The sequence below is a fragment of the Pelobates fuscus genome, chromosome 1, assembly GCF_036172605.1.
Source record: "Pelobates fuscus isolate aPelFus1 chromosome 1, aPelFus1.pri, whole genome shotgun sequence".
NCBI lineage: Eukaryota > Metazoa > Chordata > Amphibia > Anura > Pelobatidae > Pelobates > Pelobates fuscus.
The window spans coordinates 396,322,245-396,444,043 of NC_086317.1; the positions used below are offsets into that span (position 1 = coordinate 396,322,245).

Below are 121,799 nucleotides of genomic sequence, written 5' to 3' on the forward strand. Positions count from 1 at the left end.
GAAGGGCTGTCATGCACTGTGAGCACAGGTTCCTTCCGGATCCCTTTCTAGAGCTTCACAGGCAATGGAAAGCCATGATACCAAGTCATGACACGGCATTGCCTGCTTGCAACAAGCAGTGGTTTATCCTTGGATGTTGGGGTTACTGTAACCCCTTGCATTGAACTGCTGATTGTCTGCACAGAGAGCCTAGCAGGGGATATCGTTGGGGTGGTTAATGAGCCACTCACCCAGAGCACTGGCCCTAGACAGGAGTGGCCCACTAGGAGGTTTCACGACCTGCCCCCTCCTGTGTGTAGCTTTTTTTAAAAAAAATTTAAATCAATTTTTTGCATATTTTAAAAGCATCATTTATGAGTCACTGCCAGCAGACTGCATGACTTTAAATACATTTGTTTATGTGGAAATAAAAATTATGTAAAGTCCACTTGGAAAATATCCAACATTTTCGGCATGTAGTTCCAGGTCTGTACTGTATGTTCATGCAATATATCAAGGCAGCTGTTGTTTATTGTGTAAATTGAGTAATAGTCTCTCATATTTTCCAATGGAAATAAACACATCCCATATCCACAGTGGAACAAATTATGAGCTGAGTTGAGCTGAGCTGACATCAAGGCACCAGACTTTAGCCAGTTAATGACATAGAACTTTTTTTTTTTAAATGACACAGCACATAGCAAAGAATTGAAATCACACCTGTCAATACATGTTCAAGCTATCTGAAGATTATCACCTAGCTTTGCCCTTCCAGTTACATACATAATGTCCTTCCACCACTAAATGATTTGATTAGCCGTGGCACAGGTTATGAATCGCTGTGATTTGCTTAGGGAGACACATCATAGCAGTAAATAATCCTGTTTTGGAATTCAGATGGTATAGATAAAGACCCGTTACAGCTGATCTCCCCTTTAGAGAAGAGTTGGCACCAAAATATGAGCAGCTGGACCTGTCACAAGGATACACAATTTATTTTTGGCTGAGCTTCACTAGGGGTCATTTTTAGGCAGTCGAAAAATGTTCCAGAAATACTTGCATGCTTCAGTTGTGGAAAAGTAAGACCGCAGCATATTGATGACATCTTCTTATTGGCAATTGCAAACTAGTCTTTAAAAACAGCTCTAGACTTTATCAAACCAAGTCAGCATTGGCAATTTTGAACTCCTTATTTAAATATGTAGAAAGCAAAATTTGTATTTTATAAAGTAAAGAAAAATGTTAATGCATACATCAGATCAGAAGTATTTTCTCATATATAAATATCCACGTCATAAGATATTTGTAATTTCCCAGTTGATAAAAATATTAGACAGACTGGCAAACACAATACACAAATACAGACTTAGACCACCCAGGTCCAATGTATAAAAATAAGAAAGGATAATTACTTCCTTTTTTTGGTCAGGTAAGGTAAAAGGATTCCTCTCAATCCTCAAAATACATGGAAACAGAATAGAATATACCTAGACCTATAAAAATAAAAAAAAGAATGCGCTCATAGGGGATTAACGTACATTCACAGGTAACCCCTTATATTTATGTCACACTCACAGAATTTAAGTGATTTTCAGGCACATCAGTTAGATGAATTTTCACGAATTCCTCAGAGTTGGAATGGTGAGTTTTGCATGTAAAAGATAAGAAATCGCATAGTGTAGCACTGTTGTATGATAAAAAATCCGCTTTTAATGGTTGCACTTACAATATAAATGTTGTAAAAAGGCCCATCAATACAATTCTGTTCCTCCCAACGGTATGGAGCCAAACGTCCTTGTAGAAACGTCAGGCAGCAAAAACAGGTAACAAAATAACAAATAAAACAATAAATAAGAATATAAATCAATAAGAGTCTCTACGCGTTTCGTCTGGATCTTCAGACTTCCTCAGGAGTAGTAAAGTGCTCCATACCGTTGGGAGGAACAGAATTGTATTGATGGGCCTTTTTACAACCTTTATATTGTAAGTGCAACCATTAAAAGCTGATTTTTTTTTATCATACAACAGTGCTACACTATGCTATTTCTTATCTTTTACATGCAAAACTCACCATTCCAACGCTGAGGAATTCGTGAAAATTCATCTAACTGATGTGCCTGAAAATCACTTAAATTCTGTGAGTGTGACATAAATATAAGGGGTTACCTGTGAATGTACGTTAATCCCCTATGAGTGCATTCTTTCTTTTATTTTTAAATTCTTTATTTTATTTGTGCATGGCTTGAACAATCATGTTTGTACCGCCACAATAGCAGGTGCAAGCAGGTTGGAAAACATACATTAACATAGGTATGGCATTGAAATACTTAGCACAGTTTTTTTTTATATTCAAGATAGGAGACAAGTTCAATGTTAAACAATGGGTCATAGTTACACATAAATTCTGCCTGTCTCAGAGCTTAGTAATACAGTATATTGATTAATCTTACAGCCTAGGGATTAACATTTCTGGTGCTTGCTTGGTACACTACATATGGTAACATCGCTGTTCTATCTAAACTTAGAATTGGCATGCTGTGTCATGAGTTACCTGAATGTATACATGCAGTTTAATCACATTTGCATTGTAATCTGTGTATAACACATATTCTTTTGCAGGCTATTCTCGCTTAGCTGTTAGGTTACTTATATTGGATCTGTGCTTCGCTGCCTGATAACATGCCTGAGAGATGGAACAAAGGCAAAAACTTAAAGCTTGGTTATAGTAGGTTAGGTGAGGAAGACAAATATGCTAGGCAATATGGCACGGTTGGCGTTTGCTTAAAATATAAAAAATAAAAAATTATGCCACCGTGAGTAACAGATAACCCTGGGTTCTGAACAGAGATTCCTCTCCCAGAGGAGATGGGGACTTGATCTCGCTTGAAGTTGTTCTGGAGGCAGAGAGTGGACAGCCTCAGTCCTCATGTAGAGTGCACCAACTCTCATCACTGGTAGGTCACAGCTCTGTGTGTTCCTGCTCTGTCCGAGTAAGTATATTGTGGTGTGGCTCGACAGGTAATTTCAGACGGTTGCTGGTGGGGGATGCAGAAGCACAACTTCACCCAGTAACCCCGGCCCGCCAGTCCCCAGTGCCTCATTTGATAAAGCTCAGCTTGTTATTGACTCGGCATAGTCCCCCCTGCTGAGGTATATAGTGTTAGGTTTGTCCTGGACATTAGATGATAGTCACTTGTATTAATGCAGGTGTTGGAGTTGGAAGCATTAGGCAGGCACCGAGCCATATGAGTAGTCCCATGTACCTCGTCCTCGACGCTATGCTTGGGCTGATCAAGGTTTCCCGGTTGGTAGACTGGTGAGACACCTGGGTTCCGCGGGTGTAGCTGGTAAGGTGCAGCTGGCTTGGGGGCTGTGCCGCCGAAGGATGGCGTTCAGTTTGAGCCGTCAGTCTGTGTCTACACCCCGGCGGTATCACCCGAGGGACACACAGTTGGGGCTGCAACAGGCACCATTCTCTGGTAAGTTGGCACTGATGGGTAGGGGGTCGTCCGCTCTGTCCAAAATTGTGTGTTCAGATTTTTCAGTCTCGTGTAAGTGAGTCCGCCTTGTGAGTGTGCTGTTAGCAGGCCTTCAGAGAAGCAGGCTCGTGTCTGGCGGCCATTTTGTTTTGGGCCTTGAGCTCATGAGGCAGCGTGACTTTGCATCCAAGTGCTGTTATGGGGCAGAGACCGGGATGACCCCCCCGGTCCAGAGAGGGGGGGATCGGGACCGGGACCGCGATGGTCCAGCTTCTCAGCTGGGCTCCGTAGGGCAGGATAGTGGAGCGGCGGCCGTCCACTCCACTCACCGCCAGGCAGGTCACGCTTGGTACGGCGTAGATCTCTCCTCCGAGGGACTAAAACCTCAAGGGTTAGCCTCTCCTCGGCTCCGGTAGCCCTTATTCATCGAGGGTCGCAGTTGCGGGTGGTTTAAACGGTCAAAAGTCCTGGTTTCATGTTTAATGGTGTATGGATTGCAGGAGCAGGTCTTTCCTGCGACCGTTAGGCTCGGCGGTCCGGCCCCACCCTCTCTTTCTTTTATTTTTATAGGTCTAGGTATATTCTTTTCTGTTTCCAAACACAATACACACACAGATGCTCTCGCAGTCTTTATTACATAAATATAAGTTATCTCGAAATAGTTATCTCTAAAATTTTCACTTTATTTCACTTTATTTTCACCTTATTCAGTCCTTGTTTGGACTTTTACCAGGATGACCTTATAGAACCCAGAGCAAACATTAAAAAGTTGTGCAACTTATGAAACACGTAAAAACAGCTTTGGTTCATCAGTCTGATGCAATCACCCCAAACTCAGTAAGTCTCACATAGAAACATAGAAACATAGAATGTGACGGCAGATAAGATCCATTCGGCCCATCTAGTTCTGCCCAATTTTCTAAATACTTTCATTAGTCCCTGGCCTTATCTTATAGCTAGGATAGTCTTATGCCAATCCCACACATGCTTAAACTCCTTCACTGTGTTACCCTCTACCACTTCAGCTGGAAGGCTATTCCATGCATCCACTACCCACTCAGTAAAGTAATACTTCCTGATATTATTTTTAAACCTTTGCCCCCCTAATTTAAGACTATGTCCTCTTGTTGTGGTAGTTTTTCTTCTTTTAAATATAGTCTCCTAATTTACTGTGTTGATTCCCTTTATGTATTTAAAGTGAATCAGTTCACCACACCGATGTGTGATATTTGAAACGCATATCTTGCTTGTGCACCCATTAACAGTGAGGTAAGATCACTGTGCTTTTATGCGAATGAAAAAAAAACCAAAGCTATCCTATCATAACATGTAAAATTATACCTTCATAGATACAAAGGAACCAAGCAGACATAAGTGTCGATGTGTCAACGTGTCTCAGTACTATACAATGCAGCCTTCCTAAGACCAGATCCGCAAGCGATTCTAAGGGAGAGATTAAACAGATCATGACATTCCAAATGCTAAACTGAAACTGTACATTTAGTGGTTGGAGTCACTCTCCAACCAAATAAATATATATATATACAGTCATGGGAAAAAGAAATGATGCCCTCTTTTGAATTCTATGGTTTTACATATCAGGACATCACAATCATCTGTAAATACAACCTCAGATGAACAACAACACATGACATACAACACCGTGTCATGATTTTTTTTTAACAAAACTAAAGCCAAAATGGAGAAGCCATGTGTGAAAAACTAAGTATACCTTATGATTCAATAACTTAACCCCCATTTAGCAGCAATAAATTGAATTGATTGTCTTCTGTATGACTTCATCAGTCTCTCACATCATTTGGAGAAATTTTGGCCCACTCTTCTTTACAAAGATTTTTTTAGTTCATAAAGGTTTGCTGGCATTTGTAAATGCACAACTGTCTTAAGGTCCCACCACAGCATTTAATTCAGGTTGAGGTCTGGGCTTCGATTGGGCCAAGGCCAAGACTCACCCAAGGGGCACTTGATTACTTCTGGTTATAGGATGGAAGAAGGAGAGCAAGCACATTGGAAGACAACAGATGGTATTGGAAAGGAAGAAGTATGCAAGCACAGAAAGACCATGGGACAAAACATGGCTCATCTAATATTTACCATACAGGGAAGACCCGAGGGGACCGCAAACTTTTCAGATAACTACTTTACTGGTTCACAACCTGTCGAAATGGAAGCTGAAGGATTATAAATGAAATGTCTGAATTTTCTAAATCCTATCTCTTTGCAAGAGCCAATTATAAAATAAAAAAAAATAGGTAATTTGGGGGCAGAATTTCCAAATGGAAAAGATATGGTAATATATCCACTTTTGTTACCAGGAGTAGTGTGTTTCCATATTTGGCACAATCAGTACTCCTTACTGTTTACTTTTTGTTAGATTAGTTTTTTCCCACTCTTTTCTACAGTATATATGTTGTTCTAATGCTAAAGTGTGACAGCGGAATTTTTATTGCCTTTCTTCCATGTTATGATGTTAGAAAGGATAGGGGTAGAAGGCTTATTTCACTCCCCCTATTATATTATATTCCCTTTACCTGTGAGTGCAAAAAGATATGCACTCTATGCAGGGCCGGCCCGTCCATTTGGCTCCAGTGGGGCCACGGCTCCAGGTGGCACTGTGACAGAGGCGGAATTTTGCTGCCCCTGTACCTTTAAGAAATGTGTAGTGCACTGACCCGGGCCGCCTATTTGCACAAATACAGTATCTCACAAAAGTGAGTACACCCCTCACATTTTTGTAAATATTTTATTATATCTTTTCATGTGACAACACTGAAGAAATTACACTCTGCTGGCTGGGGAGAAAAAAGACATGGTGGGGGTATGTAGGGAGAAAGAGACAGAGTGGCTGGGAAAGGGGAACAGGAGACACACGAAGGAGCGGAGGAAGACAAACAAGAGACACACAGAGGGGCTGGGGAAGGGGAGAATGAGACACAGAAGAAATGTGAGGAAAGAGACCCACAGAAGGGCAGGGGAATGGGAGAATGAGACACACAGAGGAGCTGTGGGGAAAGAGACACACAGAGGTGCTGGGGCCCGGGAAAGAGACTCACAGAAGAGCTGGGTAAGGGGAGAAAGAGACAAGAGGGCCTGGGGGAGAAAGACACAAACAACATACATCTTAACTTGTGTCTCCTGCTCTCCCTGTAACTCAGAGTTGAGTTGGGTGAGAAAAAGGCGTTCTAATAAAGGGACACTACAGTCACCAGAACTACTACAGTTTAATGTAGTGGTTCTGGTATATATAACCTGTCCCTGTAGGCAGTGGCGTACACATGACCTATGGGGCCCCGGTGCGAAAATTGATCCGTGGGCCCCCCCCCCCCCCCGCACACTTACTCTGTGCAGGCCGGGGCTGCGACCCCTGCGACCGCGGTATGTACACCAGTGCATGCAGATGCACACACACTTAAAGGACCACTACAGACACCCAGATCACATCAGCTCAATGAAGTGGTCTGGGTGTCAGGTCCCTCTAGTTTTAACCCTGCAGCTAAAAGCATAGCAGTTTCTGAAACTGCTATGTTTCACTGAGGGTTAATCCAGCCTCTAGCGGCTGTCTCACTGACAGCCGCTAGAGGAGCTTCCGCGATTCTAAGACACTGAACGTCCATAGGAAAGCATTGAGTAATGCTTTCCTATGGGCGGTTTGAATGCGCGCACGGCTCTTGCCGTGCATGCGCATTCGGAGCTGAGCGGCGGAGGGATCCCCAGCGCCAAGGGAGTCCGGCGCTGGAGAAAGGTAAGTGCTGAAGACACACACACACTCTCACGAACAGACGCATACACACTAGCTAACAGACACACACATTTACTGACAGAGACACACTCAGCGACAGACATACATACACACTCACTTACAAAACATACACTCTCACTGACAAACACACTCACTAACAGACACACAGTAATACACTCACTGACACTCACTAGCAGACACACACTCACTGACACTAACACTAACACACACACTAACACTCACAGTAACACTCACAGTAACACTAACACACACACTAACACTCACAGTAACACTAACACACACACACACTAACACTCACAGTAACACTAACACACACACTAACACACACACTAACACTCACAGTAACACTAACACACACACTAACACTCACAGTAACACTAACACACACACTAACACACACACTAACACTAACACACACACTAATACACACACTAACACTCACAGTAACACTAGCACACACACTAACACACACACTAACACTCACAGTAACACTAACACTCACAGTAACACTAACACACACATGCACTAACACTCACAGTAACACTAACACACACAGTAACACTCACAGTAACACTAACACACACACTAACACACACTAACACTCACAGTAACACTAACACACACACTAACACACACTAACACTCACAGTAACACTAACACACACACTAACACTTACAGTAACACTAACACACACACACTAACACTCACAGTAACACTAACACACACACTAACACTCACAGTAACACTAACACACACACATTTTTTTTTTAATTTAATCCCCCCAGCCTCCTTACCTTTTGGAGTGCTGAGGGGATTCCCTGGGGTCTAGTGGTGCTGCTGGGCTCCTGGGCGGGCGGCCGGTCACTGGGCAGGCGGGTGGGCTGGTGCGCGAGGGAGCACTCTCCCCTGAGTGCTTCCTCTTCAGCTCCCTCGCGCGCCGCGTACTGATACTGGCGCCGGAAGATGACATCATCTTCCGGCTCCGGTATCAGTGCGGTGCGCGAGGGAGCTGAAGAGGAAGCACTCTGGGGAGAGTGCTCCCTCGTGCACCGGCCAGCCTGCCTGCCTGCCCGCCGGGTGTAAGCAGGGCCAGCCTCGGGGGGCCCGGAGGTGGCCGGCTCCTGGGCCCCCCAGGAGAAGAGGCTGGCCCAGTGCGTACATACCGGGTCACAGGGGCGGCCGGGCCCCCTGGTGGGCCGGGCCCGGTCGCAGCCGCGACCCCTGCGACCCTGGTATGTACGCCACTGCCTGTAGGCTAAGCACTGTAAATGCACTGTAAATGCTAACTTTTCAGAGAAGAGGTAGAGTTTACATTGCTGCCTAGGCACATCTATAGTGACAGTCACTCAGACAGCCACTAGAGCTGCTTCATAGTCCAGTGCTGCACAGTGTGCACTGTGCAGCACCTATGTTGAGCGTCTCCACGCTCTGCATGGAGGCGCTGAATGCACCCCGTAGAGATGCATTGATGAGGAGAGGCTGATTGGTGCGGTGAAGCGCAGTGTTTTGGAACACACATAGCCTCCCAATGCTTTCCTATGGGAATTGAATTGGTGTTGACTGAGATCATCCAATTGTCAGCCAAAGTGAAGTACACTCTTATTACTTCAAAATAAACAAGATAACATAATTTTTTTTACTGCTGTGCAATAGCATTCATTCACAATTTCTGAAACATTGATCACATGCAAATGCACGTCTGCTTACAATAAATCCGCTTTTTTGTTTATTTTGAAGCCCTATGAGTGTTTTCTTTCACGTTTGGGTGATAGTGTTCAGTTTTAAGATTTTTTTTTCCCCCTTCCATATCTGCACACTATGCTGGCGCGATGCATTATGGGGCTGGTATATAGTATTTTTCCAGGGCTGCTTTTCATTCCCAGTCCAGCCCTGAGTACTGCCTGCACAGGTAACCAGTGACTGGCTCCCAGTACTGCCCCACCAGTAGCCAGTGATTGTCTCCCAGTACTGCCCCTACCAATAACCAGCGATTGACTCCCAGTACTACCCCCACCAGTAACCAGTGATTGGCTCCCAGTACTGCCCCCACCAGTAACCAGTGATTGGCTCGCAGTACTGCCCCCATCAGTAACCAGTGATTGACTCCCAGTACTGCCCCTATCAATAACCAGTGCTTGACTCCCAGTACTGCCCCCACCAGTAACCTGTGATTGGCTCCCAGTACTGCCCCTACCAATAACCAGTGATTGACTCCCAGTATTGCCCCCACCAATAACCAGTGATTGGTTCCCAGTATGCCCCCACCAGTAACCAGTGATTGGCCCCCAGTAATGCCCCTACCAGTTACCAGTGATTGGCTCCCGATTCTGCCCCCACCAGTAGCCAGTGATTGGCTCCCATGACTGCTCCCGCCAGTAACCAGCGATTGGCTCCCAGTATGCCCCCAACTCGGCTTATACTCGAGGCAATTTGCATTGCCATAATACAGACTGGGGCTGCAGAGATGTTACTTACCTGTCCTGCAGCTCCTGTCAGCTCCCTTCTCCTCCGCGCCGTCCGTTCAGCACCTCGGTCAGCTCCCAGTGTAAATCTCGCGAGAGCCGCGGCTCTCGCGAGACTTACAGTGTGAGCTCACAGAAGAGCTGACCGGACGGCGCGGAGGAGGAGAGAGCTGACAGGAGCTGCAGGACAGGTAAGTAACATCTCTGCAACACACACACTGCATCACACACACTCACACTGTACTCATACACACACACTGCATTCATACACACACACTGCACTCATACACACACACACACACTGCACTCATACACACTGCACTCATACACACTGCACTCATACACACACTGCACTCATACACACACACTGCACTTATACACTGCACTCATACACACACTGCACTCATACACACACTGCACTCATACACACACACTGCACTTATACACTGCACTTATACACACACTGCACTCATACACACACTGCACTCATACACACACTGCACTTATACACTGCACTCATACACACACTGCACTCATACACACACTGCACTCATACACACACACTGCACTCATACACACACACTGCACTCATACACACATACTGCATTCAGTATATACACACACACTGTAAATAAATATTCAATATAATTTTTTAGGATCTAATTTTATTTAGAAATTTACCAGTAGCTGCTGCATTTCCCACCCTAGTCTTATACTCGAGTCAATAAGTTTTCCCAGTTTTTTGGGGTAAAATTAGGGGCCTAGGCTTATATTCGGGTCGGCTTATACTCGAGTATATACGGTACTTGTTTAGGATGTTGCCATTAGTAATTCCTATCCCATGGATAAAAATGATGAAATCAGCATTTGCTAATTTTGTATGGAGAGGCAAAAATCCCAGGATAAAAATAGATACGCTAAGTAAACATACAAGTAAGGGTGGGCTAAGTTATCCAAATATAGAAAAATACTATGAGGCGGGGATAATTTCACATATAGCAATATTGCAGAAAGAAGCCACATATAAAGAGGGCTGGTTCTGGTTAGAATCTGAAATATGTCAAACTAAGAAGTTAGCTAATATAGTATGTAATAACAAAATATGTGAATATTCTACCTCTTATGTGCTAAGTCATCTAGTTCCTATTTGGGAAAAGATAAAAAAGAAATTAGAAATTAAAAGCAAAATTTTTGGTTTCCAAAATATTGAACATATTGAAAGAGAAATACCTAATATTTCTCTAAAAAAATGGAAAGAAGGAAATATTATAAAGGTAGAAGATATATATTTAGATGATAAGGTGAAATCCTTTAATATATTAAGAAACGAAGCGTCTATTCCATCTCAAGAAGCCTTTTCATATTTAAGAGTAAACAGCTATCTAAAAAAGTATAATTTGATGAATCAAGGAGATATGTATAATGCAATTAAAACTATATTTGATAATAATGAAACAAAAAAACTATTTTCAAAAAGTATTAAATTACTAGACACTAGGGTAACAGAAAATTATCCAACAGCAATAAAAAGCTGGGAGAAACTCTTACATATTAATATAGATATAGAAACATGGTATGAGACATTAATTAAGGTGAATAAATACGTGCACAGTATACACTTAATAGAAATCCATTATAAGGTAATAAATAAATGGTACTTAGTACCTTCTAGAATGTCTAGAATATCAGTAGATAATGATTACCTATGTTGGAGATGTGGAGAATCAAGAGGGGATTATCTTCACATATGGTGGAATTGTAAAAAAGTGACCCCCTTGTGGAGTTGGGTGAGAATTTTGTTACTCAAATTAGATAACATTAAAATAGAGACTAGTCCAGATATGATGCTGTTACACTTAAGATGGCCTACCTTAAATAAAAGAAAACAAATATTGGCAATACACTGCTGATAGCGTCAAAAATAATTATAGCCAGAAATTGGAAAAAGACACAGGAATTTTCCAAAGTGATGTTCATACAACAAGTAAAATTTCAGATACGAATGGAAATAGGAGTAAATAGAATTAGAAGTAATTATAGAGATAATGATATTTTGATTAATTGGTTAAAATTGCTGGAACGAGAGGAAAAAGATTTAACACAAGAAATAATATAAGATATCCATCATATACTTCCAGACTGTAAAATTAGAGATAAGACTAATGAGACACCACTACTGTACCAAGAAAATGTATGAGTGATTGATGAACGAATGTGGATTGAGATTTTTCTTTGCCTTTTTTTTTTTCTACTAAAAAGAAAAAAAATAAAACAGAAAAAAAAAAAACTCCTGGGAGGCGTTTTTTAAGATAGATGTTACTGTCATAAGATTGGTGAAGAAGACTACACTGCCTATTGGCAGTGTGGCATTCCCCAAGCAGCCTTTGGAGAAAAGATTTGACTCAGTCCTGGTAAAAGCATATCTGGCTTGTGCATCTGGCCTTCACCCTGTGGTGGCTCTAACTTCAGTATCCAGAGCATTAAACATGTGGTTTGAAAATCTACAAGAATACATTGCTAGTGGAGTGAGTAAGAGACAATCAATCTCCAAGACTCCCTAAAAGATTTCAAGTTAGCCTCAGATTTTATTACAGAAGCTTCTCTTGACATCACCAAGATATATAAACCAGTCCGAACACCAAGTAAAAGAAAATGACAACAGCAACAAGCATGTTAGCTCATCAGTACATGTGTGATCCTTAGCATTGTTAATAGGCCTAATCAGATAGGTCAATTGGCACGTGAGACCAGCTAAACTAAATTTCCTGAAACAATTCAGCAGAATCACCTTGAACTGGAACCAACAGATCATCATTCCTCAGACTTTTAAGTTCAAACTACGGTGGTTATTGAGGGATGTCAACTTGGACAGAGGTTTTTCCCTTGAGGAACCAGAGTGGGAGTCTATTGCAACAGACATCAGCTCAATGGGGAGCTCCTTACAAAAATATATTTGTGCAGGGACATTGGAATGCTCGAGTTTATTGAATTCCAACCTATCAGAAGTTAAAGCGCTATTCAAAGCCCTTATGTCCTTTGTAGATCACCTAAGAGGAAAGTGAGTACTCGTCAAAACAAATCGGTAGCCACTTATATGAATCATCAGGGAGGAAAAAGGAGCAAGAAGCTGTTTCTCCTAACGAAGCCCATCATGTCATGGACCATGCTCTACCTGCAAGGACTCAATGCAATATATCTTCCTGGAAAAGAAAATCTCTTAGCAGGTTACCCAAGCAGATCTCACACAAATAACAAAGAAGTGGGGTATCCAACAAATAGACCTCATGGCGACATTTAGAAGTACTTAGAGCACCAAGCCAAAGCCCAAGACATCCTGTCAGAGAGATGGGAAATTGACCTTGCATTCATCTTCCCTCCTATTCCTCTTCTGAGAAAAATATAAAGAGAAAACAGCTAAATCATTCTCTAAATTCCACCTCCAACACAAAATAGTGCTGCATTCATTCTTTCCCAATCCTAACACTCCAAAAGAATGTTCATAGAGTAAGCGTGACATGGTGAGATGCCTCCAAGTATATATTTTAAAAATCGGACAGACTTTTATCCTCCTTCAGGTATACGCAAAGGGGAAGCAGCTTCCAAGTCTGCAATCAGTAGATGTTTTACATGACCATTACCAAAGTGTATTTATCACAGGTTCTACCTGCTCCACTGAATCTCAAGACTCACTGCTCAAGAGGACTGGATGCTTTCTGGGCTTATAGGGCAGAGGTGCCTGTTCAGGAGTTATGTAAGGCAACCACTTGGTCCTTGCACCTCATGTTTATTAAGCACTCTTAGCTTGATCTTGCTTGCTCAAAAATTATAGTTTTGGTAAAAGTATTCTGGCCTTGGTGGCTTTGCGTGAATAATAAAGTATGTTTTCTTTTTGCATCATATAAATCTCTTGTGTTTTATTTCCCCTCCCTTCCAGGGAGCTTGGGTACTACCCATAAGTAATGCTGCCATGTTTAACCAGGAAAGCAGATTATGAATACAATACTTACCCTAATTTTCTTTTCCTGGCTATATAACATGGCAGCATCATGCTCCCCCCTTCTGGGTTGGCTTCTATGCAGTTTACTAGCAGACTGAGGAGCTCAGAGAGGAGGTGGCTTTAACAGTTGTTAATTGTTTAATCAATCATTTGTGTTTCTCAAGTTAGGAAGGAAGCTACCCATAAGTGATGCTGCCGTGTAAAATAGCCAGGAAAAGAAAATTATGATAAGTATATCATAACCTTCCTGCTATTTTGTTTAGAGCACATTGTATGGGTGTGAAGGAATACCCCATCACGTTCAGCTCCTTCTGTTCATTTTGATTCATGTCCCAGTTTTGTTTAGTTTATTTTGTTCGGTTCCCGAACCGAGACCACCCCAGAGACCCATTAGAGCGTGGAACGTTATGCATCTTGTACGAAAACCGCAAAGGAAATAATAGAATGATCCCCTGGGTGGCCATTTCGTACATGCGAACGCACAAGGTTGGGACAATGGATGGCAGTCATCTTGTCTCCCGAATGCTGGCATCGGGACCTGGTCGTCGAGTGCCTGGAACTCATTTCGGCTAGGCACTCCTGTGAACACCGATCACCATGGATCTACGGCAAATTCTAGTTCCCGTTCACTTAGACAAACGGCATTTGGGAGTTACAGAACTCCGAACACAGGGAGTATGCTCCACGAACCAGCTTTCCTATACCTTATTTGGTTTTCGTACAAAACCCCACAAATGGAGACCGGCTCTTGCCACAATTTCCATGGAACTATTTTGGGCTTCTACCTCGTGGCAGACCAGTCAGAACTTCCTTGCGATGGCGATCGAAAACTACCGAACGGATCTGGGTGATTTTTGGATATATTGTTCACCCAGATCCATTCGGTAGTTTTCGATCACCATCGCAGGGAAGTTCTGACCGGTCTGCCACGAGGTAGAAGCCCCAAATAGTTCCATGGAAATTGTGGCAAGAGCCGGTCTCTGTTCGTGGAGTTTTCTACAAAAACAACATTATGTATAGGAAAGCTGGTTCGTGGAGAACAGTCTATCCAGGGATGTGACTTTTGTGGGGTTCCCATGTATTTTGGGGGTGCTTTTGGGGTGTTGTAATATTGTTCATTTTTCTGTGTCTGGAGATAATTGAGTTTAGTACAGCTCCTGACTCAAATATCTTACAGGCACAGAGGAGGAGTTTACTGACTGTATAAATTTGATGTCTGTACTGACAATGAACAGTCTTCAATGAACGCCTTGGCTCATGTTTGGGGGGATTATGTGATACCGGCGATATTACACCTCATGGATTATTGGTGTGTTATTATGGGAAAAGGGTATATGTGGTGGTGATAACTTGACAGACCGCCACAATGGGTATTCAGTGTCAAGTTAGTTTTAGCAACCTATTTTTGTTAATCCCAGTCTGCTCTGCAAATTCTTAGATGTCTATGCAATATTTTTCTGTACTTCTAAATACATTATTTTGTACATTTCTTAACAACCTATATTCCCTATGTTTTTGCATTTTATCCTTCGCAAAACCTGATCATAGCACACTTACTTCCATTAGCTTCTGCACGGGAAAATCCAGCATTTGACATGTACCGTATATACTCGAGTATAAGCCGAGTTTTTCAGCCCATTTTTTGGGCTGAAAAACCCCAACTCGGCTTATACTCGAGTCAGAGTCTGTATTATGGCAATTTGCATTGCCATAATACAGACTGGGGGAGAGGGGGGCTGGCAGAGCTGTACTTACCTCTCCTGCAGCTCCTGTCGGCTCTCTCCTCCTCCGCGCCGTCCGTTCAGCACCTCGGTCAGCTCCCAGTGTAAGTCTCGCGAGAGCCGCGGCTCTCGCGAGACTTACACTGTGAGCTGACAGAAGGAGCTGCACGGACGGCGCAGAGGAGGAGAGAGCTGACAGGAGCTGCAGAACAGGTAAGTACAGCTCTGCCAGCCCCCCTCTCCCCCCACTGAACTGCCACTGGACCACCAGGGAAGGAGAGCCCCCCTCCCTGCCATATATCAAGCAGGGAGGGGGGACGAAAAAAAAAGAAAAAAAATAATAAAAAAAAAAATAATAATAATAAAAAAAAGGGGTATAAGGACCACTATGGGAGGGGGGGGGGGTATAAGGACCACTATGGGAGGGAGGGGGTGGGTTAAGGACCACTATGGGAGGGAGGGGGGTATAAGGACCGCTATGGGAGGGAGGGGGGGTATAAGGACCACTATGGGAGGGAGGGGGGGGGGGGGTAAGGACCACTATGGGAGGGAGGGGGGGATAAGGACCACTATGGGAGGGAGGGGGGGTATAAGGACCACTATGGGGTGGAGGGGGGTATAAGGACCACTATGGGAGGGAGGGGGGGTATAAGGACCACTATGGGAGGGAGGGGGGTATAAGGACCACTATGGGAGGGAGGGGGGGATAAGGACCACTATGGGAGGGAGGGGGGGTATAAGGACCACTATTGGAGGGAGGGGGGTATAAGGACCACTATGGGAGGGAGGGGGGGTATAAGGACCACTATGGGAGGGGGTGGGATAAGGACCACTATGGGAGGGGGTGGGATAAGGACCACTATGGGAGGGAGGGGGGTATAAGGACCATTATGGGAGGGAGGGGGGGGTATATGGACCACTATGGGAGGGATGGGGGGGGATAAGGAACACTATGGGAGGGAGAAGGGGGATAAGGACCACTATGGGAGGGAGGGGGTGGGATAAGGACCACTATGGGAGGGGAGGGGGAAGTAAGGACCACTAGGGGAGGGGAGGGTAAGGACCACTGGGGGAGGGGTGAGTCAGGACCACTGGGGGGGGGAGTGAAGGAACACGGGGGTGGGGAGGTAAGGACCACTGAGGGAGGAGGAGGGGAAGTCAGGACATATGGGGGGGGGGAGGGGGCGGCAAAAAATTTTTTGCCTACGGCGGCAAATATCCTTGCACCGGCCCTGCACACACTGCATTCACACACTGCATTCATGCATGCACACACACACTGCATTCATGCACACACACACTGCATTCATGCACACACACACTGCACTCATACACACACACATACGCACACACTGCATTCATTATACACACACTGTAAATAAATATTCAATTAATAATTTTTTTTTAGGATCTAATTTTATTTAGAAATTTACCAGTAGCTGCTGCATTTCCCACCCTAGTCTTATACTCGAGTCAATAAGTTTTCCCAGTTTTTTGGGATAAAATTAGGGGCCTCGGCTTATATTCGGGTCGGCTTATACTCGAGTATATACGGTATGCTGAATGATTGCTAATGTATTTTTGATGGGAAAGTGGAAAGCCAACATCACCGATAATTATTGTCACCTGTTTCTTTGTTTTTAACTCCATCCTGGGGGAAAAATGTGGCCAGAACCCATGCATGTTACTGAAGGCAGCCTATTCAAATAGTACTACAATTCACACTTTTGCCATCAAAAGTGTCTTAACATGACCGTATGATTTTATAATCCATTTTTTTTAAAAATCATTAATATTGAAAATGGTAATAAGCAAAGTGCGCTGGCACAGTATTTCCTGCTAAATAAAGCATTAACATTTTATTCTGCTTTTTACACTAGAGAAAATCCTTAAGGCCATTCAATTTTGTCAGGTTGTACATTTTTTATATAAAGATACCACAGGCGGAACATCTCTTCAAACACTATAATAGCAAACAGCAACACAGTAGAAGACGTTACAAAATAAACTGCAAGAAGAATCATACAAAACTATATTATACATTTATAGCAACCACCAAATGGGGATCTCCTGCAAATGGCAATGCCTTCATTTTATTATTGAGCTCCAAACATATAAAAACACATGTACTTAGTTTTCTGATATTAAAAGGAAATGGCCCCTTTTGGGAATTTATACATTCGGGAAAACATTGAAAATCACCTATAATGTGTGTTAACCTTTTTCGATGAGATGTTCCATTTTTTTTTTTACATATATATGAAATATTTAGTAACTGATATAATTCAGTTCAGACAAGGCAAAGCTAGGGCAGACTAGGAAAAGGACAAGGAGAAATAAGAGCATTATTTAATTTCTCCTCTTCTCTGTATGCTTTCTCTATGCTGACTAATAAGTACAAAGAACAAAGTTTCTTACAGTGACGGATAGGGATCTAAGATGGAGCTGCCCAGTTGCAGGATAAAAAGGTGTGGATTTTATTTTTCACAAGCTTTTTTTTGTTAAATATAGGGACACGTAAACACATTAGTAATCCAGGGAAGTGACAAATGTATGTTATGGCTGAGTTTTCAAAAGTTTACAAAGTTTTAATAAGAGTGCTGCCAAATACTTGTATGATCTAATGGCTATTTAGAATAAAGGAATAATAAAATAAATATGCATTTTAAATAAATTAAAAACATGTTTAAAATCAACAACATTTTATTTATAAAACACTATATTTTGCACTTAAATATGGCACTATTACACATTGAATAAAACATTGCATATTGCGTAATAATGGATTAGATACCATTTTGGCACACATGTTTACATGTTTGATGTTTGTATTTTTGGTGTTTCTTTAAAGATTTGTGATTGATGTTTGTGTTTACCTTAGGTTTATCTGGTCTCATAGATGTGTCCATATTATTATATATGTTTATCAAGTTTGGAAGATCTTAAAATCCGAAATAACCAAAGTAAAAACAGCTGTAACTCACTTTTTGGCCATTTTCTCTTACAATATGCATTTTTTCATACATATTCATAAACTTCAGAAATAACTCTAAATTGAATTTTGATTTAGAATTGCACTGAACGTCATCAATGAATCTTATACATTTGCAAAATATCATTCTACTAAACAAGTATTACTCCATCATTCTACTATGATTTTTTTTTTTAAACTGATACCAGAAACATACATATCTCTACCACATATATAGTATAAGGATATCAGGTCAGGTACATTTTCTTGTATATTTATAAGTCTGAAACTTGGAAAATTAAGTTTTATTTTTTATAATCAAGAAGCCAACAGTTTAAAAAAAAATATTAGGATTTTATATAATTCCAGACTGTAAGGTATTACTTAAAACAATATTTGGCTCAGTTGACAATAAATATATAGATATAAATCTGATACTACAAATTATAGAATTGTCTTAGAAAAAAAAAAGAAAAGAATAGTCTTAGCATACTTTAATATCAGTTCTATAATAATTTCTTATCAATTATGATGCAATACACCTTATAAATTCCTCATAAAAAGCAGAGCAAAGAAACATGCATTAAGGCCTTAATTTAATATTTCTGGATAAGCTTTTAAAAAATATGTAACATTATTGGATAAAATGTTACAATTATTTTGTTGAAAATAGTAAAATATCAAAAAAATTATAAATAAATATAGCAAACATATCAAAATATTAATATTTTAGAATCGTTTTCTATATATATATATATATTTATGTATTTTTTCAATATATTCAATCATTCTAAAAGTTTATCCAAAAATATGAAATCATTTGAAAAGCTTATACAAATATCTCAAATCTGGGACAAAATTAATTAGGGGAGTAGAGAGATAATTTCTGATAGAGTATTATGGACTATGTGGGCTATTTAACAAATTGAAAATGTCCTCAAATGGAGCAGCTAATTTTCTCCATATAGATTACAGACATGAATAGGTCATTAAAAAAAACAGGTTGCTAAAAAAACAAACAGGAAAACATGTATTTTTTTATTATTGAATATAAAAGATCACATGTTTTAGTATTTTTGAGTATTATTTCATAATGTATGGATATATCTATTAACGCTAGTTCTCCATGCATCTTCTATTTTTCAATGCTCTGTGATGGCAGACATGTTTAAGCCCTCTCTGGTTGGAACCATTACTTATTTGACTGAAGTCGGTGCAGAATGTGAATTTCTGAAATCAGTACTGGACACTTTGAGATGCTTGGAACATGTGTATGATATCAGGATTTGTGAATGTGCTCTAAGATCTCAATAACCTGCATGGCCTTGCTCAGATAAGTGGTGCACCCGACAAAAAAAGGACTTAAAGACGGCTGCCAAACAGACCATGGCTAAAGCAAGAGAAAATACACTAAAAAGATATATTTACAAAATACACACAGAATACAATACATGCAATATTTTATTTCAATACTAAAAAATTATTTTTTCCTTTAATTACAGTACATTTTAGTATTTAACACCTCACTCTAATAATACACTCTGTAAACACTTCATGAGAGTTATTCAATGCATTGAATGAATAATGTTTCCTTCTACAACACATGTAATGCAACATAGAAACACAAACCTACAATAAACAATAATTCATGGCAACAGGTTTTTAGTTTATAATAGGACTGGTCTACCCATAATGCTTTAGCTGTTGTTATGCTCCATCTCCCATCATCCTCACTAGGCTTTGGGCTTATAATACACCTCTCAATAACTTCTAAACTCTTTAGAACACTTTGAAGTTCAGGAGTAGAGTGTGCAATAAATGACTCTAAAGATTTTCAATACCTTAGTTTTGTAGGCACCAGATATAGATTTATATATGCATATATGTATATAATATTTTTCTGTTTTTTCCCATTTTTTTATTCATGGCTAATAATCATAATACAGTAGTAAAGGTTACTCATATATCTCAAAACTATATCATTTGATTCACAGTGTTACTCAGAAGATATTACTGAATTTGGGTGCATAGGTACAAATCTCTTTAAAAATAAATTGCAAGATAATCGGAAAACTATAAGCGTTTCATTTAATGTTGCCAGTTGTAATAATCGCAGGAAACAACTAGCAAATATAGTTGATCCTATAAAATTAGAATACAGTTAACTGTCCCTATACAACCATATTTTTGGCATTGCCGTAGAAAACACAGAGCAGACCTTCATACAATACAAATTCTCTTATAGACAAGAAATGTTCCTTCTTGCAGAGCCATATTCCTCAGATGGTTGACAATGCTATGGGATACATAGCTTTATATCCACAGACTTCCTGCAACTTTGACATAAATAATGTTGCTTACACATCAAGGTAAGAGTAATTGGGTTGATAGATTTATCTAAAATCATTATGAACATGTAGAGTTTCCACAATAAAAATCGGGTTGTATACATGCTCCCACTGAACTTCAATATGACTCATGTCATTTCATGGTGGGAGATTTTGCATTTAGATCAGGACATTTTTGTAGATTATTTCATTTGTCATATTTTTACTAAAGAGAACAGCCGTATCTAAACTTCAGGATTGCCTTATGATACTGGTGATTGAAAGAGGTTATTATTGGTCAGACCCACTTCTAGGCTTCAGGCTGCTCTTGCTTACAGGAAAAAAATCCCAAGCAAACACAAGGAGAGTCCATAGAGCGCTACATTGAGTAACACTCTCACTTCAACATCCACAATCACAGAAATGAACGAGAACTGTGATTTTTCTTAGTAGCAGCGGAATACTTCTAGATGCTTAGAAATACAGCAGAGAACTGTGATTCAACATGACATCCTGCTTCTTCGGTCTTCAGTTACTTAATCTTGTGTTTCCTTCAGATTTCCTGCAGAAAGTCTACTGGGAAAAGTCCTACCTTTCGTCCTGTCAAGACTTTTATGTAACCATTTAATTCTTCTCCTTTCTGCACCACGATCTAGCATTGGAAGACAATGACATTAAATTAATTCTAGAAAGAGCTTCTGTCAGCTCTCTTAGAGGGAAACTAACATGAGACCTCAAAATTGAATTATATAGTACACCATAGTGTAGTTTTCTATTAAATATGTGCATAATATGTGATTGCTGCACCTTTAAGATCAAGTCATCTACGTCCTGACATCTTACTTTTCTCACCTTCCTGAACAAAATCCAGTTAATGCCATTAAATATTTTACTTTTCCTGAATACTATCTGATTAAAAGCTTAGGTGGCAAATTTCCTTGGCTTGTTTCATGTGCAAACTGATCTGGTTTTTCAGAGGAAGAAATGCACGCCTTGCGTTCAAAAACTTTCTTCATAGTAGCAAAAATGGAAAATATTGACATAATTGTTTCTCCACTTTAAAACATATTGCATTCCAGAAATAATTAAAAAAATAAATTATGTTGGTAGCAGTAGTATAATAAATGCTTACTTTGTGAAAGTTATGTACTAAACTGCAGTAGGACTCCCTTCATCATGTTGGCCTTATATTTCAATTAAATAGGTAAATAGAGAAAGTGAGTGTGAGGCTGGTGAGCATTACCGTGTGGCAAACTAGGCAGCTGCCTAGGGCGAACCGGCTGGGGGGCACAATCTTTGGGTGACCGGCAGTAGTCAAGTGTACTACACAGCACTCACCCTCTTACCAGTCACCCCATGTAGCATTGCTGAGTGGACCGCAGTAGACGATCTTCTGTATCCTCTACCTGATCTGACAGGAAATGCTCAATGAGAGCAGAGATAGCTTCCTGTCAGACCAGTTGGAGGAAACAGATGATCCTCTACAACAGTCCACTTGGCCACTCTACATGAAAGTAAACGGGTGGGAGGTAGAGACCATAAAAGTATGAGAAGATGGGGGGTGAATGAACAAAGATACACAGAGAGGGGTTAGGAGGACAAGAAGACACACAGAGGGCTATGGGGGGGGGGACAAAGAGATGCACAGAGGAGCTTGAAGGACAAAGAAACACGCAGAGAGGCTGAGGAAGGGTGCACAAGGGGCTTAAGAAGAAGAATAAGGAAACAGGAAAAGGGCCTGGGGTTAGAAAGAGACACACAAAGGCCTGGAAGAGAGAGACACAGACAGGGACTCAGGGGGAAGAGACACAGAGGGCCTGAGCGAAGGGAAAAAAGAGACACACAGAGGGGTTGGGGAGAAATAGACAAAACAGTTGTTCTTGTTTAGGGCATAAAATAGTCTAGCACTTGCTCTCTGTAACTATAATATTGGGGTTAGTAGACATCTGTACATTGTCCTGCCATATCCCAAAGCCCAAAGCTAATATTAAGGTGGCTTCTGATTCACAGGTGAGTGGTGAGTAATAGTGATAACGTAAAAGTGTAAGAGCACCAGTAATCTGTTTGATAAAAAAATTTTAATGGACCATGCAATAACAAAACTTTTTATCACATTGGACCCTCAGTAGTACAGAACATTATTATCCAACATGGAACAGTGCATGAATGTAGATGAGATGATTTTACCTGGTCTTTTTTCAGTGTGATCTGTCCAATTTCTCTATTTCCTACAAAAGAACGGGTTACTTTGTATACTCTTTCCCCAGCTCGTACTCGGATAATGAAGTTAGCAGGCATATAGCCAGCTTTCTCGCCAATTTTGCCCTAAAGGAGAAATTATTCAATTAAAATCCTCAGAATAGATGTGGATTCATTGATAATGAACAATAAGGTTTCAATGCTACCTTGTTTCTTAATATCTGTTTCTATGTCTCAAAAAATAACAAAAAAACTTTCCCTTCATCAAAGCAGGTGTAACTAAGGTGCTTTCTGTATTAATGTAAACCATCTGCATCAATTATTGTAAAAAAATCTGTACTTTTTTGCACCAATGTATTGGTCCCTCTTATTTGCCTTGATGTCCCTTTAAAGGACAATTGTCATCACATTTTCACATATTTTTAAAAGTTTATCAAATTCAACCAAACAATAATTGTTTTTTATGACATATATTGAAGCCATGTTGGGCAACATCCTTCTGTTATCTGCCAACTGCTGCTCAACCTAACTTGCCTGCTCCTAGAATTTGTTCTGAAAGTGCACCCACAGGCAAGTTAGGTTGAGCAGCAGTTGGTAAGACAACAGTAGAATCTGGCTCAATAGGAATGCTCAGCCAGATTCCTAAAAAGGAAAATGTTCTAAAAAAAAATAAAACAAAATTATATAGCATTGTATATTGTGCATGCTTTACTAGACCCGAGATATTAAAAATTAAAAATAGATTATTTCCATCAATCTCAGATCTCGTATTTTCTTGCACTTGACAAATAGGAATGTGCTCCAAGACCTGGAAGGTTACCCAAAATCTCAGTGGATAGGTCCCCAAGTACCAGATTCCACTGTTAGATAGATACCAGCAGAAATTTGATGTCATGACACTTACCCTCCACCACTCTTCATTGGAGTCATCAATAACTGTGATTCTATCCCCAGCTCTGCAAATAAAAAAATGCAGGAAATTTAAAACCAAGATACAAAAATGGTTTACAGGTGAAGCAGAGAAGAACATTTAACCTGGCATGAAAGGTCGTACACGATAGTAATGAAGATCAAAGCCGCGTCCTTTGTGTATGATGAAATGTACATGAACAAATGAATGCAAATCTGTGACAAATTGCATTGACTAAGCATGGAATCAGTCAGTAAAAGACAAAGAGGTTGCTCATCAATAATTGAATTGTGTAGGCACCAAGCATCCTCCTGATAAAATGAACAGACTATAGAGATTAGTTAGGAAATAATCAGAGAAGCTAGAAGGAGTGCAGGGAAAATACAAAATTCTCAAGACACCTTGTAATGAGGGCTTAACTTCAAATTTTCAAATAGGGACTGAGTAAAAAAAATATGAAAAGTCTATCAATGTAATAGGCTAAGATAGAAAAAAATATTACACTCAAATAGGATTACAATATAATTACTTGAGTCATTATACACAACATACCATTTATGTAAACCAATTTTACAGTTTAATCAATCGTTCATCCCAAATAACTTTAGTGGGAAGATTAAATTAAGGAGCAGTCTGTGCTTTTGGATCAACAGTATAAAGGAATGAGTTTCAAAGATTTAGCTTGATTAAGTAATTTTTTTTTTTATTGAAACTCAGTTTTGAAATGTAAACGGTAAACTCTGGGCATCAAAGCAACTTTAGGTGAGGTGAATGAAGCAGTTAAAGGGAATCTCCAGTGCCAGGAAAACAATCCGTTTTCCTGGCACTGGAGGGTCCCTCTCCCTCCCACCCCCCAATCCCCAGTTACTGAAGGGGTGAAAACCCCTTCAGTCACTTACCTGAGGCAGCGGCGATGTCCCTCGTCGCTGCCTCCTCCTCTGCGCCGCTCCTCCTTCTGTCTCTGTCTGCCGGTGGGCGAGACTGAACCCGCCCACCGGCCGAGGAGACCTAATGCGCATGCGCGGCAATGCCGCGCATGCGCATTAGCGCTCCCCATAGGAAAGCATTGAAAAATAATTGTAATGCTTTCCTATGGGGAAATGAGCGATGCTGGAGGTCCTCACACAGCGTGAGGACGTCCAGCGATGCTCTAGCAAAGGAAATATTTGCTAGAATCCAAGAAGTGACCTCTAGTGGCTGTCTAGTAGACAGCCACTAGAGGAGGAGTTAACCCTGCAATGTAATTATTGCAGTTTATAGAAAACTGCAATAATTGCAATTGCAGGGTTAGGAGTAGTGGGAGTTGGCACCCAGACCACTCCAATGGGCAGAAGCGGTCTGGGTGCCTGGAGTGGTGTGTCCCTTTAAGTGTGTATAGATTTTGCCGCTGCTCAACTCTTTGCCATTTAGGAGTTAATTCACTTTTGTTTCTGTTTACACAGCCCTAGCGACACCTCCCCTGGCTGTGACTTACACAGCTTTCATGAAAAAAAAGGTTACATTTTCAATCAGATGTTAACTTTTTTTAGAAGTTATTATCTCCTGCTCTGTAAATTAAACTTTAATTAAACACAGGAGGCTACTGCAGGGTCTAGAAAGCTATTAGCACAGCAGAAGATAAGATATTGTCGATTAAACAGACTGTGCAATACAGGAACCTAAAATATCTAAAATATCATGAAGGGAGGTGTGACTAGGGCTGTATGAACAAAGTGATTTAACCCCTAAACGGCAGAGAATTGAGCAGTGAGACTGCAGGGACATGATTTATACACCAACAATCTGTTTCATTAAGCTAAAGTTATTTTGGTGCCTATAGTGTCCATTTAAGACAAAATAACCAAGTAAGAATAGGGATAACATAGCAATTTTTTCCAACTTGCGTAATACTGGACTTATTTTTGTAAAATCATTTTTTAATTCACAATGATTCATTATTTTATAAAGTAACAAAATAGGTTACATTAATAGTATTTCAGATAATTATACTCATATCAAATATCAATTCTTCTGTATGCTTACATTTGTTATGAATAGACAAGGTATCCCCATTTATGCCATATGGGACATTTGTTTTGAACACCATTACAAAACTAGGCTCAGATGTGCTAGAATAACATCCACTATAGCATACATGATTAAAACAGGATTAAATATTTCCACTCGCCCAGTAGACATTGCTGAGTGAAAATTCCACACTTGCAAGTAGATATTCACCCCTGATGAGTATTCCACCAATTCTCCAGACTTTCAGTTGTAACAAACGCCTGTCTAGTAGCATAAGACCTGACATTTTAAATTCTGATTAAAACAGCTTCTTAAATGAGTAGTCTAGGTTCATAACCACAACATACTAATATACTGGGTATGGTGCCACTATTCTTTTTAGTAAAAAAAAATTTGAGAGACATGACCAAAACTAAGAGATCTCAACTATTATTAACCCACTCAACTATTGCTAATGCGAAAGTTACAGTTCCACATAGTATTATTAATTACATGTGTGAAAGGGAAAAAGCTGATAGCGCAAACTTCAGGTTATAGTTTTACCTTTTTGCTAAGTATTCACAAATGGGTCCTATTTTCAGTAATAATATTTAACTGTGGACCCTGTATACAGTGAATACAAAACATAGCATAGTGTGTACTGTTGTAACAAAATAGAATTTAGTGAGAAAAAATGGCACACACATTTCAGAGCCAAATAAGTGAGGCTCTGAACTATAGAAGCATTTCATCCACTTATTGGGATAGCAGGGTCTGGTTGTTCCTCCCACAGTAGGAAGCTTGAAACTTTTCTCCAGGAACTCAGGAACCCGGCGTAGGTTGTTAAAAAAGGAATTTATTACATCAAATATAAAACAACAAAATAAAATAAATATCAAGTTTTTCAACCATATGTGGTCTTCCTCAGGTGTGGTATGTCTTACCTCTGGCTTGCACATCTATAAATACTCTACTGCCAGGTATAGACACAGGTGTGACTACTGCCTCGGTAAATTAATGGCCAAATATGGCCATGGCTGGAAGTAATCTGCAACACGATGGTGATACTTCCGGTTTCGGTGTTATCCTAAATAGCCACCTTCAATGTGGCTAAAAAGTCTCCTGTCCGAGGTGTTCCTAGGTGGTGCCATTTTTTCTCACTAAATTTTATTTTGTTACAACATTACACACTATGCTATGTTTTATATTCACTGTATACAGGGTCCACAGTTAAATGATATTACTGAAAATAGGACCCATTTGTGAATACTTAGCAAAAAGGTAAAACTGTAACCTTGAGTTTGCAGTATCACTTTTTTTCCCCTTCACTTTGTCTTTATGCACAGTGTATGAAGTGACAATACACTGAGGTGGTTTTAAGCTGTACTGGTTTATATTTTTGGATTTTTAGCGCCTGTTTTTCTCTTCTGTTGTCTGTACTTTTTTGCATCAATTACATGTGTGTCTTAAATACCATTCATTCATACAAAGAAAGGTACAGGCACAAGACTTCTGTCTTCAAGCACAAGTTAATTGAATCAGAGATAAGGCAACGTTTTGACGCTGCTGTAGAATTTTTATCAAGGCTTCATAAAGGCTTTATAACAGTGCCAAAATGTTGCCTTACCTCTGATTCAAAGACAGTAGTCATGTGACCAGACCTTTCTTTGTATCGCTGGATGAGTTGGATGATTCGCTCCAGTTTGTGTGAGCACCTTGATGCTGTCATTAATGGTGGGCATGTGCAATCCTTTGTTTGCTTAAAACAAATCATTGGCTGAGAGGTTCTTCAATGGCACTATAACCACTGCATCAGCATGTAGTGGTCATGGTGCCTTGATTGTCTGTTAATCTAAACCTCCTTTCTAAGATGTCAATGAATGCATTCATTTTAAACTTCCACAGAGCAGCAAATGCATTTAAATAATCAGTTTCACCTTCCTTGTGCTGTCGATGCTATAGCCGTCCTGCAGCCAAAGATTACAATTTTATTACAGGAATCTTTATTGTCCTATAAAGAGTCTCCAGAGGACATTCGTTAAAATTAAATGATTCAGGTCAGTGGAATTATTATAATTATAAGGTGTATGCTCCTGAGTAGTATAAGGTGTATGCTCCTGAGTACCAAATGATCCCGTAGATCCTTCTGCATCCGTGCCATTCTAATTTGTAATTTAAATGGTTGTATTTGATTGAATCTCTGGTCTTATCAATTCAAATCTATAAATCCCCTAATTCCGGAACCTTATTGCTCTACATTGTAGCCAGATCAGCACACAATAATAATTAGCCAAACAGGTCACATTAATAGCAATTCAGATATCTATACTCACTGGAAATCAAGGTCATCCTTCTCCAAAGCTTTAAAGCGATAGAGGGCCACAAAGTAATGAGATTGCATGAAACCACCTCTCACTCCTGGCTGAGTCTTTTTATTCTGCAACCACAACAAGGAAGAGGTTCAAAATTTAAGCTACAGTGAAAACATGTAATAATACTGTAACCATAGTTTGAGATATTGCACCATTCGGTAATCTATCATTATTTAAAAGAAGAAAAACTACCACAACAAGAGGACATAGTCTTAAATTAGAGGGGCAAAAGTTTAAAAATAATTTCAGGAAGTATTACTTTACTGAGAGGGTAGTGGATGCATGGAATAGCCTTCCAGCTGACGTGGTAGAGGTTAACACAGTGAGGGAGTTTAAGCATGCATGGGATAGGCATAAGGCTATCCTAGACTTAAGATAAGGCTAAGGACTAATTAAAAGTATTTTAAAAATTGGGCAAACTTGTTTGGCCGAATGGTTCTTATCTGCCGTCAAATTCTATGTTTCTATGTTTCTATAACAAGTTGAGATAACATAATGTGATATCTAAAATGTATTAACCGTCACAAGGAGTTCTATAGCTCTCTGCTCTTTTTATAGACCTAACGAGCAAAGTGATACAGTAGTGCTGGATACATAAACAATTTATCCTTACTGGACATTATCTCTTACAATATATCACTATATGCATTATAGTACATGCCATTTGATGTTCTAAACAGATATGTAGTATGTTTCATAATGGTTTACTGACCTGGTTGATACAACAATTGCATTTTAACCTAGACTAATGATTTAAATACAAGTACTGATCCCTTTATTTAACTGTAAATGATAGCACGGCATTATGTTTGACACATTACAGCATGTTTATTTAGGTCATGGAGACTTTACTAACTGGCAAACACAGGGGAAAATGTTTATTATGAATTGTTTATATGTGAAATAAAAATGAAATTCTGGCATACAGTTTTATTTATAGCATACAAATCCAAAGGACAAGAAAGATGAAAACGATAATGTCAATATCACATGTTCCATTCAAAGATGCAACTAGCAAAACTACACAAACTAGCAATGATAGAAAATGGAAACATGTACCCTCATTCTGTGCTTAAAGGTAATTCGGAGAAACATAGCAGTCTCTTTAACCCCTTAAGGACCAAACTTCTCGAATAAAAGGGAATCATGACATGTCACACATGTCATGTGTCCTTAAGGGGTTAAAAACAACAGAGAAATTACAAATAACTTGCAAAATAGCGGAGTAGAAAAATATCTTGTCTCCCTTGGAGGTGGTTTCTACCTGCACGATTTTGGACTCAGTAGTGCAAACTGGGGGTTTGTGAATAGGACCCTTAATGATAATTTTGTTTCATATTTTGTTTTAAGTCTGTAGCTTGCAAAAACATGTATAGGATTTGCCATTCTGAAGCATCTGGAGCTCTCACTTTGGCACTTGGACATTAACAGAGTAGTTGATGAGAAGTGAAAGCAGATGCAACGGGAGATACTACAAATAGCATATTAAACACAACTAGTAATTATGTATACTAAAACAAGGTTTAAAAAAATGTAAAAAGTCAATGTGGTCTGTGACAGAAATTGCAAATATTGCTATAAATATTGCTAGAAGAAGAATGTAGCTTGTGAGAAACCGACCAAATTGTCAGAATAATGAATATCATGTACAGGGAGTGCAGAATTATTAGGCAAATGAGTATTTTGACCACATCATCCTCTTTATGCATGTTGTCTTACTCCAAGCTGTATAGGCTCGAAAGCCTACTACCAATCAAGCATATTAGGTGATGTGCATCTCTGTAATGAGAAGGGGTGTGGTCTAATGACATCAACACCCTATATCAGGTGTGCATAATTATTAGGCAACTTCCTTTCCTTTGGCAAAATGGGTCAAAAGAAGGACTTGACAGGCTCAGAAAAGTCAAAAATAGTGAGATATCTTGCAGAGGGATGCAGCACTCTTAAAATTGCAAAGCTTCTGAAGCGTGATCATCGAACAATCAAGCGTTTCATTCAAAATAGTCAACAGGGTCGCAAGAAGCGTGTGGAGAAACCAAGGCGCAAAATAACTGCCCATTAACTGAGAAAAGTCAAGCGTGCAGCTGCCAAGATGCCACTTGCCAACAGTTTGGCCATATTTCAGAGCTGCAACATCACTGGAGTGCCCAAAAGCACTAGGTGTGCAATACTCAGAGACATGGCCAAGGTAAGAAAGGCTTAAAGACGACCACCACTGAACAAGACACACAAGCTGAAACGTCAAGACTGGGCCAAGAAATATCTCAAGACTGATTTTTCTAAGGTTTTATGGACTGATGAAATTAGAGTGAGTCTTGATGGGCCAGGTGGATGGATTGGTAAAGGGCAGAGAGCTCCAGTCCGACTCAGACGCCAGCAAGGTGGAGGTGGAGTACTGGTTTGGGCTGGTATCATCAAAGATGAGCTTGTGGGGCCTTTTCGGGTTGAGGATGGAGTCAAGCTCAACTCCCAGTCCTACTGCCAGTTTCTGGAAGACACCTTCTTCAAGCAGTGGTACAGGAAGAAGTCTGCATCCTTCAGTAAAACATGATTTTCATGCAGGACAATGCTCCATCACACGCGTCCAAGTACTCCACAGCGTGGCTGGCAAGAAAGGGTATAAACGAAGAAAATCTAATGACATGGCCTCCTTGTTCACCTGATCTGAACCCCATTGAGAACCTGTGGTCCATCATCAAATGTGAGATTTACAAGGAGGGAAAACAGTACACCTCTCTGAACAGTGTCTGGGAGGCTGTGGTTGCTGCTGCACGCAATGTTGATGGTGAACAGATCAAAACACTGACAGAATCCATGGATGGCAGGCTTTTGAGTGTCCTTGCAAAGAAAGGTGGCTATATTGGTCACTGATTTGTTTTTGTTATTTTTTTGAATGTCGGAAATGTATATTTGTGAATGTTGAGATGTTATATTGGTTTCACTGGTAAAAATAAATAATTGAAATGGGTATATATTTGTTTTTTGTTAAGTTGCCTAATAATTATGCACAGTAATAGTCACCTGCACACACAGATATCCCCCTAAAATAGCTATAACTAAAAATAAACTAAAAACTACTTCCAAAAATATTCAGCTTTGATATTAATGAGTTTTTTGGGTTCATTGAGAACATGGTTGTTGTTCAATAATAAAATTAATCCTCAAAAATACAACTTGCCTAATAATTCTGCACTCCCTGTATAACAAAACGGTGTTTGTGAATTTTGTATTCTGACAGCTTGAATTAGGGTTAGGGTTAGAGCTGGGGTCTTGAGGAGAAGGACAGACTCTGTGGAGGTCTAAAACACATCAGACATCTGTTTATTTGACTGTAGTGTTTAATGCAGTTGAGGTTTTTTTAGTAAAGTCCATCCTTATTGTCCTTCCGCTTTTACATGTATCACTGATGTAAGCATGTGGAGCACAAGAGGAGAGCATTGGAATTTAACATATTCATTCAGTAGCAGAGGAATAGGTTTAGGGTAATTGTTAGTGGAAACCCAGGTAGGGGCTAAAAGTTGCTAGGTTTGGACGCCCAACAATGGCGGACGCTAAGGACTCACAACTGCGAGGCGTGGGCCTAGTGCCGGGAAAGTCGCATGACCTCACAGCAGATCCCCAGTTGAGGCTCAACAAAATCTTCCAGCGCTTCTGGCAGAAGCTGCAGTGCCTATTTTCAGGTACCACAGCCAGACCAGACACGGGAAGCGGGAGAGCCCAACCCCGATTAGGGAAAGGGCCTTCCAAAAGTCGCATGCAGAACGGAAAACCTGCCCGCAACACAGCGCATCTAACTCCAGGGCCGTTGAGGGCCACAGGCCCCAGCAAACACCACCAAGCCACGGTGAAAGCCCCCAAGTCAGCACACAGAAGACCTTCAAAGCACAAGCGGAGAGACGCAAAGCGCCAAGCCAAACTCACGCGGCAGGCCTACAGGGCTCCTCAGTTTATCCCACTAGGGCAGCATCAGAGACACACTAGTCCAAGAGTCACCGTCAGGAAACTACAGATACAGACGCATGACAAAGTAAGCGACTGGGCCAGCCACTCCATCGGGTTTCACCGAACCAACGAGGCAAGTTCCAAGCTCTGGAGCAGGGGAGGAATCCCACTGGGGACAATGGGACCCTCGCTTCTCCCCTACCGTATTGGGGTGGGCTGAATTTGACATACACAGTTGAGAGGGCTACAAGACGCCTACACTCCAGAGTGTGCCCTTGTGCTGCTGAAAATATACAACCTTAAAATGTATCCTAGCCTCTAACATATCATTTATTTGCCTCTTAAACTTAAAGATTATTTACGATAAGCTTAGAGTAAGCGACTGTATTCTTTTGTTTAGCACTCTGAAATCTAGCGTATTGATACCAAGCGTACTGTTTTAACTATCCAAGCTCTAGAATGTCTCTTTTGTTTTTCTATTGTAATCTCAATCTACGTTTAAGCCTGTTTACCATGTAATATATAAAAAAAAAAGTGCTTTGTCTATCTAATACCCACTGTAACAAATGTTTAGCAATCAACGTATGGAATGCCGTTGGGGTACCATATGTAAGCCTGTAACCATTATAAGCACTGCAAAAATAAAGAATTAAAAAAAAAAAAAAAAGTTGCTAGGTTTGCAATCAGGTGGGGCTTGTGGCATGAAATGTAACTACCTGGCTGAGTATGACAGAGTAAGATCACTCAGCATCTTGAAGGCAGGTAACCTCAATCAAAATCCTCTCCCCAGCCCTAAGCCCTTCTAGCTTTACCTCTCACTCACAATCCAACTGCAATTCATCCCTCACTGAAAATAGCATTATCCTAATTTATCTTATGAGCCAAATAATGAAGTAAAGGTAATATAGAGATCAAATATGCAATGTGTGTAGAGAGAATTAAAGACGGTAGCTAGAAGAAGACAGTTTGAATTTGGAAGAAAATAGATTTATGGTTAACCTTTTTTAAAAAATATTTTAGGTGCATGGAAAAGCTATCCATCAGAAGTGGTACAGACAAATAACACGGCATACTTGAGATAGACACATGGTAATCCTAAACTGGAAATAGATCAATAAAGCTTCATTAGGTGCAAATACTTTTTATCAGCCATAAAGAAAATGTCTAAATTTGTTTCAATATTTTTTTTTATTTAATCATCTCCTCTAACAAAAAGCAATAGAGACAAAAAAAAAAAACTCAGCATAAGTCAATTCTCCTTGCGGTGTGGAACGAGCCGAACAATTACTATGAATTTATTGTGATCAAGCAAGTCCTCGGGTTAAAGAATACATTGTTTTTAATGTTTGCATCAATTACCTTTGCATCCTGTGCGTTCTTTTCACCTTTCTTGTCACCGTCAGGGGAATCTAGAATTAAACAGTTCAACAGTTGAGGAGAATGACAGCGCGATGCGTCCACGTTTTATTCGTAGACCGTAAAGCACTTTTCAGAAACAATTAAAACATTGGGCGTGCAATTACTATTACTCATTTATAATTGCTGCTCATTATCTTCCTCGAGAGGATAAAAGAAGGACTTGTCCTTCTGCACAACCAGAACACTGACCTTTATACCAGAGAGAATCTTGCAGAGATCATCCATTGCTACATGGGTTGCTCAGGAACAAGCGCCAAACATACTTACAGGGGTGCTGGAGAGGGGAGTTTTTCGACCTACACTAGGCGTACTCCATGATGTAGAACCGAAAGGCCAATTAGGAGTTTTCGCAATGGTTTCAATGGTTTCAATGGTTTCAATGGTTTCAATGGTTTCAATTATATGATGTTTTTATTGAACGATTGTTATTGCAAGTATTTGATTAAGACAGCCATGAATGTTGAGCACTAGATTCTCTTAGCAGAGTAAGAGTTTACTCTATTTACTGAATAGCAGTCCCTACATTGAAGTCTATGGGAAATGTCTATTCCATAAATTGACTAAACCCTTTATCTGCTAAGAGAAATCAGCCCTTAATTGTTGATCTACAATGTCTTTTGTCTGGCAGAGAATTCTAGGACGTTTAAAGGCACTATTACCACTTCACATCATTGAATTGTTTATAGTGCCTGGAATTCTCTGGCATGTCCCTCCATGCAGTGTTAAACAATTTTCAAGCAGTTTAACACTTAATGAGAGTATCTGGCATCCCTCAGACCATCCCTTTCTGTAGATAAGACACACTTCCTTCTAGCCATACCAACTGATGCCAGCAATGGGTGGTGTGATAGCTGATAGTGTGACACACTCAGCCAGTTACAGCCACCCATTGCTCCTCAGGTTAATCCTTCCTCATTAGCCCAATCAGCACAGACGGGACAAGCTGTGTAACATTTAAACATTAAAAATGGTTTAATATGGAATGGAGGGACAGTTTCAGGGGACTACAGATGATATAAAGACTTACATAGTTACATAGTTACACAGCTGAAAAGAGACTTGTGTCCAACAAGTTCAGCCTTCCTCACATATGTTTTTGCTGTTGATCCAAAAGAAGGCAAAAAACCTAGTCTGAAGCGCTTCCAATTTTGCAACAAACTAGGAAAAACATCCTTCTTGACCCCAAAATAGCAGTCAGATGTTTCATTGGATCAAGCAGCTATTACCCCACTAATTAGAAATTATATCTCTGTATGTTATGTTTTTTCAAGTATTTATCCAATTGCAGTTTAAACATCTGTATAGACTCTGATAAAACCACCTCTTCAGGCAGAGAATTACATATCCTTATTGCTCTTATTGTAAAAAAAAACTTTTCTTTGCCTTAGATGAAATCTCCTTTCTTCCAGCCTAAATGTGTGATCTCGTGTCCTAAGTATGGCCCTGTTTATGAATAGATTTCCAGATAAAGGTTTGTACTGGTCCTGAATATATTTGTATAATGTTATCATATCCCCTCTCAGGCGCTATTTTTCCAAACTAAACAGATTTACATTTTTTAACCTTTCTTCCTAACTAAAATGCTCCATTCCTTTTATCAATGTTGTAGCTCGTCTCTGCACTTTTTCTAGTGCCCAATATTGCGCAGTGATTTATAAAGAGGCAAAATTATATTTTCATCCCGAGAATTTATGCCCCTATTTATACATGACAAAACCTTACTGGCCTAATTTGTTGTCTATAGCAATTCCCAAATCCTTCTTGTGTGTGGTTATCCCTAGTTCACTACCATTTAGGGTGTAAATTGCTTGTGCATTCGTGACCCCGAAGTGCATAACTTTGCCTTTCTCTACGTTAAATTTAATCTGCCATTTTAGTGCCCAGTCCCCCAATCTATCCAAATCCCTCTGCAGCAAGGCAATATCCTGCTCACATTTTATTACTTTACAAAGTTTTGTGTCATCTGCAAACATTGATACATGGCTTTCAATGCCTATTTCAAGATAATTTATCAATATGTTAAATAGAAGCGGTCTCAAAACAGAACCCTGAGGGACACCACTTACCACTTTAGTCCAGCCTGAAAATGTACCATTAATGACAACTCGTTGTACTCTATCCTTAAGCCAATGTTCTACCCAAGAACAAGAATATTCATCTAGACCAATTTCTTTTAGTTTGAAGACTAACCTACTGTGCGGAACCTGATCAAATGCCATGGCAAAATCCAAGTAGATCACATCCACTGCAACACCCTGATCTATACTTCTACTTACTTCTTCGTAAAATGCAATTAGGTTAGTTTGACATGACCTATGTTTCATAAAGCCATGCTGATCATTGCTAATAACAAAGTTCTTCCCAGTGAATTCCTGAATATTATCCCTTAATAGCCCTTCAACTATTTTCCCAGTCACAGAAGTTAAGCTCACAGGTCTATAATTTCCAGGCAAGGATTTTGAACCCTTTTTAAATATAGGAACGACATCTGCCTTCCTTCAATACTCCGGTACTTCAATGAGATAAAACAGTTACAGTGCCTATAACAGCAGTAAGCAACTTTCAGCACTCCAGATGTTGTGGACTACATCTTCCATGATGCTTTGTGGCATTATGGCTGTAAAAGCATTATTGGAGTAGCAATCCACAACATCTGGAGTGCTGAAGGTTACTTACCCCTGACCTACAGTGATCTTTAAATTCAGCAACAGCTGTAAGAACAAATATAAGAAAACCATGGAGTAAAGGGGATATTACTGAGGAAAAAAACAGTACTTTTTTAAAAAGAACTGGGGACTGGGAGATATTTCCTCACCTCCTTCCTCTTTTCCCTCCACTTGTTTGGGTGGCTCTGGTTCCTCATCAATCATTGCAGCAGGCTATAAAAGTGCATAACAAGAACAAATATCAGTGACACACCTCCAAGCAGATACACACAAGGACAATTTTAATGAAAAGGTGGACTTTTCATCCCTAAACATCATAGGATATTACAGATATAATTACCATATCAGTGTTCCGATTCTTCCCTTATCAAACATAGAGCATGGTTTCATGGGACTAAAAGCCTGAGGAGCCATTTCTAAGTTCTGAATCCAGCATCAATTCATTATATTAAAGAGACAGTAATGCTTTAACTAACTAACTTAATGCAAGCGAAAACGTTTAGAAAAGTTCAAACGTTTAAAATTGATGGGAAATTAACCTTTTTAAAAAATAAAAGCTTCGCTATAAGTTTTACTATTTTATAGACCAAGTGTTTACTTCCTACAGTTTAGTATAAGTCAGATTAAAAGCATTGAATTCAAATTTGTATAAATCAAAACTGTACAGAAATCTAAGCAATATATTGCAATACACAAATACATAACAAAATTAAAAAATCCAGGGTCAAAGAAATAATTTTATAACCATGAAATACCATTGAGTAACTGCTTTTTCTCTGGGGGGAGAGGGTAGGATGCAGGGGGGTGGGGAGGGGCTTGGGTTATAAAATAACCTAGAGGCAAAAGAGAGCAGAGGTCTCTTCATTGCTTGGTGGGTAGGAGAGACATTAGGAATATGCTTTTAATCCTTGGTGGTGAGGTCAATATAACGAAGCTGTAATCTCCTCTCAGGGATCCTTCCCCAACCCCATGAAGCTACAAGACTAAATGACTAAGTGACTGGTCCCCTGGATTCCTTAAAACATGGGAAACTCCATCATTAAAACAAATTGGTTTATATTATAATCTGTAACTGCAACTTTGCTCCTTCACACATGTCTGTGTGGAATAAAAGCGTGACCTCATTTCTTCAATAAACTGACCCATTCAAATATATAGTTTTGCAATAAAATGAAAGACATATAGATACGTGTCTCCAAATTTTGTTGGTCTAAATAGGTTTAGATTGACTCAGAAATATACCACATTAATGATATTATATAGTTAGAATAGGTTTATAAGTAAATATACAATAAAATTACCATTTTAGTAACTTTTCTGTAACAAAGCTTCAGACAGACACAGTTTCCTTACATTTTTCTTGTCATCTTGTCCTTTTTTTCTTTCTTTGTTGGCCATGACAACTCCGGTCCTCAGAGTATCAAAAACAGGATCAGTACGATTAGCCGCAGCTGTGTGATAGAGGTACCAAATACACACAGTTAATGGGAATACTATCTTTAACACGTAGACAAGTATTTACTTAGTTCCTTAGATGCTTGAACTTTTTCCATACAGCGGAATGAAGTAGAGAAAGGGGGAAAATAATTTGGTGACCTTGTGGGTGGTATTTATAGTTAGTTAATGGTCTGAAATGTATTTAAGGGAATTTTAAGGCCAGTCCTTCATTTAAAAAACAAAAAACTAAAGACTAATTTATTAAAATATATAATAGTTTTTTTTTTTGCATGATACACTATAAAATAAATGTGTAAAAATAAAAACAACAATTGGAGAGACATTCATATAGGCAGTTGCTAGTTAAGTAAATGGGATTTGCTTTTCCAGTATAACCAGACAATGTAAAATAAATATTGTAAAGATTCCAGTTAGCAGGTTAAATTTTACCAAGGTTCACAAATATTTTATTTTTTAAAGTACAAGTTTTAATGCACAATCTATAATGCATGTAATGCACAGTGCACAGTGGCTAAATAAGACACCAGGCACAAAAAATGATAAGTTAATTATCACCCACTTCCTGCCATTAATTACTATTATTATTGACGTTTATATAGTGGCAACATATTCAATAGCGCTTTCATTTTTTAAAATGGGGTTATTAGAGAAAACAACCAGAAATAAATAAGTTATTAGGGACTCTTCTCAAATGACTTTACAATCTAGAGGAGGTGACGTTTGAAACCACAAGAGGAAGATGAGCATGAGATCAACACGCATGTGGGAAGAGTTAGAAGGAACAAGAGTGAAGTAGACTGTGCAGCCATTAATTAAGTTAGAGAGTGGACAGACATATTTAAAGAATGAAAGTTTTAATATTCTTTTTCCAAGGATAGAAACTAGGGGAAAATCTGATGGGGGGGCTGGCTGTTCCATTGGAATGGAGCTGCCTGTAAGAGATTCTGTAGGAGAAAATTAGCAGAACGATAGCAAACAGAGGACAGGAGAAGGTCACTAGCAGAGGGCGTATCTATGAATAAGTGAAGAAATGTAGTAGGGTAGAGTACAAAGTCCAATGGTGCCTATACAAATGCCTATACATACCAGTGTCCTATATTGCTTACTTCTTTCCCCCAAATTGCCAAAAATAGAAGACAGATAGGGAAAGCAAGATTGTACAATACAGTAGAATAATATCTTTCAATAAAACCAGGTATTTATTACAAAAAATTGGACCATTACGTTATTAACATAAAATAAAGTGCATATTGACTTTTTCTGAAAAGATCAACATTGTAGAAGAGTTGCCTGGTGTAGATAGGTAATGATGCAAGCAGCCAATTATTAATAAAGTTTACTGGGTGGATAACAATGAACATCACTAACTCAAAAGAGCCAAGCTCCAGCACTCCCAAAATACACTTGGCTGCTTGATGACACACAGTATTATGTACTAAAGTGAGAATACAAAGTGAGTTTAAAGTGATTTTCAATTTTAAGGACAGAAAAGCTGATATGAAAGCATAGTTGACTTAGATTGACCTTAAAGGGACACTACAGGCACCCAGACCACTTCTGCCCATTGGAGTGGTCTGGGTGCCAACTCCCACTACTCTTAACCCTGCAAGTGTAATTATTGCAGTTTTTTATAAACTGCAATAATTACCTTGCAGGGTTAACTCCACCTCTAGTGGCTGTCTACTAGATAGCCACTAGAGGGAACTTCCTGACTCAGCACAGATTATCTGTGCTAGAGCATCGCTGGACATCCTCACGCTGTATGAGGACCTTCAGCGTCGCTCAATTCCCCATAGGAAAGCATTGAACATCTTTTTCTATGCTTTCCTATGGGGAGACCTAATGCGCATGCGTGGCGTCTCCTTAGTCTCCTCGGCCGGTGGGTGGGATCAGTCTCGCCCACCGGCCGACGGAGTAAGAAGGAGGAGCGGCGCGGAGGAGGAGACAGCGACGAGGGACATCGTCGCTGCCTCAGGTAAGTGACTGAAGGGGTTTTCACCCCTTCAGCAACTGGGGGTTGGGGGGTGGGAGGGAAAACGGATTGTTTTCCTGGCACTGGAGTTTACCTTTAAATTTGAAATTCACTCTGATTGTTCATTCCAGTGTCTGGTCCTGAGAGAGATAAAAAAAAGGAGTGATCGTGGTAGATGAGTGATGACACCTATGTATGTACTTTATCTTATGTCAAAAACAGTCCCGTTTTTGGTAATGATACTTGGCCTCTATCAGGGTTATTCCATAGAGTTAGAATTCAAAGTGAATTTCAGTTTTAAGGCCAGAGTAGACACACTGATAGCATTGCTGAATTTGTCCAGTATGTACCTTGAATTTGAAATCCCCTCTGAATTCAATTTGAATACTTACTTGAGTGAATAATCCTGTGTATGTGCAGCATCTCAGCAAGATTAAAGTCATAGAAGGAGGATCGGGCTGCAGGTATAACTTGGCCTCGGCGTGGGATTTAAGGTGAGGTTGTGGTTTTAGGATGGGGAGGGAAGTACCATGGCAGCAAAGTTACCCCAAACAAAAAACATTGTTTTATTGCATCACTGTTTTTGGTTGGAGTAACGCTTTAATTAAAAGTCTAGACATATGGAGCATTTTAACAAATGGGACTAAGACGTGTTTCTATTTTGACTTTTTAAAGTTATTATGAGCAAAAGCATGAACAACTGTTTTTTTTTTTTTGTTTTGTTTTTCATTTTCATAATTTTTTTTCATAATTAGTTTATATTAAGTATACATTTTGGGTATAAAAAGAAAGTGACATTTGTCCTTTAAAAAAACAATATATATAGTATGTATGAGTGCATTTATATTATGGAAGAATGAAAACACATAATGGCCTTGCTTATATATGAGTTAATATTTTGGGGTAAATATGTATAATTATTTATTATTTTATTTATTTTTTAAATATATTTTTTAAAATAGGATAATTTTTTTAATTTTTAAATTTTTTAAAATGATTTACCAGTTTATACAAAAATATAAAATAATTTAAAAAGCTTATATAATAAAAAATATTAAATCAAGGCCAATGTCAGAAAAGCATCAATCATGAAGCAGGGAATTACATTTCAGTAGAAGATTGCTTTGTGTGATTGTAGAAAAAAAAAATAGAAAGCAAACTGTACAAAAAGTATTTCAGTAGGGAAAGGATGAAATAATACCTGGTGAGTTGGTTCATATAAGGACTAAATATCCTATGCCTTGTAAGAGGCTCAAACAAGAGATAGTGCAGTCATTTTGTCCATCGGTTTACACGGGCCCGGCGGCCCTGGGGGGTCCAGCCACCTGGGCCCCACGTGGAGCCGCGAAACTGCCGCAGGTGCATCTGCACCGGGGCCCATCAGGTGGCCCAAGCATTTAGAGCCACCCAATGAGCCCTATATCTTCAGGGGCCTGGTCAGCGCTGCGGCCGTGTAATAGCGCGACCGGGCCCATTTTTTTAAATTTTTTTTAAATGCGGCTGCGCAAGTGCTGCTGGGAGGAAGTGACGGCCGGTCACTTCCTCCCAGCTTACTCCGCGCGGGGGGGAGAGACAGCAGAGGCAAGCAGAGGCATCCGCTCCCATCATCTCCAGCCACCATCCTGCAACCTAAAGGTAAGGAAGAGGAGGGTGGCTGAAAAATGAGGTGTATGTGTGTATGTATATCTATGTCAGTATGTATGTGTGTATATATCTATGTATGTATATATGTCAGTATGTATGTATGTGTGTATGTATTTATCTATCAGTATATATGTCTGTTTGTGTATGTATGTATGTCTGTCAGTATGTATGTGTGTATATATCTATGCATGTATGTATATATGTCAGTATGTCTGTGTGTGTGTGTGTGTGTGTGTGTATGCCTGTATGTATGTATATATCTATCAGTATGTATGTATGTCTGTATGTATATCAGTATGTATGTGTATGTATGTATGTTCGTATGTATGTCTGTTTGTCAGTATGTATGTGTGTGTGTCAGTATGCGAGTATGTATGTACGTCAGTGTGTGTCTGTATGTATATATGTGTGTGTATCTGTATCTCCTTATGCCTGTGTGTGTCTGCTTCAGTAGGTGTGTGTCAGTATGCCTGTATGTGTGTATGTCTGTTTCAGTATGTGTGTGTGTCTGTGTCCTTTTGTGTCTGTGTTTGTGTGTGTTCCTGTGGGCGAGATTTGGAGGTGGGGCTTGCAGGTGGGCACCCAGGGGCCCAGACCTTGAGCTGTGTTAGGGGCCCCAATATTTCTGATTGCGGCCCTGCATCGGTTTAAACTATATTTACAAGAATACTTTTTAGAAAGGGAAGTGTTATTTTGATAAAGAGTTTATGGCCTACTGTCATAATGTACTGTCAAATGTATAAGAATTAGATAAACTGATCCAACAGGCAACCGTTGAAAAGAGACAGGAAGCATGTGAATCAGTCAAACTCAGTAGGGTGGGAATGAGAAGTATTGTTTTAATGTAAGTTAAAGTTACATGATGAAGAAGAAGGCTGAATAATAAGATCTCGTGAAAATTCCTTTATTTTGAATATTTCTTGTTGAATTTTAAAGGGCATTCTCCTAATTAAATGCCTAATTTTTGTAACAGTCAGAATGGCGATTGAATAGAGCAAAGTAATGGTCTTCAACTCTAGTCACATTTAATGGGAGCTTTGTGATGTGACATTGCCACCTTGTGGTTAAAACTAAAACAAGATATTGATCTCAAACTGCTGTGCAATTGACTTTATTCTTTCATTTATCATGGTTACACTGGCCTGTGCTTGTAATGCTAAACAATCAGAAGGAACCTTTGTATCCCACCAACAAACGGGTACCATCTGTGCGAATAACATGATTATGTTTCTCTATAATTTATTTTCCTGCTTTCAGATTCTGAAACTATCTATACTCTAAAGTGCAGCAGACAGAAAAGATTTATGGGTGACTTCTGCTACCATTAACCATAAATTCACTGACAGAAGGAATTTACTCTCTTCTGCAGATATTCTCTTATTAGAAAGTAATACATTTAACCCAGAGGCAAAAGGGAACTGTGGTTCGTTCATTAAGTAACTTCTAATACAAGATAAAACACTGTAATGAAAAGCGGCCAAACTGACCTATGACAATCCCATTCAAAGGTACAGACTGCAGAATGAAAATAAATGTGAATCGATAGCCTTGTACCTGTAATATGATGAAATATCCTAGCTTAACCCAATACATACAATAGATAAGAGTTATCATATATTATATAGCCAAGAATCCTATTTCTATTATTATTTAATTATTAAATACTTGCACTAACATTTGTGTTTCACGTAAGGCAGTAGTTTGCAGACTGAAACAATAATTTTAAGGTGAATGCATATTTGTTTAATTGGTATGGTTGAATGAAGAATACAATGGAAAAAAATATGACTATATACGGCACGTGTTATTCAGTCATTCGTTTAATCACAAGGATGGAGTTACTCTCGAGATAAGTGAGACGTGCCTGCCAGAGCACTCTGATTGGTTGGCTATCAAGACCAATCATGGCGCTCTTACTGATATGTATATCAAAATGTGGGAAAATGATTAGAGCGGTCATACCTAAGCTTGTATAGGTGTTTTTTTTTTATTTTCCTTTTTTGAGCTGAAGACAAAAAGTTTTAAGAAGAAAAAAGACATCTGATGGCTAGAATAATTTTGTTTTTTTACAGGAATTCAGTTTATTTGGTCCCTATCACTATTATTAGAGTGAGTGAGGGTAGGTAGGTGGGGTATGATTACTTTGGTGGGGGAGGCTATGCCCTAGCCACCTGTACCACAAATTAGTGATGATGTGTCAACACATTACTTTATATTTTGTTATTAGCCCCCACCTGCTGCCAAATGGAGAGGGTGGCAATAGTTTCCTCCCTTGTTATTACATTCAGAGCTCTATTCCACCGGCAGTGTGTGGGCTTGGATTGCAAGCTCACTTGGCGAGGCCCTCTTTAGTTACTGTTCCCTTAAGTCAAACTTGTTTTGTCAGAATTAATTGTCTTGGTTTATCTATTTACAGATCAGTGGAATATGTTGGCACTATATAAATAATTGTAATTGCACAATGCATTATAATTGAGAATATCATATAAAAGATTTACATAGGACCCATTGGACTTAGTAGAAACCCATTGGACTTAGTAGAAACCAGCACTCGCCTCCAAAATACTGATTGTGTGGAGGTAAAAGACTAGACATGACTTTCTCCCCTCAAGAAAATGATTAATTTTAACAGGACATAAGTGTAGACAAGAAAGAGCAAGCATGGGTTTGGACAAGATAATCAGAACATGAGTGATCTAAGCATACTTAACAACAGTTAAATAAATACAATTATAATCCAACCACGACATCATATCTGCATTATATTTTTTTTATAATATCCATTTCAAATAATAATATCTCCTTTTCTACTGTCATCATAATATTTTTCCATAGATAAATAGATAGTGATATATTTCACTTTTGTTTATATTCATGTTCTTGCCAGGTCCCGTTATTTATGTCAATTTAACTCTTTTTCTTTACTACATCTGCATATTCTTCCTCCATTTTGCCTTGTTTCTACATGGTAGTATGTCCCCATTCCCTCTTCTTTCACACCATGTCTACATCACAGTTAATGTAAAGTATATAAGGCAGGCACATCAAGCTAGCATACACTGATTAGCCACAACATTAAAACCACCTGCCTAATATTGTGTAGGTCCCCCTTGTGCTTCCAAAACAGCTTTGATGTGTCGAGGCATGGACTCCACAAGATCTCTGAACATGTCATGTGGTATCTGACACAAAGACATTAGCATAATTTAAGTTCTGAAAGTTGATAGACAGGAACTCCATGGATCAGATTTGTTGTTCCAGCACATCCCACAGATGCTCAATCGGATTGAGACCAGGGGAATTTAGAGGCCAAGGCAACACCTTGTCATGTTCCTCAAACCATTCCTGGATAATTGTTACAGTGTTAGAGTGCATTAACCTGCTGAAAGCGGCCTCTGCCAACAGGGAATACCATTGTCATGAAGGGTGTGGTCTTTAACAATCTGCAACAATCTTTATCAACATAACATGCTGGCCTGCCTTCTTCACATTCTGTGCATTATGTTGCCATCTCTTTACCAAGCCATCCACCTCATCTAAAAGAAAATGTAATTAATTAGACCGGGCAACCTTCTACCATGGCTTCATAGTCCAGTTCTAATGCTCAAGTCCCTATTAAAGGCAATTTTATCAGTGGACAGGGATCATTATGGGCACTTCGGCAGGTCTGTGGCTATGCAGTCCCATATACAGCAAACTGCGATGAACGGTGTGTTCTGACACCTTTCTATCATGGCCAGCACTAATTTTTTTTTTAGTAATTTGAGCTTCAGTAGCTCTTCTGTATGATCAGATCAGAAGGGCTAGGCTTCGCTCTCCACGTGCATCAATGAGCCTTGGGCGCCCATGACCCTGACGCTGGTTGTCCTTTTGGTAGGTACTAACCACTGCATATTGGGTACACTTCACAATACTTGCCGTTTGGAAATGTTCTGATCCTTTTGTCTAGATATCTCTTTTTGGACCCCTTTTTTTTTCCTTTTTCCAACACATGAAATTCAATAACTAACTGTTCACTTGCTGCCTAATATATCCCACCCTTTAACGGGTGCAATTATAACAATATAATCAATGTTATTCTCTTTACCTGCCAGTGGTTTTAATGTTGTGGCTGATCGTGTATGATCTTTATGGTGCAGATTGTAATACGTGCATACAATGATCTTGTTTTATGGTATTGTAAAATCCTCTGCAGTTTGCGTCTTATCAGATGTAATACTCACAGAAAGGTAGAAGTTCTTTCACACAGGCATATTGTTGATTGCTGTATAGTGGAGAACTATATGCACGTCGAAAACCAGGTGGCTACACAAAACAATAAAAAAAAATACTCACAAGAATTTCTGCACTACAATATATTCACAAAGTGATAAGAAGCATTTGTTTGGAAAAATGTAGAAGATGTACACAATAAATATATATGTATATATAAAGAGTATAAATTGTATTGAAAAATTGGGTATGTTGCCTAGAATTTCTCTTGATATTGTAAAGAGAAACTAACTATCTAACTTGTGCCCGACAAGAAAAAAATTTCGGCTGAACCATTTTTGCCAAAATTTTTCTGGGATGCCGAATTTCAGCCATATACCGGTTGCAGTACCCTGCAAAGTATTTTACCACCATTAGGTTCACAGATCAAGTAGGGGCCTATAGAGGAAAAAAAAATCTATAATTATGTATGATATATTTTAAAATATAGCTATAGATTTTATTTTATTTTATATATTTTCCCTGATCTGTGAATACAATTAAATAACATTTAGTGACTGTCCCCTAGCCATTAATCTATTCTTTCCAATCAATTATCTATGTTTAGCTCCACATGTGGAATTAAGAATCACAAATCAAAAGGAACATGTTTGGCCAGCTCATTTGGTTTGGGATTTGGCTACATTTCAGCTCCGAGTTCAGGAGTTTGACCATTCATGTTCAGCCTAAATTCAGACAAATTACAGTTCCAACCAAAATAACTCTCCAAGTTTACTAACAAATTATTTGCAAAGGTATGTCAAATGGTGAACACACAAAGGTTTTTTGCAAATACTGCTATATTTACACATTGGATTTCTCATACTGCTGAGCATGGAGGAATGGAAGTCAAAGGCAGGCTCTGAAGCCTAGCATTAGGACCAGAAGGAGGAAATGCTTATATAGTGGCTGTCTGAGTGACATCTAGTAGATGCATTCTTATAGTTCAATGGAAACATTATCTTTTCACAGAAAACTCATTGTTTGCAAATAAGAGAAAGCAGGGACAGGCTTTTCGTACCAGTATAAAATGTAGTGGTTCTGGTACTTAGATTGTCCCTTTAATGTGCGGTGTAGTGTGTTAGGCTAGTGTAGTGGTTAAGTGGAGGACTTACTTCTGCCTGAATTTAGTGGGAGCTCTAGTTACTCCCCACTAATTTCATGCAGACCATGTATGTCCTGGGTCTGTTTAAGATTAGTGACTCTCAGACGGAGCAGAGAAGATCTGGGCATTGTTCCCAATTCATTACAGGGAATATTTGCATGGATTACGTCACCATTCATAGAGTACAGCATTGAATACCATGATCTAGCTGAGACGGTTTATCAATATATAATGCACCATGAGCCCTGTGAATATGTCGATTAATATCTAGTGCAGGATTATGTTAATAGTAAAAAGTGTTTGTGTGTGCAGAAAAATAAATCCTGATGTATTGGCCACACAATGACAGTGGAGAATGTAGACATGAAGGTATAAATAGCACACTGCCTCACTATTTTAAAAATAGATTTTCCTACTGTTCTACAGGGCACCATGCTAGACTAAATTATTCCCCTCAAAATCCTACCTACAGCTTCATAGGTGCCACGTGTCGTGCCACAAACAACTTACGTTCATTGGACAGAGCATACGAGTGTATTTATACATTGTGCTAGCAGTTGTGATAGTAAATGTATAGATTAGGAGAAAAAAAAACTAGTTAAAAATTGTTTTTTCTCGTAGCTCTCAGTCAATGCCTTGTCCCCCTGCTCTCCTCCCATAGCCACTAAAGTACATGCGCTGCAGTTACTATGGAAACTCAGTTCCATCGCTAACACATGCAATAAAGCCAGCGTGCTGTCTTTACGAGATTTGTACTGCTTGGACTAACCGAAGGGCAAGCTACTGAGTTTCTCTAAACTTTTGCCCACTCTCATATTCTCTCCAATTCTCTTATAAACCTGAAAAGATAAAAAGTGCTATATAATACACAATAGATATCTGTATATTCATATGTGCCTTATAAGTATCTTAAATAATTGCAGCTTCCATTCAATATTACAGCGATATAATTGTAATGTTCTTTCACTCCAATTATATCCCTGGGGCTCTACCCAGGCATCTCTTATTCAATGTAAGAGAATATCTGTGGAGGAGCCTTCTGTCACTCGAGATCTCTGTTTTGTACTCTTGACACAATGATAACATGCCAGTCATCATATCACAATGCGATCACACGCGTATTTTTTCTAATGACTGGGCTTACGCTTTTTCTAAAAATAAAATGAATTATTTTTTAATTCTAATGTGTTAAAACATTTGCAGATGTATTTACTAAGCTCCAAATCGTACTGAACAATATGGTAAAACTGATATGGTAAATAGCTGCAAAATTGCAGATGAGCTATTTTAGCCTTAATGTTGCCATTTGGAATTCCAAATTTGCTACCTTTCGGAATATAGTAAATAACCTTGCACAATTCAACTAGACTTTATTTTTCTTTATTATTGCTTCCATTAAAACACTCTAAATATTTCCTCAATACACAAAAGATGACTTTAAAAATACTTTTTTTTAAACTTACTATTTTCCCAAAACATTTTTGGAACTCCACATAGGACTGGCAGTGATGGTGAATGTTGGTTTTGCAGTTCTTGCATCGTAGTCCAAATTTGTTATTTACTAAAATCAGAAAATAAAGATAGGAGATTACATTTACTGATGAATTTCTGTTGATGCAGGTTGTAGTGGCCACCTTAGTAAGTATCAACATATGCACAAGATATAATAAAAGTGTCTATATACAACTGAATTACACAAGTATGCCGTCTCCAGGGTCCTATTATGGATCTGCAGCATTTGCAATCACATGGACTGCATGAAGCATGAAGCACAGCCCAACTCTCAGACATGATGGCCAGGGCCGGATTAACATTGGGGCTGATGGAGCTGCAGCTCCGGGCCCAGGCCGATGGAATAGGCCCATTTAATTTTTTTTTTTTTACATACTACTCTTAGGTTTGCCACCTGACTGGTATTTTACTGGCACAGCTGGTATTTGAGGCTGCCTGGCCATGCCGGTATTGCAGTAATACCGGCAATACAAATGCAGGTTTTTTTCTCAGAAAAATTGAGATTACTCTGCAATACCAGCACCAGCCAGTAGGGGTCACTGTGTGTGGAGAGAGGCAGGGATAGGAAGTTACACAGCATATCTCTGCCTCTCTCTACTACTCACTTTTCCGTGGGGAAGCAGCAACACAGCACAGAGTCCAGACAGCAGCTCTACAGCTCAGGTAAGTGAGGGATGTTGGGAAAGGCAGCAGGGACACTGAGACACTAGGGGACATATGGGAACACTGAGACACTAGGGGACACAGACACTAGGGGACACTGAGACACTGGGACACATGGGGACACAGACACTGGGAGACCTGGGAACACTGAGACACATGGGGACGCTGTGAGACATAGGGACATTGGGAGACACTGAGACATTGGGACACGGAGACACAGTGTCCCCATGTCCCCCAGCCAGTGTCCCCAGTGTCTGTGTCCCATGTCTCTCAGTGTGCCTAGTGTCCCCATGTGTCCCTATATGTCCCAGTGTCCCCATGTCTATGTCCCCTAGTCTCCCAGTGTCCCCTAGTCTCCCAGTGTCATCAGAAGTGGTGGTCTGAGCAAATTACAATACTTCCCCATAGGATTGGCTGAGACGGTCAACTAGGCAGATCAGGGCAGAGCCAGCACAAGTCCAATATAGCCCTGGCCAACCAGCATCTCCTCATAAAGATAAATTGAATCAATGCATCTCTATGAGGAAAGTTCAGTGTCTGCATGCAGAGGGTGGAAATACAGAATGGCAGTGCTGCACATTTGGCAGTACTGCCCCAGGAAGCACCTATAGCAGCCATCTAAGGAGTGGCCAGTGGAGTTATTTTTTCTGAAAAGACAGTGTTTACTGCAAAAAGCCTGAATGGAATGATTCTACTTACCAGAACAAAAACAATAAGCTGTAGTTGTTCTGGTGACGAGGGATGTATGGGAACAAAACTTGTGTGGACTGGCTGACAATAAAATTAGTTTAGGTAATGCAGACGTTGGTCTCTCTAACACTGTGGCATGTCCCCTTTCTTCTACACTCACTACATACACCTTTTCTCTGTCTCAGACTATATACCAGGAACTTCTGCCTGCTAGTAAGAAGGTGAGGAGACAAGTGGACCAGCGAGTGCTAGGGGACAGTCCTTAGAAAGCATGGAGTGAGCGCATCATTAGACGCATTTATGTCAAGCTCAGGGTGCTGCTTGCATAGTATGCCCTTAGTTGGACAGCCTGCATGATTGGCGGGCAGCCTGACATGCATTCATGCCAGGCTGGCCTTCCAATTCTTTGGACAGATATGCCCCCTTTTTGGGCATGTTCTCCCCTTTTGGCAGGTTACGTGATTCGCACCAGTGGCCCACCCTTTTACCCCACCCATTGACTTCCTGCTTCACTGGACAATGCTGTTAGGGGTTATGGATTTACTTGACAGATGAAAACATAAATTAGAGAGAGATTAGCATAGAGTATGTGTTTTCTTATAGCTGCATCCTATGAGTTTCCCTCCAGCACCTTCTCCATCAGATACATGAAGCTTGGGAGGTATGACTGTTTTAGTGTTTTTGGTCGATAAGATTCTGTAGTTAGGCCCATCATAATTGTCAGCACCAGGCCCACTGTGCTCTTTAACCGGCCCTGATGATGGCAATTGGTAGAGTGCTGTGTTGAGGCAAGCCCAAGAGCCTTCGTGCCAGGAAAGAGTTTTCATGAGAGATCTCATTTCCCAATCAGCACCAGTAGAACTTCCAACTCCAAGACCACTTCCTTTTCACATTATTCAGTAACATGCTGTGTAAAATCCTATATTGAAATGAAAATACATCATATTTACTGAAACACTCTGATCTCTATTTAATTCATTTGAATAAGCTTTTTGAATGATCACAATCTCTTAGAAAAACATTTCAAATTATTTATCAGAAGTCACCATTATAGTCTATGGAAATTTTAACAGATTGTGATCATTTAAAAAGCTTATCCAATAGAATTTACAAGAGGCCTCTGTTCTATATTTATATGCACGTTATCACAGATCAAAATGAAAGGAATTCTGGCCACATAACAACTTTGTCCCAATTACGGTAAGTTGTTTTGGGTGTCGAGTTCCCATGTGCTGTCTTACCTTACATTGACCCTGGGTGCCAATCACACTGATGCTCTTAGCATACATATTTTTCATATTTTGTGCAATTATGTCTAAAACATTTTATATTCAAATATAGTTTATAAAAAAATGCTGATTAATATTTCAAAAAGGGCCTCCTTTTCATGAATTGTCCACTTATTCATTATGTCTCCCTCATAATTAATCAGCGCTCCTAGATGATAACTTACTGAATGACTTGAAAATAATTAACACTGAGATTGATTCACTAAACTGGAAATTGTGGAGAATTGACAAGGACTGTAGATTTAAGATAAAAGTAGGAAAATCTGAAAGTTCTCCAAACAATCACCAACAATTGTTATACATTGAAACTGAAATTGTATAAAACTTGCAATTCCTTTATACATTTAAAAAAAAAATCACAATTTGTACACAAATCCCAATGTTTCAAAAAAGACACAATGCAGGTCTCTGAAGATAATTATTAATTATGAAACGTTATTATTCCTTACTTTAATATTTATAAAAACTGGTTAACTCCATTAAAGTAAGAGATAGCTGCAAGTCTGCCATAAACCTGTGAGAATAGTATGCAATATGCCATAATCTAATAATGCAGGTTTATTTTTGTTCTGGTTCTCCTCTGTTGTGCTGAAGTTGCTAGCAGACCAGCAGATGGGAATCTAGAAGCAGAATCCAATCATTCTAACAGTGCTGACCACAAGATATTTACTCTGCATTCTCAATGAGATGTCAGATTAAAGATAGCTGTCTCCTGACTCACAAAAAACAACAGGCTCTCTCACACTTTCTATTTCCGATTTCATTGAGCTCAGCCCGAAATCAATTTGCATATTCATTCTACTAACATTATGAATGTACCTGTGTCCCTACAGTATGTTAGTTAAATAATAAAAAAAAAGATAACTAGATAGATAAACAGACACACACACAGACACACATACAGATAGAGATATATTGATGTGCAAATCCAGCTGGGAAAAATATATTTGTCTGTTTAAGCCTGCTTCAGAACCTTCCAAGCAAAGTTATTCAATCTCAATCGGCCCTTGCTCTCCCCTCTGCTGCCACTTGTTGACCACTATGGATTGTGCTGTAGAGGTCCATGCTACTGACTACATGACAGTCTGATAACTTGGTTCCATTGTGAACACATACAGCATGGACAACAAGCAGATGCACTATGCTTAATGACTTACTGTCTTCTGCTCGTATCTGTACTGCTAACTCATCAGACTCAAGTCTAGTCTTCAATCATTTTAGAAGTCCCTAAAAAGCCACCTCTTGAGAATAGCCTTGGACTCCCAGGATAACTGTCATTATTCTCTCATTTTCATTAGTGAGTCCATTCTCTACTTAACTCTCACCTTCCAATTCTGCTATTGTCCCACCTTGTCATTTGGTTCCCCATATTGTCCATCCTATTGTGTTTTTATATTTCACCTCCTCTAGACTGTTAGCTCATTTGTGCAATGTCCTTATCAGTCCTATTGTTCCTGTCAAAACCTGTAATAGTTTGTCTCATTTGTTGTTAAATACACCTTAATAATTTTGTAAAGTATTGTGAAATATGTTGGCGCTATATTTATATATATATTCATAAATTACAAAAATCACCCTAATACGCAGAGTCGTCTGGGGAGGGTGAAAGAGATGGTTTCCAATGCAGGCTGTGATCTATTTGTTTGAGCGACAATATTTACCTATTGTAATTTCTTTAATTAAACTCTAGTTTTCCTGTCCAGATTTCCTTATAAACTTTTAAAAGATTTAAGTTATTATAGATTGGCTTTTCCGTTCTATGTCTAGGTCATTTATCTGATATTCTATCTCTGTCCAGGTTGGAGTATCTATAGTTCTCCAATATCGTGCCAGGCAGATTTTAATTGCCATTAGAATGTGTATTAATAATTATTTATTTATTTTTTTAGATTTTGAAAAGTCTACGTAAAAGAGGAATAGCTGGGGGGTCATTTCCCAGGGGTCATGGAGGATCTCACTAATTATTTCTGCTGTCTCCTTCTTAATTAGGTCCAGTTTACAGCAATCCCACCAAATATGTTTTTGTGAACCAACCTCCTTAGTGCATCTCCAGCATCTGTCTGTAGTGGAGGAATAGAATTTTGCTAATTTTGATGGGACTAAGTACCATATATGTACTAATTTTTATTGTAATTTGTATATGTTTATATAATGGATGGCTTTTCCCAATAACGTGAAGTATTCCAGCCATTGCTCCAAAGGGAATTATTTTCCTATCTCTTCCTCACACCTTCACATTGAACCAATTTTATATTTATGATATTGTCTGTATACTGTGTTGTTTATTTTTTAAATACATTTTTGACCATTTTCAATTGCTAGAAAAGGCTCCAGACAAGACCCCGAAACTATTTTTTTGGATTGCATGAAGTATTATAGCGGTAGATTCAAATGATTTATAAAAGGATGTAGTTAGGCCATCTGGGTGTGGGGTTTTCCCTATCTTTAAAGTTTAAATTGACTGAGAAATCTCGTGGATATGTATAGGAAAATTAAATTATCTTGTTTCATCTTCATTTAGAGTAGGAAGATTATATTAAGTTAACAACTTGTCTATATCTTCTATCGATACATGTTTCTTTGGTAAGTTATATAGGGATTTGTTATGTGTTCCAAAAGAACTTCCAATATCGGATGGAGAGAGATGTACTTTTACTCCCTCGATAATTTCTTTAATAATTTGATTCTTTTTATTTTATTTTAATTTATTCAAAAATATATTGCTGGTCCTGTTTTTAACTTTTATTGTTATTTTATTTTTTATTTTGCTTTGAATTTCTTTTATTCTGGCTAGTCTTTGAATAGTTATTTACTCTTTTGTTGTGCTGCTCTAATTTAGCCAGTTCGATATTCAGGTCCGATAAGTTTTTACCTTGCTCTTTTTTCAATTTAACTCCTAATTTAATGAAATTACCTATCATGAAACATTTATATGTACACCACAGAGTGCCATAGGTTACTTCTTTGTTATCCTTAATTATAATAAATTCTTCTGCTTGTTCATTCAAATATTTCAGATTCTGTTGGAAGTGAAGAATGTTTTCATTCAATTTCCAGGATGTCCTGCCCGACCTGTGCAACCCTTTTCTCATTTCCAAGTGAAACGGTGCGTGGTGTGACCATGAGATAACATCAATATTGAATTGACAAATATTTCTAAGTTATTAGAATTTGTTAAGTGTAAGTCAATTCTGGAATATGTTTTATAAACTTGAGAAAAATATGAATAAACGTTTTCTCTTGGGTGTTGTACCCTCCATATATCATATAGGTCGTATTTGAGCAGGACATCCCAAAAATAATTACTTTCCCTGTTTGGAGTTGTGATTAAATCTCTTTTTTCTTTTATAGTAAGAGTTCTATCCATTTTTCACTCTGGGGTTATATTCATGTCTCCGACAATCAGTCACGTTCCCTTCTTAATTCTCTCCATTTCATTAAATGTTTTCTTTAAAAAATGACGGGAGTATTTGTTTGGCCCCATATATGTTCACAAGTGTATACATTTTGTCATTTAGTTTGCAAAAATCTCCCTTCTTTATCTTTTTGTTTCAGTATCAATTTGAATTTAATTTGGTATGAGAACCATTGCAACTTCTCTTTTCTTTTTGTGTGTGTGATTTGATTCAAATATTATAGGAAATCTTGCAAATTTCCATCTAGATATATTCTCCATTTTACAATGTGTCCTATGTTTTCTAATTGTATCAAATAAGTAGCCTCTTTTTTAAAGGTAATTCAGGACCTTGGCATTAATGGATAGAACCTTAATCTGCATTCTTTTCTTTAAATGTCGCCACTAGTTACTCCTTTTGAAACCACATTTTTCTTTCTAAACCCGTCCTCATAACGATTTCAAAACAAACCATATACACCATACAAATGTTGGCGCTATATAAATGTCAATAATAATAAGTATGCAGGATTAGAGGGGAAACTCCCAGCCTATATATAATCTGTCAGTTTCCACATTATATATATTTATGATTCACAGAACAAGTCAAAGAGAACCCCTGATGTCCCCAGCTGACCCTCATCCCATGACAGTTATAGCCGCCATGCATTTGCCCTGTTTGGCCAGATTTGTTGATTAGAGTAATAATAACTGACTGAACTGGGTTCATACAAGGTAAAGTGTCTGCCACTGATTTCACAATCATTTTTGTGGTTTATGCAGTTGTTGTTTGACATGGACTTGCAAAACACGATACATAATGTAGTTTATTCACTAATCATCAAATTTGGGTGAATGGAAAACCAGATGGCCAAATTTAGCCTTAAATAGCTAAGCAATGATTATAGTTGAGTTGGAATGGTTTTGCCTGACATTTGCAATTTAGTTTTCAGTTCACTAAAATTATGTATTTTGCGAATGAACCCCAAACTGTTTTCTTTAAACACATGTAACCATCATATTCCATTTCATACTTTGTTTACAATTAGATCTTTTGCTTGTCTCAGATACATAATTATCTTTCCTTAGAGCCTATTAAAATATAGAGCCAGCGGAATGCAACTGCAGTAAGGTACCACTAATAGTAATACAAATAAAATTAACAGGAATATTTGATGAATCAATTATCAATTTGTAGCAAATTTGAGATAAAGTATAGGGAAAATTATTTAATGTTCAGGGTCTGATGAATTTATTGTTTTAGTATTTCGTAAACTCCTAATTAATCTTATTTAATCCTGAATTGAAACTTCTCCAGTTTTCACATTTACTGCACCAGAAAAGGAATGGAACTAAAGGTTTAGGCCCTGGGGAGATAGCACAGCTAAGCAGACAAAGGCACATGTATGAGTGTGGGTATGGATGCTTGTGATTGGTTGTAAGTGTGTATGGGAGTGGTTATGTGTTTGGGAGTGGTGTATAGATCATCCTACCTCAGTGCCTCTTGGGAGTCGAGTCAGCAAAAAACTTCCCTAACACACACCCTCTTTTCTGTTTTGTTGTTCGTTCATGTCACAGCAAGCGGGGGGCATGTCCTTGCCAATAGGTTTTGGGGCTATTACAGTGTCAGGATATGGATAAGGTGGGATCTCAACCTCCCATGCTCTGTAAGGTAAACATTTAAGTTACCGACTTGGACGTGCCTACCGAGCTAGAAACCGGCTGGTGGTAAGCATTGAAAGAAAAAGGGAATTGGGTTTCGACGAGGGGGGAGGCGAGAACCCTGTGGACAGGTTGGTGCATAGGCACGTGGTCTATTTTATTGGCAAGGACGTTTATGTAAGCTAAAGGTGTTAATAATTATATGTTAAATTATGGATTATTAATGTATTTGTCTCTGGTTATAATTAAATGATAAAGTTTAATAAATGTTGGATGAGTCCTACAGTCTTATGTTTTAATAAATGCTGTGGTCTGTGTCATCCAATTCGGTGTCTGTGGTTATTGGGGGGTATTTGAGGTAGGCTCTGCAAATTATTATTCGCATCACATTCCCCACTACGTCCATACAGGGTAAAATCAATTACATTAGCTTTCAACCGGGAGACAGAGGTTGTGAAACATATGTTTTAAGGTACTCTGGCATTAAAGATCATCCTGATAAGAAGATTTGATCTTTTGTTTTAAAAAAAAAAGTTAGGAAAAAAAATAAGAGCATGATGAGTAAGAAAAGAATTAGTAGAGAAAGACCGCCATAGTGCCAGGAGGAGGGAGAGCATGGTCTGCACCTCCTGTGGAGCTTTGCTCCTTCTACTATGCCAGAGCATTGCCAAGGGTTACTACAGCAATGCTCAAAAACATTCCTCAACACAGATCGAAAGGAGAAGTCTGCACCACCAGCATCCCCCCTCATGGCCCAAGGTGAGCAAGTAGGAAGAAGTGTTAAGTTAAATTGTTTATTTTTTTAATGCCTTGTCCCCACAGACTATATCCCCCTGCACTCACCACAGCTCCCATGCCCCTTGCACCAACCAGAGCTACAATGCCCACCCTTACACCCACCCCATCCCCTCTGCACCTACTAGAGCTCCTATGCAATCCCTGCACCCACTACAGCCCCTATGCCTTCCTGTACCCACTACAGCCCCCATAACTACCTGCACCCATCATAGCCCCCTTCACCTGCCACAGCATCTATGCCCCCCTACACCTATTACAGCCCCACTGTGCCTACGACAGCCCCTCTCCCCACTCTGCACCCTCTGAAGCCTCTATGTCCCCCAAGCACACACTACAGCCACTATTCTACTTACACACGTACTGCAGCATTTATATCCCCTAAAACCCATATTCCATACAAACAAACACAACAGCCCCATTAACCCTAGATGCCTACTACATTATCTATCCCACACACTGCGACACAACCAGTCCTCTCCAATCACCAACTACACTGCAAACAGCCCCATACACACGCAAACCTCACGGTATACACACAATCCCACAAGTAACTTCCACACACATGCAAAACTACATGCATCCTCCCTACACAGGACAATCACAAGCAGCATCCCCACCATTGCAATACTGCATACAGCCTTCTTACACACATGCTCATGCAATTATTACAATCACCCTCACCCCCGATTTAACACACACAGACATACAACGGTCACTGTACCCTTAGACACACTACAGCAAACAGAGGACTTTTGCCTCTTGCAAGAGATCTTCCGCAGGGGTCCATCCATGGAATACCCTGGAGGTGCATTAAAATGACATTTCCTTTGAATCAAGTTAGGAGAATAGTCTTCTACATTTTGTAAACTGGAGGAATATAGATCTTAGTACATTATTAGTTATGCAGGAATGGTGTGCATTTTGCTCAATATTCCCCAAAACATACTGGCGTAAATTAATGAAAGTATTCAGTACATGCAATATTTTACCAATACTAACATTCACAAATTTTCATCAACATAATGCATTATAGGGCTCTTTGAGGAAACAGTTTAACAGTACAACCAGTAATATAGGTTTCAAACTGGCTAACATTTTAGGCACGGTTCTGACAGCCTTCAGATATGGGATCGGAATCCCATGGTGTACTATGCTAAGAAGACTCATATGCTATATGCCAAAAACAAATAGCAAAATAAAAAATAACAGACAGCAGAATATTGTCTGAAGAGAGCTATCTTTAGAATATATTCTTGTGTTGCCATAATGTTTTTAATGTATTTATTTCCATGGGTTGGTCACTCATATTTTTTATATATATTGCTAGATATAGGTAACTGTGATAAGATGAAGGTACCTTCCCCAAATCAAATTAAATCAAATCATACATAACCTACAGACAATCATCCTGGCACACACATCACAGAATTTTGGCTTCTTCAGGTAGTGATCTTTGAACTTATGTGGTTTGTCATTGACTGGCCTAGGAGGCTCTGGTGGGGGTTCATCTTTCTTATCATCATCATCATCTTCATCTTCTGACTCGTATATGTAGTAAATAATAGGACCTGAGTTTGGAAGTTCTCCATTTGGCTGAGTCTCTGGTGTTACAGTCTCTTTTTCCTCTTTCTTCTTTTTCGAAAACATTTTCTTTAGTTTCAAAACCTGGAAGGTATGCCCAAAAGAGTGTATGGTTAGGGTACTAGAAATAAATGGAAAGAAGGAAAATACTATCATCAACCAAGATCAGATTGGCTTTGTGCCAGGTCGTACCTCCACACATAATACCAGACAAATTATAGATATCCTAGATTGCGCAAATAGGAAAACATTTCCATTGGTGTTGATGGCCGTGGATGCCGAGAAGGTTTTTGACAGGGTCGGTTGGGAGTTTTTAAGTAGGATGCCTTTAAAGTTTGGTATTCGGGGATGGATGCATTGGGCAATCCTGTCACTCTATTCTTGCCCTTCTGCAAGAACGATTGGACCAAATATTTGTCCTGAATGGTTCACCTTACACAACGGGACTAGACAGGGTTACCTGCTATCTCCAATCCTATACATTATTACAATGGAAATCTTAGCCACCAATAAAATACATAATGATTGTATTAAAGGCTTTGCAATAAAACATTAAATTAAACCTCTATGCAGATGACCTGCTAATGACCCTAACTGACCCTGTCAATTCCCTGAAAAACTTTATGAAGGAGATAGAGACCTACAGCGCTATTTCTAACTATAGAATTAATGTAAATAAGTCAATACTTATGGGTATTAATGTAAGTAAAGAGAATAAGAACTGGATTAAAAATAATTATGATTTTGCATAGGCAAAAGAATCGCTCACGTACTTACGTATAGATCTCACACGAAATGTAGCAAACACAAGGCAGACTAATTTTTAAAAACAACTTAAAGCTATGAATTTATCGTAAAAAAATGGAAACATGCTGAAGTTACTTAGTGGGGAAGAATGAATCTGATCAACACCTACATTCTACCTAATTGGTCCTACTTATTCCATATGTTTCATTTAAAAGTACCCAAATCATGGCTAGATATGATCCAGAGTACTTTTACAAATTTCATATGGAAAGCTAAAAGACCAAGAATTAATAGAAAAAAAAAATATTGGCACGGAAAGTTAGAGCGGGGGATTAGGTTTTCCAAATATTGAGAGGACATGTCATGCTAACCTACTATATCATCTATATAGATCTCAACTAGAGAGCGTTAAAGATGTAGGTTGGTACGTCTTAGAGTGGGAGGGATGCGGAATTAAAGACTTTGGAGCCCTTTTATGGCAAGGGAGCAATAAGTCGTGGGTAACTACTTCTAGAAAGAACAATGTATGTTTAGATGCCATATTAGACGGGTGGAAAAAAAATAAACGAATATGCAGAATAGAAAATAAATTTCCCGTAAATATTAAATTATCATATATACCAAATTATGAAGAAGATATTAATCTAGACAAGTGGTTACAAAAAAATATTGTATGAGCAAATCAGTTAATAGAGCTAGATAATATTAAATCCTTTCCTCAGATAGCTCAAGATTTTCAACTATCTAATAAAGAAATATTTCTGCATATCAGAATTAAACATTTTCTTAATCAAAATATTATTTGTAACAACTCGGAGGGGGTCAAAGACATCTGTTCATTGTCTATAAATGAGCCAATAGATAAGGTGGTCTCAAAAGCTATGAGGACATCCATGTTAAAAATGGATGTTCCCAAAATTTAGAATTGATAGAGAGGAGTGGTGCCAAGTTCTTTCAAATACCTGTAAAATAGTCCACTGCTTGAATCTAACAGAAATGTTATTCAAAGTAATGAATAGATGGTATCTGACCCCGCCGAGACTGGCTAAAATGTATAACTCCGCTTCCCCACTATGCTGGAGATGCAGTAGACAACTTTGGTCTATTATCCATATCTGGTGGGACTGCGATACAATTAAAAATAAGTGGAAAAGGACTTTTTTTCCTAAAGCTCCAGAGAACACTATGTTACATCTAAATATTAACCAACTGTCCCTTAACTGTCTAGGTGTAAAATGTGCAGAGCTAACACGCCTCTAGTGGTTGTCACCTAGACAGTCAATAGATGGTGCTTCCTTATTCATAACTAAGTCAAATGTTTGATGTTCAATGTCCTCACACATTTAGTGAGGATGTTGTATGTCCTCTCAATACAATGCAGGCAGCTCAAATGATTGTTTAAAAAAAAAAAAAAAAAAGCATTGGATTCATTGATCCTGCATGAGAAGCATTTACAGTTGCCGAGCATGTTTCACACACTTTTCATCCACAATGCTACTCTATAAAAAGCATTTTATTGGAAGAGTAGTCATTAAGCATAATAATTTAACAAGCGGATAGGGCTGCTGGATACCGAAAAAAGGTAAAAAAAAAAAAAAAAAAGGGTTATTAACTCACTTTTACTAACTTTTAAAAGTCAGAGGTCACAATGATGGCAGAAGCATATTAAATAAAAACAATCGATGTTTGACACCATAGTTCCTCTGTAAAAACTACAGAAATCTGAAAGTATGCATCTGGTGAAATACCTTAATATTATTCTGAGTATAGGAAAGGAATATGTCTTTAAGTCCACTGAAAACTAGGGACCAGATCAAATGGACACTTGGTCTATGGTATTTAACACAGGAACTCCTTGGAGACTAATACAGAGGGTCTGGGTTTTTTAAAACGTCAAGTTCATCTGAGTGTAGCAAACTAGAAAATGATACTTGTGTTCAAAAATTCAGAAGTGCATTTTCGGTATACTCTGCAAATCTTGAATTTTTAAGAATATCTGTAACTACAGTCACTTTGGGGTTTTAAGTAAACCTTACATTATATAAAACGGAATTCTACGTGAGAGAATTTATAGCAGTAGGAACTGCTTAATCAAAGCCATAAACATGAATAACATTTATATTTATAACTCCATACTGTTAGAGAAGCAACATTAGCTATCAATTATCAAACACTTAATAATTAATGTATTCTTTCAGACTAGTCGGTAGGTAGAGCTGTAGATAATGTACAAAGTAAAAAAAAAAACCATTTGTTTTTCATTAATCAACTCTCTGGTTTTTACTCATAATTTGTAATTCTGTTTTAGTCCCTTGAGTTTCATTTTACCAGTAATGTCGTTCATTCGAATCCTGCTCATCTCCTTTTTTTTCTGTAATTTTTGACCCAGTTTGCCTTGACTGTGTTCTGCTCTCCTGCCCTCTTGTACTCACCCTGTTTACTTTTCTGCCTGCTTCATGTTCGAGTCTTCTTGACTTGTCTGACTACCTGGCTCGTGTACCCATCCCTGGCTTGTTTACTGACATTACTCTGCTCCATGCTCCCGACCCTTGCCTGTCTTGACTATGCCTTGGTTTCAGTGTCACTGTTATCTGCCTGTGTCTGGTACCGTGTATTTTATCATTTTTGTTTTTTATGTTTTGTATTTTATGTACTTTCTTCCTCTCCTGGTCTGTGGCTTTCTCTTAGTCCAATCATGTTATTTCATAGTTCTAGCTTTACGTTTCCTCGTGAAATGTCAGTGATAACTACCCTCTTCAAAATAATAGTTCCAATAGTTCCCAGAATATCTCAGGACAAAGAAAATAGGCAATTATAGTGCAGTTCCAGGAGTACAGTTGTTATGGTACTTATTATACTCACAAGTGTAGAATCTGTGACCTGGCTCAGTATAGAGGCTTTGTGTGGTTAGGGACAACACTCCCTTCTTTAAAAATGTAGGAATCCAAATAGGTATTATTAAAAATGACTTTATTCAATGTATATATAAAAAAATAAAAGTGTTGCTCCTCTGCTGTATTGAAGAGGGGAATGGTCACCCAAAATGGACCAACCAGTTCTTCCAAACACAGCCAGGTTCTATAGCTCTGGATTTTTTTTTGAGAGTTCAATTAGCACTCTAATTTGGAAAATTGTGTTTTAAGGTTTTACACTATTTGCACTTTATTTTTGTATTTAAAGGTATATACAGCAGACAGGTAAAAACCAAATCAAAATATCAGTTAAGTGTTATTTTTATTAACTAGGCTATACATGGGTATTGCACTTATGAAAAAGAAGTGCTCCACTGTTTTATTGACATATTACGAGGTTTTGTGTTTTGGAGGGTTACACATTTAGTGTGGTAGCTGCTGTAATAATAAACGTATAAGACTGTAGATATTTTATTTGAAGAGAAACATTCAATTTCACATATTTTCTTTCTATACTAGCTTTATTTTAGCCTGGACATGCTAAGGTCTATTAACACACCTCTTCCAATCCTTCTGCCTTTGCCTTGTTAGATCCCTGACTCTCTGCCGAGGACCCTCTAGCCAACCCTGACACTTAGATATAGTTTGAGGACCTATTTGAGCAGATTAATATCTATCTTGCTAATATCCCTTGTTGTAGATTCAGTACACAGAGGACAACGATTTATTTCTCCAGGGCTCATTGCTAAATTGGAGCTCTGATTCCATGAGCAGGTAAATTTGTCACAGTGACACACTGAACAGATTGACGTGAGATCACATATCAGTTTGGGGTTAAAAAGAAACTTATGAAACCTGACCAGTTGACCAGTGTGATTAATGCAAGCAAGCAGCCACCACTCATAGTTCTGATTTGTAATGTCATCAGCTGGGGCCAGTAGGCTCACTCCTTTCAAACTTTTACTGCTGGCAAATCTTAGAATCTGAAAGTGAATTTAGATATCTTACAGTTTCCTGATGTGTATTCATGTATGCAAGATTAAATATTACACGCAAGGAAAAAATTCCTTTGGCAGCAATATGATAATCTATAATCTCATGGGACATGATCTCACGGAACACGATAAACAATTCATACAGGTATATTTTGCAATGAATATGTGTGGATATTGTTCTATGTAAAATTAAACTTGCTAGCAATTTCACTAGCACAATGTAAATATTACAATTTATTAGTTCGTTGATGGGGTCTTCCCATAGTCTTTATACGAATGATAGACCTAAATTAAGCACAGGCAAGACACTTTAACCCCTTAAGGACAGATGACGGATATATTCCGTCATGATTCCCTTTTATTCCAGAGGTTGTGTCCTTAAGGGGTTAAACGCTAAAGACTCTTAAAGTGGCCTTGTCATGCCGAACTTACCTTTCTTTAATTGATTCATCTTCTCTCCCTCTCTCAGGATCTGTTCTTTATTTCTTCTGCTCTAGTTTTCTTTAAAACATTATGGAGGTTTCCTATGCCTGACCATCTCTGACCAGCGGAGAAGCAAAGTGTGCTTCGTTTCCGGTGGTCAGAGAAATTTTCCCACAATTCTCACCTATCCTCTGTGTTCCCACGATGCTTCCTTTCACTTTTCCAGAACGTCCAGTCCCTTAGACAGAACGCCGGCAAAACTGCCGAATTGCGTCCTAACAGAATGAGAACAGTGTTTCCATTCATGTTAGGATGCATTTCGGGATTTTGTTCATATCGGAATTTCATTCATATGAATGAAACGCCGATCCTATTCGTGCCGCGGCTGCATCTTGCAGCCGCTTAGTAGATAACTCCCTAATTCCCACGGTATTAGGGAGCTATCTACCAAAAGGCTGACAGACCTAAATTGGTCTTTCAGTCAAATTTACTAATACTAAGTAAAGATTACTTAGTATTAGTAAATTCTGTCCCTACTCGCTATACCGCAAGTAGGGGCATTTCTATTAAACAGTGAGCAGCCAGTGGCTGCTCACTGTTTAAAAAAAACCAACCCTAGTACCTCCCTCCCAAGCCCCCACTGGTGCTGTGCGAGTGGGGGCTATTAAACTGAAGGGGAGACCTAGAGCCCCCCCCCCGGCCCCCACCCCTGAGCAGCAGGTGGGGCCGCAAATGAAAATGTCACCCCCCAAGGTGACTAGGGGTCCCCAAGCCCCTAGCCACCCCCCACACTCTGATTGGTTGGCTTGAAATCCAACCAATCAGAGTGCTCTGTTTCATTTTACACAGCATGGGAAAATTCCAAAGAACTTTCCCATGCTGTGTAAAATGACTAGCACTCTGATTTGTTGAATTCCAAGCCAACCAATCAGAGTGCTCTGAGACAAATTGCAGGGCATGGGAAGGCTTTCTAAGCCTTTCCCCACCCTATGGAGCTCAGGCTGCGCCGTGCCATCACCAGGGGAAGATGGATTAATTGTTAAGCATCTGTTTTTTTCTTTTTCGTCAGATTCTTTTTGCGCTCGGGTTTTTAAGTTTATTTTTATACAAGTTCGAAGGGTATTATTTGGCCTTTTTGGGGCTGAAAAATGAAGACACCAAATGGTAAGTTTTAGTTTTTTTTTACAGGTACTTAGTTCTTTTATTCCCCCCTCACTAGTTTTAGGGTGAGGGGGGTAGGTAGAGGTTTATTATTTTTTGTTTTGGTGGGGGGTGATTAGGGGCTTGGGGACCCCTAGTCACCTTGAGGGGGGGGGGATATTTTCATTTAGGGCCCCCACCTGCCGCTCAGGGGTGGGAGCCTGGGGGGCGGGACAATAGGTCCCCCCCTTATTGTTATTGATGGCCACCACCTGCCGCTCAGTGGTGGGGGCCGGGAGGGAGGACAATAGATCCCCCATACTCATTTAGGGCCCCCACCCGGCGCTCAGGGGTGGGGGCCTGGGGGGAGGAAAAAGGGGCCCTCCCTTTTTTTTTTTTTACAACTTTGAGCAGCCATAGGATTTTTACTGTTTAGTAGACATGTCCTTACTCGCGGCATAGCGAGTAGGGGCATTTGGGAGATTGCAATCTCCCTTATGCTATTCTGGGGGTCATATTGACCCTCATAGAGTGAGGGAGGACATGGGGGGCTTCCTTTTTTACATTTTACAAGGAGGGAGCTGTGCAACGGTAGCTCCCTCCTTGTAATAAACTGAACAAACATACGAACACCAATGTTTATCTGACATTACTATTCATTAATTCGTCTTTCTTTTTTTTTTCCAAATACTTTTTATTCAAGAATTTTTGTTTTTAAATTACAAAACAGTTCAGAGAATACATACATACAATCATACAGAGTACATCCGATTGATATAAATAAGTCATTCTGTATAAAATGAATGAATTCATTGAAATATAACATTCAGTCAACCGGATATGTTAACCTCCCTGGCGGTATGATTATGTCAGGAATTTTGTACCAAGAGCAGTACCATTTTTTTGCATTTGAATTACCCGCCCAGTTCCGCCCCCATGAGCCTCTGCGGCTCACAGAGACGGAACCAGGAAGTCAGATGGAGGCATCCGCCGGGGCTCTCACCGGCAATCACAGCGCGGGGACATCGCTGGATCGCAAGGAGAAGTTAACCCCTTCAGGACGGAGTCAATAGTGCACGTTCTGATCAAAACAAAACGTAAACAAAAACTGGAATTTGGCTATATGTCTGTTCACCCGTAGTTCCCCTCTTTCAAATTATATGCACCCACACTTATTATATATCATTTTGTTCAGGAGAAACAGGGCTTTAATCTATCATTAACTATTCATATATGGAACATCATTTATTATGAATAAAAGTAAAAAAAATGTGAGAAAATAAGATTTGTTTTTAAATTTGCATTTCCGTCTGACATTTTAACTGTGAATGTCATAATACTGTTAGGTTTTACTGCAAAAAAATGCACATATTTGTAATCAGCGATGTCTCACGAGTACAACAGTACCCCCCATTAACAGGTTTTATGTTGTTTTGGAAAGTTACAGGGTCAAATATAGAACATTCCATTTTCAAATTGAAATTTGCCAGATTGGTAATGTTACCTTTGAGACGGTGTGGTAGCCCAGGAATGAGAATTACCCCCATAATGGCATACCATTTGAAAAAGTAGACAAGCCAAGGTATTGAAAGTGGGGTATGTTTAGTCTTTTTTAGTAGCCACTTAGTCACAAACACTGGCCAAAGTTAGCGTTCATATTTGTTTTTGTGTGAAAAAAGCAAAAAACGAATATTTGGCCAGTGTTTGTGACTAAGTGGCTACTAAGAAAGACTGGACATACCCCACTTGCAATACCTCGGGTTGTCTACTTTTGCAAATGGTATGCCATCATGGGGGTAATTCTCATTCCTGGGCTACCATACGCTCTCAAAGGCAACATAACCAATCTGGCAAATTTCAATGTGAAAAAAATGAAATGCAAGCCTTATATGTGACTCTCTAACTTTCCAAAACACCATAAAACCTGTACATGGGGGGTACTGTTATTCTCGGGAGACTTCACTAAACACAAATATTAGTGTTTTAAAACAGTAAAACATATTACAACAATAATATAGACCATAAAAGTGCAGTTCGCTTGTAAAAAATGCAAAAAACGTCACTTTTACTTAAAATATCATCGTTGTAATACAATTTACCAGTTTGAAACACAAATATTTGAGTTCAGCGAAGTCTCCCGAGTAAAACAGTACCCCCTATGTACAGGTTTTATGGGGTCTTGGAGAGTTACAGGGTCAAATATAGTGCTTGCGAATTAAATTCTCTGCACTTTCTCCCTGTGTTGTCAGGCATGTCAATCAAATTTTAATTAATCAAATCACATAATTACGTTAAAAGATTATTTAAATATACATGTAGAATTTTAATATATATGCATTTATAGGTATTTAAATTCTACGTGTATACCAATGTAATCTTTTATGCAATTATATGTATTTATCTATATATATATTTGCGGTTATTTGTATTTTATATATATATAGATATATATAGAATGTCATTCTAAGTGTATTTTGTTACCGATATATATATATTAATAACAAAATACAGTTAGAATGAAATTACATATGCATATATAATTTATATTAAATTTTGTTTCAATATTTTATTTATTTATTTTATTATTTAATTTATTTATTATTTTAATTATACGTATTTATATATAATATATATATGTACATCTATTATATATATAATATATATACATATTATATATATGTAACGTCATTCTAAGTGTATTTTAATATTAATATATATACTTATATTAATATTAAAATACACTTTGTATGACGTTACATATATATAATATGTATATATATTATATATATAATATATATACATATTATATATATATAAAAATATATTTAATTTATTTTTACACTTGTCTTTTTTTTTTTTTTTTATACTTCCCACCAGCAGGGGGACTGTCTGATATTTCAAACAGTCCCCCTGCTGGCAGATCCACAGCCAGCTATAGAGGGCCATGTGATCGCTCTTTGAGAGCGATCACATGGCCCCCGGGGGCCTGATTTGCCGTGGGAGGGCTGCCTGGGCTGTGGGGCAGTCCTCCCGAAGCGGATCGCGGCGGAGGTAAGTACATCTTACCAGCTCCAGCTCTGTTATCTACTCCGAGCATGACTCGGGGTTACCGCTTCTGGCAGCGAAAATTAACCCCGAGTCACGCTCGGGAATACCGCCAGGGAGGTTAAAGAAAAAAAAAAGGAGATAACATAAAACAGGAAGTCATTAGTATATCTTAAACAGAAATCTGTAAGAAAATAATAGGGTATATTTTAGTAGAAGTTAACCCAAATTAAGATACTTGTAGTCCATGGGATAGATATCAGTATCCAAATTAAATTACAACTTCCGAAACCCCTTCCCCTTTTGTAATTTATGAATTACCATAAAGTATAGAACAGTTTTTTAACCAAACTGAATACCAATCTCTTTTTTTTGAGGCCACTGACCAATTTTTAATGATATAATTTTCCATTGTCAGTTGGAACTTAATTTGGTTAATTAAAGAGATTTTTTGAAAAGGAACAGAAGATTTCCACTGTCTCGCTATGATAATTTTAGTTGCGATAAAGCAGTGGATAGCTAAGCAAGTATATTTACTTGATTTAAAAGGCCAGTTCAAATGAAGAAGGGCCAAGGCTGGATTTTTATTTGTATCTTTAAATGCTACCTCATTCAAGGATATTTCAGAAAAAATATTGAAAGTCCAGGTCCATAATGGTTTAAGAGATGGGCAAGACCACCATATGTGAATATATGTACCAGAATAAGTACCGCATCTCCAACAAGTAGGGTCTTGGGAAGTATACATTTTAGCCAGTCTTGTCGGAGTGTAGTACCATCTGTAGAGTAACTTAAAATGGCACTCAGTCAAGTTTAGACCATGGACAGATTTGTTTACAAGAATTATAGAGGAAAACCAGTCATTGGGGGAAATCACTAAATTAAGTTCTTTTTCCCATAATTTGACCAGTTTATAAGGAAATGTATCTACGCCTTTAAAAAGCGAATTGGCGACCGAAATCACCTTGGGAACAGTTTGAAAAGAGAATAATATTTGCAACTCTTTAGCCCGAGGGAAAGATGATTGGATAACATGTTTCTGGATATAATGTTTAATACGAAAATAGGTAAATAGTTCTTTAGATGGTATATGTAATCTATCCACAATCTGTTGAAAGGGTAGAATATGATCACCCTGCATGATATCTGATAGAGTTAGTATATCTTTGTTGGGCCAGTGCCTCAATGATAAATCCTCTAGGTTATTTTCTAATATATTTAATTTACATGTTCTAGGAATTAGTTTGGTAATGCCCAGAATTTTCTTAATTTCGGCCCAAATTTCCAAAGACTGAGCCAACGATATTAAACAATTCGGCGAATCCGTCGGGAGCTTCCCAGGATCTGACCATATATAAGAATAAAGACTAGAAGCATTTAAAGCTTCAGATTCCATATTATACCAAGGTTCAGAAAAAAACTGTGGTTCTTGTAGAGTGTATATATGTCGTATGGAATTAGCATAATATAAGTTGATAATACTTGGAAAGTTTAGTCCTCCTTGGGACAATTTTTTGGAGATTTTTTTTGACTTATTCTAGGCTTTTTATTTTTCCATATAAATTTATTAATGGCAGATTGAATCATCAATAGCCACTCTTTAGGAATTTTAAGAGGGACCATTGAAAATAAATATAACCATTTTGGTAGAATATACGAATTTATAATATTTATTCTACCTGTCCATAGAGTTTCTAAGTTTTTCCATTTTTTTAAAGTTTTGATTCATATCTTTCATTAAATGCATAACATTCCTCTCTATGGTGTGAGAGGCATTAGCAGGAAAACTCAGACCCAGATAATTAATTTCTGTGGCAGTCCAAATAAATTGATACTTTTGGGATAGCCTTTCCACCTGAGTCGAAGATAGATTGATAGTTAGAGCAGTAGATTTTGAAACATTTAACTTAAAATTAGAGACAGTGGAGAAATTATCGATTTCTTCCATTAATGCTACTAATGAATCTTCCGGAGATGTAAGGGTGATCAGGGCGTCATCAGCATATAATGAAATCTTAATATCATACAATTTTGTAGGGACCCCCTTTATTAACTGATTATTTCTGATATTAACAGCAAGAGGCTCGTGAGATAAAATATAAAGTAACGGCGACAAGGGACATCCCTGTCTTGTTCCGTTTTTAAGGTCAAACCAAGTCGAAGTAATATTGGGACCTACGGTTCTGGCCGAGGGAGAAGAATACAGTACCATAATTGCAGTGTATATCCAACCTTCAAGGCCATATGCCTTGAGGAGTTCACTTAAATAGCCCCACCCGACCCTGTCGAACGCTTTTTCTGCGTCCAAAGACAGGGCCAGGAGGGGCTGGTTATGAACTTTAGCTAGACCAATAATATCTATAAGCTTTCGGGTGTTATTTGATGTTATTTATTTTTTTACAACTTTGAGCAGCATCTGTGATGCTGATCCCCTGTCCTCCCGCGCGATGCTGTGTGGAGCGTTGCCATGGTAACGCTCGGCAACGCTCCACACAGATCCCTCCCCTGCCTGCCGACACGGAAGCAGAGTAGGCGCCTGCCGTTTCGGGCAGGCAGGTGCCTACTCTGCAGTGATGGCGGACCTGTGGCCGCGTGCCCACAGAGAGGGCACGGCATGCCACCTATGGCACACGTGCCATAGGTTCGCCATCACTGGTCTAGAGCCTTTTATTTTAACTAGTAGGTTTTATAGTTATATATGTGTCCATTAAGTTCAGTCTTTCTCTGGCATTTATTTGAAGCTCATTCCAATTTTGCAACAAACTAAAAAACAAAATCCTTCTCAACCCAAGAATGGCAGTCTGTTTTCTCCTTGGATCAAGAAGCTGAATAGTATAGGTATTTGCAAGAATTCATCCAGTTGCTGTTTAAACCTATCCTTTTTACTCAAAAGAGGGGAATAAAATGAGGAAGCTAATGGAACACTCGATAAAGGGGTTTGTGGCGAAACCAACTTCGCCACTGTGGGCTGGAGAAGCCTGGCTGCTAGCCTCCTGCCCGCTGACTATGGCCCCTGGACATATTGCACTCTAAAGACTATATTTGGGCATGTACTAATTTATATTGCTGCTACTGGCCCTTTAAAATCAGCAATGGACATTTTGGGACTACTGTCCCTTTAAGACTGTGAAGCCTATCCTATTGTACTGCCTGTATATTGTATATGTATTTATGTATGCAGTTACCTGGGTTATATATATATGCAGCCTTCATCTGATTGTTCGGTAGAATCCCTCCATTCCTTGTATTGAGGAAACTACCGAACAACCAGACCACCCAGGACTAAGTGTGCCTCCAATTACCGTTTGCAACAATGTTGCAAACAGGTAATTGGCAATCAGTGCAGTGTGGTCTTTGTCCTCTGGGTGGCCGCCATTCAGGAAACCAACACGTGGCGGCGGCCATCTTTAACTACCGAACAGCGGTGTTTTGCCGTCGAGTGTCTGGAACTGAAATCGGACACTTGACTAGGCAAACACCGCTGAGACCTCCATACTTCCAGAAATTCGTATGGAAACTACCGAATGACCCCCGTTCGGTAGAAAGAACCCCACAAACAAGGGAATTCATTCAAACCCTCTCCAGGCTCTATAACACAGGCAATTCGTCTGTTTTCATTCCCTTGTTTGTGACCGACCGCAGGGCCAAAATGCATGGAACTGATTTCGGATACTTTACCCATGCGGTCGGTCAATACTTTAAAGTCCCATAACTCCCGAACCGTTTATCCGAATGGGCTGATTTTAACATATGTTGTCCCTCCAGACTAGGGCTATCTGGAGATATTGGATTTGTGGATGTACCCCAAGTATTTAGGGTACATCCAAAACTTGGGTAAAAATATGTCCCTGTTAATTGGATTAACAGATATGTTGGAGGGAGGAGATGTGTGGGTTGTACCTTAAACTGGATTGGTGTACTGTAAACCCCTCCCTTGCATGGGAGAATCTCATATAAGCCTGTGTGTGAATAAATCAGTGTTGTTGCTGTTTAACCCTGAAGCTGGAGTGTGTCTCTTTCTTGGGGGGGGAAGGGGACTGTATGCCGACTGCCAGGAGTGTAAGCTGTCCATATTGCTTTTCCTGTTCGGCTGCTTCCAGGGTTAGTGTGTCTGCTGTTCGAGAGTTGGTGAATTCGTGCAGTTTGGGAGTTCGGGAAGTTGGTGCTTATGGTAGCTGCTGGTCCATCTAAAGGGGATTATCGCCTAAACGGATTTTTCCCCTTTTATGCTGAAACGGTCCGTTACAGGGTTAACCCATAGAACAAACGAAAGAAGAGAGAGAGTGTCCTATCTTTAAAATATAACTTTTAATAGTTGAGTTTAAAAATTGTTAAATCAACGAGGATAAAATATCCGATTCTCACATATGTGTAAATAAGTATTAAATACCAATGTACTGAAGTTAACTGTTTAGTAGGTAAGTCCCAAAAATTATTCTAAATCCTTTTCAAATCAGCGCAAAAGATAGAAAATAAAATAAATGAATATGCACCCAGGGTCACTCTATAGTTAGATATGTTGTATGAGATCCTGGAAGTGCCTTTTGCTGTACTTGAAAAGGAAAAGGAAAAAAAAAGATTCTGAATATAAGGGTTAAATAACCTCAAATCGTATGCTGGGATAAGATATTTAACAAATGAGTCCCAGAATTCTGTTCTAAATCCTTTTGAATCAGTTTTAACAAAAGGTAAATGAATATGCAACTAGGATATCTCTATTGTCAGATTCTATATATATACGGGATCCTAAAGATATTAATGCTGAAATTGAAAAATTCAAATCCAATATTCAAAAAACCTTTTCTAATCCCTTTGACCGGTACAATTTATATATTACCAAATATATGCACTAATGTGCAAAAATTAACTGTTTTCTAGGTTAATTCAACAGATTATTCAGAATCCTTTTCCAAAGCAGTTTGGACAGTGAATATATTTACATCCAATCCAAAAAACTGAGAAGATAAAATATACAGAAAGGTTCTGTTCTAAAGTTTTCAGAACCTTTCCCCTATAACTAAATGTATCCTGCAAGAATGGTTAACAACGTGGCAATGTATTAACGTTGTTAACCATTCTTGCAGGATACATTTAGTTATCATACTTATTCTGACCACCTTGGATTGCAAAACTTTTGTTTTGCATATGTATTAGGGGAAAGGTTCTGAAAACTTTAGAACAGAACCTCCCTGTATATTTTATCTTCTCAGTTTTTTGGATTGGATGGAAATATATTCACTGTCCAAACTGCTTTGGAAAAGGATTCTGAATAATCCGTTGAATTAACCTAGAAAACAGTTAATTTTTGCACATTAGTGCATATATTTGGTAATATATAAATTGTACCGGTCAAAGGGATTAGAAAAGGTTTTTTGAATATTGGATTTGAATTTTTCAATTTCAGCATTAATATCTTTAGGATCCCGTATATATATAGAATCTGACAATAGAGATATCCTAGTTGCATATTCATTTACCTTTCGTTAAAACTGATTCAAAAGGATTTAGAACAGAATTCTGGGACTCATTTGTTAAATATCTTAATCCCAGCATACGATTTGAGGTTATTTAACCCTTATATTCAGAATCTTTTTTTTCCTTTTCCTTTTCAAGTACAGCAAAAGGCACTTCCAGGATCTCATACACCATATCTAACTATAGAGTGACCCTGGGGGCATATTCATTTATTTTATTTTCTATCTTTTGAGCTGATTTGAAAAGGATTTAGAATAATTTTTGGGACTTACCTACTAAACAGTTAACTTCAGTACATTGGTATTTAATACTTATTTACACATATGTGAGAATCGGATATTTTATCCTCGTTGATTTAACAATTTTTAAACTCAACTATTAAAAGTTATATTTTAACCCCTTAAGGACCAAACTTCTGGGATAAAAGGGAATCATGACGTGTCAGACACGTCATGTGTCCTTAAGGGGTTAAAGATAGGACACTCTCTCTCTTCTATCCTATTTACTCTTACTGTAAAGAACCCTTTCCTTTGCCTTAGAAAAATTCTTAATTCTATTTGTATAGATGTAACTAGTGATGTACCGAACTGTTCGCCGGTGAATAGTTCCTGGCGAACATAGCATGTTCGCGTTCGCCACGGCGGGCGAACACATGCGCGGTTCGATCCGCCCCCTATTCGTCATCATTGACTAAGCTTTGACCCTGTGCCTCACAGTCAGCAGACACATTCCAGCCAATCAGCAGCAGACCCTCCCTTCCAGATCCTACAACCTCCTGTACAGCATCCATTTTAGATTCATTCTGAAGCTGCATTCTTAGATAGAGGAGGGAAAGTGTAGCTGCTGCTTATTTGATAGGGAAATGTATAGCTAGGCTAGTGTATTCAGTGTCCACTACAGTCCTGAAGGACTCATCTGATGTCTGCTGTAAGGACAGCACCCCAAAAAGCCCTTTTTAGGGCTAGAACATCCGTCTGCTTTTTTTGTGTGTAATCTAATTGCAGTTGCCTGCCTGCCTGCCAGCTTCTGTGTCAGGCTCACAGTGGATACTGTGCCCACTTGCCCAGTGCCACCACTCATATCTAGTGTCACAATAGCTTGCATTTAAAAACAAAAAAATTTTTTTCACTGTAATAGATTGAATAGCAGTTAGTTGTCTGCAAGCGTCTGTGTGTCAGGCCAACAGCGTGTACTCTGCCAGTGCACAGTGCCACTCATATCTGGTGGCACAATAGCGTGCATTTAAAAACCCCAAAACTTTTTTTCACTGTAATAGATTGAATAGCAGTTAGTTGTCTGCAAGCGTCTGTGTGTCAGGCCAACAGCATGTACTCTGCCAACCTCTGCCAGTGCACAGTGCCACTCATATCTGGTGTCACAATAGCGTGCATTTAAAACAAAAAAACTTTTTTCACTGTTATAGATTGAATAGCAGTTAGTTGTCTTCAAGCGGGTGTGTCAGGCCTACAGTGTGTATTCTGCCAACCTCTGCCAGTGCACATTGCCACTCATATCTGGTGTCACAATAGCGTGCATTTAAAACCAAAACACTTTTTTCACTGTTATAGATTGAATAGCAGTTAGTTGTCTTCAAGCGGGTGTGTCAGGCCTACAGAGTGTACTCTGACAACCTCTGCAAGTTCACATTGCTACTCATATCTGGTGTCACAATAGCGTGGATTTAAAACCAAAACACTTTTTTCACTGTTATAGATTGAATAGCAGTTAGTTGTCTTCAAGCGGTGTGTCAGGCCTACAGCGTGTACTCTGACAACCTCTGCAAGTGCACATTGCCACTCATATCTGGTGTCACAATAGCTTGCATTTAAAACCAAAAAACTTTTTCCACTGTTATAGATTGAATAGCAGTTACTTGTCTGCAAGCGGGTGTCAGGCCTACAGCGTGTACTCTGCCAACCTCTGCAAGTGCACATTGCCACTCATATCTAGTGTCACAATAGCATGCATTTAAAACTAAAAAACTTTTTTCACTGTTATAGATTGAATAGCAGTTAGTTGTCTTCAAGCGGGTGTGTCAGACCTACAACGTGTACTCTGCCAACCTCTGCAAGTGCACATTGCCACTCATATCTGGTGTCACAATAGAGTGCATTTAAAACCAAAAAACGTTTTTCACTGTTATAGATTGAATAGCAGTTACTTGTCTGCAAGCAGGTGTCCGGCCTACATTGTCTACTCTGCCAACCTCTGCAAGTGCACATTGCCACTCATATCTGGTGTCACAATAGCGTGCATTTAAAACCAAAAAACTTTTTTCACTGTTATAGATTGAATGGCAGTTACTTGTCTGCAAGCAGGTGTCCGGCCTACATTGTCTACTCTGCCAACCTCTGCAAGTGCACATTGCCACTCATATCTGGTGTCACAATAGCGTGCATTTAAAACCAAAAAACTTTTTTCACTGTTATAGATTGAATGGCAGTTACTTGTCTGCAAGCGGGTGTCAGGCCTACAGCGTGTACTCTGCCAACCTCTGCAAGTGCACATTGCCACTCATATCTGGTGTCACAATAGCATGCATTTAAAACCCAAAAACTTTTTTCACTGTTATAGATTGAATAGCAGTTACTTGTCTGCAAGCGGGTGTCAGACCTACAGCGTGTACTCTGCCAACCTCTGCAAGTGCACATTGCCACTCATATCTGGTGTCACAATAGCTTGCATTTAAAACCAAAAAACTTTTTCCACTGTTATAGATTGAATAGCAGTTACTTGTCTGCAAGCGGGTGTCAGGCCTACAGCGTGTACTCTGCCAACCTCTGCAAGTGCACATTGCCACTCATATCTAGTGTCACAATAGCATGCATTTAAAACTAAAAAACTTTTTTCACTGTTATAGATTGAATAGCAGTTAGTTGTCTTCAAGCGGGTGTGTCAGGCCTACAGCGTGTACTCTGCCAACCTCTGCAAGTGCACATTGCCACTCATATCTGGTGTCACAATAGAGTGCATTTAAAACCAAAAAACGTTTTTCACTGTTATAGATTGAATAGCAGTTACTTGTCTGCAAGCAGGTGTCCGGCCTACATTGTCTACTCTGCCAACCTCTGCAAGTGCACATTGCCACTCATATCTGGTGTCACAATAGCGTGCATTTAAAACCAAAAAACTTTTTTCACTGTTATAGATTGAATGGCAGTTACTTGTCTGCAAGCAGGTGTCCGGCCTACATTGTCTACTCTGCCAACCTCTGCAAGTGCACATTGCCACTCATATCTGGTGTCACAATAGCGTGCATTTAAAACAAAAAAACTTTTTTCACTGTTATAGATTGAATGGCAGTTACTTGTCTGCAAGCGGGTGTCAGGCCTACAGCGTGTACTCTGCCAACCTCTGCAAGTGCACATTGCCACTCATATCTGGTGTCACAATAGCATGCATTTAAAACCCCAAAACTTTTTTCACTGTTATAGATTGAATAGCAGTTACTTGTCTGCAAGCGGGTGTCAGGCCTACAGCGTGTACTCTGCCAACCTCTGCAAGTGCACATTGCCACTCATATCTGGTGTCACAATAGCATGCATTTAAAACCCAAAAACTTTTTTCACTGTTATAGATTGAATAGCAGTTACTTGTCTGCAAGCGGGTGTCAGGCCTACAGCGTGTACTCTGCCAACCTCTGCAAGTGCACATTGCCACTCATATCTGGTGTCACAATAGCATGCATTTAAAACCCAAAAACTTTTTTCACTGTTATAGATTGAATAGCAGTTACTTGTCTGCAAGCGGGTGTCAGGCCTACAGCGTGTACTCTGCCAACCTCTGCAAGTGCACATTGCCACTCATATCTAGTGTCACAATAGCATGCATTTAAAACTAAAAAACTTTTTTCACTGTTATAGATTGAATAGCAGTTAGTTGTCTTCAAGCGGGTGTGTCAGGCCTACAGCGTGTACTCTGCCAACCTCTGCAAGTGCACATTGCCACTCATATCTGGTGTCACAATAGAGTGCATTTAAAACCAAAAAACGTTTTTCACTGTTATAGATTGAATAGCAGTTACTTGTCTGCAAGCAGGTGTCCGGCCTACATTGTCTACTCTGCCAACCTCTGCAAGTGCACATTGCCACTCATATCTGGTGTCACAATAGCGTGCATTTAAAACCAAAAAACTTTTTTCACTGTTATAGATTGAATGGCAGTTACTTGTCTGCAAGCAGGTGTCCGGCCTACATTGTCTACTCTGCCAACCTCTGCAAGTGCACATTGCCACTCATATCTGGTGTCACAATAGCGTGCATTTAAAACAAAAAAACTTTTTTCACTGTTATAGATTGAATGGCAGTTACTTGTCTGCAAGCGGGTGTCAGGCCTACAGCGTGTATTCTGCCAACCTCTGCAAGTGCACATTGCCACTCATATCTGGTGTCACAATAGCATGCATTTAAAACCCAAAAACTTTTTTCACTGTTATAGATTGAATAGCAGTTACTTGTCTGCAAGCGGGTGTCAGGCCTACAGCGTGTACTCTGCCAACCTCTGCAAGTGCACATTGCCACTCATATCTGGTGTCACACTAGCATGCATTTAAAACCCAAAAACTTTTTTCACTGTTATAGATTGAATAGCAGTTACTTGTCTGCAAGCGGGTGTCAGGCCTACAGCGTGTACTCTGCCAACCTCTGCAAGTGCACATTGCCACTCATATCTAGTGTCACAATAGCATGCATTTAAAACTAAAAAACTTTTTTCACTGTTATAGATTGAATAGCAGTTAGTTGTCTTCAAGCGGGTGTGTCAGGCCTACAGCGTGTACTCTGCCAACCTCTGCAAGTGCACATTGCCACTCATATCTGGTGTCACAATAGAGTGCATTTAAAACCAAAAAACGTTTTTCACTGTTATAGATTGAATAGCAGTTACTTGTCTGCAAGCAGGTGTCCGGCCTACATTGTCTACTCTGCCAACCTCTGCAAGTGCACATTGCCACTCATATCTGGTGTCACAATAGCGTGCATTTAAAACCAAAAAACTTTTTTCACTGTTATAGATTGAATAGCAGTTACTTGTCTGCAAGCGGGTGTCAGGCCTACAGCGTGTACTCTGCCAACCTCTGCAAGTGCACATTGCCACTCATATCTGGTGTCACAATAGCATGCATTTAAAACCCAAAAACTTTTTTCACTGTTATAGATTGAATAGCAGTTACTTGTCTGCAAGCAGGTGTCAGGCCTACAGCGTGTACTCTGCCAACCTCTGCAAGTGCACATTGCCACTCATATCTGGTGTCACAATAGCATGCATTTAAAACCCAAAAACTTTTTTCACTGTTATAGATTGAATAGCAGTTACTTGTCTGCAAGCGGGTGTCAGGCCTACAGCGTGTACTCTGCCAACCTCTGCAAGTGCACATTGCCACTCATATCTAGTGTCACAATAGCATGCATTTAAAACTAAAAAACTTTTTTCACTGTTATAGATTGAATAGCAGTTAGTTGTCTTCAAGCGGGTGTGTCAGGCCTACAGCGTGTACTCTGCCAACCTCTGCAAGTGCACATTGCCACTCATATCTGGTGTCACAATAGAGTGCATTTAAAACCAAAAAACGTTTTTCACTGTTATAGATTGAATAGCAGTTACTTGTCTGCAAGCAGGTGTCCGGCCTACATTGTCTACTCTGCCAACCTCTGCAAGTGCACATTGCCACTCATATCTGGTGTCACAATAGCGTGCATTTAAAACCAAAAAACTTTTTTCACTGTTATAGATTGAATGGCAGTTATTTGTCTGCAAGCAGGTGTCCGGCCTACATTGTCTACTCTGCCAACCTCTGCAAGTGCACATTGCCACTCATATCTGGTGTCACAATAGCGTGCATTTAAAACAAAAAAACTTTTTTCACTGTTATAGATTGAATGGCAGTTACTTGTCTGCAAGCGGGTGTCAGGCCTACAGCGTGTATTCTGCCAACCTCTGCAAGTGCACATTGCCACTCATATCTGGTGTCACAATAGCATGCATTTAAAACCCAAAAACTTTTTTCACTGTTATAGATTGAATAGCAGTTACTTGTCTGCAAGCGGGTGTCAGGCCTACAGCGTGTACTCTGCCAACCTCTGCAAGTGCACATTGCCACTCATATCTGGTGTCACAATAGCATGCATTTAAAACCCAAAAACTTTTTTCACTGTTATAGATTGAATAGCAGTTACTTGTCTGCAAGCGGGTGTCAGGCCTACAGCGTGTACTCTGCCAACCTCTGCAAGTGCACATTGCCACTCATATCTGGTGTCACAATAGCATGCATTTAAAACCCAAAAACTTTTTTCACTGTTATAGATTGAATAGCAGTTACTTGTCTGCAAGCGGGTGTCAGGCCTACAGCGTGTACTCTGCTAAGCTGCCAACTCTTGCCACTCATATCTGGTGTCACAGTAGCTTGCACGCATAGTACCACTAATCAAAAAAAAAACACAGGACACCCAATCTTCTACAGCTTCCGCTAGGAACCTTGATGCACCATCCTCCTCCAGCTTAGCTTCGGGCACCTCTCAAGATACCACTCACCCGCCTGCCGCCACCACCAACACTAGCACCACAGCCGCTTCACTTTATCTGTCAGAGGAGTTATTTACACATCCGTTTGAAGAAATGAGTGATGCGCAACCATTATTGCCAGAGGATGTAGATAACAGGGATATGTCTCAGTCAGGCAGCATTACACACATGGACGTACGGTGTGATGATGATGATGTTGTACCCACTGCTGCTTCCTTTGCTGAGTTGTCAGATACAAGTGAAGCGGTTGATGATGACGATGCGTCCATGGATGTCACATGGGTTCCCGCTCGGCAAGAAGAAGAACAGGGCAAAAGTTCAGATGGGGAGACAGAGAGGAGGAGGAGACGAGTTGGAAGCAGGGGGAGGTCGTCGCAAGGAGCTAGTCGCACAGTCAGACAGCATGCATCGGCACCCGGGGTCAGCCCGACAGCATGCTGTGTCCACCACCAGAATGCCGTCATTGCAGAGCTCAGCATTGTGGCATTTTTTTTGTGTGTCTGCCTCTGCCAGTGATGCCATTTGCAACCTGTGCCAAAAGAAACTGAGTCGTGGGAAGTCCAACACCCATCTAGGTACAACTGCTTTGCGTAGGCACATGATCGCACATCACAAACGCCTATGGGATCAACACATGAGTACAAGCAGCACACAAACTCAAAGCCGCCATCCTCCTCCTGGTCCAGCATCTTCAGCCACATCAACCACTGCTGTCCTCCTTGCCCCCTCTCAACCATCCGCCACTCTGTCTCTCGCCTTGAGCAGTTCCCGCTCATCTGCCCACAGTCAGGTGTCTGTCAAGGACATGTTTGAGCGTAAGAAGCCAATGTCAGAAAGTCACCCCCTTGCCCAGCGTCTGACAGCTGGCTTGTCTGAACTATTAGCCCACCAGCTTTTACCATAAAAAAAATTGTGGCTATCGGGACACCGCAGTGGAAGGTACCCGGACGAAATTAATTTTCACAAAAGGCAATCCCCAACCTGTACTCGATTGTGCAAAAGGAAGTAATGGCATGTCTGGCACACAGTGTTGGGGCAAGGGTCCATCTGACCACTGATACCTGGTCTGCAAAGCATGGTCAGGGCAGGTAAACCTGCTGACGGCTGCCAAGCATGGAATGCGTGGCTCTGCAGAGGAGTTGGTGACACCACCACGACTTGGAGGCATGCCTGCTGCCACCTCCTCTACTCCTCCTACTCCATCCTCTTCCATAACCTCCTCGGCTGAGTCCTCTTCTGCTGCTGCGTCTTGCTCCACATCAACGGCACCCCCCCAGCTCCCCAGGTACTATTCCACATTCCGGATATGGCAGTGTCACGCCGTCTTGGGTTTGACTTGCTTGAAAGCAGAGAGTCACACCGGACAAGCACTCCTGTCCGCCCTGAACGCACAGGTGGAAAAGTGGCTGACTCCGCAGCAACTGGATATCAGCAAAGTGGTTTGTGACAACGGAACAAATTTGTTGGCGGCATTGAAGTTGGGCAAATTGACACATGTGTCGTACATGGCACATGTTTGTAATCTGATCGTACAACGCTTTGTGCATAAGTACACAGGCTTACAGGACATCCTGAAGCAGGCCAGGAAGGTGTGTGGCCATTTCAGGTGTTCCTACACGGCCATGGCGCACTTTGCAGATATCCAGTGGCGAAACAACATGCCAGTGAGGCGCTTGATTTGCGACATCCCGACACGTTGGAATTCAACACTCCTAATGTTCGACCGCCTGCTCCAACAAGAAAAAGCTGTTAATGAATATTTGTATTTGTATGGGGTGCTAGGACAGCCTCTGGGGAGCTGGGAATTTTTTTGCCACATTACTGGACGCTCATGCGCAATGCCTGTAGGCTCATGCGTCCTTTTGAGGAGGTTACAAACCTAGTCAGTCGCACCGAAGGAACCATCAGCGACATCATACCATTTGTTTTCTTCCTGGAGCGTGCCCTGCGAAGAGTGCTGGATCAGGCCGTAGATGAGCGTGAAGAGGAAGAGGAAGAGTTGTGGTCACCATCACCACCAGAAACAGCCTTATCAGCATCGCTTGATGGACCTGCAGCAATGCTGGAAGAGGATGGTGAGGAAGAGGAGTCAGAGGAGGAATGTGGCTTTGAGGAGGAGGAGGAAGACCAACCACAACAGGCATCCCAGGGTGCTCATTGTCACCAACTGGTACCCGTGGTGTTGTACGTGGCTGGGGGGAAGAACATACCTTCATTGACATCACTGAGGAAGAGGAACGGGAAATGAGTAGCTCGGCATCCAACCTTGTGCAAATGGGGTCTTTCATGCTGTCGTGCCTGTTGAGGGACCCTCGTATAAAAAGGCTGAAGGAGAATGACCTGTACTGGGTTTCCACGCTACTAGACCCCCGGTATAAGCAGAAAGTGGCGGAAATGTTACCAAATTACAACAAGTCGGAAAGGATACAGCATTTGCAAAATAAATTAAAAAGTATGATTTACACAGCGTATAAGGGTGATGTCACAGCACATCGGGAATCTAACAGGGGAAGAGGTGAAAGTAATCCTCCTCCTCCCACCAACACGCCAGCATGGCAGGACGCTTTAAAGACGTGTTGTTGATGGAGGACATGCGGAGCTTTTTAAGTCCTACGCATCGCCACAGCCCTTCGGGATCCACCCTCAGAGAACGACTCGACCGACAGGTAGCAGACTACCTCGCCTTAACGGCAGATATCGACACTCTGAGGAGCGATGAACCCCTTCACTACTGGGTGTGCAGGCTTGACCTGTGGCCTGAGCTATCCCAATTTGCGATAGAACTTCTGGCCTGCCCCGCTTCAAGTGTCCTGTCAGAAAGGACCTTCAGTGCAGCAGGAGGTATTGTCACTGAGAAGAGAAGTCGCCTAGGTCAAAAAAGTCTAGATTACCTCACCTTTATTAAGATGAATGAGGGATGGATACCGAAGGGAAGATGAGCTGCCTTGGGCAAAAAATAGTGACCATATGTAGGAGGAACAGTCCCTATTCTGCTCTGTGTCAGTGTGTATCAGGGTCCCTGAGGACAGGTGTCAATCCATATCTGCCAAGTGACCCTATGTAGGGGGAACAGTCCCTATTCTGCTCTGTGTCAGTGTGTATCAGGGTCCCTGAGGACAGGTGTCAATCCATATCTGCCAAGTGACCCTATGTAGGGGGAACAGTCCCTATTCTGCTCTGTGTCAGTGTGTATCAGGGTCCCTGAGGACAGGTGTCAATCCATATCTGCCAAGTGACCCTATGTAGGAGGAACAGTCCCTATTCTGCTCTGTGTCAGTGTGTATCAGAGTCCCTGAGGACAGGTGTCAATCCATATCTGCCAAGTGACCCCATGTAGGGGGAACAGTCCCTATTCTGCTCTGTGTCAGTGTGTACCAGGGTCCCTGAGGACAGGTGTCAATCCATATCTGCCAAGTGACCCTATGTAGGAGGAACAGTCCCTATTCTGCTCTGTGTCAGTGTGTATCAGGGTCCCTGAGGACAGGTGTCAATCCATATCTGCCAAGTGACCCTATGTAGGGGGAACAGTCCCTATTCTGCTATGTGTCAGTGTGTATCAGGGATCCTTAGGATAGGTGTCAATCCATATCTGCCAAGTGACCCTATGTAGGGGGAACAGTCCATATTCTGCTCTGTGTCATTGTGTATCAGGGATCCTTAGGATAGGTGTCAATCCATATCTGCCAAGTGACCCTATGTAGGAGGAACAGTGCCTATTCTGCTCTGTGTCAGTGTGTATCAGGGTCCCTGAGGACAGGTGTCAATCCATATCTGCCAAGTGACCCTATGTAGGGGGAACAGTCCCTATTCTGCTCTGTGTCAGTGTGTATCAGGGATCCTTAGGTTAGGTGTCAATCCACATCTGCCAAGTGACCCTATGTAGGGGGTACAGTCCCTATTCTGCATTGTGTCAGTGAGTATCAGGGATCCTTAGGATAGGTGTCAATCCATATCTGCCAAGTGACCCTATGTAGGGGGAACAGTCCCTATTCTGCTATGTGTCAGTGTGTATCAGGGATCCTTAGGATAGGTGTCAATCCATATCTGCCAAGTGACCCTATGTAGGGGGAACAGTCCATATTCTGCTCTGTGTCATTGTGTATCAGGGATCCTTAGGATAGGTGTCAATCCATATCTGCCAAGTGACCCTATGTAGGAGGAACAGTGCCTATTCTGCTCTGTGTCAGTGTGTATCAGGGTCCCTGAGGACAGGTGTCAATCCATATCTGCCAAGTGACCCTATGTAGGGGGAACAGTCCCTATTCTGCTCTGTGTCAGTGTGTATCAGGGATCCTTAGGTTAGGTGTCAATCCATATCTGCCAAGTGACCCTATGTAGGGGGTACAGTCCCTATTCTGCACTGTGTCAGTGAGTATCAGGGATCCTTAGGATAGGTGTCAATCCATATCTGCCACGTGACCCTATGTAGGGGGAACAGTCCCTATTCTGCTCTGTGTCAGTGTGTATCAGGGTTCCTGATGACAGGTGTCAATCCATATCTGCCAAGTGACCCTATGTAGGAGGAACAGTCCCCATTCTGCTCTATGTCAGTGTGTATCGGGGTCCCTGTAGACAGTTGTCAATCCATATCTGCCAAGTGACCCTATGTAGGGGGAACAGTCCCTATTCTGCTGTGTGTCAGTGTGTATCATGATCTCTGAGGACAGGTGTCAATCCATATCTGCCAAGTGACCCTATGTAGGGGGAACAGTCCCTATTCTGCTCTGTGTCAGTGTGTATCAGGGTCCCTGAGGACAGGTGTCAATCCATATCTGCCAAGTGACCCTATGTAGGGGGAACAGTCCCTATTCTGCTCTGTGTCAGTGTGTATCAGGGTCCCTGAGGACAGGTGTCAATCCATATCTGCCAAGTGACCCTATGTAGGGGGAACAGTCCCTATTCTGCTCTGTGTCAGTGTGTATCAGGGTCTCTGAGGACAGGTGTCAATCCGTATGTCAAGGTGTCAATCTGTCATATGTCAGGTGTCAATCCATATCCATTGTGATTTAGGAATGTTAGGTGATTTATGCCCTTTATGGATTAAAACCAGACTCTGCATTAACTGTGTAATTTTCCATGGGAGTTTTGCCATGGATCCCCCTCCGGCATGCCACAGTCCAGGTGTTAGTCCCCTTGAAACAACTTTTCCATCACTATTGGGGCCAGAAAGAGTCCCTGTGGGTTTTAAAATTCGCCTGCCCATTGAAGTCTATGGCGGTTCGCCCGGTTCGGCGGTTCGCGAACATTTGCGGAAGTTCCCGTTCCGAAAATTTTATGTTCGCGACATCACTAGATGTAACCCAAAACTGTCAGTGTAGATAACAGAAGGGTCAGAATGAATGGGATAGATAGATAGATAGATAGACAGATAGACAGAAAGACAGACAGACAGACAGATAGATAGATAATTTGCAAAAAGTGATAAAATGTTAATAAACGGCAACCAACCAATAGACAACCAAAAATACAGGGTTATTAACTATAACCAATTGACAATTTAGCGATGAGTGCTTCATGGCGTGTCTAATGGCAAACTTATTATGTGTGCAGCAGGTGCAAGTTTTCTTAGAATAGAAAGTTATTAAGAAGTACAAGAATCTATTAAAATGTGTAAAGTTTGATAGCTCTTTCGCTTTTTGAAACCTAAAAAAAGTTTTAAAAAACTTGTGAAATGGCAAGAAAAGACTAACTGGTATAATAAAATAGAAAAACAAAACAAATAAGATCCATTCTAACATTTAAGACTAAAGAGTGTACTCCAACCACTGGCCACAGTTGGGGGGCTGTAGGTCCCTATTTATTTTAATGTCCCTGTTCGTGGGACATGGGTGGGTGAAGGGGGGATACTTTGACCCCTTCAAAGTTAATTATTTTGGCACGTGACCCACCATGGGAGCATTTATTGGATTATGGCTGGGCAACAAGAAAAGACTAAAGACTGGGCAGCTATTTGTTTAGTAGACATGCCCCTACTAGCAGCATGGCAGGTAGGAGCAGAAGGGAGGATTTAACCTCCCATATACTCATGAATGTCATATTGGCCTCAAGGGTAAGGGAGAGCATGGGAGGATTTTTAAATATTACAAGGAGGGAGCCGCGAGCCGGTAGCTCCCTCCTTGTAATATAAAACAGATATATTGAAGGACAAGATTTCATCCAACAAGCAATTCGTTCTTTATTCAATTCAGGTAATTTGCATTCTTTCATTCATTTTTTGGAGGAATAGCCGAAATTCGGACCAAAATGTGTTCATCTGAAAACGAATGCCCAAGTCTACTATATGCATTTTGTATCATTATTTGTGAGTGTTAACTGTAATCTTGTTTTTATTGTCTATTTTATTAAAGTACCGTTCTTTTTGTATGCTTTCTATCACATGTAAGAGACATGGAAGATATTTTCTTTTTTTCTTTTTATAATTCTTTGGTAGTCTACATAACATCCTAGAAAAATCTAAAATAGTATTGAATGGACATACACTTCATTAAAGTTTTTATAAAGTTTATAGCAAGAAAAATGCTTAGCTTCCAGCAATTTTTAGAACATGAGGATATAGTTAGATGAAGAAGCGTACTATATTGATTGTTTTTTCTTTATATTTACTAGTTTAGGTACATTAGGGCATTCATTGAATATTGTTATAGAATCTTTACAGAATACTTTCAAATATAGCTTAAATTTCAAAAAACTAGTTACAAAATAAAGTTCATTTGCTCTAGTAATAATCAGGCATCAGATATAGTAATAGTAATGATTTATCATAACAAGTTAACTCCATGTCTCAAACTGTCTACATAGAACTAAGTAGGGGTCAGGGAAGACATTACAATGTGCCTCGAAACGCCCCTTGCGCACTCTTATGAGTACATGATAGAGTTGTCAAATAGGTGTTGCATAGGCCAACAAAACCAAAAAAATTAAACATTTGTGGAATATGCTTAATAAGTCTTTTATGAAGCACCAAGCAAAGTATAAGCTGCACAAATAGGTAATATGAAATAAAAGTTAGATGCATTCTCTCTCTGGGGAAACATTTCTCCAATTTGTAACTGCTCAGTGACTCACAAATGATGGTCTAGATCAGGGGTAAGCAACCTATGGCACTCAAGGTGTCTTTGCACGGCACTCAAGGCTTTTAGAGCCAAACAGGCGCTGTCCTATCAGGTGTCCCAGTGAAACTTCAGATATCTGCTAATACGAAAAGGTGGTGAAGGACAATCCTCAATTTATGCATTGCATCAAGTAGAGGAAGTGATTTGAGATCACCTCCTCCCGGCACTTGTGAATGGGAATCCACACTGTAGTAGAGCAGCCCGCAGCTGCTGTTGCTGCTGCGGTCCTTGACCTGTACCTGGCCAGCCTGGTCCCCACTGGACCCCAGGGAAGCCACACTACTAGATATACACAGAAATGCAGAATAACCCTCCCCTCATATAAATAATACGAGCAGCTCATACACAAACATGCACACCATCCGCAGAAACGTAACCTGCTAACAATCCACATACATGAACACAACCCCACAAGCAGCCTCTCACAGGCAATACTCCAAACAGCCCCACACATACACCCACACTACCAAACACACAATGTGACATATACATCCAAACACACAATTCCACAAGCAGCCCCCATACACAGCCCACATTCATAGGTATCATACACGAAACCACAAACTACTAATGAACATATGCAATATAACGACCCATATACGCACAAATACAACGATACAAAGCAACTGCAGTATAAATAACAGAAGCGGAATACGGCAACCCTCACACCTTAATTTAAAAAAATAGGACCAGCACGCTACGGGACATCACAATCCTATTTCGGCACAGTGCTGCTAAAAGGTTGCCTACCCCTGGTCTAGATCATTCTGTAAAAAACATAATTTTATGATATGAAATTCTATTTCTCAAGTTGCATCCTCTCTATTTGGAAACCTTACTAAGCCTAGCTTCACATTATTAACTTGATTCAATTGTTACATTGAAAAAAAAAAATAGTTTTCACTCTTGTAATTCTTTCAAGCATCATCCATTTAAAATAATGAGGAAGCACGCAGCTGCCTCTAAAAATATTTCATTTGAGCATTCGGTTTGCTACCACCTCTCTGCTTCCACGGCTTGCTAAGCCATTCTATATCAGATTTCTCACAAACCACAATGGTTGTAGCTTGTCTAAATAGAAGAGTTCTACTCATCTATCTAAAAAAAAGTTGTTAGTCTAAGAATTAAGTAAATAAAAAGGCTACCTTTTGCATGATTAGGATGTGTATCTTCTTCCCTCTAGGTGACTTACATTTGTATTCGGCAGTTGTCTGCTCAACAATAATAGTCAATCCTTTGTCCCACCCACCTGGTTCATGTCCCCCTACAAATGGTCAAGGGATTTTAAGAGGCTAAAAATACAGAACAGGAACTTTTTGTTCCAGTAATGATTGGCATTACTCAGCCTATGTAGCTGTTAGTGTTACTGCATTTAGCATTAATAAGGTGACCATCGCTTGGTCATGTAGTTTGTTACCAAAGATAAAGAAGGTGGCGTTCTTTAATCTTGTGTGGTCACAAACTATGACGATCTGTGAAAGTCAAGCTGCACCCCTGCAGTTCCGAGAAGCAGAACAGCGCAGAACATGTAATATACATGTGCAAAATGAGACAAGGATTATGCATGCCAGTGAGCTGTATAAGCACTGAGTGTGAGACACATGGATGTAAGCAGAAGATGGAGTGAGAGCTGGAGAAGATGCAGATGGCAGTGAATAGCCTGCAGAAGCACAGAAATGGCAATTTGCACTTCATCAAAACTCTTGGAGACAGAAGAATTACTTACAGGGCTTTCACTCTCTCCAGCCTCGTTAGAGGAGGAAGGATCAGGAACCTCGATTTCTGTCATTCTAGAAGCATTCAAAGATAGACAAGGTCATCTTAGCAGTTTGGTGGAGAAACATCAATCATTCCAGCCACAAGGTGGAACAATAACATGATTCTGGTCTGTTCTAGCTGGAGAGCAGTATTTATGTTACAAATACTAGTCAATGGTGTATTAAATAGAGATGCAATAAATACACCTCATACACACAGAGCAGGGTTAAGCATAAAATGACCTTAGACAAACACCTATGGCCCAGGGGTGAGATAGGAACCCAGAACCTTGAATTTTCTTGGCCAGATTCAACATCCTTAGGTGAAAAATAAAGAGGTTCCCCAACCGGAATCTTAGTCCTCCTCCGTGTTAACAACACATCTCATGTTGGCAAATTAGAACAGAACAGTTTATTTGGTTAACAAGTATAAATATTTATAATCTACTAGAAGGTCTAATATTCATATAATATATGTAACTATATTAAAGAAAGGAGGATGGCTATAAAACTAGAGAAATCCAGTCCTGGAGCCAAAAAAAAAGACTAAGTGGGCAACACATAAAGGGCCTAATCCAGCGCAATAGATAATAGAAAATGGAAAAAAATCCCAAAAGTCAAGGTGTTTGGAGAGGAGAGCAAAAATCCATCTACCAAGACACACTCGACTAAGGGTGTGCCCACATAAAGGGTACTCGCTCCCTTGGTGTACAAAGTAAGGAAAATAATAAATCTTTATTAGAAAAACGTACAGAGACTATATAAAATACATGGGGTACAGGAGTGGGGATTGGCCCATGAGGCTGTACTAACAGTGTGGGGGGGCAACAGGGTAGATACAGGAAGAATCACTGTAAAAAATACTGCACCTAGACACCTAGAAGCTAGTTTCTCAAACTAGTATGTGGTAATAGAGTGTCTACATAGATATATATAGCACCTGACCGCAGATAAACCCTATAGTGCCAGAGTGTCTGCATAGAATATATCCAAACTGCTATTCTGGGAGGGATACCCAAAAAACAGGGTGTCCTTACCTGGAGTATATGGTGAGCCGTAGTCCTATTATATAAATAATGGTTAAATCAAGCAGAAAAGGCTGACTGCACTAGTGAGATAAAGTGGGATCAAAGGCATAATATAAGGGGAAGGAAAAGTAAAATCATAATTGAAATGAAAAAATACCCCCTTATATAGAGATACCCAGATAACTCAATTGATCTAGATAGTAGTCAGACCCAAATTTCAAAGGTAGTGAGTTGCTTGTAAAAAGGTAGATGCAGACAAAGTAGCAGAGAAAATCTGTTATTAGTTGTTAGTAGAGTGCTATTATCCCAAAATAGTGGTTTTAGGAGGGGATACAAAGTTGCAGTAGTATAAGGCTGCTAATTTTAGAGATGTGGTTCCTCAGAACGTAGATCCAGAGACAAAAAGCTACCCCTGTCTCTCAGATACAGAGAATGTCTCCCATCCAGCCGGACCCAAACACCCACATATTCCCAACCCCATGCGATATAAAGTAAAATCAAAATTGAACCTCAGCCTAAGTCTAGCGTGAAAGTAGCAAAGTAAAGTACCTAACTAGGCTAAGCGTCTTACTCGACGCGCGTTTCGGCGCTGTGTGGCGCCTTTTTCGAGAGCGGTGAGGGGATCCAGTCACCGCCGGAATTATAAATGGGCTAGTGCCCGCCCCTCCCGTGACATCATGGCCAATCGCATGAGGCCGCGTCACGGGAGTGAGAGGAGTCAAGGGCTGCTCGAGCCGGCAACAATGTCGGCTGGGGGACAGATGTAAATTCTGTCTGATATGTGGGAATTTGGTCCCCCAATTAGAATATGTGTGCCCGAGAGTTATCTTAGGAGGGCAGACCCTTGAATAAAAAATAATAATAAAGCCTCAGTGTGGTAGATAGTTAGAGAGCAGAATCTACTCTCTTGATGTAATTCTTAATGCAGAATGACAAAAAGTATACCTATTATGTTTAATGTATATGTACAGTTTTGAAATAAATTAAACCAAAAGGAGTTAAAACTGTATGAAGACTGTACCAGATGTTAGTGTAACTTAACCCCTTAAGGACACATGACGTGTGTGACACGTCATGATTCCCTTTTATTCCAGAAGTTTGGTCCTTAAGGGGTTAAAGGTGAAACATACCAAATATTAATGTAACTTAGAAATTGCAGACATACACACATATGATAGACATAGGAGATGTGAAAATTCTTATAGAAAGGGAGAAAACGAAAACCCCTCATTTAGACCCTTAGGACTCAGGGTCTTCAATCGGTAGATCCAGAAACATTCCCTTTGCCGGAGGAATTTGTCATAATTGCCTCGTCTGGGATTCTTTTTGACCAGTTCTAGGCCACAGAAGCGTGGCCTTAGGGTCGCTGTTGTGGTATTCGCGAAGGTGTCTGGAGATAGGGGTTTCCGCTGAATATTTACTGGATATGATGTGTTCCTGTACACGTTTCTTAAAGGGGCGGAATGTTTTACCTACATATTTTTTGTTACATTCACACGTGGGTAAATATACAACCCCTGATGTGTTGCAGTTAAAGAAAGAAGTTATGGTAAAGACCTCTTTCTCCAAACTGTCTTTGACTATTTTAGAGTCTTTTTTCATAAATTTACATGAGATGCGCCTCCCACAACTATAGGTTCCAGTTAGAGGAGTCTGGAGCCATGTTGTAGGGAGGTGGGGGGGGGTTCCGGTTTTAAGGTGACTTGGGGCCAAGAGATCTTGTAGATTTTTGCCTCTACGAGCCGTAATGGAGACATTGGGGGCCGTACTTCTTGAAGATGCTGGTCGCTAGTTAGCAATGGCCAGAAGCGTCTGAGGGAACTTTTAATATTTTCCCAGCCTGCATCGTAGGTGGCAATTAGGCATATATTTTTCTTAGAATCCTCTGATGGTTTGGGGGTGTCCCCGTGACTGTTAGTACAGCCACATGGGCCAATCCCCACTCCTGTACCCCATGTATTTTATATAGTCTCTGTACGTTTTTCTAATAAAGATTTATTATTTTCCTTACTTTGTACACCAAGGGAGCGAGTACCCTTTATGTGGGCACACCCTTAGTCGAGTGTGTCTTGGTAGATGGATTTTTGCTCTCCTCTCCAAACACCTTGACCTTTGGGATTTTTTTCCATTTTCTATATGTAACTATATGCTGGAGAAATGTGTGGTTATATCTAAAGTATTATACACATATGTACAGAACCCCATACTGCACAGATTGTGATGCAATGAATGGGTAATAATGTATGGATCACCTACATGTATTCTGAAGCAATAATTGTCAGCACACTGGGACTTATATTTCCCAGTTTGCCCAAGATTAGTGGGAGTCACACTGATATCTAAATGACTACTCCAAGCATCATAACTACTACAGCCTGCTGCAATGGTTATGGTGCTAGGAGTGCCCTGGCACCCTCCCAGAGTAATTTGTCAGAGAGTTTAAGAACAGTTTGAGAATTTATCTGGGTCCTCCTGTGCATCCCCAAGTTTGCTTTGAGATTCTCCAGCCAGCTCCACTGAAGTAAGGAGAGCCATGCAGGGCCCCTCTTAACGGCCCACTGTAATCCTAAAGGCTGTGAGAGTTATTCTAACTGTAAACTGAAAATTTGTGAAAACCTAACAATGGAAATGCACATTTTAGGTCCAATTACTTTAAATGGTAACAAATCTCCAACTGAGCTTCTTTTCCATCTCCGCATAAATAGAAAACATGAGAACTCTGCTTAAAGAAACGTATTAGCTTGCCCTTCCGTAAATCCCCGATTAGGTCTCAAAATAGTTTTTGCTCAGGTGTGCCATTACAGAGTAAACCAATACCATTTGCATGTCAGACTGATCCCACCCACAGGGGCAGTCCAGAACTGAGCTTGGACCCACCATCTAGCTATTTGAGCTGTCCTCTCTATTCTCTTGAACCCTGATCTGGTTTTTCATTTTGCTCTCCCTAAGGTCAAAGGGTAATTCAAACTGTGCCAAGTTAGGGCTATACCTCCCTGACAAAAACTACCAAGGCTAAACCGATTATTTGGGGTTGTCGTATCTCTCATGCAGAGGGAGCCGGCCTTCATTTTGGATTTCTACCGCTCATTTGGGTGGGATCAGTCTGATATTCAAATCATTTAGGTTATATCTGTAATGGAAAACAAAATACTACATATGAAAAAATTGTGTTTAATGAGTGTAGACAGAATAGTCAAATGGTTGCAGCTATAACACTCTGTGGATAGTCCTTTAAATGCCACAGGCTGTTAAAACCAAAGATAATTTTGGATTGATAGATAGAGTAATGGATCTAGATAGAAAATCCATACTTACATACAAGCCAAAAAATATTGTTAACAATCATTCACAAATACATTTTATTTGTAGTTTTAATTAGAACAGTTACCAAATTGAAATATTTTAACAAAATTCTGGCCAACAATTAATTTTAAATTTAGTTTTGTATGTAAACATATCAGAGAAAAAAAAGAAACAAACACACTGGATGTGTCTCTTGTTCAGCCTGTAAAAAGCCATCTGACCACTTTTACAGATCCACAACAAAACGAAACAAAAAGAAAAATGATAAAATTAAAAATGAAATTACTTGTTTTGCTAAAAATTGTATCTGTCCATGCCAGCCACCTACATAAAAGAGTTGAAGAACATGTCAAAAGTATAAAAAATAACTTTGAAAAACAATGTTTCTCCTACTTTAAAAACAAAACACATAACAGTGATCAACAAAATTTAAAATTTCTGGCCATCCAAAAAGTATGTATCAGCTATATCAGCAAAGACGGGAAGTGATGTATCACTGCTATTCGGAGGAGCCCAAATGTGTTATGGACTGTATAGTATCACTTGGATATCTGGTGTGATGTATTGGGGAGAGCCGCGATATGCCACATCCACTATAGAAATTTCAATTCTAAGGAAAAGATTATATCGCTTCCCATCCGGAGAGCTCTTCCGATTGGCCGACTATGTTATACAGATTATTAGGGAAACAGGGAAAGTAGTATACCCATTGAGACTCGTTTCACCTTGTGCAGGCTTTCTCAGAGGGAGGAATCTCTGTTATGTATCTATATGCTTTTAATTGTTTTTAATTATTCTAAATAAATTGATTTATATTTTACATCTACTGATTACTTCCAATACTGCATCCTAGGTGTGTAAAGAAGGGTAGCATCACCCTATTTTGACACTATACCTGCAATACTTGGAGCCAGTAGTCTATAGACTCCTATTACGGTGAACACATATCCTTATATTATATACAATGTTGTGGTATATAATATTGCACCAAGATCGCTCTCCATTTTTTTTGTCTTTTTTCTCTGTCATTGCTGGAGGAGTACACCATACAGTTGTTCCAGAAGGTATTGCTGCCTCCTTAAAGGTACAGAAGCCCATTTGTTTAGAGCCTGATTCTGTAAAAGGCTCTTTTAAATGTGAGTGTTCACTACTCTTCACTATTTTCTAGCACACATATATATTATGGAAAAGAACGCTTTACTTGTCACTTGTCACTTGACTTATTTTATTTTTATTTTTATGTAGTGAGATTCTTGGTCACACAGTAAACATATTGAGACCAGACCATACTTGAAAGGATATTACATTCATTCCAGACAGCACTTATTCACGTTTTGTGAATTATGTGCTCATTATTAGTAACGCATATATATTATATATTACAATATTGCAGTATTACTTCCTGTTTCAGTTTGTTTTCATATGTTTATGGTATTTAAGGGGTAAGTGTCACCTCATTTATTTTCACTTTACCCATACTTTTTGATTTCTGGTAGGGCTTATCACCTAAAGAATAAGATATCGGTCTCTCTGCAATCGCACAAGATGAGTTAACCCCTTAAGGAACAAACTTCAGGAATAAAAGGGAATCATGACATGTCACACATGTCATGTGTCCTTAAGGGGTTAAACAGCTTAAGAACTGAGCAGGGACCCATTAAAGGGCAAACTATTTGAGCTATTTTCCATTCTTAGATGGAAAAGAAAAATACAGGTTGAAAGAGAATACTCTGATCCCTTGTCCTACAATTTAAAATGCCATTACAATTCACTTCATATAGTTGAATTTAACCATGCACCTATCCAAACACCTAGATTGATACATGGCATTTATTGACACAACTCACTATGTACTCTAGGCTATTGGATGTTATAAAACATCGGATTAAATGTTTCATCTATTACGGCTAATGTTTCTCAGACTGTTTTATTATTAAGAATAGATTCAATGATATACTAAAACTGCCATAATCAAATTTAAAATCTTATGTATGTGACAGTTTATCTTGTATGTTATGGACAGAAGATCTCATATGGAAAAGCTCACACAACCTATAGGATTAAAGAAAAAACAAATATTGAAATTCAAACTTGTCCAAGCAGAGACTATGCATTGATGCAAAGCATCTATGATTGTACTGGGCAATATATGGGAATTCCAGTTATTAGATGAGTGAGATAACAGCTGGATGGAGTTCCAAGTAGAGCTTAATGTCTAACTTGCGGCTGCAAGACTGACTCTGTCAATTAAAAAAATGTTGTTTGATGAGTTAATTAAGTGTTTGTTTTAACAATTGTCAAGGAAACTATATGGAATGGTAAAAGGATCACCTACATATTGTATTGCGTGTGGTCCAGTTGGATCAGCATGACTACCTACGCTGCCCAGGTTTCATCTGTCCTGGACTTAGCAGAGCAATGTCATCTGAGAACAGTTCCTGTAGTTGCACCTCTTAGACCAAAGTCAAAGTCGCGGCCCACGGGCCACATGCAGCCCACAATGAACATCTTTCCAGACCAGCGAGCCGCGAGTACATGCTTACTGTTAAAGCAGAGTAGACACCTGCTTACTCCACATTGCAGGTGCCTACTCTGCTTAAATTTACCCAGCCGGGACTCGGAGAGGTGGCTGGAGGAGCTCAGTCTAACTGCTCCTCACTGCTCACTTGTGCGCGCCGTTTGTAGTGATGCCGGGTGCTGGAATATGATGTCATAAACTGTCCGTGAGAGAGCTGTGAGGAGCAGGAAGGAGATCTCCAGACATAAGATCCCCACTGGTCCTCAGAGAATAATGTGTGTGTGTGTCTGTCAGTGTGTGTGTTTGTGTGTCTGTCAGTGAGTGTGTGTGTTTGTGTCTGTCTGTGTGCCTGTCAGAAAATGTGTGTCTCTGTGTGTCTGTCTGTGTTTGTGTCATTGAGTGAGTGTGTGTCAGTGAGTGTGTGTGTCTGTCTGTGTGTCTGTCAGTGAGTGAGTGTGTGTGTGTGTGTGTGTCCGGCAGTGCTGCGATGGCCGTGGCTAGACAGTGGAGTAGCTGGAGGTGCACGGAGGCACGCCACGTCACATTCCGTCGTGACGTCGCCGTGCTCCAACTTCACAGGGTTTCATGAAGTAGCGGGAGGATCCGCTTTGGCATAGGATGCAGACGGCACCATTTGGGACATACTGGCAGTGGCAATGTTTGTGGAGTCTGCTTGTTGGCTAGAGGGGGGTGCTGGGATTTAGTAGAGGGTGGGGGACTGGGATTTAGTATAAGGGGAGGACTGGGATTTAGTATATGTTGGGGACTGAGATTTAGCTGGGGGGCTGGGATTTAGTAGAGGGGGACTGGGATTTAGTAGAGGGGGTGCTGTGGTTTAGTAGAGGGAGATGCTGTGGTTTAATAGAGAGGGATGCTGGGGGGGGGGGGTTATACTGTACTTTTCAAAATAAACCTATGTTTCTATGAAAATGTAAGTTTTTTTTTTTTGCGGCCCACATAAACTTAAACCTTGTTTATTTGGCCCGTGCTAGACTTTGAGTTTGACATGCTTGCCTTAACCCCTTAAGGACCAAACTTCTGGAATAAAAGGGAATAATGACATGTCACACATGTCATGTGTCCTTAAGGGGTTAAACCATAATCTAATGCCCCCAGCAGATTGCAGGTACTTTGTCAAGTTTTTTTGTTTTTTGTATTTTAAAATTAATAAGAACAAATCTCCCCTATGGTCTTCATCCATTGACTTTGCTCCTTTTTGTTGGCATTCAGTGTTAAGATTCAGAATGGTGGTGGCTTGGCTGCCGATGGAATAGGACGCAGGAGACCAGAGCTCCTAGGCCCCAACCCGCAAAAACCCGATAAAACGCAGCGAAAATTGCAAACTATATGGGGAGAACCAAACGAGGGGCCACCCCCAAACCCCCGCACACACACGGGACCCACACACCGGGCCCGATGGATGACTATCTCTCTACCCCGCTCACCCTGGGGAGACCACGCGACGAAGGCAAGATGGCGCCCTCATCACCGGGACCTAGCAGTCCGGCAGATTCCACAAGGAGCTCCCCAAGGGAAGATGCCCTTTCCCAGTTGTCCGCTGACCTCGCAGCCATATCAGCGAATATGCTCACACGCAAAGACAAAGCAGACCTTGTTGCGGAGCTCCGCACCGCGATCCGAGAGGAAATCACGGCAGTTCGGAGAGATCTTGCGGCCCTGGAGACGAGGGTTGACGCCCTGGAGGAATACCGCTTGCACACCACCAACCACTCGCAGGCAGCCGATCTAGCAACGTCGAGGCAAGGTAACATGCTCCTAGACCTCAGACGACAGACGGAGGACCTTGATAACCGTGGGCGCCGCAATAACATCCGGGTGCGCGGCCTACCGGAATCCGAGGGGGAGACGCCCCATGAGCTCCTGACAGGCCTGTTCTCCCATATCCTAGGAGAAGAGGCCCCAGCAGACTTCGGCCTAGAAAGAGCCCACAGAGCATTGAGGGCCACGCGCAGGGACGGCTTGCCCAGGGACCTAATCTGCTGCTTGCAGTCCTTTCAACTGAAAGAAACCATCATGAGGGCTGCCAGATCGCAACGCACCATCAGATACAGAGAAGCCCAAATATCCCTATACCAGGACCTATCCACGCTCACTTTGGATGCCCGACGAGCACTGAAAACCGTAACCAGCCTCCTGCGGGAGAAGAGGATCCCATACAAATGGGGGTTCCCATTTAGCCTACAAGCTAGAGTGGACGGACAATGGCACATTATGAGATGGCCTAACGACACTCCCCGATTTCTACGGGCCGTTGGCCTTCCACCCATGACAATTCCTAACTGGATATTGGACTACCCGCCGACTCGCCCCACTGGACCCACCATCCCGGCGGAGAATCTTTTTGATGACCACACGGGCCCGCGCCCGAGACGGGGCGGCCCTGTAGTTCCGGAGGAATAGACGAGAAACCACTTTGCACTGACCCCGGGCAGCTACTACACCACAAGCCGCCGGATCCCTGCACCATAAGCGGAGATGAACCTGCCAAACACCTGCCCCCCTTGCCGTAAAAGCCCAGTTACACCATGTGAAGCAGACTCCACCCGAACTGGTATGTACTACAAATACACTCCATCCCCGCCATTTATACACAGGCCCGGGATATATGCCCACTTGGGAGGGGAGAGGGTATGCGATGAAGGGAGCTCACGGCGGCACCGGGATGGAGACTACCCCCTCACAGTCACAGTAATAGCATTGATAAGGGGGAACCAGCATAGGTTGGGAGGGAAGGGCCCATGGAGGGAGACGGGGATTCCACCAGGGGTTATTGATTGTCACCAAGCACAGGGGACATTGCTGCCCAAACCCGACAGGGCCGCCGAGTCCAGAACTGCTCGATGATCTAGTCAGGCCCTGAACTCTCCCCAATGGACCTAACACGAGACACTCGGCGCTCGCAGCCGTTCAACCTTATACAAGGCGACCCACGGGTACTAGGCCCTAAGGCGCGCAGCTCACGTCAGCCTCGATGGCTAGACTAATCCATAGCCAAGATTAGCTCAGAATGGGTCACCCAGACGCAAAACCCAGACGATACGCATCAAACAGGCCTGGATTAGAACAGATGAGCATAAGTACGACTGTGAAACCCTGTGATCATGTATTATGGTTGGGCATAGACACACGGGGAGGGGGAACAGGGGGTACGTGAAGGCCCGAGACGCAGTACACTACGAAAAAGCAATGTAGGGAAACGCACCCACCGCACCTCTGTGACCTAGAGGGCCTCCCGCCGCTACCACAGTTAATAGCAGGCTTGGGGCCCGATCGCGGGGTCCGGCGGCCGCGGCATTTAGATAACCTGTGATAGGGGTCATGCAATGTGTGAAGTAATGTAAATGCTTATTGTCTGAAACTTTATGGTTTTCTTGTTTTTGTTAAATGTTGCCCTAGACCGGCCTTAACATGCCCAGATAGTACTGACCCAATGCTGTAACAGACTAGACCGAAATACTGATATACCCCGACCAGCGAGCCCTTGACCCTAGGCTTGACAGAGGCCCCCTGAGAGATGGTCAGACCACTGGAATCCCGGCGGCCTGAGAGCCGAGACAATGACAATGAGACTGAACACGGCAGGTGGCCCCTCTAAAGCCTGATCACCAGAAGACCCGATCTAAGACGCCCCCTCTCTCATACGATACCACTACCATAACAAAGAGACACCCCACTCGACAGACGACTACGAAATTAGACAATCACCCCCAGCGGGTTGGGAGACCTAGGAGACAGACACGGACTAACTTCAGACAACTGAGTGACTGACACCGTTGGCTGCCCTCCCCGCACCTCACGCAACTGACCAGACTTGTACATACCGGTCGGAATTCGGCGGAACCACAGGTTGGCCTCCGCCGAAGATAGCCTCCGACCGAGGTTCGACGTTGTACCCACCTGACCCGACCACCCCCCAAACTCCCCCCCCCCACCTGGTTACACGACCCCTTAACCCCCCCTCACCCCGGACCCATCCCGCTACCTCGGCCGCACGCACAGGACAACAGAGGGAGACCCCCGGCCCGCGAAACCATGTCGGGCACTCGCCCAGCACAATTGAAAATATGGTCAAACAACACCCGAGGCTTGAATGTCCCGGAGAAGCGATCCCAATTACTTCGCCACCTGTGGGCCGAGAGAGTGTCGGTAGCATTCCTGCAGGAGACGCACTTCATGAGCAGATCCCAGCCCAAACTCGAGAACAACAGATTCCCCCAAGGGTTTTACGCTAGCCACCCAGATGCCAAAAAAACAGGGGTCGCGATACTGATTGCACACACGGTCCCGTATCAACACAGGGAAACACTCACAGACCCGAATGGGAGGTATATATTCATCAAGGGCACAATAGCTGAACACACATACACACTGGCATGCATCTACAGTCCAAACCGAACACAACACACATTCCTAGCCAAGACACTAGCCAAACTAGACCGCTTTAGAGAAGGCCTCCTCATACTAGCGGGAGATCTGAACCTTCCCCTGAACCCACGCCAAGACACCTCGAGAGGTGTTAGTGCCATACCACCACACTGCCTACAGGCAGCTAGGAGATCCCTGCACAAGGCGGGGTTGGCTGACAGCTGGAGGACAGCCCACCCAGATGGTAAGGATTATACCTGTTATTCGGCGGTACACAAATTGTACAGCCGAATAGATTACATCTTCATATCGCAGGAACACCTGTCGCTCCTCCGGGAAGCGCACATAGGGATAGCCTGCCAGTCTGATCATGCCCCTACAATGATGCAAATCAACTCCCCCCTTTTTAAACCAACGGAACGCCAATGGAAACTCAACGAGTCCATTCTGGCGGACCTGGTGATCCGTACCGAGGCACACCAGACCATCACTCAATACTTTGAACTTAACGAGACCCCTGACATGCCCCCGCTGACTCTGTGGGAAGCACATAAATGTGTAATCCGGGGGCACTTTATATCCAAATGCACCCACCGTAAGAGGGAAAAGACACGCCGCACCGCAGACCTGTCAAAACGGATCGCAGACCTGGAATGCGCCCACAAACAGACCTTAGACGACAACACCTATCTCCAGCTAACAGAGACCCGAAGGGAACTTAGGGACCTCCTTGCTCAGGAACACCTACACATACTGAGGAAATCATCCAGGTTCTTCTACGAGTTTTCCAATAAAAGCGGGAGACTCCTGGCACAAATGCTCCGAACCAAGAGGAGGGCACAACACATACACAAGCTTCAGACACGGGCGGGCACCCACACCAGCATGCCCAAAGGGATCATGGAAGCCTTCAGATCCTACTATACAGACCTTTACAACCTCAATCCACCCTCACAGGACGCCCCAAGTCGGATCCAACTCCAGAATATAACAAACTACCTATCGAAACACATCACCCGCAAGATAACTCCCGAAATCGCAGAAGACCTGGACAGCCCCCTGACACTGGAGGAATTGACCCTGGCATTAAAACGCTCAAAAACGCACCGGGCTCCGGGCCCAGACGGTCTCCCGCTCACATACTTGCGTTCATTCCAGGACATCCTCCTACCAAGACTCCTCGCAGGCCTTAACTCCATAAGAGAGGGTGGGAGCTTTCCCACGGACTCCCTGGCGGCGACAGTCACGGTCATTCCCAAGGAGGGCAAGGACCCCACCATCTGTGCTAACTACAGGCCCATCTCGTTATTGAATGCCGACCTGAAATTATTCACCAAGGCCCTTTCCTTGAGGCTGGCACGAATAATGCCTGACCTGGTCCACCCGGACCAGGTGGGCTTTATCCCGGGAAGAGAAGCCAGGGATGACACCATAAGAGCCCTTAATGTCATTCATGTCGCCAGGAAATCCAACAGAGCGACGGTACTCATATCAACAGACGCCGAAAAGGCATTCGATAGGGTGAACTGGAGGTTTATGGCCGAAACGTTACGACATATGGGCCTTGGACCACACATGCGCTCTTGGGTCTCCGCGCTTTATACCACCCCGACTGCGAGGATCAGAATCAACGGAGCCTTGACAAAGGCATTCCCCATCAGTAACGGCACACGTCAAGGATGCCCCCTGTCCCCTCTCCTGTTTGCCCTCACCCTGGAACCGTTCCTGGAGGCGGTCAGACAGGACGGGGGAATAGCGGGGGTCCAGGTGGGCGGAGAAGAACATCGGGTGGCGGCATACGCCGATGATATGCTCTTCTTTCTAGAACAGCCACTGATATCGGTCCCCAACCTACTGCGGGCATTTGAGACCTACGGACGACTCTCCGATCTGAAGCTAAACATCGACAAATCCGAAGCCATGACAATATCGAGAGATGAGGGCCTCGAAACCCGACTCAGCTCCCAATTCACGTTCTCTTGGTGCTCATCCAAACTTCGCTACCTGGGCACCTGGCTGCCGAAAGACCTATCACAACTATACCCACTGAATTTCCTCCCCATCCTGGCATCCATACAACAGGACCTGGCGCGCTGGACGGGTCACTACATATCGTGGTTCGGCCGCATTAATGCGGTAAAGATGAATATCCTGCCTCGGCTGCTCTATTTATTCGCAACCCTGCCAACAAGGATCCCTGGAGCCTTCTTCCGGTCGGCGGAGACGGCCATCCGAAAATTCGTATGGAATCAGAGACCAACCCGACTCCGTAAGACCACACTAGAACGCCCCAAAGCTGCCGGGGGGGTGGGGTTACCCTCCCTCCTCGCCTACCATCAAGCAACCCACCTACAAAGAATAGTAGACTGGCACGCCCACCCTAGCCCCAGACGATGGGTACAGATGGAGACGACACAGTACCCGGGTACCATCCCGTCCAGACTCTGGCTGGGGAGACTAACCTACACCGAATTACAGACGGGCAACCCCGTCATTGATGCCACACTCAAAACTTGGTGCTCACTTAGATACACCCGTCAATTGACGACCACCCCAAACCCCCTCACCCCAATCACCTATAACCCCGACCTGGCAGGGGGCCTCCCCCCCGCAACCTTTAAAAACATCCAAAGGTCAAACTGGATCTACACGAGGCAATGGTACACGGGAAATGCACTACGGCCACTGATGGACCTGATGGAAGGACGACCCCCCACACTACTGGACGCGTTTCACTACCACCAGGTGAAGAGATATTATACATTAATGCCCGGTAAAACCCAACTCCACAGGCAACTCACTGAATTCGAGCGAATGTGCACAGACAGGACACACATCGAACACGGGATCTCCCGGATGTACAGTATACTTCAGGAGTCGGAGGACAAGGGCAGGCCAGCCTATGTTAACAAGTGGGAAGAAGAGACCGAAACCCAACTTACGGAGCAGGAGTGGGTGAAAATATACCAGCTCACACACAAATGCTCCATAAGTTCGAAGTTCCAGGAAACAAACTACAAGGTATTGACCAGATGGTACCAAACACCGGAAGACCTCAGACGCATGCGAGTCACAGACACAGGGGAATGCTGGAGATGTGGAACCGAACGGGGTACCCACATACACATATGGTGGACGTGCCGGCATATCAAACCGTACTGGCAGATGATCCACTCAAAGATCAGGGAGATTACAGGCTCAGACATCCCACTACAACCCCTACAGATGCTCCTACACCACACACCCATACCAATACGCACATACAAAAACTCCCTCACCATTCACTTACTTACAGCAGCAAAAGCCCTAATACCACTACACTGGAAAAACACAACGGTCCCAACATTCCAACAATGGGTGGATAGAGTCGAAACCATCTATGACATGGAGATCATGACCGCCTCCCTGCAGGGGCGCTCCGACAAGTGTGCTCTTAGGTGGTTCCCATGGAAATCATATCTGTCAAATAGGACGGCATAAGCCGTCATCCGAGGCCACACAAGGGTAAGAAACCCGAGACGCGGCCACCAACGGCCTATGAGTAGACTGCTGTTGAAGGGCACTGCCGGCATGGGCGCGCGGGCCGAGGGGTCAAAGGCCGGACACCCCCACCCCCCTGTTCCCTCAGTCTAACCACCCTGATCCTAGGAACCCCCCCCTCCCAAAGTAAACTACTTGGACTGATAAACCGTAGAGACATTCCTGCTTACCCTGACCTGCTCCCCATCCTAAGACTATACCCGATAGCACCAAGGACTGATGGGACTATGACCCACCCACTGTAAGTCATGACAAACGGACCTCCCCTACTAAGCACCTCAGCTCCACGAACACGGAAGGGGACAGGTTATGCAAACCCCAGACCTTGATATCGTTCTTTTACGACATCCAAAGTTTTAATCTACCCTGTGGGATTTACCTACAAAGTTATATAGTTATATAAAAACTCAATAGAATGGTAACACGACTTGTGCCTGGAACTAGACATTGTTAAAACTCAACTATTGTGTATACTCTACTGTCATAACACTTAAGACACGGCTCTTGCATGAGCCCGCAAAATGTCTATATTACAAACTCTTGTATTCATTGACTGTACCATTCGAAAAAAATAAAGAATTACAAAAAAAAAAAAAAAAAAAAGATTCAGAATGGTATATTAATGAAGATGTTTATCTTCTTTATCCTCTTTCTCATTTATTTCTCACCTTATAATCGAAAGAAAAACTACCACAACAAGAGGACATAGTCTTAAATTAGAGGGACAAAGGTTTAAAAATAATATCAGGAAGTATTACTTTACTGAGAGGGTAGTGGATGCATGGAATAGCCTTCCAGCTGAATTGGAAGAGGTTAACACAGTAAAGGAGTTTAAGCATGCGTGGGGTAGGCATAAGGCTATTCTAACTATAAGATAAGGCCAGGGACTAATGAAAGTATTTAGAAAACTGGGCAGACTAGATGGGCCGAATGGTTCTTATCTGCCGTCACATTCTATGTTTCTATGTTTCTATGTTTCAAAGTTACTTAGCATTGATGTACAAACCAGGGTGCTTGTCTTTAGGAGATACCCTAGATAACTATCTAATTAATTGTCATTTGACAAGCAACAAAACCAAAGGCTCTTTGTTCCAATTTAGCTGTTGATTTAATTTTTTTTTGGTTACGCTTTTTGAATGAATTAATATTTTTGGATAAACTTTTTAAATGATTATTTTCAAAACATTAAACCTCAATATATATTCATATATAAAATATATCCATATATAAAACATTTTCAAAATATGAAATGATGACAAGAATTTATACAAAATTGTTACATTATTTGAAAAGCTTATGCAAAAATATTAAATCCAGGCCTCAGTCACAAAGTATGTGACTAGTCTTAGAACTACCAACAATGCCACTTGCCTCTTTCTATGTCAACATTCCACCCATAGTTGTAGCCTCCTGGAGTATTCTGTTCCTGTCTAACAAAATGTTCCAAACACCACAGTGCACTCCCCCAACATGTCTCATTTCAGAGCACATTGCTATACGAGATACTTCTCTCTCTTCAGTTCCCAACTGTGTGTCCATTACTGAGATTTACACACGGAAGACGAAAAGCTCTTAATGGGATAACACATAACAGCTTTGGATTGGCTAGTTTTACCTACCTACACGTATCCAGACAATGGAGATGATGTTGATCAAGTTTAATCTTAAAGTGGACACTTAAGATGGTATCATTTTGAGTCTTTAAAGGAACACTATAGGGTCAGGAACACAAACATGTTTTTCTGAGCCTATAGTGTTTAACCCACTATTTAGGTGGCTTGCCCCCTCTCCCCCCTTTGTCCCGCTATAAAAGTTTAAAACTCACCTTATTTCCAAAATGGCTGATTTTTAGCCAATCCAATGCTTTCCGATAGGGAAAGTATTGGGTTTGCTAAAATTGGCACAGAGGCACAGCCAAATGCCATTTTGGCCAATCAGAACCTCCTCATAGAGATGCATTGAATCAATACATCTCTATGAGGAAAATTCAGCGTCTCCATGCAGAGCGTGGAGACGCTGAAAGTCAGTGCTGCACAATGCATACCTTCTGAGGAGTGGCCATTGGAGGTGTCCCTAGAGATCAATGTAAACACTTCCTTTTCTTTGAAAAAGCAGTGTTAACAGCAAAAAGCCTGCAGGGACTGACTATACTCACAATAACAACTTCATTAAGCTGTAGTTGTTCTGGTGACTATAGTGTCCCTTTAATGATTATACATTGTTAAGGGTATGTCTGTCGGAGCACCATTTTCACTGCTGTGCGAATGCAAGAATCAGTGGTTTAATGTTTATTAAATTATGCTCCTCCCAGAACATATGGTGGGCATTTCATGCAAACATATTTCTCATTGAAAGACTACATCTTGTGTGCAGGCCATGAAGGAGACTGTTTTATGTAAGAATACACCTGCTAAAAAATTCACTAGCACAATATACGTATGCACAAAGAGCCCAGGGGACATTTGGATCCCTTTAGATCAGATACAGGTTAGAATATACAGAGCCGTATATACACATATATTGTTTCTTCACCAAAATAGATTAATAAATGATGAGTAGGGAATTGCCAACACAATAACCTATTTCACCCCTCTGACAATCCCATTTCACACCTTCCTGCTAGCTGCAAAGGCAGATGGTAGCAGGCATTGTCACATCACCAATTCAGTCAGAAAGGGGGAAACAAAGTCAGAGAGGGAGACAGTTGGCAACCAAAGGTGAGCTACTCAATCATTTCAGCATAGAGGAGGAGTGATTGGTACTCTTACTGAGCTTCTGATCAACCTTTCTGCCATTACTAGAGTTGCCTGCTGCCTGCTGCCTGCTGCTCCCCTACCTCTAGTCACATCTTCATTAAATACTGTGGGCTGTCACCAGTGTGCTGTAAGGTAACAAAAAGTATTCTGTCAATTAGGAACAGTCCATAAATCAGTGATGTAGTGCACTCCTCTTTTAAACTACCACATTGGAGTGATAAGGTTAGAGGGCACCATTTGTGTTAACGTGCTATCTGAAGGTGGTACTAGGGTGGGGGGCAAAGGCCTCACTCAGCTGCTTAAAATGCCCCCTCTTCAAGCATGGCGAAGGAAACACTGCTGACCAATCAGTCGGGTGATTTTCCTGGTAGTTTCTACAGTTGTTGTGCTACATCTGTTCTTGTGGTGCCACAGCTGGCCCCACTTTCCTCCCTCCCTGCCTGCTGATGCATGAGGAGATGTTGTTCATCCCAATCCAGACTAAAGATTACAGTTGCTGTGCTGGGAATAAGTGTTATATCACCACCACAGAAAGTAAAGATTAGGGACACTTGCTCAATTCCATCTTTTCAATGAATACTTAGCACAATGGAAATATCGACTACTCCTCCATAATCGGTCTTGCTGCTACTGGTGGTAGCATTGATGGTGGGATTAGTAGGTCTGCACACTATCTCCTAACATCCTCTAAGGATGTTTTTATGGACATGGAAGAGACAAACTCTCAGACTGACCTAAACCTGGCTGCTTTGCTATAATGAAGCACAGAGGTGGAGTGAGCCATTGTTGGCACTAACATTTGTGAAGATGGTTTTGTGAGGAGAGTCCAAAAACCACCAAAACAAAGCAGACCTGCAGAAGACCAGTTGACTCTGCTTTGTAGGTGGTGAAGCAAAAGCAATGGTACTTCTCCAACTTATACAGCCATCAGACAAGAAGCAGCCACAGACTGTAATGTGGTAGTGGTGGTTTTGATAAAAGAGCGCTGGTGGATGATGTCTGAGTGCAGGATGTTAAGACCACAGTTCTGTTCGTGCTGGTGGTGACAGTGTAGCTGACAGGTACTAAATACACAGACAGAAATGTGAACATGGCAGAATATGAACTAAATCCAACTCAAGATCTGAGCGGGGACACACTGAAGGGCAAGCTTCTTGAGATGTTGTCAATTCTCAGAATTCTCTTACACCCTGTTCTTTGGATACCCTACCTATTTTAATCGAGAAAACCTATGGGTATGGCTTCTTCACAGAGAAAAGATTTCATGTTGATTGAACTCAAAGAGAGAAGAAGGAATTTATCTTCTTCACCATGTTCTGCAACTGTGTCATGATAGGACATCATCCACTGGGAAGAGTAACAGATTGATGCCTTGTACATCATTGAAAAGAAGCAGATTAGCCAAGATACCTCTTCTTCCACCCTCCCTTTCCTTTTACAGCCAGAAACTAATTGAACAAATCCATTTGTTCGTCATTATTTTTTGTTCATTTTGCTGGTGCATCCAAAAACAAATGTACATGACAGATAGATTGACTATATATTTTATTTACACACACACATATATATATATATATAAGTATCACAGCACACAATGGCATTCGTCAGTATACATTGCAGTATTTACCAAAAGCTGCACTGTGTGCATACATCAAATAGACACGTCATTTAATAACGACAGGGGAGCATAGTACACAGCCAATGGGTAAGTGAATAATTGAAATGTTGCTTAAATATAATTTGTGGACCTGTGTGATTAGATTATCTTGGCTGGTAACCCTTATTGTAGATTCAGTGCACAGAGGATAGCTATTTATTTTCTCCAGGCCTCATAGCAGGTTAATTTGTCACACTGTCAACCTGAACACACTGAAGTGAGATAATAAATCCTATTGGGGTTAGAATTAAATTAAAGAAACCTGACCACTTGACCGGTGTTAGGAATGCAACTGAGCAGCCACTCATTATCGGTAGTGACATCAGCTGGTGTCAACAGTTGAACTCCTTTCAAAGATGCAAGATTTCAAGTTGTGAAGATAAACTCAGATCTCTTATGGTTCAAGTCGTTACATTTAGGGAACACAGTTGAGTTTCAAAAAGCAGTTCTCTGTTTAACAATTGGCATATACTCCTACAGGCATTGTTACGAGATGGTGTTATGGATGCATAATACTAGTCAAATATATATATATATATATATATAGAAAATATATAAAAATATATATACAATCTTGATAAAGACCTTAGGGTCGAAACGTCGTTTTTTTCTTCTGCACTGAATAAAGGATTTCAACAAGTCCTCTGGAGTGCTCTTCTCACTGCCTGCATATGCATATATATATATAGATATATATTTTTTATTTATTTAAGCAAGACAGCTGCTAATCAAAGCATCCATTTCAAAGGGACAAAGAGCAACACTTTAATTTTAAAGTTGTGAGTATGGATTTGGCCAGGGGCGGGGCTGTTCTAGATACATTTTATACGACTAATAGCAATTTGTATAATTAAAGTGTAATTTATAACAAGAACAATGTATCATTCATTGTAGTTTAACCCCTTAAGGACACATGACATGTGTGACATGTCATGATTCCCTTTTATTCCAGAAGTTTGGTCCTTAAGGGGTTAAACACACATTACTATGACAATTATTGCTATGAAGCAATGTTGTACACTCAGACACATTAAAAATACGGAGCTCCTAGAAAAGAGGGACATTGAGGATAGACAAGAGGGGCAGAGGGATTTGTGCCAAAAATAGGGACTGTCCATATTTTTTAAATATTAAAATATCAAAATTATTACAAAATTAAAATATTTTTCAAATGTATGCAAAGTTTATCTAAAAATATTAAATCATTTGAAAAGCGTATCCAACTATTAAGGCCAATGTAAGCCGTGTGTAGCAGTGGGAAGCTAATTAGGATGAAGAAGACTCATGAACAGAGAAAGAGACAGACTCTGACTGGAAAATATAGGAGATAGACTGGCAAAGCGAGAAACACGAGAAGTGAAAGAGATAGTCATAGTGACCTAAAGAAGAGATGTTATAAAATGTAGGCAAAAATAGCTGGAGAAATTCCTCAACCCTAGTCACAGGTTGCTATTTAGTCTAGATTTTATAATTTGGATATAATTAGCTAAAATTCTGAATGATGTACCACTTTGTTGGTAAGTTATTAATATGGACATTAGGGTGAAGAGACTGGGCGTAAAGAAAGTATGGGGCTAATTTAGTCACACCCACAGAAGCAGCAAAGAAACACTTGTGTCATGGAATCTTGGCTTACCCTTGATGGAACGTTTCCATTAGAGCAATATCATAAACTATAATCTCAATGAACACGATCTCATGGATTTAAATATCTGACAACTGGAAGTATGAATTATAACTCAAACAACATTTAACACATTCAAAAATAAATGAACCAGAAGGTTCAATTATAATTGACCTCAAGTATCTATAAAGCCAAAGAGTCTGTTACTATATAATTGAAATGCAATGTGTAAAGATATCACTACAGGGAAGTGTTAAGCACCAAAACCACTTTTGCTTAATGAAACAGTTCTAGTGTATACCATGTAATGATTATAGGTCACTCCAAAGTAAATCCTAATTTGGGTGATGGAGACCTAGGTAAACCAAACTTCTTCATTCTTATAGAAAAATATATCCTCAGCACACAGGAATGGATAAGTCACCATTTCAACCCATTCCTGTGTGCTGAGGATTCTATTTTTCGGTCTATTGAAAGTTGTAAGAATGTAGACGTATCCATGCTTAGCTTAATTTCTGAAAAAATATGAATAAAAAATGTCATGCAATTCCCCCCCCCCCCCCCAAGAAACCAGAACAATGAGTATTTTCTATTAAAGGTGCACTCCTCCGACCACCATACACACTGATTGTGGTGCTAACGTATCTTGGTCCCTTATATCGCATTTGGTTTTTACCTTCAACCAATGTAGTGGTTATGGTGTTTGTAGTGTTCCTTAAGCTTGCTCAAGTAGAGTATTTATGTTTTTTTATGTCTAATGCTACTTGTAGACCGGTTTGCCTAGGGTGTGCATGTTTGTCGAACAGCTTGCAAAAGCCTAGTAAAACATGTTTGTTAAGGTGTGTTACGGACATTCATGTCAGCACTGATTACACGAAGTCCACTAATGTGCAAGTTGGCATACTTGATATGCTATGACGTCATTTACTTCCAAAGATTGATGGTGTTACTAAAGCTAGTCACTAAGTGCCATGTTAGCCAGCTGTGAAGGTCACTGCTGGAACATCTTGTTTGCAATGACAAATTATTTACAGCTTTGGCAATTCCCAGCGAGAAGACATACGTAACACCCTTATGGAATCAATTCTATAAGTAGTAGTTGGGTTCCTGATTTTTACAAACAGTTTAATAGCTGCTGACTCTGCAGACTAATTATTGGTGACTATTTATTTATCTCCTGAGCTCATGTCGGCTGTCGTTTTCTTTCCCTTTATTATAAATAAGGAGATGAAATGCAATGCAAAACGCAATATCACTCATTAGAAAGCTGTATACTGTCTTGACAAAGGGTTCTGCATGTCCTGTTTTTCATTCTGTGGCTAAAATTTCAAATGTAAATCATAGATTTCTCAAAATAATGACTTGTGCAGTAGGAAGATGGGATGAGATGGTTGAGGGTCATAACATTTACTCAACACAGTACTTCTACTTTGGATGATCGGTTCACACTATTTTTGTTGGCAGTGTAACTGAAGACTGAGATATTAAAAGCCAAGTTTGATGACTAACAACAGCTGTACTGACGGAACATGGTATGCAGTCGTATTAACTCATCCACACGTACTGCACTGCATTTGGAAGTATGATGTGCCTGGGAAGTTGGAAATGGTTAAAGGAGTGCCATTAACACTTTATTTCCGGAAAGTAGCAGAATATGACAATGGACACCACTCAGTAGGCTATTTGTGTCATGCCTGTATTCGTATCACATTCCACCCTCCAAGACTTTCTGTATCAGCCACATCTGAGAGTATGTTCAATAAGTCAACAACTAACAACAATTCCTCCAATGAAACAGCTTTTCTTGTATTAAACACATGGTCAACTGTACAAAACTACAACCCAACCCCCACTCTTATATCCTGCACCTCTAACTGGTGATTGAAGTATGGGCTTGTATATTTTCTAACACAATATCATCTCATTCTGTTGAGAGTATTCCATCAGGTAATAAGGTAACAACTACCGGTACACCATCTTGAAATATAGAAAATCCCTTTCTTCACCAGACCAAACAGAGCAAATGCAACTAGATTCCTATGGATTCCAAAAACAAATGATACATATAGTTGGTGATCACTAGGTAAAGCTTTTCACCTGCTGATAATCTTACATACTAAAGGGTTAGTGTAAGCCTGTCTGAGAGAAAGCAAAAGGATTTGGAAATTCAAGAAAATCTATACAGGTTGATTTTGACCAATAAATGTCCTACTTATTCGTAAGTACACTTTGATAAAAGTAGCATAACTAATGGCACCAAACCTGGATATATTATTCAAAACACATCGGTTATATCATTATTATCGAGCCTTATATTTGCCTGTGTTTAGTTGTTTTTTTCTCCCAGAACCAGCAGGTGCATCCAATGTTTGATCTATTACAGAATGTTTTGGGGTGTGATTCCAATACCAGTTACACGGTATTATGCATTTTAATTCATAGGCACCTATTTTCATTAACATCACTCTTATCTTGGATCAATATATTGCAAATTTCACATGAGGAAAATTGGTCATTTGTTCTGTTCTAACTATTGAACTTACATTTTTGTAAAATTAAAACACTCCAAGGCATCCCATCACTAAACATTGAGACGCATACTCATATCAACCTCGTCGAATTTGTTACTCCTTTTTAGCTTAATTAACCATTTGTAGAAGAGGGACTGGTTAAGCACATGACTTAATACCTCTATTTCCCTTATAACACTCAATTAAATTTAAACAGGCTCAGATATGAAATAGAGCATAAAAAGGAACATTTAAGAAAAAGAAAATAAATATAGTACAACAGTCTACACATCTACTTTTAATTTGTATAATCCTTAAAATACTAGTAAATTTCAACAGATAGTGTTTAGTATATTATCAATAAAGTATTTATATTATTTAAATTTTAAAAGAAAAAAAAGGAGAAAAAAATAAAAAATACTACCTAGTTTTGATTCTCTTACCTTTGATAAAACACAACCAGGTCCTTTTTCTCTAGCAAATAGACTTAGATTGGGGATAGAGACCTGTTCCTTACTTGTCTCAGATACCGAAACGATAAACTGCTCCTTGAATGAGGGGGTGTGACAAGTCTAGAGGTGACAGGACAGCTGAGATGCTAAGGCTGACACACAGAAATAGGAAACTTCATAATCTAGAAGTGACTTGGTTGATGGAGGCCATACCATGATTTAGATACATGGAGATTTAATTTATTTTTATACACTTTTTTTTTTTATTTCCATACATTAAAAGAAAAACTAATTACAGTAATCAGGGATGATATCAGTTGCATAATATAAACGAGACATCGGCAAAGATTTCAACTACATTCTAAACTTCATGAGCTTGCTAAATAATGCAGTCCACATGCTTGACATTCCAACAATAGAATGCGTGAAAGAATAAATGAAATTACTCCGAAGAGGACCTGCTCCAAAGTATGGCCCAATGGAGAATGCATTCTCCAAATCTGTGAATATGTCACTCATACCAGCCTAATAAATATACATTTAAAAAAAAATAAAAAATAAAAAGCAAAATAGCACTAAATGAAAAATTTCTACCCCTGCAGATTGTTTTATAAAATTATTATTATTGGTATTTATATAGCGCCAGCTTATTCCGCAGCGCTTCACAATAAATATTTTATAAAACATTCTTTGCTGTAAATCACCTGTAAAAAAACAAACTGAAAAACAAAGCCCCACAATCCCTTACCCTAATCAAAACCAGATTTCATGCTTATCTTGAAATATTGTTTGAACAATGTCATTTTATTCTATATAAGTAAACTACTTCATAAAATTCAAGTTCTCTGTGATAATGAATTAGCAATTTTTTCTCCATTCCTGTGGAACAGCTCTGTGCAGAGACGATGAAAGATCATGACATCTCTAGGGTCTTAAAACACCTTAAAATGTATAATTTCCCAACGGGTTATTGAAAAATGTAGGCACATCATCAAAATCATACCTTACACTTTTAAAGGGAAAAGCGCAAACTAAAAAATAAATAAATCACAGAGCCTTAAGATGATATGGCCAGACCTATCAAAACATAAAATATGTATTATCCTTTTACCATTATCTTCTACACGTCACGATTTGATCAGAGACGTTGGTAGAGGCGATCGGTTTAATTCCGTCGCCAATATGATCCCCGTTGCCATCTTTTAGGTTGGGGTGAATATCATATGGACAGGAAACACGTGTGATGCACGCTGAGATAGATTAACCCTGATTGGTGGGAACTTTTGATTATTGGGGATTGAGCTCTGCCTTGAGGAAGAAACTACATACTCCTATTTTCTCCAGTTTGGTGCCGTTTACTTCTGAATTCTGTTTCTATTCCCCCACTTGAAGAGATCCGGACCCTGTACAGGAGGGACCAACCTGCGACCTATTACAGGGCTTTGATTTCCCTGTTATATGCTCAACTAACCACTCATAGTGATGTTGTTGGTCTTATACTATGTTGTGTTTTTTCGTGATTTTAAGTGATTAAAAGGTGTGCCAACCACCCAGACTTCCTGTTCCTCAGATGCCACTCTTCCATAAAAATTCCAATTGATTTTGGGCATATGAATTAACTAGCTCATTCTTTTCAACACTATATACAGTGCCTTGTAAAAGTATTCACCCCCCTTGACTTTTCACCTATTTTGTTACATTACAGCTTTAAGTTCAATGTTTTATTAATCTGAATTTTATGTGATGGATCAGAACAGAATAGTCTAAGTTGGTGAAGTGAAATGAGAAAAATATATACATAAAACTATTTTTTAGAAATAGAAAACAGAAAAATGGCATGTGCGTATGTATTCACCCCCTTTGTTATGAAGCACATAAAAAGCTCTGGTGCAACCAATTACCTTCAGAAGTCACATAATTCGTGAAATGATGTCCACCTGCATGCAATCTAAGTGTCACATGATCTGTCATTACATATACACACCTTTTTTGAAAGGCCAGAGGCTGCAACACCTAAGCAAGAGGCACCACTAACAAACACTGCCATGAAGACCAAGGAACTCTCCAAACAAGTAAGGGACAATGTTGTTAAGTACAAGTCAGGGTTAGGTTATAAAAAAAATATCCAAATCTTTGATGATCACCAGGAGCAGCATCAAATCTATCATAACCAAATGGAAAGAACATGGCACAACAGCAAACCTGCCAAGAGACGGCCACCCACCAAAACTCAAGGACCGGGCAAGGAGGGCATTCATCAGAGAGGCAGTACAGAGACCTAAGGTAACCCTGGAGGAGCTGCAGAGTTCCACAGCAGAGACTGGAGTATCTGTACATAGGACGACAATAAGCCGTACGCTCCATAAAGTTAGGCTTTATGGCAAAGTGGCCAGAAGAAAGCCATTACTTTCAGCAAAAAATAAAATGGCATGTTTTGAGTTTGCGAAAAGGCATGTGGGAGACTCCCAAAATGTATGGAGGAAGCTGGTCTGATGAGACTAAAATGTAACTTTTCTGCCATCAAAGAAAACGCTACATCTGGCGCAAATCCGACACATCACATCACCCAAAGAACACGATCCCCACAGTGAAACATGGTGGTGGCAGCATCATGCTGTGGGGATGTTTTTCAGCAGCCAGGACTGGGAAACTGGTCAGAGTTGAGGGAAAGATGGATGGTGCTAAATACAGGGATATTCTTGAGCAAAACCTGTACCACTCTGTGCGTGATTTGAGGCTAGGACGGAGGCTCACCTTCCAGCAGGACAATGACCCCAAACACACTGCTACTGCAATACTTGAGTGGTTTAAGGGGAAGCATGTAAATGTATTGGAATGGCCTATTCAAAGCCCAGACCTCAATCAATAGAAAAGATTGCTGTTCACAAGCGCAAAACATCCAACTTGAAGGAGCTGGAGCAGTTTTGCAAGGAGGAATGGGCAAAAATCCCAGTGGTAAAATGTGGCAAGCTCATAGAGACTTTTTCAATGCGACTTGGAGCTGTGATTGACGCAAAATGTGGCTCTACAAAGTATTGACTTTAGGGGGGTGAATAGTTATGCACATTGACTTTTTCTGTTAATTTGTCCTATTTGTTGTTGGCTTTACAATAAAAATAAAAACCTTCAAAGTTGTGGACATGTTCTGTAAATTAAATGATGCAAATCCTCAAACAATCCCTGTTAATTCCAGGTTGTGAGGCAACAAAACACAAAAAAATACCAAGGGGGGTGAATACTTTTGCAAGGAATTGTATATATTTTTGTTTTTCTAACACCGCCTCCTCTTTTCTGTAGGTCTCTGACCAATGCCGTTCCTGACTTTTAAAGCTATTTGTCTCTACTCTATGTATTGCATACTCATTGTCTTATTTTCTCCTCAATCAATGCATAGTGACTGTGAATCTAGTTTCTATCTTCTTCACATTCACTGAGTATGGCATACCGATTGTTAAAAAGTACTCATTATTTTGGCACATAAGTGGATACATTTCCATAATTTCACAATAATTTCTCTCCACAATCTTTTGTCTCAATGTACAGTTATCCTCTAAATTGTAAGCCAATGGGCAGGGTTATCTTCTCCTTTTGTTTCAGTGTGTCTAAATGCATAAACAGCAATGTTATTTTTGTATAAATTGTAAAGCGCTCAGGGTTAGAGCATTATAAAAGAATTTGAAGTTAAAACCATGAACACCTTACAATTCCCATTCACATGAACTTTAAGACAGTAGTTTGCTTTTCACTCTGGACAATTGCATTCTGTATTCCCCTTCCCCCTTTCAGTTTTTATTTGCTTACACCCCTTGTATTTATTCCCCCTCCTTGGCATTTGCCTATATTTATAATCTATTCTTCCTTTCTCCAGATTTCATTATCCAGGTGCCTTTATTTTGTTATCCTCCGTTCATCTCTGCCCATGTCTCCTGTTCGCCCATATTGTGAGATTCTTTTAACGGATTTTGAGCTTATAATTGCAACTGTCATCACATTTTCACTTCACTTTTTTTTTTTTTTAAGTTTATTACAAATAATGAAAAATAAATAATTTTTTAGTGATATATATTTGTTTAAAGAAGAAAATAAATCCACTTTTTACCTGGCTGAGCACAAGTTGGATCAGATTCTACTATTACCCAACTTGCATGGGGCTGTGAATGAACTTTTTGAACCTACAGCATCGGGGAAGCTAGGTTGACAAGCAGTTGCCCAGATAGCCGTAAAATGTCACCCAATATGGCTGCTTTAAAAAAAAAAATTAGAATTATCTTAAATAAAAGTGTAATTAAAAAAAGAAAAATAACAAAGTAAAAGTTTTAGGACAGCTTTCTTTTAAACTCCACCCATTGCCAAAGATTATACTACCCCTAAGAAAAAGTAGTACCCCTTTTATGTATTTAGAACTTAAAAACCAAAGAGCTATTCAAAATGATAAACTGATAGTCTGCAGGGACTTTCTTTTGGTGCTGAGTGGAGGAGGGGTGTAATACATTTGCTTTTATTTCCAGTTTTTATTTAGATTTAGGAGATACAGAGTCTAAATAAAGAGATCACTATAGTGTTATAAATACATTTGTATTCCGAACGCTATGGTTTTCCTTTAATTAATAAACTTCCTTTATGTAAAATGTTTCAATCCCCCCAAAAATAAAAAAAAATAGCATATCAGAAACCAGGAACAAGGAATTCCAGCCGAAAAATGTATTACTTGACAGCTGACCGACGAAATACTCACACACACACACAGCAGTTTGTGAGGATTCTTTAGTTAGATGCACACAAGCTGGTTTCCAGAAAATGCTACTTCGTAGAAATATCCAAAGAACTCACGAAGACAACTGTACCAAACTATTCTTGGAAGGCCTCCAGGAACTTTTATTTGACCACAGCCTTAATTTAGCTTCATCTTTTGAGGGTAGAAGATTTGCAATATGGGTATGTTTTGCAAGACTAATTTATTCTGTCTTTTTCTTAGGTTGTGTACACCAACATTTATGTTAAAGGTTCTATAAATATTTAGTTAAATTTAAAATGTGTATATGAAACCTGCTAATCGAATAAGCAAACATCAATCACATCCTGAACTATAAAAGATATTAATTCCACAGCAAGAGAATAGCTAAATATATATTACATAAACACAAGCAGTAATGTTGTTTCACACGCTATGCATCATAAGTACTACATAATGCCATAGTGGCTAAAGGGCCATTGCGTACCCTGGCACAGCCGGATGTTAAACTTATGCTAGATGACCACTCTAATTGGCTGCAGGGGGGCTGTCTATATTGCCAAGTAGACCTCTAGCTATGTAATCATACCCATCATAAACCCGCCAATAATCCTACATTTTCTATATTATATGGAAATAAAATTATATTAGATATACATATAGAAATAAATTAAACTAATCAGAAATACCAATGCCCTTCATTTGCAAACCTTATATTTGACCTGGTAGCTTTCCAAAAAGTTGAAAGTATTTCATTCACAGTTAAAATGTCATGCAGAACTTTAAAATCTGAAGTGTAAGAAATATTATTCTTTATTTTCATTCATATTAACCCCTTAAGGACACATGACGTGTGTGACACGTCATGATTCCCTTTTATTCCAGAAGTTTGGTCCTTAAGGGGTTAAATTATGTTCTACATAAAAATATTAGAAGTAAAATAAAAGGCCTATGGCTCCTGTATATATATATATATATATATATATATATATTCCTTGCCTAAAGGATCCATGACTGAATAATTCCACCATGTACTAAAATTAATGCCAGCCATGATTACGGTGATCGTGGAGTTAATGCTATTGATGGGTGCCCAAGGCAGATCAGCAAACGCTAATAACCAGTCACAGCGATCACAGTGCTTCTGGGATATCTGGCACAGCTCCTTGTGAAGTGTAGAGAGATGGATCAGAGCCTTACAATTTAATCACTAGCAGCACACAAAGTATCAATAATATTAAAACTCCTTTCAGCCCTACCCAAATGTAACCCTTTCCCTTGATCACGGCTTGCAATGATCAGAATACAAATCATAGTACCTTACTGTGATCGGTTTTGTTTCTTACCCTCAGGGGTTAAACTTTAAAATTAATTATTTGTGATTTAGTTAACTGGGATGGGTAAAAATTTGTGGTGAATTTAAAACCCTATAAAAGTCTGTAAAGCAAATAAATAACAAAATGTATTTATAATTGTTTAGTTGTAGTAAAGTTCAGTCTGGAAATGCTTATTAATACAGAAAAAAGGAGCTGCTTATTGGTTCATATGAACTTTTAATTTTAATTTTATTTTTATTATTGCTGGTGCTGTTTTTTTGCCTTTTCCTGCTGTGATTGGACTGGCTGCAATACGTGGATTCCACCTTTATGTGGATACATGCTGTCTTTTATCTGATACACTATGAGTGCAATATATATAATAAATTGTTATTTTTATATACAATCTGCACTATTTTTCTTTCCTTCTATTTTGAGTGGGCAAGCAGATTTGTTACTTCCTACCCAGAATTACATCGCTGGAGGTCCCTTATACTTCATTATTCCTGAATTCATCTTTATCTTGTGAGTTCTCTACCACCCCCACCCTCTATATGTGTTAATGGTATTACACTATATACTTTTATATCTCTCCATATAGATATATAACTAAGGCTGAATATACCTACGTTATCCAGTTTGTATTATTTTTTATTATTATCACTTTGTGGTGAACCTACACAGTTTTTTCCTTTGTTTTTTTTTTTTTTTTTATTTTCTTTTTTACTTTTGGAACTGCTTATTGCCAAAAATAGGTAACACACAGCACCTCAGAGTGATGCAGATGGCTTTGAATATATGCCTAAACTAGAAACAGGCAGATTCCTGCCCAAGACGTTGATGACTGGATACCTCAATGATTTTATCCCTGGCATCCCCATCTTTACTGCAACTCCAAGCACATAGGCTGACATGTTTTGCTATAGCCCAGTGGCGTTTATGCAGTTGTTCCTGGGTTAGGGAATATTGTAACACAAACCAATCTTTACACTAAGCAATATCTATCCCAGAATCATGTGTTATTTACTGCCCAGAATGCATGGTACCCCACCAGTGTACAAGAATTAAAACAATGCTGTATGCTTGTAGTGGTCAAAGAATCATATGTGCTGTACCCCCATTTTCCCCACCAACTGTGAAGAGATATAGATATTAAAATGTATAAACTGCAGTAATGTTTCATAAGAATAGCGAGTGCCTACAAAGAAGTAATCTGCAGTATGATAAATTGTCATCAGACATTTGAAAGCCTATGTCATTTCAGATACAATAAGGTGTATTCTTTAATAAATGGTAGGCCTTTGTTGGTTAGTTTGAAAAAGCTACCGGCTAGAATGCTCCAACACGGGACATGGACACAGCATCAAAATTCAAAGTTTGAGGAAAAAACAAAAACGAAAAATAGCTGTGTCTCATATTAGCCAGTTAAAAATCCACATATACCTAGCAAATTATAATGGTGTATTGCGGTACACGGAAGACATAGCTGAGTGACATATTGGGTACTATACTGCTATAGTACACATATGGATTACAAAATATGCAAGAAAATCTCAATGTGCCTGTCGAAGGCAGGCAAAAATGCATATTCCCACTACACTTGGTAGAAACTAGGAAATAAAACATCCAAGGATCAAATGATGCCAGTTGACATACCCTGAGGTGTCTTCTTTAAGAAATGGTAGGCCTTTCTGAGATGATTTGAACCTGCTAGAATCCTCCAAAATGAGACATAGCTCCATTAAACCTATGAAAATTCACTCTTAATAAACTGAGATTTTCACGTCTTATTTTCACTGCAACATCACAAACTGTTGACAAATCCGTACAATCCGTGGGGGTATTATTGTACTCTGAAAATATGGCTAATTTGGTGGTTTTCATCCCAGTGGCACATATCAGATTTACAAAATATCCAACAAAAATGCAACATGCATGTACAAAATGCAAAAACTAATAAAAAGTATTCTACAAACTATGACATTAACTTATAGAAAAATAGTGAAACATTTTGGTACAATACATCATTTGAGATACTGTGGAGTGTCTACTTTCAAAAATGGTAGACCTTCGTGGGGTAATTTGAAGTGTCAAATTGTTAAAATGCCCCAAAATGAGACATAGACCTAGCAAATCCATGAAAATTCACACCTAAAAAGCATAAATGGTGTGGTCTCATATGGCACGGTTAAATGCCATATAAGTGTCTATGGCATACACTGGAAGTATCGTTGTACTCAAAAGATATACATTTTTTTCCCCATTACAGTGGCACATATCAGATTTACAAAATGCCTAGCAAAAATGGATGTAAAAAATGCAAACAAACAAAGTTCTACAAACTTGGAGATCAACTGATGAAAAAATGGTGGCACATTAAGGCACTATACATTTGGCACACTATGGAGTGTCTAGTGTCACAGTATTTGGTTTTGTACAGGAGTAGCACACAGCAGGTTCAAAAAAAAAAAAAAAAAAAAAAAAGATTGTTGTATGTGTGTATGTTACAAATCAGAAAAAACAACAACACAATTTTACTACAATATTAAGCAGAGATTGGCAGTTAAGTAAAACATTTAAAAAATACCCTTATGTCCATAACCTGAGATATCTATTTTATATAAATATAACACATTGAAATTGTATTTTACTTCTTGTATTTTGTGACCTGTAGCTACCAAAAATAAACTGAAATCTTAGACATATGGTGTACTCTGTAAATCAAGACAAATCAGGTAATTTATTATGACGACTTTTCGTAAGCTGCACTAATTATGCACACATTAGTATTTACAAACCTGTGGAAAAATATGTTTTTTTTTTTTCCATACGAATATGTCACATCAAATTTTGTCCATTAAAAACAGTATATAATATTCATTTGTGCAATAAATGAAAAAGATGGAAATTGTGGATGAACACACACATAGCAAAAATTGCTTTGGTCCTTAAGTGAAAAACAGGCAAATTAAGCTAGGTTTCCTAAAGGGACATTCCAGGCACCAAAACAACTTCATCTAAATGAAGTTGTTATGGTTCTAGGAAGCCAGTTTAGTGAATGGGAAGTCGCTGATCGGCACTCCGTGCTTCCTGGAGGGGAGTGGACATCGCCACTGGAGACATGTTAATGACACATTCCTGGCACAATAACAGCTTAACTTTGATGAAGTTGTGTTGGTACCTCATGTGTCCCTTTAAGTAGATAAATGTTGGTGCACTTAATATGAACGAGGCAAATTATGGTTGAAGAAATATATAGCTCAAATTCTAGGTTTGTTTTAGAACTTGGATAATTGCCTCCATCATTAAAGAGTTACACTCATCAAGTAACCAGGTTATATAACAGCCACACCATTATTTTAAACCTAATAACTTTTCTGGTAGGATGTCAAAAGAATGGCATGAAGCAGTGTGATACCCATGTTTAAATAGAGAACAAAAATATATGTAAGAGTAGCATGTACCTTTGTTAAATTATTAAACTATATATTATGTTTAAATAGCAGCAGACACTTGACAGAGAGTATATATTTATCATTTGCAAGACTTCAGGGCAGCATCTGTCCCAAGTGATTGTGATGCTTAGAGTGTTTCTTTAACATATTTTCAGATCAAAGCAAAT

At 40.2% G+C, this 121,799-nt stretch overlaps 1 protein-coding gene across 3 annotated transcripts; it reads right to left on the reverse strand.

The window, feature by feature from the left end:
- Positions 1–19,850: 19,850 nt before the first annotated feature.
- On the reverse strand, positions 19,851–112,247 carry STAC3 (SH3 and cysteine rich domain 3). Of its 3 annotated transcripts, none has more exons than XM_063427376.1 (11): positions 112,121–112,247; positions 58,047–58,314; positions 48,105–48,202; positions 45,509–45,590; positions 37,565–37,662; positions 36,361–36,424; positions 33,486–33,535; positions 28,146–28,249; positions 23,821–23,872; positions 22,905–23,042; positions 19,851–21,369 (listed from the first exon to the last, which is right to left on the reverse strand). In XM_063427376.1, the coding sequence occupies exons 2-11, from the start codon at positions 58,294–58,296 to the stop codon at positions 21,271–21,273; spliced, it is 1,035 nt and encodes a 344-aa protein (XP_063283446.1). In that variant the 5' UTR covers positions 58,297–58,314; positions 112,121–112,247; the 3' UTR covers positions 19,851–21,270. The 3 variants fall into 3 exon arrangements, with proteins under 3 accessions (XP_063283446.1, XP_063283429.1, XP_063283437.1); XM_063427359.1 differs by lacking the exon at positions 112,121–112,247 and adding an exon at positions 88,325–88,388; XM_063427367.1 differs by lacking the exon at positions 112,121–112,247 and adding an exon at positions 87,744–87,790.
- Positions 112,248–121,799: the final 9,552 nt, after the last annotated feature.

Excerpts from the sequence above, each read along its gene's own strand:
- STAC3 (XM_063427359.1), bottom strand. The coding sequence starts at position 88,387 with ATGACAGAAATCGAGGTTCCTGATCCTTCCTCCTCTAACGAGGCTGGA. Across the intron at positions 28,250-33,485 it reads AGAACGCACAGGATGCAAAG|AATAAAAAGACTCAGCCAGG; the intron begins GTAATTGATGCA and ends TTGTGGTTGCAG. Across the intron at positions 23,873-28,145 it reads AAGGATGACCTTGATTTCCA|AGCTGGGGATAGAATCACAG; the intron begins GTGAGTATAGAT and ends TTTTATTTGCAG.